The sequence below is a fragment of the Homalodisca vitripennis genome, chromosome 2, assembly GCF_021130785.1.
Source record: "Homalodisca vitripennis isolate AUS2020 chromosome 2, UT_GWSS_2.1, whole genome shotgun sequence".
NCBI classification, from domain to species: domain Eukaryota; kingdom Metazoa; phylum Arthropoda; class Insecta; order Hemiptera; family Cicadellidae; genus Homalodisca; species Homalodisca vitripennis.
In genome coordinates, this window is record NC_060208.1 from 91,738,509 (window position 1) to 91,882,687 (window position 144,179).

Consider the following 144,179-nt stretch of genomic DNA (forward strand, 5'->3'; position numbering starts at 1 on the left):
CAGGTCAAAGAGAAATTTAATTTTATATTGTATTATTTTACGTGAGACTCAATGACATTTTTGCTTTAAAAAAACATATATAAATAGATATAACATAATAAATCTATTCAGGATTTTGGACCTTAGTATCGGCGAGTATCGTATTTTAAGATAGAACTATGATTTGTGAGTTTCTGGTTCACGCTATAAGTTGTTCCATTGTTGCTAACTTGACGGCGCGGATATTAGTGTAAAAATAAGTGGGTCGTCAAAAATCGTGGCTGTTAATTACACCGCTATGACTTACGGCTGGCGTTACGAGGCTCAGTCACCACGTACTAGGGCACCGGCTCAGTTAATATGTGTCGTTTTCAATCTTTGTCGCATACTCTGTGTATGGAGTGAAGTAATAAGAAGGAAAAAAGAGTCTTCCCAAGAAAAGATGTATGTGCTACACATACAGCATAATATAGGTTATAATTTATATATTATTTTATAATTAGATATCATCAAAACAATCACAATGAAAAATATATGTTTCATTCTTTGCTTAATTTGTTACAGTTGGTAATGCACATATCAGTCTGCAACACTGAAAGTATTAATCACGTCACATCATATCTCCCCGTGTAGTCTCCCAATATTTTACAACGCTCCAGACTCAATATCCTTTCTCTATTGACATTCCTTTGATACTTGCAGCGTCAACCGTCCTTTATGCGTTTCATTTTCAACTATTGAGAAGGTGGTTATATTTGAAACAGCTATAAGTGTTATATAAATATGTTTCGCACAGATTATTAAGCATATTGTAGAATTTTCATTAAAGTAACTTTAGTTTTACAAACACAATTAGAAGGTAATTACTTAATCATAAGTCCGTTTCTGTTATATCTACTACCTTAAAATGTATTAAAGTAAATTTTCGTTTTAAACCGTCACAGATACTGATAGTTTGTAATGACTTTGCTGAAGATATATAAATATTTGATATAGTAAGGTATTTTCCTTTTTCGGTTAAGAAGCTTGTACTAGTAGTTGAGGTTTATTAAACTTACTAATTTACTAATAAGGCTTACTAATTTCCCAAACAGTTCACAAAAATACAGTTCTATGTGCTATACAAAGCACGTGTGGAATATAAAAACTATTTCCTTTTTAATGCATTATCACTATATATACTAAAGTTGTGAAAGTATGTGTAAAGTCTATCCAGTCAACGTTTTGCCAGAGGATGGAACTATTTAAGTAAATAAGACATTAAAAAATGTCTTTCAAGACCCCACTAGAATTTATTTTGCTTTTTCTTGAAAAATAAAAGTGTCTACTTTTTTATGTTTTAGGTATTCTTCTGCCGTTGGACGAGTACTAAGAACATATATTCAGGAATATTATAACTTTCTTCAGTAGCAGGAAAATACGTACTTGGGGTCCTCAGAGACCCCATTGTACCAGTTACGTGACTTTTTTTGTTTCTGGAAAACTTTTGAAAATTAGTGGCTTTTATGGATGAGAGTGACATTTTTTTCATTGTTTATAACACCTGAAGTGCCTTCCAGTGAGCCTGATGGACCTCAAATATTTTATGATCAAGAAGAAGCTGGTCCAAGTAACCTAAACCGAAACACTTTTGTTGAGGAAGGCAGCGATTTGTCTGATGGCGAAGTAATTGAAAGTAATCATGAAACTGGACGTGAGTTCGGATTATCAAACGATTCAGATAATAGTAGTGAAGACGAAAATTTAGAGGAAGGGGAAGTACAAGTACGTAATTCAGAAACGTATTTCTATGGAAAAAATAGGTATAAGTGGGCTAAGAATCCGCCCGCACCAATTCGTACCCGCAGAGAAAATATTCTGCACATACCTCAAGTTGTAGGACCTGCGAAAACTAATAGACCCCAATTGACGATAGATGCTTGGTCTCTTTTATTTACTGAAGGCATGGTTGTAATGTTCTAGAACATACAAACCAATAACTTACAACTTTAAGCTGTAGATATAAGGGTTTACCATCTTTTGCAAGCCTCGTGGATATGAATGAACTGAAAGCCTTTCTTGGTCTTCTTACTTTATCTTGAGTTTTCAAATCTGGCAACGAGGATGCCTCATCTCTGTTTTCCTCTGATGGTACAGGTAGGGACATATTTTGTGCAACAATGTCTCTCAAAAGATTTTTGTTCCTACTAATATCTCTACGTTTTGATGATGGAACAACCAGAGATGACCGAAAGGCAGCTGGAGATAAATTAGCTCCAATTTCTGGAATATATAATTCTTTTATGTCAAGCTGTAGTCAAAACTATGCTTGTGGAGAATACAGCACAGTAGATGAGCATATAATTCCGTTTCGAGGGAAGTTCAAAATAATATAGGATGTACCTCAAGAACAAACCCAAAAAATATGGCCTAAAGGTCATGTGTCTATGCGATGCTCGCACAGGCTACTTGATTGACTCCTTTGTGTACTATGGGAAAGATAATGCTCCAAATCCTAGAAAACTTTCTGTACCTACAAGAAATGTCTAAACATTGGTGTCTTCAATACAAAACACAAACAGAAATGTTACAGGAGATAACTGGTTCTCATCAATAGAACTAGTTGAGGAACTTCGAGCGATTGGTCTAACTTATGTCGGAACCATGAGACGAAATAAGCGAGAAATCCCACCTGAGTTTTTGCCAGATAAAAAGAGACCTGTTTCTTCTGCAGTTTTTGGTTTTACACGAAGTAATACTCTAGTATCTTATGTACCTAAGAGGAGCAAAAGTGTTATTTTGGTTTCATCAATGCACCATCAAACAATATGCACCCACGACCAAAAAACCAGAAATTATTTAAACTTATAATCTTACAAAAGGTGGCGTTGATTCTTATGATAAAAAATGTGCCGTATATTCTTGCCAGAGAAGAACCAGACGTTGGCCAGCAGCCGTTGTTTTGGAATGATTCACATGTGTAGAGTTAATAGCTACATTCTAATACGCTCTTCAAATATAAACATCAACATAAATCACAGGGACTTCACAATTGTTGTTGGAAAGTCAGAAAGTCATATCCAAAGAAGAGTAGTTCAACAACTCAAATTCCAAGAGAATTGAAACAAATAATCAAAGTAGCTGGCATAGAGATGGTTGAAACTGAACCTAAAAAAGGGACCAGCCAAACGAAAGCGCTATGAACTCTGCCCGAGGAAAAATGATAAAAAAATTTAAACTACTTGTAAACAATGTGATAAAACAGTGTGTAAAGAGCATTCTGAGTTTATAATTATCTGCAACAACTGTTGTGACGAGTAAGTAAACTTAGTTGTAATTATAAGTAAAATATAAATACAAAACATAAGCATTTTTGAAATTTAGCTACATGAAATATGACTTCAAACATTAACGTTGGTTTAATTAAATTAAGAGATAACAGCTATTTTCTTGTTTCAGGTAGTGTCCCGAGATCTATTCAGTAGAGAAAAAGTAATAAAACGAAGAATTTAACAATAATTTTGCTGGGGTAGCCCGTTTTTCAGATAGCTACCAGAAAAAGAGGATTTTTGTGTTTTTTTAAACTTTAAAATGATATAAGTATACATTTATTTTTCTGCAATTGTCATTTTGGTATATAACTAACAATATATTAATCAAAATAAACTAATTTTGGTACTAATATGATCTTACAAAATATATTTTATACCAGTTCTTGTATTGGGGTCTTGAAAGACCCCACTGTACCAGTTGTGTTCCACGAAACGCACTGTACCAGTCAAGGGTTAAACAAAATCAATTAATAGCAGATTTTTTAAGAAATATAAGGACTAATTAAACATATTTAAATATATAGTCAGTAATACATGATTCAATACAAAATAAATCAACTAGTAACTAACTTAACAACTATAACTTGGCAGTAGAAATTTGATATTAAAATTCTAAGACAATTAACAATTGTTAGTAATGTATAAATCAATAGTCAGATAGTAGCAAATTTAATAAATCTGAGGTTTACTAATTTTAATATAAGTTTATCAAACAGGATTTAATCTCATAAATAAAAATAAATCGCAAAATGTGTTGGTAAGCGCAAAACTCGAGAACGGCTGGACCAATTCTGTTAATTCTGTTTGCAAAATGTTCATTGAAATCCATGGAAGGTATTTATGAAGCACAATATAAGAAAAGTTACATGAAATATCTTAGAATTCAGAAAAATTGCCGTTTTTACTTTTCGTAATCCAAATTAAACTGGCACTAAATAACTGTTTACACCTTCAGTTTTATGTCTAAAAATTGGCTAAAAAATCTTTTTACAATTAAATTTGATCAAATATTAAGTAAACCGTGCTTGTTCAGTAGTGCAATGCAGATAGTAAATAAAAAGTTGATATCGAAATTGTATGCCAGATCGCGCCAGTGACGTATTCAAATCATCTAATGCATTTTAAATATTATTTAAACACTGCTATGTAACCAGCCTTAATGAACAAAGTTATGTTTTCACATAAGGTACTTTAAACTGGTGGGTTTCCTTCACATTGTGATTTGGCATTTTAACAGTGGCTTTTGGAAAAAAAGAGAAATGAACACTAAAATGCCTCAACGATTCATTTTTTCCCTGGCTACAGTCCAAAAAACAAGTGTAACGTAAAACTCTAATAACGATTATTTTGGAATGTTGCATAACCCTAATAAGGATTTCCCCCTTATACCCAAAGTACATATGAAGTAGGTATTACTTCCCCTTGGCCGTAATAGGTCCTACGTATTTGTATATTTTCTTCATCGGGACAACAAAACAAACAACTATGTCCCTGGAAATATTTTAAACTGAAATAGATTATAGAAGCCAATAGTAGACCATTTTGACCAAAGTAGATTTCCGAGAACTGCATAATCGAACGTATCTAGAATTTTATCGAGGAAATATTGTAAGCTGAAATGTGACTTTTTAACCGAAGTAGGCTTCTTGGTCCTACGTAAGTATATATTTTTTCTTCATCAGGACAAGGCAAACTCTACTATGGTACTGGAAATATCTCAGACCTGAAATATGTGGTAAAGGCTAAAAATAGACGCTTTTTGACCGATGTAGGTTTCCGAGACCTGTGTATTTTTATTTTATTGATCAGAATAATAATGCAGGCTCAGCTGTGACATTGCACCATAATATATAATTAATTTATATATAATTAATACATAAATATAATTAATTTGAACCAGAAATGTTCTTCCACTTGCAAAACATGATATATTAATTAAATAAAACTCTGATAATATTTACCATGAACTTAGATAATATCTACTTGATGTATGCCTACTTACGTTTTACAATTTTCATAGAACTCCATCATTTTACATCATAAGTGCTTTTACTAAGTAATATAATATAATGCTTTTACCTCGGTTCTAAAGATTGCGTGCGAGGCCGCGGGTAACAGGTACTATACAATACATACTACAGTAAAAAATGTAACAATATAAGGATGCAACAAATAATTTCAACAACTATAGGTTGGCAGTAAACATTTAACAGTAACATTCTAAGATAAATTACAATTATTAATAATGTGGTAAATCAATAATTATTAGTTGATATCAAATTTAACAAATTTAAGGTCTGCTAAGTTCAATGTACATTCAGAAAAAGGATTTAATATCAAATATATACAACAATGACAGATGTAACAATATATAGATCTAACAATTTCGACATTAGACAATAGTTGACTTAGCAGATTGGGTTTCAAAAAACCTCTCATATGACACATAACAGAATTAATTAGTCGCAGTGGTGCTTGACGTATTTATATATAAATTCCATTTTAGATCTTCATCAATAGTTATACCCAAGTACTTAACAATATCCACTATATCTATTTCATCAAAGTGCAACTATAGAGACATCGGTGTTTATAACAACAACATTTATTTTCGTTTTTTAAAGATTCACAAGACATAATTATATAAAAAACAGAAGACTTTCTGATTTATTAACATTTATTTGATAACAAGGAGTTTTTTGTTTGGCAAACATTGCGAAATTTTATAAAGATCATTTGAAATTATATATCTTAGCTAACTTTTATTGTATGCAGAGCATACCACTGCAGTATCATCTGCATAAGCAAAACTATTTAAATTTTATTTCATTTCCAGCAGCTCATGAATAAATTAAACATTATTGGTCCTAGAATCCCTCCTTGAGGCATTCCTACATAATTTCTTACAGTTATTGTACAGCCTATTTACAGTTAAATTTCAGCTTGACAACTGGCCTTTTTCCAGACAGTTTTAAAATGTGACTAAATATTTCCTCTATATAAAGCCAACAATTACAAAGACAGAAATAAATTAGTGTCAGTATGGGATTCGAAGGAACAAATATCAGATGGTTATTTTAAGTTAATAAAAAAATAATGATGTCATCTCATGTAATCCGCGCTTCGCTAATTTTCTTGGATATAAAACAAGGGTTTGATTCTGTCCACAAGGATAAATTATTAGTTAAGCTGGAAATGATAGGGGTGAGTGGTAGGGGCCTCTCGTGGAAGTTATATGAATAATAGGCAACAGTATATGACCATCTGTGGAGCAGAGAGCGAACCCTTCCAATTAATTAAGGTGTAGTAAAGAGCAGTACTCTGGGACAGTTTCATTTATAATGTACATTAAAAACCTCTCTAAATTTAACTTGATTAGTAAAATTTTAGTATTTTCAGATGACACTCTACTATTTTTTAGTTAAAAATATAGGAAAAATTTCAAATAAATCTTTGAGAGATCTCAATATGCAAAGAAATGGTATGATAAAAATGTTATTACTTTAAAAATTATGAAAAATATATGTATGCCATTCTCGCTGTATAACAAATCAGATTACTTTCTTCAAGATGTAGTTATCCTAAGCTGTCACAACTATCCTGACACTAAATGTGGATGTAGATCTACACAAAATGTGAGTAATTACAAATAATAAGGTGTCACATTTGATCACCAAATAAAATGGACAGAGCAGGTAGAATTACTAAAGGAACCTCCGAAAATGAATATTTGCATTTCTTCAGCTGAGTGATGTACTAAGCAGGAGAGAGGCCAGATTTGCGTATTATTCGTATGTCCAATCGCTGCTCTCATTTGGGAACAATAATCGCATTAATAATTATTGGAATAATCGCTTGGGATGGTGCGTATGAAACAATACCCGAAATATTCAATATTTAAAAAAAAACTGTATTAAAAGTCAGATTTAAAAAGTCCCGTTGATTCCCAACTGACAGAGAAATCTTTACCATTAGACAACTTTATATGAAGCATCTCCTTTTTATTCAAAAAATTCCCAATAACCTCTTTTCTCCAATCTTACATCCACATAATACCCTCTATTCCAATATAATACGATCTCTCAGAGTGAATAAATTGATCTCAACTACTAACTGCTACTACAGGTCGCAAATTTTATCTCAAAATATTTCTTCAAATTTAAACAATCCTAATATTTTTTCGGCATGTCAAAGTTTTATTTAAAAAAATGCATAAATAACACAATTTTTAACTTTACTGTATCAGAGGTCGAGTCTTTGATAGCAAACCAATTATGGACGGTTTACCGCTGCCTAATCACCCCCCCCCCCCCAATGACACACTCTATCACATTAACTCCAGATATATAAATTTAAATTGGCTGGTTATAGTTTAGGGTTGTGGCTTTGATCGATTAGATCAAACAATAATAGTTAAATATCATACTTTTTGGAACAATTGTTGCAATTATTGTTTTTATATTGAGCAACTTGGATCTACGCACAGACCACTGCGCGTATGTAGACCCATTTCCTTAAAGCTACCTTTGACTGAAGTAGATAACTTACTTTTTCCTGTACATAAAAAAAATTGTTAGGAGTATAATACTAGTGTTATGGCTCAAAAATAACAGTTCAGCCACACAGATTTGTGTACAGAAAATGTTTTGGAACAAAAGTTCAAAATTGTTAAAAATTCCCCAAAGAGACGCAATAACATTTAATGGTTTCTTTAATATAAAACTGAAGGGCCTTTTCAATAACAAATACTTCAAGTTTATACATTTAACAGAGTGTGATTAAAATGAAATCAGTTAATATGGCAAGACATACGAATAAGTGGTCCCCTTGTATGTAGTAAAACAGCTTAGAAACCTACTACAGGTATATTGGCTTAGTTACTATAGATATTTCATTATTAGTAGGTATTTTACGCATCTAACGATACTATCTTTTAATGAAGTACGTGTAAACATGCTAGGCCTGCACGTATACTAAAAATTTTCCATTTAACCCTCGAATAAAAAAGTTCATTAATTACACATCGTTATTCTGATGCACATACGCTCATGAAATGGTAAACGTTTATTAAAGTTTTAAAATGATTTCGTTCTACAGAAAATTCACGTTTATTCAAAAGGAAGTTTGCAAATACATGAGAGTGCTTGGTAACAGATAATAGAACTTATAGATAAGTTATTAAAAGTTTTAAACACCATTATTTTCAATTTAAAATGTGGTCAATAAAATTTATTCTATTTTCAAAATCGTACTTATGTAACGTAATTTTTTTTAATATTACGTAGATTCCGTAAGCTACCATAGTAAAATATAACGGTCCTAGGTGGCAGATCTACAGAATTAAAAATTACAGAAATTAAACAACTGTTAAATCTCAAGACACTATTTCAATTTGTAAGTTCAATACAGATTGTACTATAAGGTTGAATGATATAACTATTGCAAATTCAATGGAGGAAATGGTGCATCACTCCCCTACAAACCCGTGACCCCCCCCCCCCACTATACCCAACCACTAACTTTGTTACACAGTTGACATCACGTGACGCCACCACTTCCGGTGAGAACCTTTCCTTTGTAAGACGGAAATCAAGTGAAACGTTTACCTTCAAAGCACTTTCTTTCAGTCTGCAGCTCTTTATATATATATATATATATATATATATATATATATATATATACATTTACAATATATACATTTATATTTTTATCTTTAAAGCATGATTTAAAGCTCAGTTTGTTATCGGAAAACATTCTAACTAATCCACGTGGAACGTACAAGGCTTGTTAAGGAGTAAAAATTTATTAATTAACTACAAGACAAGAAAGCTAATTGCTATCTAAAATGTTGTGCAGATAACACATTTGTAGCAATAGAATCGTAATAAATATCAGTAATATTTCAAAACTAGTTTGAAAATATAAAACAAGCAACCAAAATGTAATTTCATTCTAAATTGTATTCTATAAAAAGCATTAGCAAGGTAAATAAGTTGCAAGGTAGTAATATATGCTATTCCATTGTATTTTGTGAGGAAGCGTACACTAAAATTGTAAATTTACCAGAAATTTAACTTTAATATTACATATTTTTATAGTATATTAAAGAGTTAAATCTATCTTTTACACGATTTAATATGTTATAATCTACATACATGCACAAAAAACATTTAAACGTTGTAAAAAGTAATTCCAACTTACGATCAATAAAATTTTAAGTTTGATTAAACAAAACGTATGATCTGGGTTAACGGAAATTTAAGCTTATAAGTGTTACCAGTAATTTCTAGTAACAGTATCCTTTTTAGCTCACCGGTACTTTATTATTGGAGCACTGCTATTAAACCCAACTTAATGGATTTAATTGCCTCGTATGGTAAATATTTCATCTCTAGACTTTAAACATTCCATTATTTTTATTTAAAAAATACAAGAGTGTGTTCTATCATGGTGCATATCCAAACATAGAGGTTGGTTAAGTGTAATTATGTCCCAATATCTTTTATTGTATTTCTGTTTGACTATCTACCCACAAAACGTCTCGGCAATGAACTGAGTTATATATTTCAACATTATGACTCAACTTTAGCGATTGCTGTTACTTGAACTTGTGTAGGTTACTCCTAACTTGTTTTTAGTAGAAAAGTGTTTCATATTCCATAAAGTGCACATATTGTTCATTTTTCTAACCCTTTTTTGCCTGTTTCTTTAGATTATTTTTCTTCATAGTTTTATAGTTCCAAGACTCCATATTTACATTGTTTTATAAATTTTTGTGAGTCTTAATTTACTTTATCTCACGCTTGAAAAGTCTTTAGAACTTTATGAATGGACACACGTACAGGTGAGATGTATTCTTAGTCAAGATATTAACTGCTACCTAAAACCCAAAATATTATTAATTGCTGAATCTATTAATTTGTATTAGTGATAGCACATGAAATTAAACGTGATTTAATTTACTGATACCCCATTGTACATTTCGTCCAGTTTAACAAAAGGAAGAATCCTAAATTCATAAATAGCAAGGATAATTTCAATACTTAATGTGATGAAAGGATACCATAATATAATTTAAATTTACTTGCCGGACCATCAAAACTATTTGAATGAATGAAAAATAAAAAATTAAGTTGTCCTTATTTCTGAAAGTTGGACAAATATGGCACTAAAAATTGCACAAAATTATCAATGCAATAAAACAAATGTGCATTAATTATTTTAACTTACTTTATTTACAGCCTGTTTTATTATGTTTAACAGTGAACTGAAAACATACTTTACTACACAAACTTTATTTCATATAAAAATATACATAAAAATGTTTAACCTAATACAGCATAAATTTTCAGTGGAGTTATAACATTCTTTCCAATAAAAACTATCTCAACCAAAACATTTTATGTAACTATTCATAGAAAAGTCTCACAATCACGTCGCGTCGATAATATGAATAGCCTATGATTAAAAGTAGCTATTTATGATTAAATATATTATAAAATAGAAATCCTTTAGCTATTTTGTAATTTTTAAATTTATATAAATTGTTAAATAAAATATAACGCTAGAACCTAAAATATAGAGACCTACATGATAGACGGCAGTTTTTATTTATTTTAATCTGGTCGTATCATTAGGTTCAGTTCATACGTATATGTTTTAGTCAAATATATCAGCATCCAGAAGCTAAAGGGTTAAACCGATTTAATTTTTAATAAGAAATTGTTAGAGACACATTTTAAAATGTTTAAAGTTTAAGAAATTCTTGAGTATTTCTACTTAAGAAATCCTGAGTATATTAAAGTTAATTAATATGAATAACTATTTGCAATTTTTTAAATACGGACTCTGAACTCATTTAGGTGTGTGCAAGGTATAGAATTTTTAAACTTATTAAGATTGCGTATATATAATTATTTGATACATATAAATATTATAGTGATAACGCTAGTGAATAATAAGGAAAAATATAATAGTGGCCAAAGTTGCAGGTAACGTAACAAGGTTATTATGTATTTATTATTATTTTAAAGAGTAACTTCTCTAAAACACTATGAAGAACCAATATTGTACAACAATCGAGAAATTTATTTTGTCTATAGTAATAATAATGAGTTTTCAATGTTGTCTCTTTTGGTCTCCACCAATTTAGATAAATTAGAAGGAACGAACGAAACGTCATAATTTCCATGTGTTACACCAAAGTGTTGTAACTAATTAAGAGGTGAATATAAATGAAAAACACTTTTATATTATATCTGATTCAAAATAACTGAAATCCCTACGCAGGCCAAGTTTAAAATAGTTTTACGTTAATTATCTTAAATATGGCTATAATCTAAAAATATTTGATCATACAAAAGATTAAATATAACCAATACCATGAATTGGCACGGCATAATCTGAGTAGTAAGGTTTAAACTCCGAAGGGATTATCGATCTGTTGGTCATTTAGACGTTTCCGTTTTGTATCCCAGGACCTAGTGGTTCAGACATAATTTAAATTTACTGTGTAAATGTTTGGGTTTAATAAAATAAAGAAAAATAACTATACAGAAATATCTGAAGAATGTAATTTTGATATGTTGAGTTTGAATAAAATACTGATGATCAGCCTCTAGCAAAACATAATATCCATAACCACAACCAGTAACATACATACACCTGGAGGGAAATTACGCAATCAAAGGTAGAATGTGCTCATATGGGAGCTAGGCCTGAGGCATGCTACCGAAATCTGTTATGGCGCCATTGTTGTTATTATGTGATATTATTCATTAATAGCGGTTTATTTTTGAAACCATCTCTCTCTCTCTCTCTCTCTCTCTCTCTCTCTCTCTCTCTCTCTCTCTCTCTCTCTCTCTCTCTCTCTCTCTCTCTCTCCCTACATATATGCTTGACAGGCTGGAGAGCTTCCATAAAAATACTCCCAGACCATTATACCAGTGACCAATTCTAAGCGGCTATGAAATAGTCGTATAGATTTGAAATTGCTTACCTACAAGATCCGGATTTATCCTAAAATTTTCTGTACTATGGAACACAAAGGTAATTTTGACGATTTACTTAAATTTATTTTAACTAGGTCAAAATTTAAAAGAATTCCAATGAACAAATAATATCAAATTATTCATATAACTTTTTTTCTTGAACTCTGTACTAAGTGACTATTACAAACGCATCCCCATAATTTCATTTCTGAATGTAAAAATTCACGGTCTCGTTTTACTACCAGATACCTTGTTAAAAAGTATTAAAGTATTTCCACTGAAAACCCACAATTAAGGATAATAATTCTAAAAGGAAATGTGTAATTTAAGTTACAAAATATAAATTAAATACAACAAAATTTAACATTCTCCAATACGCTGGAAAATCATTTAGGGCTTAGACTAACTTCAATTGGCTGAGGATGAACGAAATTACTCACCATTTGATCATAAGTGAATTGTGCATCTATTTAAAAGAAAAATGAGCGTACATACGACATAATATTTGCTTGAAATTAAATTTAACGTGGAGTTCAGACCTCTTTTATACGGTTCAATTTTGCTAAAACTCATACGAAAGTCATGTTTACGAACACAAGGGGGTTGCAAACTTTGAATATAACCGCTCATAAAATATCATATATTTATATTTTCTGCCATAAATATGTATTTTATATATTTTTAGACAGTCAAATATTACCATTTTTGCTGAATACCAGGTGTTTAATAGAAACTATTTCAGTTTTTTAGTTCAATGCAACTTCTTTTTCAGGAGTTCCGGTGGCTTACACCAAATTTACAAAATGCTAATCCTCTCAAATACAGTATCAATGGAATGTAAAAGTTTAAACCTTTCTTCCCGTTTCGTAAACGAATTAAAAAATAGTCAGATTGCACTAATCCATCTAGTAACAGAATTAAAGAGCTTTACTGCAAGAATATTTCATCAGATTTTTCCGGTTGTCGCTTCTCAAGGAAAGGCCAATTACGTTAACGACTACTTATCTCTCTAATCGCAGAGTTAATTAAAACCTTAGCTTTACTTTATTCAAGATAATGGAAAAATATACAGTATTTATATTAATTTTAGTACATGTTTTGTACAATAACTCGTATGTCGAAAAGAAAAAGTGCATATAAAGATAAACATTTATAGTTATAGTAGTCCACAAGTTATATTATAAGAATCAAACTCTTAGTCCAAAAAATTAAACTAGTTTTAAAGATTTATTTTTATTTATAATTTATTAATCAAAGAACAAGCTTCAATTTTTTTAAGGCACTATTATTTACTCTTTTTCGCGTGATGGCCGATGATGTACAAAATATGTTACAAATTTAGGTAACAACATATCGGGAAACAGTAGTGAATATGGTACGATAATTGTACTGGTAATTGTAATAACTGTAATTTGTAATGTGTTTAGTATATTTCTAATAAATTCTATTAATACTGTCTTTAAATAATCTATACATATGTTCTGTTTAAACTTAATATCAAATTATCATTGATTAATTTCCATGCACTTTTATGAAATTACGGCGTACAGGTGAAGTGATGATAAGGAATTTCTAACCAATAACCAATTTTGTCAACGTCAGATATGCCTGGTAATTTTTAATGATAGCATTAAAGCTATATTTATATAAATTCTTAATAGATATATATCGCTTCTTGTATTCGCAATGTAATATTTTAACATTGCAATTGTCAATGTGTTCACAGATGTGAGTTATGGTCATTTTTGGTAAGTATTGGTTATGGACAGTTTTGTGGACTTCAGAATATTGTAATGTCATATGTTAAAAATGTAATAAGTTCATCAAATGTTCAATCCATGATTTTATAACAATGACAAAAAAATATATTATTTCAATGAGTTATAAAATCTTAACAATGTAATATGTGAAACATAAAAATTCCTAGAATTAACATTTAATATTTCTAAGCACAGTTTTTGTCTCGTAAAACGTTTAAAATTTTATTTAAAGTTTAATGATAATTACTTTTGTATAAGAAAGGTTGAGAAAATAAATTACATGCCTCATACATGTACGAGTATATTGTGTATGTGTATGAATAAATATATTGTAACTTAAATTTATGTATTTAAAAAGGTATGGAATTAAAACCATATAATTTATGCTGCCTAATATTTTCATAATGCATAATTGATAATTTATTCTATAAATATATGGCACAATTGTTTATTCCAATATATAAAATGTAAAAGTTATAAAGCGATATTTTACCTACATATGGAATCTCAGTACAGAGTATATTTACTAAAATTAGTGACTTGTGATTCCATATACAAAAGAAATTCAAAAATAGAATTTATGTACAATAAACAAAAATTTGATTCTTACAAGAATTTTTAATAACTCAGAATGTCCAAAAAGTTACTACATTTAATTATTTCTGGTTATATTAAAAAACCTTTTACTTAAAATAAAAAATGTTTACATTTTAACGACGAAATGTATTACAGATCGAATATTTGTAAACGACATACCGGTGTAACAGAACGGCATGGAATTGAGTATCAAGAGAGAGATATTCAGTAAGGCGTCAGCTGATGAATAATTTATAACCCTTTCGTCGCTAACTGTTCTTGTTGCTTTGGTGTTAAAAAGACGGAGTACTTTGATGAAATTGTGAGTTGGAAAGAACGATAACAAATAATAACAATAAGGTATTTTTGAATTATTTTTCGTTTACTAACAACAAAAAAAATGGACTGATAATATTTTTCCATTAACTTGACTGAAATATTAATAATCGGCACTGCGTACACATTGTGCCCTTTCAAGTGATTCGTGTGTTTAAATGCTTTGACGATCTTAATATAAGTTAGTGCAATTCTTAATTTATTGGTATTGTTTGGTAAGATCTTCACCCAGGGCTCAGCGACAATTATGACGGGCCCTCAACCGTTCTGCGGTGTTCCAAGGTGTGAATCCTCTAGGGTTGTCTCGAAATGGATTCGCGCGGACCATGGGAGAAGGTGGAGGTTGCATCCTGGTTTGAGAGTGAGTAGAATGGTATTACAGTCACCTTCCTCCAAGGTGGCTTCGGACCTTCTCTCATTAAACAGATCAATGTCTTCGAAGGTCATTGTTAAGGACCATTGAATATAAATTCACCATTACGGGGCATGGTCACCTGAGGAAGCATCTTCACAGAGTTGGTATCCTTCAGGAGGATCCGCTCTGTGGAAGGTGTAATGAGCAGGAGGAGACTGCTGAGCACCTGCTCTTTGATTGCCCTGCAATAGCAAGAGAGCGGTATGCCATCTTTGGTAGCTTGGACAGGGGTGGTGAATTTTCCCAGGAGGACTTGATAGGTTGTTTTCGGCGGTTTGTTGAACTGCTGCAGTTGTAGGCTGGTGGGCCTCATGGTGTGTTTCCGGGGTGCGCAAAAAGCCCTTGAGGCTTAAGTGCATGGCAGTAGGCCGCCCCAAGGAAAAAAAAGATCTTCACGATCTTAATATAAGTTAATAAAATTCATAATTGTTTGGTATTGCAATTTATTAAACAAGAAGTTGAGGTTCTTCTTTAACTTAAAATAAAAACCCGCTGGTGTAGGACAGAGTGTTGTGTGAGTGAAATTAGGTTCTAGGGTTTATATGAACCAGTTATTGTGCCCGTTTCTTCTCCTTGGTTTCGTAATCTATCTCATACTATCGTATTTTTATATTCTCTTATTTATTTTGCTTTAATATGTCCTCCAGTATTTGAGATTGGTTAGGAAATGAGGGTCAGTAAACAATTATTACGTACATAATTTAGGTCCAATATTGAGAAAATAAATTTTAAGAGAATTGTGTTATCGATGTACGTTTTATCGAAAACATTTTTTATAAAATATGTTTGTATAATTTGTATGTTTTGATTGTTAGAAATTTATCTCGTATATTTTTATCTAACCAGCATCGATTTTACCATGTAAAACTTCACCCAGGGTTAGAATAATTAGAGCTATTATAGTATATTTATTGGAATGTACATATTGTATTCAATATTACGTTTACTAGTTGTTTTCAAAATAGAAGAGTGAAAATAAATTACATTGATTAATGTTTAAAATATAGTTCAGTTTTCGAACTGCATACAAATACAATATATGAAATAATTTAATTAATAATTAAAAAACATTAAAACCCAATTCAAAGTGTGGGAGGGAAAAGTAATTATTGGTGACGATGAACGGGCCTAATTTAAATAACAAATTATTTAATTTAAACTTCGACTCCACTCAAACTACGATTACAATGTTTTTATGTTTTTACCATGTAACTTTTTGTAATATACATGTTATTTGAACGATATTTTGTGTTGCACTGTATTATAGTACTTAGACCAACCTCACACTGCTAATTTTAATTGCTGTTTATTTTCATATACACTTGAATTTTGAAAAATTTCAGGGTTTTTGATTGAATGAAAATTGATTTCTTACAATATTCTATAAAGAATGGTTTTGTATAACTATTAGTGACATCATATCAGAACATTATTCCCCTCATTATAGAGGTACACTTACGAACACAACAATCTTGAGCCTATAACTCAATGTTAGAAATAATACCGTGAAATTGGGTTCCTACAGGTCTATTATATATGTCCAATCGTAATCGTGATAAATTTGTGTTTGGTATTTAACGTCAGTTATTCTCGAGGTGGTATATGTGGTATAAAACTTAACTGTTACATATATTTAGTCTCTTAACTGTTACACTCTTAAGTGCTTCTCTTATTCTTCTTCTTTAACGTAAAAATACAAAATTCTACAGAATACCTAGTAAAATTCGTCAGACTCAGTGTATATGTAATTAAATTAATAAACTCCTTCCAAAATATATCTTGGTATGCACTATCAATGTATTGTCTTTTTATACATTCCTACAGATAATTGGCATCGGTGCTGTAAAAACTACCTTTATTCAGCTCTCCTCACCTAAAGGAACTGCCATGGCTACTTCGATGGTTCCTTTATACACCAATATTTTCATGGAGCTATTTTGAAAAATTCTTAGAAAAAATAAAAATTATATAACTCTATTTAATTTTAAGCACGTTGATGGTAATTTTAGAATTTGGGATCATGTTAGCAAAAATCATAAACAGTCTTTCTATAATCATAATACTATTTGAAATATAAAGTTTACATAGTTTTTTTACAGATTCAGTGTTGCAATTCACGGTTGCAATGTTTGAAATTTCATCAACTGCTATTCAGTTTACACTAAAAATTAAATCCCTAGAGGAAACAGGCACATATCTTTGCAGCAATTAATCTAATCTTGAATAAACTCATACTTGTCCTGTTTGTAAGTGCATATCCAAAACATGTAATAGACCAAAAAAATAATAGAAACTGTAAAAAATTCCATTTTTATAAATCGTAATAATCCCATATTTATTACTGAATATTTTCTTGGTCTTAATAAGATCATCCAAGTTCTTAACAAGTTCAATCCCAGTAGCGGGCCAAGATTTGACTTTTCTAAAATGGTATTATTTAAAATTTTTGTAATGATTCATATATGTAAGCTAATTTACGTATAGGCCTAAGTGGTGTAAGTAATATTTTCCTTGTTTGGATACTAATGGTATTGTTAGAGTTTTGTCAATAATTATTGTACTTTTCACCAAATTATTAAAACTTTACAAAAAGGTTAGTTTATACTTAATTTAAAGTTTCGAAACATTATTGTGAAGTTTTGTAATCTGTAGTTCTTTAAAGTACTTATACTCCTGTTATTGCAAGACTCTGGAGTGTTGTGGGCTATGCTGGAGAGAGACATGATGGAAAGGTTTTGCTTGTTTTCTTATGTTGCAGGGCGCTTTTTCGTGTACAATTTACCCTGGTCAATCTTGCATCGTTAAACATTCGTCCTCTTTTGACCGCGGGCATATCATTCAGAGATGAAAACGGCAGAGTAGAACCGGTGCCTCTTTGGCTCCAACACGGAGTTATCCTAGACCTGTGAGAGAGAAGCGATTGCGACTAGGCAATTTATACGAATACCAGAGTGAAAAACCGTCAGCCATTAATCTATACCTGTGATATTTTTAGATAAGCCTATAATTGTTATTTATCATCATAACTTACCTATTCATTGTTGCTGTTTTTTTGGCTATTTATTAAATTTAAATCTCTATTTTGCTTGAAAGCTAATGAAATGTTTTTCTCTCTATGTATAACTTTGCCTCATAATTTCAAGCGTGAATATCGAAATTCACCCTCGTTTGTTAGTACTATATACCTTGTAAAAATGTATTCCAACAAAAAACCGTTAAGGATTTTAATACTGAATACATCTATAATTTATGTTGTAAAATTAAATTACATACTTAAAACCTTTGATTTCAGCATTAAAAAATGCTGGAAATTCATTTTGTCCTTTTGGCTGACTGCTTACGAAATCAATCACAATTTATTGATACGTGAAATCATACGTTCATTTATGAGAGGAATGAGCGTAAATTCGGTAAAATATTTAGTGACAATTGATCTTATCACGGGCCTCAGCCCTCTTTTATAAAGTGTAATATGCTGAATACAATATTTATGTTTAAAGAACAAGGGTTGCAAAATTGCCATTTTTACCGAAAGTCGTGTTATATATAATTATTTTATATTATAATGCATACATATGCCTGCAACAATTTCAGTTTTCTAACTGTTTTGCCTTACACACAATCTACATAAATCTTATCCTCTAAGGTACAGTATACATGGTACGTAAAGTCTCGAAAAAGACTCCGTTTTCTCTCTTTTTTCCAACGTTTCGAATGTTAAATGAAGTCAGATTTCACTAATCTATCAAGTAACAAAATTAAAGAGCTTTTCTGCAAGCCCTTTTTCTTTTTTTAAAGCCAATTACGCTAACGTTTGCTTATCGTTGCTATCTCAACAAGTTTGGTGACAACATATTGAGGATTATCAATGCAAACAGTACAATTATTGTAATTGTAATAAATGTATCATTTATAATTTTGTAAATCCAAACTATATTTCTAATACCAAATTCCTATAATAATATCTTTTATGACCTATAAATTATGTTCTATTTGAAACTTAAAATCAAGTTATCAATTATTACTTCTCTAATCTTAGACATGCATGGAACTGACACACTACAGGTGAAGTGAATATGGAGTGTTATCTTCAACGTTAGCTATGCCTGGTAATAGGCAATGAGGTTAAGAAAGCCACATGTAAATAAATGCATTGCACCTGTAGTGAAATATAATTTCTAGAGTTATAAGTGCAAAATTGTAACATTTCAAGTTGTCTATATGTGTACATATGTGAGTTATGGAGATGACTGTTTAATGGACTTCTTAATACTGTAACATCTCATATGTAATATAATATGAGCTTATTATACTATGTAATTTCCGGTTGCGACAAAACAGCTGAAACATATCTGATTATTACATTTTGAGAAATCAAGCATAATTGAAATTAACAAATATAATATCAATTTTATATTTACTTAGTACCTCAAGGATTCTTTGTCTAATAATCTGAAACAGTAAATGAATAAATCTTCATACGATCTTTGTTAAGACACATCTGTTGTATACTCCTGAAAATTTTGCACCTTGAGTTTAACATTTAAAATATAGTGAACATTATGTTTTGAATTTCAATATAAATTATTTTATATTGAGTATATTAATTAAATAAACGATGTCTCTCTTTAGTCTCAATTCATATCTGAATTTAATATGAAAATATAGAAGTTTTTAGTTAGAAATTAGACAGTGATTATATAACATTATATTATATACGTGAGTTAGTATTAGGTAATTAAATATTTGCCACGATTTTTGAATCTGCTATATAAAATTACATCTTATGTAAGCAGTATTTTACCGTAAAATAAATCATATAACAGAATATTTGTAATAAAATTAAGAATTAAAAATACAAATATAATATTAATTAAACATATAACATTATTTACATTATTTAAAATATATAAAATTGTTTTCTTATAAAGATATGTAAGAACTCAGAGTGTGTATCAGGTATAGTTGGTAAATTCTGGTAACACTTTTCGCAATGAAATGTATCCAGAGATTGAAAGTTTGAAGACGACATACCAGTGTCACGTAACGACATGGAATTGACAATCAAGAGATATATTCAATAAGGCGCCAGCTGATGAATAATTCAAAGCCCTTACGTCGCAAATGGTTCTTGTCGCTTTTGTGACAAAAAAGGCAGAGGATTTTGATGATATCGTGACTTTGAGAACAACAATAACATCGTTTTGAAAGATGAAAAGCCTAACAATAACGAATTTGTTTACATATTCTTTCGTTTACTATCGATAAAACAATGGAATAATAACATTTTATTCGTTATATGCAATATATCGCCTGAGATATTCATAATCAACACTGCGTACACAGATATTGTAACCTACAGTCTACAGTATACACAGGTTCAGATTGGTTTATTAATGTTTTATCTACTGCTTGATTGTCTCTCTATAAATGGAGTGTGCCGTGATCTACAATTCATCACTTGACAGTTTTAATCCCCTACATTTAAATGATATTTAGACTCCTATATGTAGGTAAAATAAAACATAAACACTTAAGACGAACTCCAACTTTTCTTAGCAATAGAAATCGATTCTTCCTCATAAATGAATTGAATCGTCCTCATTAAATGCAAGATAAAGGTAATGAGGATTTATCGTATGAGAGTTATCGTATAAGCCTGTCTGTTTATTTATTGTCTGTCTGACCGCACTATATATCTAAACCTAAATGACTTATAATCGAAATGGCGAATGAAAAAAACAGATGTTGATGATTGTCAATGCGATGAATCCGTACTTCAAGGGATTTAGCCGAGCGTTAGAGAATATTTTTAAATTTATCTCATGGCTAAACATGATAGCAAAATAAATAGTTGTGTAAACTAACTCTATCTTATATAATATTTTGACATGTGATATAATAGCACACGTAGCTTAACTATATCAATACATTCAACAAGATTTTATGGTGAATGGCTTGGTTGCTGCTGAAGGACCGCCTGCTGCCCCTGAGTTGTCAGAAAAAGTTAATATTGTCGGAATATATCGTTCAAACAACAACCGGAGTCATATTTCATTCTTTTTTGGAAAATTAGAGCGTGTGCTAACTAATTTTATCCAAACAATCAACTATTCTCTTAATTGGCGATTTAAATATAAACACACTGGACCGCAACGACCCCCACACCCGGCGGCTGCGGGATATTCTTCACTCTATAGGTCTAAATTGGTCAGTGAACTCTCGTACGTGCCACGACGAGTACAACCATCGACAACGTTATCACCAACATCCCGAAAGTTGACGTTGTTGTGTTCAATCCTGCCATCTCTGATTACATCGTTCAGGAGGTTGGAGACTTGATCCGGTGACTGAGCTTGCAGAAGTTACAGTCAAAAGAGCTCTAAACTCTCACAATATTAACGAGGTAATTTATTACTTTGAGCGAGAAAGTTGGAACTTCTTAAATAACATTCAGTGTCCAATGAAATGTACAATGCTTTCAATGAACGCTTTCCCTAGTACTTAAATATTTCGTGTTCTTACAGAAAATTAAAAGTACGCAGTAAGCAACATAGGAATACTCGGATTATACAAAGTATTCCGAAAAAGTCAAATTTTATCACTCAATTTTGATTAACACTAATAATGGAAATTTCCAAATATTTTTCGAAAATTATAGAAGAATATTAATTTAAACAAACAGGAAGAAAGATCAGCCATTGCAAAACATGCACTTCAAACTGGACACTCTTTTTCAAATGCAAAATTATTAAAAGAAGTACAAAATAAAAAATTGCTTGATGCATATGAAACAATTTTTATAAAAAAGAACTAAAATAATCTGGTAAACAACGAACTTTTCAAAATTCACCGTTACTTTATTTAATCTAACTAAATATCAACTTTATTTTTTATATATACATATAACATACTGTGCTGTCATAGAATATTATCTCTTTGTATTTTTAATGACATATTTTTTTATTTAGTAAAAAATTGTTTATGTTATTATTGTTATTATTACTTGTATTGAGTTGTGTGGGTCTGAAGATGTTCTCATTGAGTACGAAAGGCCTCACAAAAATAAAACTTATATTATTGGAGAGTTTGTTTAAATTAATATATAATTTCCAAAAAGAAAAGAGCTTCAATAATTTATAGAAGAACATATAAGAAAGTTATAAAAGCTGATAAGCCTATCAATTTAAACAAAATATTAAAGAATACCCTGAAATTTTCAAAAACAGCATGGAAATTAATTAATGAATCTGTAAAACGAGAAAATCTAATTCCAAATTCAAAACAATGTTCACTACTCGTTGAAAACCAACTTGTAGATGACCCTCAAAAAATTACTGACGAATTTAACAAGTATTTGGCCTTAGTTGGTTCATGTGATCCGTGCTTCACTGAACCCCTTTCCCGCAATCTCAGTAGACAACCGGTATCGTTCGTGATCTTGACCCCTGTCGATTAGGCTGAGATGGCTGGTATTATACTAAGACAATATACATCCTGTGACACATAGGTATGTCCATGTGGCTATTCAAAAAATGCTCCAAGCATATCTTGACTCCACTAACAAAAGTGGTAAACTCCTCATTACAATTTGGAGTCTACCCGGACGATTTGAAAATAACAAAAATTGCCCCGATTCTTAAAAAAGAAGATCCTCATTAAAAAAAACATTACCGCCCAATCATAGATTTACAGTTTTAGAAAAAGTATTGAAAAAGCATTTTTGAATCAACTACAAAGTTTTCTGGAAAGATTTGACATGCTGTGTCCTGAAGAATTCGGCTTTCGGAAAAACAAACCATCAATTGATGCGTTTTCAAGGCTTTTATATGTTTTTGTCGATGGTTTTGAGAGATGAGTAAGGTGCTCAGCTATTTCTTGATCTCTATAAGGCTTTTGACTGCGTGCATCATGGGACGCTGATGCATCAGTTAGATACATGTGGAATACGGAGCCTGCCGCACAGGTGGATCTCGTCCTACCTGAAGGATAAAGACCAGTGTTTGCATATCTCAAATGTCATTGGAAAATTGAAAATGGCAAATGGTTTCCCTCAGGGATCGATCCATGGGCCAGTGCTTTTTACTATTTACGTTAACAATTTGAATTTATCGATCCAGAATTGAACGGTTATTCAATATGTTTACGATACGACTCTCTGAATTACTGAAAATTCTGTACAGGAGCTTGAAATCAATTAATTTGTCACAGTGAATTCACGAATTCAACTTTTTCCTGAAATCAATCTGAAAACAAACAGCTAAAAATCTAACATAATTGATTTTTGTGTGAGTCAGCGTGAAGGTAGTGCTCGACCAACTTTTCTGACAGATGACAACCTCTTAGAAGAATCTGACTCCATCAAATTCCTAGGGATGTACCTAGATCGAGGTCTGACCTGGGACAATCATGTTAAACGTGTTTGTTCCAGAGTAACTTCAGGTTTGTATACTTTCCGGAATCTGGCAAAACACCGAGTTCATGACATCCTGAGAATGGCTTATTTTGGCCTTGTTTATACACACCTTGCATATGGAGTAAGACTCTGGGGCAGCCGTTCAAACAACAAACTGGAAAGAGTGTTTCGCCTTTAAATGAAAGCTGTGCGAACCATTTAAAAATTAAAGAGCAGTGAGTTGTGCAGAGATGCCTTCGGGGAACTTGGTTTACTGACTTTGCCCTGTCTCTACATCTTCGAGGTGGCTGTGCAATTTCTGCAAATCAAAGGGCACGTTGGCTCAGTGAAGGAACATTCATCAGTATGAGACAAGAGGCAGGGAAAACTATCGCAGTCACATCCATCGAACGGTGGCGTTTCATCATTTGACATCGCAGGCTGGTGATAGGTTGATCAATGCACTCGCTGAGCATCTTAAAACATTGGCAGATCCCAAACAATTTAAATCTCGTCTTAAATGCCTACTGGTGTCAGGTTATTTTTACACGGTGGGTGAGTTCATGGAAAGCCGCCTGGGAAATTAAAATCGAAGCACGTTTTAACAGGACCTGATATAGGAATTGCATGTTTGTCTGGATGAGGAACTTTTTGTATGTATGATTGTGTGTGAATGAGTAGATAAGCTATTGTATATTGTTCCAAAGCAATAAAGACTGATTTGATTAGATAGTGAAATTGGTGTGTCGAATATTCTTATTTAGGCACTGATACGAAAACAAATTAAGATGCTTCCAAAAGTGACTTTAAAAAGTTGCATAATAAATTTAGAATAAGTTATTCAGAAGATATGAAATCGAATTTCTACCTAGAGAATAGCGAATTGTATGATGATGCACGTCCAAATATGGAATTTTGCTGAGCATCAACAAAGTCTATCACTAGCAGGCTGACACAATTTCCCCTTTGTTTGCCGGGGGATGTAAAACTGTATTATCCGTACGATATGTTGTGTATCTGCCAATAATATAATAAGCTAGACTTAAATATTGCACTGAACCTTTGCGAAGCCTGGTACGCGACACTGGTGTTTTAACTAATCATGTATATATTTATATTATAATGGTAATTTATATTTGTAAAAAAGGAATGACACCTGGTATACTACCTTGTATGACAACAATAGCATGGGAGTGTCAACTAATCATTGCTAACGGCTTTTTTGAACATCTATAGAGTTACCTAAATACGTTGTAAAGGTTACAAGGCTTTTGATACATTCGTTAAGTGATTTCTTTGCTTGAAAACAAAAACTTATTCACTTTATACAATTTTTATGCAATAACCAAGGTGGCTACGTCCTACTGTTTGTATAACTGTATATGTTTTTCATATATATATATATATATATATATATATATATTATATTTCCCATTTCATAATTGTACGTTAATATTAGTTTTGACGTATTGACATTTTTCACTTTCAACATCAAACATATTTGCTAAATATAATTACATAAATTAGTTTTGACCTATCCAAATGCCGATTTCCGTATCACACCTAGTCAAGTAGACAATTTATCTCTTCTCACCTATTACTGGTTTGACTGATTGACTAGTTGATCGTGTTTGCTTACATTGATACTCTCATGTGTTTCTTGGATTCTAAATGCTTTGATGATCTCCATATAAGTTAGTAAACTCTTCAATAATGGCTATTTAAATATCTTAAACATGAAGAATACAATGATAAAAACAAACTTTCTTGAGAGATGTTAAGTCCCTTTAATTACGTTAATATCACAAAGTAGGAGTAACCACACTAAAGGAACTTTAATTATTTTATATGTAATACGTTTGAATTAATTATATTTATTACATGAAATAATCATATCAAACTATTAAATCATTAATCAAAACTTTATCGGTTGTATAAATCATGTTAAAGTGACTATCATTAATGCAGAAAACGGTTATATACTTCTCGTGACTCAGTTGATGTAAGGTCTCAGGTGACTCAGAAAGCGGAGATTATCTTGTCACCTTTAACATGAAAGCAAAGAGCCGCTGGTGTAGGACTGAGTATTTTCTGAGTGAAATTGGGTTCTAGAGTTTATATGAAGCATTTAAAGTACCACTCTCTTCCCATTTATCGTATTTTTATAAATATTTATTAGCTTGTCGATTTCCTTTCATATTTCTTCAAAAATCAGATTTGTCAGGAAATATTCAGCTCATGAGGCTCTCTAAATAATTATTAGGTAAGTACTTTATATATTTTTGTCAGCAAATAAAATTTCAGAAAATTATGGTATTAGTGCATTATAAGAAGTTTGGTCGGAAGAGCAAACACGCCACTTAATATCACAACACAATTGCAGAACTGTAATCACGAGTACCACAATCCTATCAATTATTATAAACAGTGGACAGTAAATCAGGTATAAGACCTTTTTTAAGAAAGTCGTGTTTGAGGACAACATATCACATTGCACGTTAAATAGTATAGTAAATACGAAACTCACAAATTTATATTAACATGTTTGACCGAATTAATATTTAACAAATATATAAAGTAAAATACCTGAATTATGTAAAACATACTTTATGTTAATACCTCAATAATGACATTATTATTAAGATATTACTTTCTGGTACTTTGTGCAAGAATAAAAGATGTTATTATTTTATCTACAAGACAGTTTTAGCTTGTTTTTCTTAAACTCTCTATTTATGTACACATTTCAGTCACATGCTGGCCGTAACCTCTTTAAAGAATTGTCATGTGTTACAATGAATTGGTAGTCTATATAGTTTTCTGCTGCTATGGAATGTTCCCTGATCTACTCACTCCCTTAAAATATTAAATTTTTTCAAAAATATAGTACACTTGGTGGGTTGTAAATACCTGAACAATACAAGTTCTATTATACTTTTCCTACCACTGCCCCCCCCCACCCAAGTATGAATACAATATTTACCTAATATTTCTGGAATTTTTTTACAAACAAATGTTCACAGCTGAGTGAAAACGATCCCAATCTAATCTAAGAGGTGATAATAGTGACCGTCAAATGAGATATTTTTAAGCTTTAACTTTGCACTTCAATAATTTTGAATTTTCTACAAAAAGTCTTGATGCTTAGAATTTCTGCAAAAGTTTTTAGTTAGTAAAAATAGGAAAATGAAACATGTTTTACTTGTGTAACATTTATAAACTACTTTTCAACATACTCCAAATAAATTTGTGTTTTTATTAAAATTTTTATCACTTTTTTATTTTTGGCTTTTTGACACTCTCCATTTAATGTTACTAGTTGCTTTCAAGAATTAAAAGTAAAAATTTGTCCCTAAATTAAAGTTTTTTTATAAGTAAGTTTCAAAAACCGCATTCAGATAAAAAGATTTTGATACATTAAAAAGCCTTGATAATACAATTCAAAGCGTGGGAGTATGCTTTGGTGTATATATAGTTCACACCTGAGGGAGAGGGCAGATCAATATCCTCGAACTCGTAGTCCAAAATTCTCCTTATTTTTCAAAAACGATCCAATTCAGTTTCCAATATCAAGTACAGATCTTACGACTGAGGTGCAGTATGAAATACGATAATTGAATAAATAAAAAGAGGATTGAGGCGAAGTCAATAAATACAGATCATGGAAACCAGCTCCTAATTTAATTACGAAACTAATAACTTCGCCTCCCCATTCCTTCCTTAGACAGCCGACACAGTTGTGTGCTGCTTCCTCTGAATGTTGTTGTTCCAAAGTCTCATACGAATGATAGGCCGCTACATTAGTACAATGAGATTATACGCTACATCATAATTCATCAAGTACAAATAAATGTCTATGAAATCCTTAAGAATTCTTTGACTTATACTGTCATACATTTCTATTTTTTAAAAGCATATATTTTTAAAAATAATATGTTATATATATTATATATTTTTTGTAACGGCCTTTTATATATTCACTTAAAATGGTATAGTGAGTAAGGCGATATGAAATATTGTTATGCGCTATTCAAACCGTATTAACGTTTTGACTACGGTAGATGTTCTCAGCAACACCACTGTCCTAAAGTCTGTAAACGTCTAGTTTCGTAGTAAAGGTATTAAAGAAGGAGGATTTAAAGTAGCTCAGCTTATATTATAATTATATCTTGTACTCAAGATAATTTATTCATTGTATTAATAAACAAGCATTGGCAATATAAGACTATTAAAATAGTTTAGTAATGGAAAAATTCCTTTTAAAAACATGTTTGATTCATTAATAAATTAGTACTTTGGAACGACACGGCGGTTAAATTTTACATACAGGTTCTCAACCCATGATGAATTAGGGTGCTTAGGTTTTGTAAGTGTAAGTCATTATCCATCGTCAAAAATAATAAATTTCACCTTATTTAACACCTGTTCCATAACGATATCGATTAAAAACTCAAGAATAGGCTATAGTGATCAGGATCACAATTTATAGATAAACTAATATTTTTAACTTTTTTACTATGAAGCATTTACCAACAAGAAAAAGTTTACAAACTTCCCGGGACTCACACAGGTGACTCGGGCGGAGGTTATCTGGTCTCTTTCCTCTTGACCACACAAAACCGTTAGCTAAGAACAGAATGATGTGGAATTTGGTTCTAGAGTGCTTTTAAAATATTTAATGCAGTGGTTATTTTTCTTAGATGTGTAGTTTGTTTAGTTTTTAACTATTATTTGCATTGTAATATTGACTTTTTCTTTGAGAACTTGGGAGTAGTAGCAACTACTCATACCTAGTAACTCTTTACTAGATAGGAGATTAAAGAATTAGCCCTTTCTTCCTTTATCATAGTGAGGGAATCTTTTAAAAAACAATAATTTTTCCAAGATGTAAACTGGGAATTTATTTATAAAGTATCATTTACAAAACTAATTTAATTAATTAACGAATGTTCTATTCGATTTATTTAGGTTGGATAAGGGCAACAAATACGTGTTAAACAGCAAATCAGAAAAATAGGGTGTAATAGAAATTGTCGTAAACAATAAACGCTGTTTGTAAATTGAAGCATCGTTAAAAAAATTAGGTTATATACCCTTTTTGCGCAGAAAATTGTTTGTCTGAACACATTTGTTTGGATCGAAAACTGGATAGTAATTAACAAATGCATATTAAAATGTAAAAATAAGATAATATAAAATTAAAAAGTGCGCGTATAAGAACAAAAGCACGCACAACAAAATAAATGTAATTAAAAACGACTTTGACCAAACAATAGGACTTTGATGTCTTAATATGGAGCTGAAACCAAATACAAAAATCTTACGGTGAAATAAATATAAATGAACATTTATAGGTGAAATAAAGTAATTACCAAATAATTTAAATCAGATAACAACTAAGTTAGTTTGTTTACATTATTTCCCTAAATAGTACAGTTGTAATCAAGGTTTCGGGTGTCCCATCAATTGATGTTGTGTTAATAAACATGTAATGTAGATTAATATAGATTAAATTACATGTTAAATGTCCTTGTTTTGTTACAAAATAATTGCATTATGAAAATTTGAAATATATATGCGTGATGGCATCATATATGTAACTAAAGTTTGCTGGTTACAATTAAAGGTTACTAAAAAGACTTTAAAATGTAGTTAAGACAAGTGATAGAAAATTCAATATAGAGAATTTATACTTAGATGTAAAATGGCGCTTAGAATAGCACATGAAAATCAGTTCTGTATATTTCATTATACACCTCTTAATGTACAAAGATTTTCATAACATATTCAACGTTTAGTAGCAAAATAGTGGTCTCACTGAACTACATCGAATTAACTGTAATGGGAGACACTTAAAATACGATTATGCCAACTGCTTAATAATTTCAAAGCAGCAATACTTAAATTAGTACCGATCTTGTCCGTACTTGAAATTTGAGCATTAATTAAAAGAAAAACATTCTGATCAATTATATTTGTGAGATCTTGACCTATACAAAGTTTTGTCTTTAGACCGATTCAATCAACCACCGTAGCCCGATTCCATAGACTCTAGTACACACAGTTCCAGATTGGTGTATCAATGCTTGATTCACTCCTAGATTGTTCCTCTATAAATTAATTGTATTTTGTACTACTTTATTTTGTTCATGGATAGCAATTATCCGTGGCTTTTCAGAACTTTAAACAGGTATCATATACTAAAATCATTATATATGGACCATACATACATATTGTACATATTATTTTTAAAATAATAAAACTCATAGTTAAGTATTAGTACGAGACATGATTACACGTAAATTATATATTGGATTAAGGTTTTTAAAACTTGAAAAACTCTTAAATTTTATGATGCAAGACTATCCAAAGAAAGACTAAGTGAAAAATCGATAAGAACAAGAAAATCAATAGTGATCATGGAAGCTGGGTGTAATTTAAATACACAAAAGTTCATCCATTATTACGTTTTGATTGAAAATCTATTTTGCATTCACATTCTTCAATGTCATACCATCGTAGGAACCTCTTTGGTATAATGCATAATATAATTTGCAATATATTTTTAATACTTTTTTACAAAACAGTTTTACTTCGTTTATTAGATAATGCAATTAAATTAACATTCTACTTAGCATGTACCAATTTTGATAGGCACCATCCCATTCGGACAGTGTCTATTCTTTGTCGGTAACTCACTCACAGTGTACTACCGTGTAAAGTGTTTAATTAATAATAATGGCGTTCTCCTATTTGCCATCAAGAGCAGCGGCACTTGGCACCCTAATTGAAATGCCTTTCGCACTACTACTACTACTACGTTCATGAATTCCACCGTTAGCAAATTTCCACACAATTAAGTCTCTTTTGTATAAAGATTTTCAAAAAAATTATCGTAATATATTGGAGCATGAAAGTAAATAAACAAAAAACTTACATCCAAACTTTATAGCAGGGACTTACGTTGCATCGGAACAAAAAAGGCTATAGAAGTGTCATATAGCTCCCATAAAAATATTTCTTACTTTTAACTGGAAGGTTTTTACTTATAGGAGGATAATAAAGAAAAATACTGAAGTAAACAAGGAAGAAGAAAGGAAAGGCCTACTTAGCTGATTTATAGTGTCTACATGCATAGAGAGATCTATGATGGATGAGAGAAAATACGGAACTAAGAGGTTTCTTTAATTTGTTAATGATTAACTAGTAGTCGGTATAATCATAACTACATGCCGACTGCATATAAGAGATACTACTTGGTGGTAAAAAACGAAGATAGTGGCTATGCCTTCTCATGGGTAGACAAGCCTTTTTCTAATCATTGGAAATACCTCGTTACAATTTCTCAGTAAAACAAAATTTCATACTTAGTACGTAATATACATTAAAATAATCATATGGTTTGTAGATAAAAAGTGTGTCTCTTATATTGCCTTTATTACTATTGTTAACACTGTATTTTAATAAAATGTAGATGAAATCTTTAATAAATTCATCCAAAAGCAAAAGAGCTTATTTACATACACCCGACTGTCGACTTAAGGTCGGGCTCTGGAAGGCAACAATTTTCCTTAATGCTGTCCCGTGGGATGTCATGTCCTCATATGTGACGTCATTTATTATGGTCATTTATAATGACCTACTCCACTAAACTTTTACTCAACATGTGACACCAAATGCTTGGTCAGTATTTCAATATATATAATTTTTATTGTCTTCAAACTCTTTTTCTGTTCCAGATTAACAATTAACATTTATTAGAGAGCAATATTGAAACATATAGTTTTAAATATTTATCACACATAAATATTAAAATATCCAAACTTCGTCCATTATTAGATTATGATAAAAGAAATATATTTTATCCCGTACAACTTTCTTATTATTTCCATATTATTATTTATATAAACTGTCTTAATGAGGGAATTTATAATATTCATGCAATACATATGCACAAAATAGGAATATACTTTTTAATTATAATGCTTAAATCATGCAGTTAAATGTTTGATTTGATTTTACAACAGAATTTATTCTGGAACTGGTAGTATGAGGGTAATGAAATAAAATATCTAGAGTAATACAGGTAAGAAATACATTTGTGTCACACATGGATAAAAGGAGCAACGTCTTTTAAAGTTTTAACGTTAAAGGATGAGTCTTTAACGTTAAATGTTACAAAATGTATATCACATGTTTTGAGGATTGTAGTCTCTGTTTACCTTCAGGTGAGAAGACTAGTAGGACGTGAAAGTAAAAAATAATACGATAGATCGCCTAACGAAAACAATATATTTCAATCCTCAAAACGTCGTTTTATAAATTTTGCAAAAAAAAAACGATGCTAAATGTCCAAAATCCTATTATCCTTTAGTAAATATCGCAGTTACGTGTTAAGGATCACAAATATACACTAATCCCAAGTCAAAATTCATATCATAACAGAGTAGCGCAGGTAAACATAAACATTGTTTAAAAAAAACGTTAGCTTGGACGCTCCAAGTTGATTTTTCCTCAGTATCTTATCTTCTATGTACAACTGTATGGTTAAGTGGAAATGTTTGTGTAGTGAAAGTTTGCTAATTAGTTCAAAAATTTTGCAACCCAAGGTACATTATTTAATTAGTTGAATTACATCTTATCATGATATGAGAAACATTTTACTCGAGTCTGATGTTATATATTGACCAATCATTAAATTTTTCTGAAAGTTCAACTGTATTTATTGTTTTTTGGCACTTAAAGAAGACGAAATATTCCATCCCTGAAAACGCAGTATTTTATTTGACATATAAACGTGGCAAATGTCCTGAAACATTTTATTCGTTTACATTATTCATTTTTACTAATAAACTTCAAACAATTAGGTAAAAGTGTTATATTATACTTATGGCCAGTTTAAATATCTGTGCCTCTCGGTATGAATTTGAGTGTGGGTTAAACGGCACTTTATCAGATGAGTTTTTACGCTTCTCTGTTAAAACGCGCACAGTCAGATGTCAATATGAGCACTTCCTTTATTAATGCATTTTCCTTCCTCTGAAACCCCACTTCCTCCGTGTATTGATGAAGGGGAACATACATTTCTACTCTACTACATAAAAGTTGTGCTTATGAAAATATTTTAAAAACTAGTTAAAATACTAAAGGTATATATAAAACATACTACATCCTTTTAAAACAATATATTCTAAAGTGGATAAGTGTGTATTGATCTGAATAGAAACTCAATATCATAGGTTTTATAAACCGCCCAGTGTGAAAAATGCGTTTGTGTATATCTTTACTCTACTTAAGGAAATTAAGCATTAATAATTAATATTTTATACATAATTTATTATTATTTATTATTTAAAAGTAATATTTGAGTTATTACATCACCAATTATATCAGTAGTTTGTAAAATTAAAGCTCTATACTTCTGAAACTTACATTTACTTCTATAAATGTTATATTTTGAAATCGTGAGAAAGTGTTACATTCATCAAATTATTTATTGTTCCTTTTTATTACTAGGCATTTAAAATGTAGTGATAATGTGTATTTAAAGCTATATACTTATTGGAGTTGTTATAGGTTGAAGATGTATACAAATTAAAGGTATAAAATTTGTACTGATATCCATACAAGAACTCAAAACGATGCTCATGTCTCAAAATACAACCAGAATTAAATTTTTACCGCTTTTGAGCCTACTAATTTACAGCTACTAACTTGCAGCTATAGGTTATTTTGTGGTTTAGATTTAAATGCCGTCGTTATATCTCAATTACAACTATGATAATGTGTTTGAAATTACAAACTCTCTTTACTAATCAAGTTTCCAAAGAATTTACAACGCAACTTTTAAACCAATGTAGTTTTTATTTAAACGAACATGAAGACGTATAAAATGTTATAGTTTTAACTCTTTTCTATTGTTCTCTGTTCCGATTGTCTAATTTCTGTTTTTTAAGCTAAGAAATTCTAAAAGTTCAGTTATTGTGCATTTGACAATTCTGGAGTCTCACAGCTTTCTTATAGTTTTAACTGATCTCTGATTGCCTCAGTAATTTTAATTGTAGGTTAGCAAAATTTTTTTGGGTGAATGGTGAGATCATAACTCATCACGTATTACATCTCACACTCAAAGCTACTCCTTCTTTGCGAGATTCAGTTACGCAGTTAGTCATAACTGATATGTTCAGTATTGCGTTATATTGTTAACGTTAATTCAGAGAATATTTAATTTAAATTTTTATATAGAGAATAAAAACTGACATACATCATACAGACCTCATGGTTTTAATACAACAAGAAAAGATTTTTCTCGTAGATCAACCACTCATGGGTTGCAAGCCCTAGAAGAACTATATTTTTGTTATTAAACTTTCTAATAGCCTAGGTCGGTAAAATTAGAAATAAACCTGCCTTGTGCTCTCAAGCGACAAAACAAAGATTTTTATGAAGTTTAACCATCCATAGGGGACTATGTGGAGTTTGAAACCCTAGTATTTTGTTTTTAAAATTCCCGCCGTCATAGAAATGAGACATTTGACCCACACGTGAATTAACGTCTCTATAATAAAGGCACCAGATATACGTTAGACCTGAAGTTAACTGCAAAGTCCTGAAGAAGTCGATTTTTAACTGAAGAAACATTTTCAGATATATAGCCTAATAATATCAAAAATACACAGGTGCCTTTGTTTTTCTGGTATTGCTTCCACGCGCAAAGCCATTCAACCTATTATACTATATATTACCTATTATATTACTTAGAGATACAGTTAAAATCGTTATACCAGGGAGTTTAATGGGTCTACGTCACTAATTGACAACATCTTTACGAACATCAGTCCAAGTGAGCTGGTCCACTCAAGTTGTCATAACGGCAGTATCGGACCACCATGCTCAGGGTTGGTGATCTCAAGGTTAATGTGTCTCCTATGATAAATACTCCTAAGTTCAAACTCAAACGTCAAATTTCAGATAACAGCATCCATGTTTTAAGACACTTGTTGGCAAATGAAATGTGGGCTAATGTTCTTAGTGCACAAGATGTGAACTCCAAGTTCTCACTTTTCCTATCTACTTTCTCATATTATTTTAATTTAATTGCTCCTATAAAGAAGGTAAAATACCAGAAAACCAAATCTTTTACGAAGGTGGTTTTCAATAAAGATTTGCTTCACCTCCAAGAGAAGGTGATCACTATGTATTCTCTGACGAAACACCTTGGTTCTGGACATCCCTTGCGAAAATCTTACCGTGATCTTAAGAAACAGTTTCGGACTAGACTTCGCTCTGCTAAGGTTGGGTTGGTTTATAAACACATCACAAAGGCCAAGAAACAAAAACAGGGCCGTTTGGAACATCATTAAGGACATTCAGCCCAACAAAAAGTCTAAGGATTTTACCTGTTACTCCATTAAGAATGAAAAGTGGTTCCTTAGTGGTCGATCCGACTGTTATCTCATGTCAGTTTAATTCTTTCTTCACCCAGATGGGCGAACGTCTTGGAGGCGGTTCTTGAAATGTTGACGACCCACAACGAGTGTGTCATGCGATGCGGACAGTTGTACCTTCACTTTTCCTGTGGCCAACAGATGTTCGGGGAAGTAATCGCAGTAGTAAAATCCTTAAAGCCCGGCCACACCTCAGGGGCTGATGGGATGGTCTTCTAGCCTTCTGAAGGATGTTGCTGAGCAGCTGGCTTGGCCTTTGGCCCACATTGCGAATGCTACCTTCGAAAGTGGTGTATTTCCATGTATTCTAAAGCAAGCAATAGTTAAACCACTACTGAAAAAGGGAAGCCCATATGACATCGAAAACTATAGGCCTATATCTATCCTATCAACGTTTTTCAAAAGTCTTGGAAAAGCTGTATCTTGTTCGTTTACTGTCGTTTTTATCGCATAATAATGTCATTTTTGAAAAGCAATTTGGCTTCAGACGTGGCTTCTCGACACTTGATGCCGTTTTTTTGACTTCATCAATCATGTTTCTATTGCCTTGGATGAACGTCAGCATTCGTTTGGTGTTTTCTTGGATCTCCGAAAAGCGTTCGATGTTGTCAATCATGGGCTCTTGTTATGCAAACTACAAAACCTTGGAATTAGGGGTGCCGCATTTTGACTGGGTGTCTTCATATTTGATGGGGCGTAGCCAGGTAGTTGAAATTCCCTTTGTTGACCACTCTGGTTGCTTGAGTCATCGAGTATCCTCTGTGAAAACAGTGAAGTCAGGGGTAACCCCCCAAGGCTCTGTCCTTGGCCCAGTCTTATTCCTATTATTTGTTAATGACATCTCATCTAGTGTGGGCGGAGGAAATCTGTGCTTATTTGCTGACGACACATCTTTCAATATGTCACATAAAAATAGGGAAAACCTGGAATATGATATTTTTTGTACAAGGCAGCTGTCTTCTTCAATGGATGGAAGAAAAATCACCTTACTGTGAACACTGCAAAGACGACATTCCTGGATTTTAATATTAGAGCACCCATGAATGGTGATAGTGGAAGTTCATCCATTATTTTAGGCGATTCCGTTATTAACTCGTCACAATTTACAAAACTTCTTGGGTGTGATTTTGGACTCAAGCCTGAACTTTCACCTTCACATGGACAAGGTGTGTGGGAAATTATGCAGCGGCATATTTTTATTACGTAGGACTCTCCAGTTTTTCTAGTACTGAAATTCTTCTGGCTGGCTATTATGGGTGCATTTACCCACATCTTGCTTATGGACTTCCAATATGGGGCTCTGAAAACACAAAGACCCTATACATCTTTCGTTTGCAGAAGAAATCTCTAAGGATTGTATTAGGGCTGGCAAGAAGTCAATCATGCAGGGGTTTTTTTCCGATCAAACAAAATTCTTACATTCCCAAGCCTATAAATACTCGAAACCTTAACCTTCTTTAAGAAAAATATGCACATTTTTACCTCTGATTTCTCCTACTCATTACAACTTAAGAAACTCCATCTGTATACCTGTACCAAAACACCGTACCTCATTTTTTGAAAACCAGTTATATTTTTCAGCAATCAAATTATTTAATAGTCTCCCACTGGAAATAAAAGCAGAAACTGTTGTTGGCAAATTTAGAAAAAGACTTAAGTGTTTTTTGATTGATGGAGAGTTTTACTCTGTAAGAGATTATCTAATGTACAATAAGATGTTTAGTTATTTTATCTTTTGTTTTTATTATTATTGTAAATTATTGACCATTGTCATGCAATGTTAATTGTTAATTGACAAATAAACACTTTGACTTTGACTTTGACTTTGACTATACTAAAATCTTAATTGCACATTGTTACGGTACGAATATAAACCTCTTATTACTTCAAAAACCACTCTGTGCTACGCGTTACTGGTTTTTAAAATAGCGAAAATCCCATCCTGGTCTCTTAGGTTGGGAAATATTAATTGGAAGGTCACATGGTCACGTGTGATCAACAGTTTTTTGTAAGCATTGTTTATTGACAATTTAAGCACAGCTATATGCTAATAATTTATTCACTATTTTAAATTTGTTTACATTTATAGCGTTTAAATTCACTCAGGAAAAAACATTATTCTTTACTCCGGACGCTATCAGCCCGAAAATTCTGTTACAATTCTGGTGATACTATGGTCAACTAAAATCAGCTAGAGCTGGTTTTAGAGGTCAGCTGATTCGCTTCGGAGGAGTTTGGAGTTTTGCACGCGCGACTAAAAACGAAACCCCGTGCCTGGTGACGTGACTCATATTTGCCACCCCCATATGAAATGCAAACCAACACACACTGACATGTTTCCTATACATATTACTAAAATGCTTGCTGCTTACGTCCCCAATTCTTCCACCAACACTCCAGAGTACACGAGGTAATTGGTTCTAAATTTACTATTGCCAACTCAAACTAAAGTTTACTTTTATATAGATTAAATCCTAGGTGATTCCTAGAGGCATAGAAGCTTATGATGTCTCATGTGCTGATATAAACTGTCCAGCGATAACAATAGCGGACAGATGACGTCATCAACATTTGATGCGTCGATCATCTCCACCTGACGACATCTCTGTCACTGTCCTTTACGTCCTTTGATGCCATTTATATTGTTACCTACAGATAATATAAACTAACAGAAAATATGTTAGGTGTATCTATTCGTTAAAATTGTTACCTCTAAGCAACACGTTTGAAGATGAAAATTATACGGAATGTTTACGTTGTGAATTCTCTTTATTTTTATATTTAGAACGTTTGTAGATTTATTCTGTAATATAAAATATTGATCAAGAAATTATTAAAACAATAACATATTGATACTAAAGTAATAGTAGATAAGAGAAAATTGAATTTTATCTTGGAGTAATATTGTTATTTACAAGCTAAATGTGGATTATTTATAGTTATATAGTTTTTTTGAGATTTTCTTTACAGATTTTGTTGTACCATAGTGGATATATCATGACTTAAAAAAACAGTTTCATCAAAAATAATACAAAAACGAGAAGCATGTCTTAAAATTACTAAGATAATTGTATACATTCTTAACAATTTATGTTGAATTACTATATTACTTAATTTAAGAATGTAAAAATATTTCTTATATTTGGTTTAAGTACGTAGTATAAAATGTACTATCGGTATTGACTGTTCTAAAAATTTAAAGGAAATTAGCCAAACAAGAGAGGTTTAAACTGATTTTATGGAAACTGCTTCGGCAATGAAACAATCATTGTAAAGAAAATTCCAATATTAAAAGTCAACCACGGAATACTTGTATTTTATTGGGTATTGAATAATTGGTTTCCAATATGTTTATTTACTGAATGCTAAGTAAGCTCCATTACCACTCCTGAACAGTAATTATAGTTTAGCTTTTATATTCTTTAGTTTTGTCCTGTGTACATTTATTAATTGCATTAGATGTTTATTTGCGATTATAAATGTAGGTAGCATATTTAAGATTATAAATCGTTATCAAGTAATTAAGATTATAAATCTTTACAAAATATCTCGTTATCGTCAGAACTACAGAGAGAGAAACTAAGAGCATAAATCCCTTTCTTTATTAGAATAGCTTTAACAGGACTCAAGGTTGAGTTTGTTAGGTTAACTATCACACTTTATACCGCAATCAGATTTTATTAATTGTGGCACTGAGTGATCTGTTGCTTTAGATTAAGATAAGTAAAGTTGTAGTATTAACTATGTCGATTTTTTCAGACCTAACACAAAAACAGAAGCATTCACCATTAATTCATAAAAATGCCTCAATATTTACAAAAACTGTATTAGTTTTTCATATTTGACACTACTATGCACTTGTCCAACTTGCTGCCATGTATTACGCATTGGGAATTCACGAAATGTAAGGAATTAATGATAACGCCAGACAATAGTCTGGCTCAGTGTTTACTATCTGACTAAAAGCCAGAAAAGTAAAAAGATTTGACTGCAGACCAATGAAAAATAAAGTATATCAACAAATTATTTTATACTAGTAACAATAGTGGATGTATCAACCGTGCTATATTATACAACTGTGCATACGTCTTTTCATTATTTTGTTTCGTTCCTTCTTGAAAAAAGGATTATGGGTTTCATTTACTGCTTAGATTATATGTTGAGTTGGTCAATCTGTTGACGATAATTTAAATGTCAAACTCTGCAAACAAATTTCAAAATGTGATCTTTATGGACAAAGCATATATTTATAGGCCATCCAGATACATCCATTAAGCTAGATGTTTCGCTGCTTACAATTTGTGCATATACTACTTCAAGATAATCTATACTCATCCACACAAAACACAAATAGAAGGAGTTCCTATCAAAATACCTCCTTTTGGTCTGTTAAAAATAGTGATGATAGTTCTAACTCAGTATGTACAGCGTGTCACTGTGTCAACGATGATATTGTAATGGGCAGTATCTCAGCTAATGAAGAATAGGCTATATAAAAACATAACTTTAGTAAAGGTGTCTTGTTTGTAGAAATAGCGCATTTTTTATGAAAGTTACAAAATTTGCTACTATCTATCATTACTTTATGTAATATTGTAATAAACTTAGAATATTATAAAGTTATCTTTGAATTGAACTCGCACTAACAGGAGATGTGGTAAAAGGTAAAACAAGTGAAAGCCATTACTGTTTTCTAATTCAGGAAAAAAACATCATTTTAAACTATTTGACATAATCATTCTTGTGACTCAAGAATATCTAGTTTAAAAAACAGTAGCAGTCGTGGGACTGCCGATAGAAGTGAAAACGGAACTATTAAGTTGAGAGTAATTAACAATACGTTATAGTAGCAGTACATCTGTAATTGTAAATGTGACGCGTTTTTAATTTTCCAATTTTAAAATCCACGAAAAAATATTATCAAATAACTAGAAATCTATTTTACCACGCTAGTAAGATAAATCTTATACCGTAATAATACTCATTTCATGATGAAGAGGTTAAATATTTAAAAAATAATTAAAATGAATAATGCTAAATTTTAAATACAAATATTCTTACAAATATTAAAAATGTTTAAAAATATATTCGATGTTTTCATTATTCATTTATAAGTGAGTAAACACCGAGTGAACAACAGTGAGTTGAACACCGTTGTAAATAATACAGTTATTGCTACGGATAAAGTATATAATTGCAATAACAATTAAACCCACAATATTTTTAAAATTAATAAATTAGTTAAATTAACTTGGTTCTTTCGTAAAGGTATTTTTATTGCACAATAAACTAATTTATTGAGTTAATACGGTATCAGTGAGCTAATGCGCCAACTACAGTTCCGGCAGAAACGTTCACTCATCACTTCATACGCTACTACAGGCTAAACTAAACTTCCAATAAAAAAATGATAAATTAAAAAAAAAATATTCATATATTTTCACACAACTTTCTCGCTGACAAATTTTGTCTGACCATAAAAATAAAAAAAATCCTCGCTTACTACTTTTTTCTTGTCATTGTAAACGCTATGTAAAATGTTAACAATAATCAAAATTATTTCGAAATTTTTTTAATATTTAAAAATGTAACCAATAGATTGCCAATATTAAGAGCTTTAATTTGACGCATCTTACAGAATTGTACGACATTGGCTTCACTTTTAAATCGCGAGAGGAAGCCGTAAAGGTCACTGATTTTCGCAGTCTGTTTTCATACTCCGCCGGGACAGTTTTAACACAGCGAGACTGACTTTTTCATGCAGGTTAGTAGTCCGCGGCCAAGTCTACGGTTAAAAAACACAGCGAGACTGACTTTTTCATGCAGGTTAGTATCATTAGCATGTCGGTGACGCGAACCGAGGATTTTACCCTCTACCAAAACGCTCAACGCGCCTAAAGAAGTTTTCACTTCAAAAATTTATTTAGCTGTGAAATAGCATTTCCGTAAAACAAATATATGTCGACTTTTGTGGCATTACCAAAGTGTATAATAATACCATATAGCACATTAGGTAAAATAGTATATATTCAATTTTCATTGAAAAATAAATTTGTGGCTGTAACTCGTAACATAGCCGGCAATGCAATTTAGTGTACAAGCTATTAAACAAATAATCTTTACAATACTACTGTCTTCTGTAGTCCTGGATATATGGATGTTAAGATGTAGCATTAAATATTATGCAAAATACTTTACAAAACATTTGATCCCATTCTTTTAATTCTCGAGAAAAGTCTCCATCTCCTGACTGTTTTCCACACTAATATAAGAAAAACTCCCATTCAGATGTAAATTCCTTCGCTGCTACATCCTATTTCGTTATTTATACAAAATAATACTTTATACAAAATTCTTTTTTCTAATAATCCTAATGTGCGTTGTGTTTGACACACAATTAAGAAAATATTTTCCACGATTAATATAGCCTTTTTTCATACGCTTATTCTTGTTATATAAGAACTATGACATTTATTTCTGGTGGAAGGTTTTTATTTCATTTTGATGTGAAATTATAGTGCATCAGATTAAAAAGTAAATTAACCTGTCCATTTTATTATTATATTTCGTATATCAATTGTACATGCATCAGATTTCACACTTCTACAACTCACATAAGTGAAGTAATATTCATGCTAATGGAAGAGTTTTGTATTTTATACGAGCAGACGATTTGTAAATTTGACACGAAAATCTCAGTTTCATAGATGTCTGTACCACACAGTTAGTTTGTGAAATGAACTTGATATCGGTCACTGTGCAGGCTCTTGACAGCTGTAACGTTAACTGTGAGTTTTATTTTTTTACTTATTACATTAAAACACATTAAACCAATATTTAATCCTTTTATTTTTGTGAGGCCTTTCGATAGCAAGGTCTTTTGTGATGTGTCTGATGAAGATAGCCTTGCTATCGAAAGGCCTCACAAAAATAAAAGTATCAAATATTGGTTTAATGAGTTTTAATGTAATAAGTTAACAGTAGCCAATATGAGCGCCATCTTCAACAGTTAACTGTGAGGTTCACAAACTGACTTTACTTCACGACTTTTTATTAGTTTTCTTCACATCATGTCCATTTTTCCTTGTAATGCTGGGTATATCAAGGATATACTTAGAAAGACTATTTGACAGCTTCACTGAAAACTTCTTAAGTACTTTAATGAGGTACCAAAGAATAGCAGGAAGTATGGACCGTACTGTGATAATGAAATTAGCGAATAAAACCAATATCTAGACTCAATGATATTTTAATTTCTTTATATTTTTAGCTACACATGTTGGTAATTTTGTTAGTAAAACCAATTACTTTACCTCAGTAAATTATAATCATATGTTGTAATTGACAAATGTGACGTGCTAAAAATCGGCATACGGAGCTGTTACACCACCGCGTCGAATATTTTTTGGTACAATATATAGTTATTACAAATATTCACTCCCTTACTGCAATGAATGTTGGATTTAATCTTTATTTGAAGTAAAAATATTCAATAGTATTCTTAACATATAATCGGTTTTCATAAAATTCAAATTGTCATTAGTGCAAATATATTTCACGCAATACATGGTGCAGCGTAAAAATGAAAGACTTTTTCATGCGTGAAAAGATTTAAATAACTTCCCTATAACGAACACAATAGGGCAATAAGGTATATAAACCAAAAACGCACAGAGAATCGCCATGGCTGGGGATGTGATCGACTCTTCAGGCTTTGTATGTTATCTCTGGCTCACAATATAGACGACATCAATAGACCTATGAGTCATAAACCGCACACCGACAGAGCCACCGTCATCGGTGAAGGTATGATTTGTGTTGATGACGTCATCTATCAGCTATTGTTATCGCGAGACTGTTAATACCAAAACAAAGTGTTTAGTTTTGTAAAAAATTGGATTCAATACAATTTTACTGGGTTTATTTTATAATAGCACTTGGATAATCTTTTACAATTTTTATAATATTTTATAATAACCTTTTATAAAAAATAGATTCATTTTTTATTTTAAGATACTTGCTTTCTTCAGAGGTATTTCAAACTGTATTACAATTAATAAAGTATTTTATAAATCCTTACATGATTTCTAACAAACCATGCAAATCCTTATATAATCGGGTTATATTCCTTTGAATAAATATAAAATATAATTAACTCAAATAGAATACAAGTATTGTAAATAATTTTTAACTTAAATTATTAAGTAAGAATAAAATCCAATCTCATAACCTACAAAATTTTATTTAACTATTGAATGATGATACTTATTACTGTATTATAGCTGTCTTATGAAGCGTTGAAAATGAATTAACAAAATATATAAACTAGCTATGAATTTATAGGAAGTAAAAAAGTAATATTTGTTTATTGATTTACTATTTTATAATAGGTTTTAAATAAGAAGAGTGAAGCGTTTTACTTGCACAAATAGTAAGATAGGATCTATAAAACATAATGTTTGCAGCGTTAGGTGAACATATTATGTATATCGGTTTGTTTTTAATTCAGCTCATTAAAAGCAGTTTAATAATATGTAAATTTGAATATATATATATTCTCATACATGCTCATACATATAACTGTTTCAAGCTAGGTAAATTTACAATATCTATGTTGAATTTGAATTTCGCTTCTCGGATAGATATTTGGTTGTTACTGTTGAGTAAACATGTATACAGGTAACAAACACCTGTATACATGTTATATATTACAGGTTATATGTATACAGGTGTTTTTATATATATATATATATATATATATATATATATATATATATATATATATGTACCTGGTGTATATTATGAATCACCCAGACAGTTACTGATCTGTTAATTCTATAGTCAAAATATGGGCTTGTATTAATTTACTCTTGAGTAAGAGCTGAAAACTGAAAGAATTATTTAACACATTCATTTGTTTTACTTCTTTTATATTCATAAATCCTCAATGTTGAGAAAATTCTATTTATAATTTAAAACTTGGTTTTACCTGTTCATATAAAACTATGAAAAGGTAATAAATCGTCCAAATAGTAACCCATTTCAACAAAAAAGCATATTATTGTATTATACAACTGTAGAAAACAATCATTATATTTCACTGTTAACATAAAGAAAAGTCTAAAATTAAACGGCTACTCAAGAAGTGCTTACTAAGGTATAATGTATTGCATAATTGGGGTTTCCAATGCTTTTATCAAGATGATACTAAATTAGATCCATTACCAACCTAGAAAAGTCATTACATTTTGCTTCTACATTGTTAATTCTTTTCTATATAGATATGTTTGTATTCCTTTCGTAATGCACTATAAAAATAACGAAATATATTTAAAATTAATAAATAAGTACTAACTAGTAACCACAAACAATTTCAGCGCACATTGTAAACGGTGAAATTATATAGATAATCTTTAATGTATCTTCATGTAAATCAACACTGTTATTAGAATTAATTATTTCATGTATATGTTAATTATTTGTTACATTTCATATTAAATATCCTTTCCAGTCGTCTTTATTACTATGCAATATTATTCAGTTTTAAACTTTAAGAGAGGTTTTAATAATAAACTGTTGCAAAATATTTATTTCAGTCATGTTCAATAAAATAAACTACGTATGACATGGAAATATTAAAAGGGGATAAGAACATAGTCCATTCTATATCGTAAAAAATTATGTTTATGAAAACATATCCATATTAGCTCCTCTTTTATATATAATCTTTAATTTTTATACATCCATATTTTAAATAAACCCTAAGCATAAATAAAAAAGTTGAACTTTAGAAGTCTAGTTACAAATAAATATTAATAAGGATATTATATTAGCTATGAAGGAAATATATTTATTCATCCTGTGTGTAACATAGGTAAAAAAATACTACGTTTGGAAAAAATATATTCGTAAAACATGGCTAAAAATTTCCAAATATCTATAAACACTTGTAAACTATGAAATAATAAATGTTTGTATCGATGATATGCACAAGAGATTATTATGGTGAATAACTAGTTAGCAAAGGTCCCCCCTTTTGGTGAGCAATATCAGGCGAGATCAGTGTATACACAGTTATGCAAATACCTCTTCCCAACAAGGTCTGATTGAATAGATATTGTCCACTCTGTTAACCAATTGTGACTTATTGTGCGGTCTTAAGATTAATGATGCGACGTACCGTGCGCTGCCCTACTATATAACTAGAGTTAAGGAGAACATGCTAAATCTTAAAAACGGTCAATTTATCAAATTGAAATAAGCCGACATCATAATAACCCCTGTAAAAATATAATTTTCTTTATAACTAAATAAATCTCATTCAAAGCCAACACCTTGCAATTTTAAGACATGTACCAAATTTCAGAAAAAACATTGTGTGTAATATAAACATGAATCGAAAAGTTATTATCCTTTTATACCACTTTTACTGTATCGCAGTCATTTATTTGGTAATGCTCCATATTCTCGAAAATAAATTGGTGGCACGGATAACAATATTATGCATGGGTATTTTGGATGCAATATTTGTGTGTAAATAATAAAAAAATAGGTATAATAAACATTGATTCTTTTCTATAAAACATAAGAGGACGATCCCCTTTTAAGACTTATTTAACGACGCCTAAACCGCTAAGAAGTGAATATTATTGTACATCGGATTTGCATATATAAGAGGTTTTACCCTCAATGAGAATATGAATAATACATAGAGGAGGTTAGTCTGCATTGCCAGTGAATTTTTATTAACTTATAATTTTTCCAAGTTACAATACAAAGATTAATTTTTATATAAAGTATGAAGTTTTATCTTCAAATGTAGAGCAAATTTTAGTTTTAAATTTATTACATACCGCTTAGTTGTACTTTTGTAGCCAAAATTTCGTACAAAATAAGACTTTTCAAAATATTATCAAAAGCAGCGAAATGATAATATTCACTCGCGATGGTGATGGTTTAGAAAACTTTGCGTTGGAAATTAATTTCGTGTTCTTTTATGCTTTGTTTCTAACAGCCACGTAATTTTAAAGTTAAAACAATAGTTGAAGTGTTTTCTAGCATTACAGAGGCCACTTTATCTGTAATCCGCTTTGTCTGGCTTTTCCATGGGATCTTCTAAATGTGAGTTTCTAAATTATTGTTATTATATAATAGTCCAATGCCTTAAAAGTTAAACTATACACGGTGGCCCTATTTCGTTTAAGAAAAAATAATTAATTATTAAAATATTTCCATTTGATTAAATTTACATAAATAGATACTGATTGAGTTGTATATCGTTCTCTTTTAAATCTAACAGGTTATATTTAAATAAATCATGTTGATTAACAAACATATCATTTCACGAGTATATCATTATTATCCTTAAAAAAGAATGAAATCCCATCCAGGTTTGTATACCTCTAGTAATTTCAGTGCCTAGTTTTATGTTGAGCCAGACATTAAACGTAATAGTGTTTAGATTGTTTATACATAATTAATATTTTTATTGTATTATGTTGGATTGCTTAGAAATTAAATCGATGGCATAAATAGGATAAACAAAAGGATTTGAAGCAATATGTGTCTTGAAACAATATGTGAGCGTAGTCATTTTCATTATGATCATATGTGGTTCAATTATATTGAATAAAAAAACTAGAATTTGAGATTATCAAAATGATGAAATCATGGTACTAACTAAAAACTTCATTATTTGTTAAAAGTATAACAGAATCAAATATTGAATATAGTGTATCCCTGAACAATGGTAAATGTACGGAAAATTCCAGTTTCTTTCACAATCCTTCCCATTAATTTAATAATTTGATAGTTTTAAGTAATTTAATTAAACCTACATGGTGAAGAATGCATGATTTGTTGTTGCGGAAGAAATAGAATTGTAAAAAAAAAATATGGTTGCCTGTAAAGTCGGTTTTACGGGCGAAGATTTTACGTGACAACGTCTTTTTCTCGGTAGAATATTTATTGATATGAATATTATTAAATTGCACAATAGGAACAAGGAATTGAATGAAAATAAGAATTGCACAAATTTTAACTATAGAAATATATTTTGTTTACTAAAACATTGTACATAATTTGAAATTAATTAAAATTTGTTATTGTAAATGGTTAAGTTGAATAAAACATTTGCTAAAATTGGAATTTGAAATTCTTGCTAAACACAGTTAAATTCTAACTCCGCGCGTGGTGATTGGTCGGTTTAGTTCGTTTGTTTGGTCGCACTGTTATGACAGGTTAGAGGTTATAATTTGTTATTTTAAATGTTTGACTAGCAATACGCGCTGTTTCTTCTCAATCGACTGAATTACGATTGATTGCAGAGTGATTTAAACTAATAATTTACTTAACACTATCAACATTTGTCAATAGTATGACATAACCTATAAACTCAGTTTCTCAACTTTTGTGTCAATCTAACAATTAATCAATCAATCATATTTTACGATAATGAAATATCAGTGTACAATTATTTACCTTTATTGTTGTAGTTGTTGTAAATGACGAATCTAAGCACTCCACATTTTCACGAATAAACATAGTTATCTGCTTTATCCCGTGCGGCGGACTCACAGTTATCTGCTTTATCCCGTGCGGATCCCGTGCGGCGGACCCACTGGACGGGCATCGTAACGTTACCGGGCGTTACACTTTTTCATGAGTGACTCCGAGCCGCAACCTAATTTAAGACGTTGTCACGTCAAAAATGAGAATTCAAATGAATACATTATACACAGAGATTATAGTAAATGATGTGAATTGGTATCCTGCTGTATCGAGATAATCAATGTTGTTACTTTGTAATGAATGTACGAGTATTACAGATATACACTGCTTATTATCTTAAGTTAAAGTTTAAAATATATTGGGCCATATTAACACTGTTCTATAAAAGACAAAGTAATAAATGCAACATTACCAATTAAATAAACAAACAATAGACACGTAATGATTTATAATGATGGTAATATAGTTTCATTTTATTATACGCACAATATTACATTGTATTAAAGTTCTCAATAATTTCATTAGATTGCTCGTATATTGTCGAAATTATAACGTACATTCACACTAACATTTCGTACATTTTGATATATTGACTTTGAATCCAGCACTTCAGACATCTCATTGACTTCATAATATCATCAGCATTGTAGATTATATTAGACTCCAAAACGTGATTGAGACGCTTAAGTTTTAAGTAAATTTTTAATAATATAGGAATCCTAATGATTGGTGAGACAACAGCTTGTGACATTGAGACAAAGTTAGCCGGTGTTGTTGAATTTGAAATTATCCCGATCTATAATAATGTACCCACGCCATGAAATATAGCGTATGCCTAGCTAGACCTGCAGTATGCGATGACCTGATAGAAGGTCATGGTATTGTGAGGAATGGAGTACATAACATATTTCTGTTATCTTTTCTGTTCTGCTTATCTGTAGGTAGACTGGGAAAGTTTTTCTACTTAGGTTCTATCATACGTTCTAGAGGACTCGTAGCAAATGAGCTATTTATTATCCTTTCTATAGCAGTAATAGAGACTACTTAACATTTATTTATTAAGCTTAAAATTAAGAAAACATAATCAAGGGCTTACTTATTATTGGACCTAGGGCTAACGCAGGTTATTTATTTCAATTTAATTTAGTAAATACAAAACAATTTGAGCTATAGTCACAAAAACGAGATGAACAATCTGCTCGAGGAGCTTCCCTACCGTGCCGAACATACATAGAGGTCTGTATGCCAATGAGGTTTCAGAATCTCCCTTGCTTTTACTTATGAGCGCTTAGCATTGGCAATTTTATCGGTTATCAAAGCAGTTTTGCAAGCAGCGGTTCTACATATCCAGCAGCAGCTGTGGACAGGTCCTAACAACTAATTTTAGAACTTAGTTTAGAACCACCGGGACATCGTCAGGGCCAGGGTCCTTACAGTAATGCATCTGTCCGACCGCCCATGCCTGCCCCGCATCCTGATGGGTTGTAAATAAGGCGTCCACTTTGTTGTCCGCAAGGAAATAACCCATTATTAGTTACATCTTGAGTAAGTTGATAATTTTGTTTGTATTGCTATTATTGAGTTCCTGTAATAAACGAGATGATTCCTGGTGGCAATCCTTTCATTTTAAATAGGTTCCTACTTGTACAGTGCCCTTTATATATATATATATATATATATATATATATATATAATATATATATATATATATATATTTCTAAAGATTCTAATTAACTGTAATATATCCTCATTGTGGCAGTTATGCCTTATTTACGTATTATCAATGCACCAATATTATTATGTATTGTGTATAAAAATTTTTGAAACGATTAAAGTGATTTGTGAATTTTGATCATCTGTAAATTTAATTAAGCGCTAAAATATGCTTTTTACAGCGGGTTTTAAATGATTTACCACTTGAACTACGTCAAAATCTTCACTTTCAATGCACTTGAAAATATAAACACCTAAACTGGAATAAATATCAGGTTTATTTATCGTAGTTTTAATTATATTTTGCAATTGTTTTTAGTTCCATATAACACTATCCTTGCGTATTTTTATCGTAATAGTCAATTTATACCCATTATTTTTATTTCACTCTATTGATGGGAAGTTTGTTGTCTATCGTTGAAAAGGTTTATTGGACACTGAGAGTTAGTTTTTCCACGTCTGGACGTAGCCTAGTCTGCAGATTTCCTCCTGGTCGTAACCGTTGTTCTGTGCTTTGTATAGTCCGATTTGCTCCTTCTTATATTTATTTTTATTTTCTTAAACCTTGTTAAATCTTTAGAACGTTGACTTATAAGAAGCCATACGTTTATTTGTCTTGGGTGGTTGGATTATTTGTGTAATACCAGGTCAGTATGAGTTAGTTTCCTGCTTATTATGAATTCATGCTTTTTATTTATGTCACTTAACATAATGTCCATTTAGCTTAAATATATGATATGAATTGTATTTTTGGGTTGTAGGAATTTATATGTTTTTGAATAAGTTTTAGTAATCCTATATTACCTACGCTAACTATACTACTATAACACCCGAAGTATTCATTTTAAATTATTATTTCTGGAATCTTTTATACAGAATTTTATAATGAAGTTGCTTGCTGTTAAAGCGCTCAACCGGTCGGCGGTAGTAAATCTTTGAGCGCGTTTAAAAAATAAAGTTAATTTGTACACTGTTAAGTAAGAAGCCGGGCTTGCTTGTGTATTATTTATTGTGAATAACTGAAAAAGTTTCAATTTTATTCTTAAGTTTGAAAATTATATTACGAAATACTCTATTAAACGTTCATTATCTATATTTTATATATTTTAAATCTAAAGCGAGATGTAAAATAAAGTAAAGATTTATTATATTTTCAGGCAAATTTAAGGATAAGAATCTCTCTCTAACACTTAACTTGGGGACCAACGACTTAAACGAGATCCTCAAATCACCATCAACTGTGGGGCATGCAGGAGTCTTGCAAGGATAGGATCACTCAGCGGACACTCATCCAGGCAGCAGCCATCCACGCTCGACGTTGTTTCATCCGGTTATCTTGTGATAATAACCGTTGTACCCACTACACTGCACCATTGGCAGACGTATCTAATCTAATAGCTCAAATAGGAGAAAGGATGTTACTGTCCTGTGTACAGTAATCTTTTGACTAACGATAGATATGGCAATGTATAGCATAAATGCAAAGTTAAGAGATGAAATACATGGCAATAAAAATTAACTAAGTGTTGTCCTATGATACAGAGTATTTTTCAATTGTATTAATATATTACTGAAGGAACATTACCAAATTCAAATCTAAAGTTTCCTTCCTATCATACTGTAATAGAACCTTCAGTTAGTTAAAATTTTAGACAAAAGTTATGCTTAGACTACGTCGTTTGAAACTATAATCTCTAAGTCTAGTGAAGTGCATAAGAGGATCAAGGCATAATGTATAAAGATTATAATTGTAAGTATACAAAGAGTGATTTTTGTAATTTACCAACTTGTTTGGTTTGAAAAGGCAGAAATTATTCGTTAAATTCTACAATTGTCACCAGTATCACAATAGAAGTACAGAACCGTTCCGGTTGAGTTCAGATGGACATTCAGTGAAAGGCGATACGCGCAAAATAAATGGCAGTTGATTCCAAAACCAGAATGTGAAATGCAAGCTCTGGAGACGAGAGGACGTTGTTATTTCCCAAACACAAACACACCACAGCCTAAATACACAATAGTTTATATATATATATATAAAGTTACCAAATTAAAATCTAAAGTTTCCTTCCTATCATACTGTAATAGATGATAGGATAGATTCCATATATATATATAGTTTTTAAGCAGTAACGCATGTTGCATAGATTCTGTAGATTTTACTATGGTACTGAGAATGAAATAGAAATTTTATGTTTACAGAAATTTTATATTATTTTGATATCCTATGTAAAATATTTATTTATTTTTAAAAATTGATCAAGTTATAAATAATTTAGTTAGATATTTTTTACTTTTAACAACAATATTAGATAAACCTGCAAGCTCGAGAATATTCACGGTGTTTGGTATAGTGTCGTAAAAAAGTGCTCTATTTTGACCTATTAAGGTATTAAGCAGAATATTTTGACTGAACAATTTTATTAGTGTGCAAACAAAATTTCTAACAAAATATTATGTACATACAAAATTCACAACAAATCTGTTTCTAAGATTTATTTAAATTTATTAGAGAGGTAAATGAAGTGATTGTTTGAGAAAAACCAACACTTAAAATTCAAAATAGCTATAAAATAAAAAGTGGTAACCTAAAAACAATTATTATGTAAAGTACACTCTTATTTGGTTTGTGGCCGTGTTTATAACCTATGTATTGGTTAATTGTGTTCCTGTTACGTTTTTTAGTAAAATCATAACAAAAACAAAAAACTAACAGAAATAGAAAAAAATGAAAAAAGTGAAATGAATGAGAAATAGTGATAAAATTTAAGTGTCTTAGAGAATAAAATTTGAGTTTTCCCTGGTAATACTGACCATATATGAATTGGGATTCATGACATATAATTTGATCATAACAAATTCTGTAATCTTTTTACTATATGAGCCGTCTTAGACAAACGTCTAAATACTGAAAGTTGTCCTGTTACAAGAAGTCTTCTTACTTTAGTCCAACACAATCTTGGAATACACTCATCACTTATGCCATTGACGTTCTAATTAAATTTGAGTTAGAAGTCTCTTATTCAAATCCGTAATAAGACAAACATATCGGAAATAATAAATAACGGTTTTCAATTGATATAATTGATAATATTACTATACTATTACTTAAATTATTACTAAAACTATTACTACTATTAAGTTAAAACAATTGGATTAATATGAAATCAAAAATGTCTTCCTTTTTCTAAGTTTGTCCAGATTTTAACAGAACAATTTTCACTATATTAAACAGTCGCTGTCAGTTACTTCTAATGAATCACAAAATATTTATTGGTAACGTTTGAACATAAAATTTGGCATTTGGATGAAATACAAATATTGTATGACCCACAGAGCAAATACCAATCTCAAGTGGGTCTAATTGAATGCATGTAATTATCAATGGCTTAGAGATTGGAGAAAGCAGTTCATCTAGGGATTCAGTCTTTTAATACGCTTACCAATGGCGAAGAAAAGGAAAGGATGATCACATAACTTAAGCGTTAGTATAAGTTTAAAAACATTGTCTGTACTTTTTGTATTTATCTTCTTTATTTTTCAATTGAGTATATGCGAGGAATGACATAAAAGTTGCTTTCAGAGAAAAGCCCGTATATCTGTGATAGAAATTTTAAGGTTCCTATCAAACTTTAAATTACGAATGATATAAATTGAAGGCTCTAAGAATAAAATAACAACAGAACATTTACTTATAAGACAGATAAATAAATATTGACTCACTTTTAAATTAAACTAAATAACATAACATAGGCTCATTTTAAAAAGTTTTGAATTTTGTGATAAAACATATGATTACCAATCATAGTGTTTATATGATATTCTAAATATAAACAATATTTCAAGGTAAGGTGATATTTTATAACGGGTGTCCATTAATTACTTTACCAAACGTCTAGATTCGATTTGTGAAGTTAAAGTAAATAATAAATATGATGTTGAGTATAGTTGTACCTTACTCTGTTTATTGTATTCCTGTATGTTTGCGATTTAAGGAGAAATATATCTTTGAATTGAATAATGACATATTGATGTATTTTTCAAACTGTTTAGAATAATAATTTTAAACACAGTTGTTGAAATAAGTTTTAGAAAATTATTATTTTAAGTTTCAAATAGCGGCCATAAATATAATCTTTAATAACTAAATAACCGAAGATATGAATATAATGGATATGAAGATACCTTAAGTGTTATTATTCGTATAAAATTTAGATAAAATATTCGGTTTTATCATTAATTAAAGTTCGAAAATTTTGTATACAACTATTTTGAAACCTAAGAAAATATTTTTCTAGAAATTTGTAACGAACACGTATGAATTAGACTAAACATTTGAACGTTATATCTTATTCAATTTAATATGTATTTATTTCTTAAAATACACAAACAACTGGCAATTAAATAGGAAAAGTAGAGCTGTACTTAATAAGACATTTCTAATTTATTTTGCCCTGAGTGGTTAAATTCTATAGAATAGTTTAGGGACAGGGTTTCCATAAATACTAGTATGTAGGGCTATCACAAATATGATTATTTTAATATTTTTTTAGCCTCAGTTCTTGGCTATGTTGGATTGTCTGGGCCGCTTTGGCTGTTATTCCTTGTCTGATGGACCCCCCCCCCCCGTAATTGTACCCGTGATATCTCTATTAGAGTGTCGTGACTATATCAACTAGTATACGGAGGAGGACACATACGATTTTGTTGACTTCTACAGTATTAAAAAAGTATGTTAAATACAACTATTATTTGCATTGCCTACAGAACTATTTGCTGTTAGTATTTATGTAAGCTTTACTACTAAAAATACTGTAGTTCCAAAATTTTGAGATTATTCCCCCAAATGAGTATATTTTCTGCTACTATAACCCCAAACGGCAACAGTTAACCTATATGAAGATTACGTAAATGTTATTGCGCTAAATGGGAATTAGGAATATTTATTTATGACTGACAGTAAATACATTAACTTTTATTTTATAGACAGAATATACAACTCCTTAAAGTAATGTAGAAGCTGGATCCGTGTGTTTAGGTGATAATGTGATATTTGACCCCTCACGTGAAGCTTGACAACACATATGCTGACGTCAAGATCGGAGACGGAACAAAGGCTTACAATACAGAACAGCGCTTACAGGCTTTTATTAGCGTAGGTGCTGAAGCAGAGGTATTTAAATTGGCACGTGGGAGCGAGATGAAAACACATATGGTAACATTAAGCTCAGAAACAGATTCTACAACACAGAGTAGCGAAACATCTAGAATCATTTGCATTGACACACATGCTTCCATGACACACCAAATACTCCTACTTATACTATACATATATTGAATATTTATAACCTGTATCTATTAAAAATTTGCCTTTTTCGTTTTTGGAGAAATTTTAAAATAGGTTTTAAGGTGACTAAAAAATTAATTTAGGTTAGTCAATTATTTACCGCAACGGTAAGTTATTAAGATTGTTCTTTTCCTATATTATTATTTATATTTTACAATAGTACAATCTTAGAACCATGAAAGAAGCTCATCAGCTCGTCACCAAATAAAGATTTCAAATGGATTAGGTTTACGGTGACTTGGTCAACAAAGTTAATTCATAAAATCACATCATATGTTTACCATTCTACATCATTCATTCTTTATTTTAACTTTCTGTTTTGTCGTTCTTTGTTTATTGTATTCTCTTAGGCCTATTCATAATTTTAAAATTCCTGAAGACGATTTAAGCTAAAATATAGAAATAGTTTATTAATATTTTTCTATTTATTATTGAAGATTATAATATAAGGCTATTTAAAGTATTTTTTTATTATTTTAACAGGAACATTCAGCGCTAATTTTGTTCATACGAGTATTTGAGATTGCGCCAAGAACATGTGATCTAATATTTACACACACACACACACACACACACACACACACACACACACACACACACACACACACACACACACACACACACACACACACACACACACACACACACACACATATATATATATATATATATATATATATATATATATATATATATTCCTGTTAGAATAACAAAAAAACTTTAAATAGCCTTATACTTCCATATGATGACAAAAAGTAATTTTTAGTGTAAATTATCTTATCTTACAACTGTTACACTAAAATTTAATACCATCCAACTATACTATGCAAGTATCTAATAAATGCAATTCAATAGTCCAAACACAACACACGGCTAACCATGTGAAGTTGACTGCACGGAAAGAAAATGAGGTTTGATAATATTCATAATAGGTTTTAATTTGAAAACAATAACTAGATTTACCAAACCATGACAATAAAACGTGCTTTGCTTGGAGAATTCATGTTTCCTTAGGCCTCAACAACAACCTTAGCCTCTCTTTATACAATAGACAGAATATTCATCAGACAGAATAAAATAGTGATTACATTTACCAAATATTTATATATAAAAAAATGCTTTGTAAGGAGGAATTGTGTTATGTCAGGATACTCTTATTTTATTTGTATAAGTACCTGAAATAACTATAAAACCTATGGATGTTGAAATATAATAAATTATGATAAACTGTAACTTAGAGAAATTTATAGCATCTATATATTTATTTGTAAAGTTGTAGTGGTTTTTAAAACCGAAATGGAGGGCATTTAAATTTTAAGAGCAGTTAAACAGTACTATGATAAAAAATTAGTGACTGGTTTATGGCTTATCGCCCAAAAAATTTGTCATCAGATGTTCGTGCAGTTACATGACATCCCCACAGTGAGTACTGGGATATCGTAATTCATAATATAGCTTAAAAGAGTTTATGTTTTTTCCGGAGAAATATATTGATAGGGCGATGATGTTTTACCAATAAACTAAAGAAATTTGGAGTATAATGGGCCTAAATAGAGTTGTTGGGGAAGATAGCCCGCTTCAGAGTTGTTTAGTAAACTATGCCTGAATCTGGTGCTCACAATTCACTCCTAGAGAGGAGTCGGTATTTACGATTGGTCGATTCACGAAGCGAATAGTTTGTATATTATTGCTTATTGTCTTAAATATACATTTTTATAATAAATAAATGATTATTGATTAGTATTTGAAAATAAAATTTATATTACATTCTTATAAATTTAAACCACTAAGTCTGTTTTATATTTGTATTGAAATATACATTTGTTACTTATTAATTGTTAAAACAAGTTTTTTTAAAGTAATTCAATAATATTCCCTTGGATCATCAAAAGTTACATCTAAACCTAAAAGTAGAGTTTTCCCACTTACATTATTATTCACTATATTCAAAGAGTACCAATTTATTGTTTGGTCCTATAATGATGACGATGTAGCCGAAGCCAGTACAAGGCAGGAACTATGGAATTTCACATGATGTAGTAACAGGCTACTACTACAAAGTGTTTAATGTGTTTCACTGAAACAAGGTTATTATATTAAACAACTTTGACGCTTGTAATCTATAGAAGACCAAGCCAGCTAAACAGGATTACACATTTTGGATTATTATTTTATAAAATAATGTTAATCTAATAAAACTGCACCTAAGTTTAATTCAAATATAGCTTTTAGTAAAAACGACGTTCAAGTGATGGGATTTGTTTCACAATTAAATGACCACAATTTAAAGTTACTAAACAAAAATATTTGCAAAGTAGTTAACAATATTAATATTAATAGTACAAGCCAATAAATCTTTTGACCCTTTTAAGCTTGTTTTAATTATTGTCTTCCAAAAGTTTTTGTAGATTACTTTCGGAAAAAAAATTAAAACAACCCTGATGTGCCAAAACATTAGTTGGCTTGTAATAATCACTTTAGTTCAATTTAACAATTTATCTTTTATAACCACCAATCTGGTCCTGATTGATATATAGGGAAATGTATAACAAGAAAGTTGAGAAGAATTTGAATGTACAGTTCAGAATTAAAAGGTTGGTGTATAGTCGTGACTCTGATCAGTATAAAACGACTGTAAAAGTAAAAGTGTGGGTTTAAAAGGATAAGGGTTGTTATAAAACATTTCATTAAGGCACGGTTTTTAGTTCTGAATACTGAAAAGAAATATAAGAAATCGCTTTTAATAAGAAATTAAGCTTTCCAAAAACTAAAATGCCATAAATTGATACGAACATCCCCTTTCATTCTTAAATATGTCATTAAGAAACTTTTAAAGCTTTGTTCTTCTTATAGTTAATTATTTCTGAGAGATTGTTGCCGAGCGTGTTGCCGTAAACAATATTTTAATTTTGCTCAATGGATAAAGAGTTTCAAACGTAGTAGAGACCGATTTATTTAAACAATAATTTTAAAAAAATGGTGCTTTGTCTTAATTATCTAAGTATGGTTTAACCAAACGACATATTTTCTTCCACTTACAACTAATTCTTAATGAAATAGTATAAAAGGTGTCTCAACAGCCTGTTTAAGAACGATTGCAATTAAAATGAATGATACAGTACAAGTTCTAAATAAGTGGTTCATTCACTGGTTACTATATAGCCACTTTGCAAAATACAGTTCACTAAAAATACGTTTGTAGTACAGTTTGTTTGATATTTGACTGTTATATAATGTATTCAACTCGTAGGAAACTAATCAAATATGAACGCAATAAATTGATTAAATGTTAATATAAGGCAATTTTGAAGAGACTGGAGCTGGGTTACTAAAGAGTAAATTAGGTTAGAATATTATAAATGAAGGAATTCTGTGACACGATAGTAACATCTACATCATAATCACATGGCACAGCTCAGGTCTGGTTTGGTCCACAGCGCTACCTCGGGTTATCCTTAACATATGTTTATTATTTAAAGTAATTGTTACAAGACAATTGGCAGAGTTGGCAACAAACACTTGGTTTGTGAATTGGAGCAATAGGATTTCCTACTCTATTGAGTGGTCCAATATAAAGCGCTGCAATATCTTCTGATGTTTGGACTTTCCAATCTCCATCTATGATGGGAGCAAGTGAGAAATCCTGGGTAGAAGGTTATCCTCCGCGGTAGCCACGGGCGCGAGAGCGGAAAGCGCACGTGAGGAGACGCGTGGAGCAGACGTGCCGGACTCTGCCGCGGGTGACGGCGGTGGCGAGAACAGTGACAGGGGCGGCGAGTACATGTGCTGTGGAGAGATTCTAAATAAGATCTACAGTATTAACAGCTAGGTGGTAAAAATATTGCATTATTTTGGTCGTATATCTTTCAATACATTTTGAATGAATACAATTATTACGTGTTCTTTACTCTCTGGAGTCCATTAATTAATGATAATTCTGCTTACTCTATGTATTAGGCCCGAGGTAGGTTGGAAGTTATAGCTGCCAGTACTCCTCAACAGTTTAAACCTCATTACTTAATTCAGAGTTATCTTTTCGTATGTTCAAGTTAGTATACGGTCAAAACTACATATAACATGGTTTAGGAATGTAGAAAAATATACAAAAATTAGCTTTTCAAATCCTAATCAAAATCTCTAGAAACATCTACAAAATATTCAGGACTGAAAGTTCTAACACTTACACAAGTATAAAACTAAAGTTACATTAGTAATTTAATATTTACGGGGAAATCCACCAATTCGAAGCTGAAACAGTTATACTTTACTTACCGGCTATTGTTTAATCCACCTAGCATGTTACTTATTCGCCCAATCAACTGGATAATACCACAGTAGGATCATTAATCAAACTCGTCATATTATTCTCGACTTGTGGCTAATGTTTGATGATCTGCGTGAATATATATCATGTGGAATAAATTAATCAAAATATAGATTTAAGTATTAAAAGCGAGGTACCGCAAATTATTTAAAGACGTATTATGATAATTGAATAGTTTGACAGTTTTTATTCTACACAGAATGTATATCAGTTTCAGTAAATTTGGCATGACGCAAACGTAATTTATTTGTAAACTTTAAATTGAGATCTTTGAATGTTACGTAAATTTAAAGGTAGCTTGAAAAATCTCTACAAATATATGCCTTTTTAGGATCTGTTTTTCAGTATTTGCAGTTATATTTGTAACATTTTGGCATAATCGCCCGAAACGTTAGGGATGATTTTATGTTATTCTTATGTTGCAATTATAAATTCTCAATTGGTTTTTCTTTATATATTTGATTTTAAAGTGACAAAAATAGTGATCATTTATAATGTTAAATAATAAATTTAAAAAATTTAAAAACTTCAGTTTCAATTGGAATACACATACATACAAACTTGCTTACAATGAAGAACGCCGTTTAACCTACTGAGATTTGGTTTAAAACTCAGATTTTCTAATTCTTCTGCCTGCCTCTCTTAAGCAAACAAATCCAAAGTATAATTTTGACTGAGGCATATTCTTTGTTTTTTTTTTAGTAGGCAAAAACTACTTTTTTTTCTAATTTAAGTCAACAAGTAAAGCCTTAAAAAATTTTTAATACTAAGATAAGTTATTTTAAAACTCTACAATCCAACATAACAATTTACATCTGGATGTAGCCTAAGTTTTCTTATTACAAAGTTTAAACCTCGTTTGAACCATTGTAACTAGTTCTAACAAGCTAGTTGTCCCCTGAAAAAGACTCCAAACAACATTCAAACTCATTTCCACGTCGCGGGCACTATTAGTGTACCAGAAAGTACTAAAAGTATAAATTAATAAAATTATATATATATATATATATAATAATATATATATATATATATATATATATATATAGTTTTCAGTGTATATATATATATATATAAGTAGGTAGGAATATGGCGGTTCTAGCTCACTTTCGGAGCCAACAGTAAATCAAGGGAAAATACTGTTTAAAGGACAATAAACGAATCTGTAACTCACGAATGAAAAATTAACCGAATCTATAGCTGTTTGCTTCTACTTTCTTGATCTGTCAAATCAATCTATTTGAAATGTCTGCTACGAATAAACTATAAATTAAAACTTATAAACGGAAATGATGGAATTTGCTAACAATCACTCGAGAAGTCGGGGAGAATGTGAGTAAAACCACATTCTTTTGACGAGGTTCTTCATTTAATTTTCTCCAAATGTACTATAAAATCATCAAAGATTTCAGGCTTAAAATCGTAATCAAATTCAACATCCAGATAATGAAAAAATACAGGTAAAATCTTCTCATAATAAACGTGTGTATCGATACCTACAAACCTAATGTATTCTTTGAAAAAGGAAAATAATTTTTTCAACGGTTATAAGAGATAAGTAAAAATTGTTATTCTGTTTTCTAAATTCTGTAACAAATTTTGTTTGTTTTTTCACCTCCGTATTGTAATTTTGTAAGCAGATTATTCAAATGTGTTTAGTTTATTTCGAAATTTCCTAGGTTTTAGGTCTTTCGTACAAAATTAAATTACTAATCTCTACAAACTAAATATTTTTTATCAATAATTTCTCCTCTATTACAACACTTGTAACAGTTGGCATTATACTCTTCCATTTAAACAAAAAGATTTTTTGTTATAAATGGAGATTATGGAACTAACTCTGCCGAGATATAAATTTTTTAGCACAAATGTTTATGTTTATATTTCAACTACCGAGATAAAAAAGAAATGATTTTATTTTATTATTCAACTATTTAGGATATTTTGTCTATGATTACAAAGATTATTCCGGAAGAAATCGAGATTTTTCATCAGCGAAAGAGTATATTTTTGAAGTTTTAGAAGGAATGAATGAAAGAGAATAATATGAAATTTAGCAAATTATTTTTTCTTAAATAAAAAATCTATTCTACTAAATAGTCATACAAACAACATGAACTCTCCAAAATCACTTCAGTTTCTAGCATTTTAAAAGAACTTACCACAGGAAATAGTTATAAAGACTTCTTTGAATTACCTAAATAGTTTAAACAAATGTTGATATTTTCCTTAAGTGAAAACGAATCCATAAATGAAAACGAATTCAGAGAACTTTTAAGTACTAAAAAAGTGTTTCAATGCAATTTATTACAGACAACTTAGATAGTATAAATATGTTAAATGTAATAGGAGATTTTAAATTAAATAATTAGAAAAAAAAGAAAAATATTCCGATTTTTACAAAATAAACTAAAACACAAACAATCTGACATTTTTCATCGCTTTTATGCTAAATTTCATTGCTTATTTGTTGAAATGTTGAGAAGAACAATATCCATACTGGACAAGAAATATGCATACAGCTAGTTATTTTTAACAAGTCTTTGTAAACAACAAGAATTTATCAAAGGAATTTATAAGAGATCACGCTTTTTGTTGTAGATTGGGATAAATTATAATGGAAAAAACATTTACGAAACAGATATATTGTGTGTGTGTGGTTCTGACGAAGAAAAGAGAAACGTTTGCCATTCAGCAATTCATTACGATATAATGAAAGACATACAAAATGAATGATTGTGTCTCTGGTGTAGTGTTGTTAGTGTGCGTGTTTGCGCTATGGGAATCACATCACATTCAACTTCTACGGTGTCTATTGTTTAGAGACTTGGCCCTGCACTGCTACTGTCCAACCAAGTTAATGGCTAGGAGCTGTAATTTCGGGTCTTAGACTCTGGAATTTTTTTGTTCCCAAGTTTAATTTTTTCTTTGGTAACTACTGAGTTGATGGAGAGATTGAATTAGGGAATTTGTGTCGGGTGTTTTGTAAGTGGTAATGTTGTATTAATGAACGATGTGAATGATGAATGTAATGAACGAATTAAGGAAGAGAAGGAATTAAGGAATGAAGTGGAAAGGTGAGGAAGCAAATGGCGCGCCAACCACAGTTGTCATTACTCGGCTTGTTCTATAGTCATTACACTATGGCCACTCGTGTAAAGACTTGTCCCCAACCACTGAACGACAACCATGTCTTCCTCAATAAAAAGCGCGCGCCTGAAGCTCTGGATTTGAACCCAGAACCTCAGGCTTTTGAAGGCAAGCGTCCTTACCAACTGAGCTACGGAGAGTCTCGAAAGTTATAAGCTATATCTCTGCTATACAAGTTGTTCAATTAGGAGTGCTAGTTTACAAATTTATTAATAATTTTATATTTCAAAAACCACTCAACCGATTTTTAAATGAAATTTGGTACACATATAGTAAATACTTAACTCTTTCGACTTAACTTATCCATAAGGGTGAAATCATCCCCCTATTTCTTAATATTCATAAAAAAAATAAAAAAAAATAATCAGAAAAATCTGAACTTCAAAAACAAGCGAGTTCAACTTAAAATTTCATGAAAATAACAAAATCTACCCCAATCATCCCTTATCTTAAAACTCTTATATCTCGAGAACTATTGGAGCTTTTTTTGCTGAAATTTGGTATATAGGATTCAGTAAATATTAAAGTATTTTTTTAAATCATAACTTCCGGTCCAACCCTTAAGATGACCTTGGAATAGTTTTTTTGTTTAATATCATCCCCATTTTTTAAGATATTCATTTTGAAATTAAAAATGAATACTTATATCAATGTCTTTAATAATTTCTGTAAAGTTGTAGAATTAATCCAATGAATAATATAGACCAATAAGACGATTTTTTTTTCAAAAAATTTTTACTGAATTTCTCTAATATCGTTCTTAATCACATCATAGGCTAAAAATTTCTCAGAAACCACAACCACATAACAAATCGCGTTTGTAACAGCTTTTTTGAAAATCCATATTGATAAATTATATCGTTCTTTGAACCAGAAATATTTGTCATACTCTTTGTTGTATCAATGACATAAATAGGTCTATTCGCTAAAAATTCTTTAGGATTGTAATACATTTCCTTATTATTACAGTAAACTTTCTTAAAATCTTGATACAATCTGATACATGATTCTGAAAAGACCTCCTGAAATGTTTAAGTTTTGTAATTCATCTGGATAATAAGAACCGTTCAATTTTACTCTGATATTTTTTTACATCCAAACTACCAAACTTTGAAGGATTTTTTTCTTGATTGTTCTGTCTATCTGTTTGAAAACCTATGATAACGAACTTGGGATTGAAGATATTTCTATAAATATTTGTAATATCGAACGAATAAGTTGTTCCGGAAATACCTTTTTGTTCAATACATTGCCAATCTAGAAAATTAAACATAATGTTTTGACTTTTTGTAATTTTCATCAATCAACCTAATTTTACTCGTGGTTTTTATAATCAATCATTGGAACTCTAATAAAAAAATCTGTAATTGTTATTTTTCCATCAACAGGCATAACATTTTCCAGTTGCAGTCTTCAGAATCACATCATTGTCTTCTGCTCTTATAAAACTTAGATAAAATCCTCCTTTATAGATCGAATAGTAACATTTTTCAAAAAATCCTAATCCAAAATGAGATAAAATTTCCAGCTGCTTCAAAAACAGCCAAATTTAAAATCTGATTCAAAGCCATTAGAAGTTTGAGAAATAACATCACTTTTTGAATACGAAATAGTTCCTTTAATCGTGCTTAATTGGCCACAGTTTTCGACTTCTTCTATCAATTTAATTTGTGTTTTTTTCTTACTTCAATCTTAGAAAATAAAAACGATATAAAATTATCGATTAATCTAACATTATCAGTTTCCAAGATATGCTTGACCATCTTGTTTTGTTAAAGTTCCAGAAATATAAAACTGGAAGTTAGACGAGCAAAAATTATCTCCAAAATCAATATTACACTCAGTTCTTTTAATTCGGTTCATTCAAATGTTGTTTACTAATTGGATAGAAATTTTTAAACTCCGCCCTTTCAATATCACTAGCATATTTTCTGTAGTCCGCCAATTTAATAAGAGAAAAATTTAGAAATTTTAAACATCATGTATAAGAAAGATATCATTTTTTTCATCGATCTAATGTACGTTTTTTATAAGAAAAGATATAAATTTTAGTAAAATAATTAAAAAGATTAGAGTCATTTTTTAATGATCTACTTCGTCATATTCAGGATTCTCTTCCTTAAATTTTGCGATCTCGGTCACATATTTCAATAAAATTTGCACAGGATAGTAACCGCTCTATAATATTGTTCCAATCAACTGTATCTTTATTTTCATCCAAAAACTTTATACTCAAGTGTTGATAGAGGCAAAGAACAGACATATGATCTTTTAATTGATAATGTATATTTTTCATGAATGAACTCTGGGGACAGATTTTAATATTTAGCAATGTTATACCAATTCAATTTGTTTACGTATAATCTCATCATATCTTCGGATAATTCATATTTTTTGAGAAATATCATCCCAATGTTCTTTTTTTAAAATCTCTTTCGTGTTGCATTATAAAAAGATCGAAAGCACTGTAAATGTCCCGCCATCTCTATTTATTAAGGAAAAAATTTCAAGTTTTTATAAATTGGCTCTTTTTTGCGTTACATTCAGCACATTTTCCAGAAATTCTTTTAACTCCATTGATATTTGCGTAATATTTTATATCATTTGTTGCAGTTTTTTCTTTACATCTCACACAGTATATGAGCGCCATTTATATAAGGAAATTTTATCATGCATAAAACCCTGCGAGAATACCTATTTCAGTAAGATCTTCCTCGAACTTATTAATTTTTTTCTTCTAATTTTTGAAATTTGACAGCATAAAGAATCATTGTATTCAACAAATTTATGACCAATATTCTCAAAAGTTTTCGTAGCATCTAAACTAAACTTATCAAAAGACTCTTTAAATTTAGTAAGTTTTTCATTAATTTCACCAACATCGTCTACTGATCTTTTACTTCTTTCATCAAGTTTTTCATAGACTTCTGTTGTAAAAATCTTTAACATGCTGTTTATGATTCTCATAATTTTGTTTTAGTTCATTAAACATTTTAATAGGATCTTCTAATTGAATCATTACAACAACATCAAATGGATTAATTCCTTTACTAACACTGCTAATTCTTTTTCCTTTAAAATCTAAGGCATTTTTAACATTCGGATCATGTAAATCAACAATATTGATGTTTTCTGATAATTTTAGAGGTTTTAAAATTTGTTCTTTAACAACAACATCATGTTTGTCAATACCAGGTCGAACACCGACAATTCTTTTTTTTATTAGCCAAACTAACATAATTCTTTTCAACTTTGATCGCTTCAGTAATTTTATCAGCTTTTTTCGATATGAGACATTAAATTGGTAAATATTTTTTTGCACCATCTTCAAATTCTTTTTTCAATGTTTTTATTTTATCAGCAACTTCATTTTGAACTCATGAAATTTGCAAGTTTGTTATCATATTCTGCTTTAAAATCTTCAATCTCGACAGCAAACATATCTGAATCTGGAAGGTTTTGTAATAAATTTTCCTAACTTGTTATCAAACTCATTTCTCAAACTATCAAAATTCAAACTATTATCTACATTTTGAATAATTTGTGTTCCAAATACGTCAAAAATATTTTGTGAATCCATATTTATTAAGTAATAAATTTGTTAACAACTTCTTTAAAAATCTTTACCAGTACTCAGTTCATTCAAAACAAAAACACATAAATGACCACAAATTGGGGGATCTTTATAGTCTTGAATCTGAGAATCATTGTAGTAGACGCTTGATTTTTTCAAATATTTAATCAATTCTATAGGTGGTTTGTCCTCAATTCTTCCATACGAATCAAAATAAACATGCATTCTTATCATTTTTATAATAACAAATCCAATGCGTTCCACTTCCCATAATCGAGTCTAAATTCACAATTCCACATTCAAATTTCTAACTTTTTCAGGTAATGTATCTCTCATGAAGATTCCTCTAAAATGTTTTAATATTTTTGCAGATTTCTTCCAATTCCCCGAATGTTAAAGGTTTTGATTTCAAATTTTTTTTAATGTTTGATTTCACGTAATTCAAAGTTTTTTCATCTAATCCAGATCCTGTAACATCTTCCAACTCTTTATCTAACCAATTTAAAATGTTTCGAACAATAGGAATCACATCTTTTTTAACGATTGGAGCAGCTTTACGAACATAAGGAACAACATTTTTAACAACTGGAATATTTTCTCCAAAATCTAATAAATCTTTCAAAAGTCCACCATTTTTAAGTTCTTTCAAGTGATTATAAGAAAATTCTATTCTTGGTTCCTTTATTGTTTTTCTTATGTTTTTCGAGTTTTATTGTATTGTCTATTTGTTAAAAATATCTTACATCGCCATTTTTTAGTTGATCTATTTTAAATTGAATACTAACGGGTATTTTCTTCTTTAAAAGCGGATTTTATTTTTTCTTTCTGATTTTTGCTGAAGTTTACGTTCACCTCCATTTATATAGTTAAAATTTCAAGTTCTCTTCGATTCCCATTCCTAGTTTTTCTCTTCAAAAACATTGCTCCAGCTGTTGGAAGCGCAACAAATCTTTCACCTAAACTAGCATCTTTTGATAAAAATCTATCCATTGAATTATCTTGCAAAACTTTATCTGCTATATGTCTGGAATTTGTGTCTCTATGTTTTGGCATAAAAAATATCGTGTTTCCATAGCAGCTTGATCTAATTTATTTATACCAGGATCTCCTCTTTTTAGTCTTTTTTCGAGTTTTGTGCCAGGCCCCAGATACTGATAAGTTTGGTACGTGTAATTCAAAAGGTAAATTGTTGATAAAAATCATTCAAAAGTCTACTACCCTCAATCATAGATGAACTTATTGTCGCAAAATTCGTTTTTAAATATTTAATTCCATCAGGTTTTTCAATCATTTCGTCAAGTTTGTTCGAAATAAAATCTTTAATTGCTTTCTTTTCATTCAAAAAATTGTTATTTCCAGCCTTCTCTCTTGAGCATAAATATAATTAATAATTCCATCGAGTTTTGTCAAATCGTCGATATATCTGTATTTCAATCTTATTATCACTGTATTTTCTCACACCTGATCCTTCGATTCTTTTTTCCCAAATTGGTTTAATTAAGTTCATATATTTTTTTACCTCTACTTGACTTAGGCTTCTTAGTAGATGGATCATTATTTTTGTAAATTGAGTCAGATTCCCATAAAAATTTAGGTATACTTTTTCAAATCTTCTTCAGAATATAAATTATCTTTTGGAGCGTCATAGTCTGTTAATAATCTCCATAAACCTTGAGTTCCTTCATATGTTTTCTCATTAATAATGATATCATTATGCTCAAAATTAACGGGTAAATTTCCAATCATAAAACTTTTCTTTTTTTTATCCCAATACAAACCAAATTATCATCTTTTACTCTAGAAGGAATTTTTTACCAATTTCACCAATTATTATATCCGTTGTTCCAGGACTTATTGGTTCAACTATGGTAGAGTCTTCAATGATTCGAGGTCTAAATAGTGTTGAAGATGGTAATTTTGGCAATTCAAACTCTTCAGATTCTGGAATTGAAAATATCGGCAAATTGTCGTACAACTGGAACCAAATTCATCAAATTTTGATTATCACTTAAAACATTTTCAATTTTGCCCTCAACGTTTTTTATTGCAGAAGTTACAGGTTGATTGATTTTTTGAATAAATTCATGTTCTTTTTCATCAATTCGAATCTGTTCTTTAAATTCTTTGATTAATTTCTTTTCGATTTGATCAAGTTTTTTCGCTTCTTCAGAAGTTACGTTCACCATTTAATTAGAAAAATTTTGAAAACGTGAACGTGGAACGTATAACGTGAACGTGGAACGTAAAAACGTGAACACGAAACGTAAAACATGAACGTGAAACGTGAACACGAAACGTAAAACATGAACGTGAAACACGAACGTGAAACACGAACGTGAAACGTAAACACGAACGTAAAACATGAACTTGAAACGTAAACACGAACGTACAACATGAACGTGAAAACGTAAACACGAACGTAAAACATGAACGTGAAACGTAAACACGAACGTGAAACATGAACGTGAAACGTAAACACGAACGTGAAACATGAACGTGAAACATGAACGTGAACGTGGAACGTGAACAGATTTACCGTTTTTCTGTTATTTTCATAATGTAAATAAAAATTAAAGATAATATAAAAAATAGTTGTAACAAATATTTATCAAGTAGAATTTGTCAGACCACTGAGCAGCATTTATGTTAGAAAATTTATTCAAATATTTTCCATTTTTAGGCTTCAAAGTTAGATTAATAGTTAAAAAACCGTAGTCCTTTCTTTCCAAATTTTATCACACAACTCAATAAAGTGGTTAAAAACTCATATCAGATCCCACATAATTGTTATAAATCTTTCTGGAATAATGATCATCTTGTTTAAAAACACACAACATATTCAAATTATTTCTTATAACTTGTTTATCAACCTTTGAAAAGCATTGAGAAAGATAGATACAAGATATGTTTTTGTGACGAGACATTACGAAATATTCCTTAATAACGTCCTGATTTTCCAAAATACAATCATCAAAAACGATTAACGAATTGGGTTTACATTTGCTTAACGGAACTATGTCCTCAGAAGCATTATAAAAATGTGATATTTCTTTGCTTAAGTTCTTCTCAATATTTTTGAATCTTTGTTGTAATTTTTTGTATGCGTCTTGTTCTAAAGATTTACTAAAAACATACAAATTGGAATAAGGAAATCAACCTATTGTAGATAAAATTCAATAATAAAAGTTGTTATTTTTTCCACATCCACTTGAACCAACAATTAACAATCTGATTGGTTGATCTTTCTTACTTTCTTCAAACGTTTGAAGTTTTATCTGATCTTTTTGCTTTAAAAAAATTTATCCATTTAAATAGCGAAAATGAAGCTGTTCAAGTTTGACTTCAGAAAGCTCTCAATTATTTTTAAACTTGGAACATCCTATTCATTTAGAGGAAGAATCAAATTATTTCATCGGTTTAAGCGGTTTTTATTCTGACAATTTTGTAATAAATATTAGTGAAAGTTTCTCCTTAATTGTATAGGATTTAGTGAGAAGAACGTAACAAAATATTATGGTTTAAACAAAGGATATTATACTTTCGATCAAATAAAAAATTCCCTTAAAAATTATCTGAAAAACATTCAAACAATCAGATAAATCCTTTAAAACTTTGACGAAAACAAGTTTGAAATGCAAAAAAATTTATCTCTCTAATAAAATTCAAATAAAATCACCAGTAAGAATAATGTTTTCAGCAATTATAGTAGATTTATTAGGTTTTGTTCAAGAAACTATTGAGCCAAATCAGGTATATTTAGGAAATAAAACGCCAAAATTTAGACCGTTTTGATGTAATTGAAGTACATTGTAATCTCGTTGAACCTAGTTTTGAAAATCATACGGAACATTTACACAAAGAATCTGAAATTTTGTACACTTTTTTTTCCCAAATGTTGCTTATGGATCAAAAATCAGTGAAAAACCGAATGAAATCGATTATATTCCAATTAGAAAAAATATTAAAAGAGATTCAAAAAAATCGTTCTAACTATACAAGAACTCTGAGGGTAAATTTATTATATAATGAGAGTTAAAACAACAATATATTTAAGATTGTCGAAAGAATGATGAATCAAGGGGGGAACGAATCGTTCTTTTTACCTTCAAACTTTCAAAAAAACACCGTTTTTTTATCAATGAATCTGGCCTTTATTCTCGAAATAAAAATGTTTCTATCTAAATGGAGACAGTTGTAGATCTAATAAATAATCAACTCAAATTCAATAATACAGAAATTTTTACGATTGTTGACGAAAATAACGAAATTTGGTTCAAAGCAAAAGATGTTGCAGAAATTTTTAGAATATGAAAACACGAGGCAAGCTATCATAAATAATGTCGATAATGACGATAAAACAAACTTTTGAATGTATAAATTACAGGAGTCTATCCCATAGACCCCGAGAAAATATTCAAAAACATACTATTTTCGTTAATGAATCTGGTTTATATTCTTTAATTTTGAGATCTAATAAGCCAGAATCGAAATTGTTTAAAAAGTGGGTTACAAAAGAAGTTTTGCCAAGTATTCGTAAATTTGGTGAGTACAAACTTGAAAACAAGATTAAATAATTTAGAGGATGAAGTAAAACACTTGCAAAATTAAAGATGAAATCAAAACGGAAATAATCGCAAAACAAAGTGTAAAAATTGACTTAATGAAACCAGACCTTGTTTGTAAAGATTTTGCTAAGAAAAAAAACACCATGTTTTTGTATTAATTAAGAAGAAATCACATGTGGGAATATCCTTATTACGTTATCAGAGCTCAAAAGAGAGAAATACCGAAAAGATTGAAAGAACTTGAAAATTGATTACCCAGAAATGGAAATTTTATTAAGACATGGAGAGCTCCAAATAGTATAAATCTCTACAACCAAATGAAAGAATCTTTGAATATTTTATACAACGGAAATCATTTTTACTACAAATATGGCAGAATCTCGACTGATTTAATTAGAATATCTAAATTACACGATGAAAATGTTTCTAAATTTTCTAAAATCTTGAATTATGATATTTTGTTTGTAAATGTCTTTTAAGATTATAGAATTGTTTGAATTTACTCTTCCGCATACGCAATGAACTGGTCTAGCAAAGATGTCTCTAATACATTCTTTACAATATGCTTGTTTTTTGTCTTTACTATAATGGTGATTATAAAATTCTTAAATATTCTTAACTTTTTTACACCGTGTGCAATTCTTTCTCTTCTAACGTTAATTTTTCCATTTTATCGTATAATTCTTTATGATATTTTATTATGACAGTCTTTACAATTATATTCAAATCCATATTTTCTTTGCTTATTCTTATAAAATTCTTCAAAATCTTTAAATTCTTGACACTTTGTACACTTCTTTTGGGCCCTCCATTTATATAGAAAAAATTACAGCTTTGACTTTCTCAATTTCATATTCGTAAACACTTCCGGTTATTTCTCAATTTTCAAAGTTTCCAAGTTTATTTAATTCGTCTAATATATCAGATTTTGCTGCTTCATTTTTATAGCCATACGGTACTGTATCGATCTTATTTTTCTAGGACAAATTCTCTATTCATCTTTTAGCGTTCAGTGCCAGCTTGTTTATGGTAAACTGTGTACAACTCATGTTTGTAGCTTTTGATTACTGTCATCTCTCTAAATTCTTCTTTATCTTCGAACAAACATTTCTTCAAGTTTTCGATATTTATTTTTTTTATTTACAACGCTTCTCTTTAATCCCTTTGCATCTTACTGGATTTTTGTCTAGATATTTGTACGAGTACATTTTCGATCTCAATCCACAAAATTCTTCTAAAACTTCGCTATTTAACTCATCTTTAAATTTCCCTATTACCTTCTTATTTTTAGTAGTGAAACATTCGTGATCTTTTTGGATAATCACTTGTATCAAAGTCATCTATATTTTCTTTAATAATAATTTTAAAAAGGATCTCGTTTCAATTCTAGGAAATAACTGTCTGTATCCATGTAACACAGATTCAAATCTGGGTCAAACTTTTTTCTTTAATTTATCGTAATAAAACTCGTACATTAACAATTTTGATAGGTCAAGAACTGAAAATCCTATGTAGATCGGTTTGTTAAATTTAACCTTTTGTTTGAACATGTGACTCGCTATACAGTTATCGTCAAAGATATTAAAGCATTTGAAATTTGTTTTCTTAGCTTGTTTTCATTGAAAATTCTTCATTTCCTAGTTTGATATCACATCTATTTCGCACATTTTTCCATAGATTTTTCCAAAAACTGAGTTTGTTCATCAGCTTGTAAAAATCTTTCTCAAAGTCACTTTGTAGCTTTGGGTTTCTCATGTTTGTGTTAAAAATCAATGTACTTTTTTCATAAAAGGCTTCTGATCGAATGCTATAACTCTATTCACATGTTTTCAACAACACCATCCCTTGTTCGAGGTAAAATTTCAAATTTCTTGAATGAACAACGTATTCAGTTTTTATCCAGTAAAGTTGTGCAAAGTTGTTTTTATAATGTTCGGGAGCAAGAGGTAAATCCTTGTGATGTTCATGTAAATTTGTTGGATATCCTAGATCAACTTCGAGAATATAGCCATAATCTTCGTCGCCAGTGAGTTCCAAAATTGTTTTCTTGCCACTCTTCTTTTGTATATGTTTTAGGATTCCATCCACTTAATATCACCATATGGTAAATTTTGCATAAGACCATAACCATAAAGATTATTGGCATCGACGTACAACAGATAGTTTTCAGGTTTTGTCTTATCGAAATCTTTCAAATATTTGTTATTTGCTTTAACATATCGTTTAATACATTGAGAAATGCCTCCGCGAATACCTTTTTCAATCATTAAAAATACATATTATAATCACTAATCAATTGTAATTCTATTTTCGTTAATTTTTAACATAGCGTCCCATGCGAGACTTGGAGCTGTTAGATAATGTGCTGGATCAAGTTTTGTAACAATATTAAACAAATGTTTCTGAAGTTTTCAAATATATCAGCGAGCAATAGTACACATCTTGGATATTGTACAAATCAGAGTAATTTCCAAGATTTTTCTTCTCTTTTAATTTGTTCCAAACGCTCAAGTAGTGTTGATAATCTTTCTCAGATATGCTCTCGTCTGTCAATAGTGAATAGAAATCTTGAAATTTTCAGCTGTTCTGTGTAATCAAGTTTTTCAATACTATCGATAAATTCGTAAGGAAATATACCTTTTCCAGATAGAATTTTTAAAGATTTCTTCTTCGTCATTTGGTTGTCTTTCTAGAATTTGCGTTCAATATTCGTCATCTTGTATAAAATGATTTGTATGTTTGAAGTCTTCTTTCTTTAGATTTTTAGCTAACTTTTCAATAGACGATGCCATGAATCTGAACGTATCTACGAACGAAAAACTTGATGAATTTTCTTGGCTTATCACCTTCGAATTCATATCCATAATCCTGAATTTACTGAATAATTTATATATTTTTCATCGGTGTTTGCGATCAAATCAACATTTCCATATTGTTTAGCCAATTCTTTTATGTACAAATGAGTATCGTAAATTTGACATATTGTGGGCAGAAAAACGGGAATATTCTGAGGAAATTTCAAATTTAGATTACAAATTCTATGAGCCTGCTCCTCGAAACTTTCCAGTCAAATGACAATGATCTCTTACTTTATTATAACTCTTATCTTTCCAACTATATCAGGAGTAAAACCATACTGAAATTGACTCAACATCATAAGCAGACCATTCGCAAATATGACAAACGTTTGCATTTTGGTATGAAATTTCTTCTTCTTCAGTCAATTTTTCATAGGGTTTTTTTGTTCTTAAGAATTATATTTTGTAGCTATGTAATTTTGATATTTTATTGAGTTCTTCAAACAATTTTGCAGGAACATTTGGCAAATCTTCTTCATTTTTTGCTCGATAACATATCGGCTTGTACATACGATTGGTCACAATTCGACACTAAATATAGAGTAAAAACCATAAGGAATGTGCTTCTGAATCTTGGTTTGTAGTCGATCTTTTGCGGATTGTTCATCTTGCATGTCGGAATTTTTTCTAATATGCTCTCAAAATCCATATAAAATAACGTACGGATGGGCTAAACTTCTTTTGATAATTAGTAAATTTAGTTGTTTGACCTGGAAATGGCATAATAGGTTTTTGCATACTTCATGTTGCTTGCAAATTTCTAAATGATCTGCTAAATCTCCAGATTTGTAGAAATGGCTTAAACATCTTCTACATAGCAATTTTTTATGTTCTATGTGTTTAGATAACTGAGAACTCACTAATCTATTTAAATCTGTTATCAACACATAATGAGATTTGTCTTCTTGTTTAACGTACAATAAATCGATTTCTAACTCGGCATTATAAACTTCGGAAATTTGTAATGGAACAATGTTGAGTTTTTTTCGTCATAAGTATAGATATTTATAGACATTTTTTGGATATTTGTACTTGGAATTGGAGCTGCGTTTCTCAAATAATTGTATATCTTTTAAAGACATTGGATACACAAAGCCCGAAAATATCTCGTCATTTAACAAATTTTCTCGTATTGCTTTGCTCTGTCAGCATTCTTTTCGGGTTTTCCAATAGCACATCGATCGGATAGAATAAACAAAACAGAAATCATCTTTTATTTTTTGATATTTACACAAGCTTTCTTTACCTTGATCTCTTGTGGTAAATCGATATATGATCCTGCGTTCATAAATTCGTGTTTATTAAGGCTCAAAACTAATTGTTTTACAACTTTTAAATGTCCATCCAGAAACCTCTATTTGGATGATTTGTCTGTTCTCGATGTGTTAATTTATTAAATTGGCTTAGTAATAAAGTCGTTTACGTCAAATATTTCGTCTGATTTTATAGTAAAATACATTGGGCAAGTTTGTGGTTCACCGTTTACTAAAGTTCGTTCATATTCACATTCCCAAAGAGAGATATCCTTTTCATATTTTTAACATTCTCTTGAAATTTTTCTATTAAACTTTTAATTTCTGGCCTCATAATTGATAGATATTTGTAAATTGACATGGAATTATCGTTTAAATTTGTTAAAATGTATTGCTTGAAAAGACCGTGTATTGAGGATAAAACTTCTACATCTATGATATTTTCAGGTTTTTCGTTAAGAGTTTTGTCAATTTCTTCGATCATTTCAGACTTAGTTTTATCGTTTGTTTCAATGGACAATTTTTTCAGCGATTGATTGAATTTTTTTCATCATTAAAATAGATTTGAGATCTTTTTTATCTTCCTTTAAAGTTTTTCTTTAATTCACGCAATTTTTCTATATTGTACATCTTTTCCATGATCGACAATTTGATTTTCTTTAGCCCATTGTCTTAAAAAAATTCAGTTTCTTTCTCGTAAATTTCTTTGTTTTTTTGGCATGGATTTTGGAGCCATTAATGGTCGATCATAAGTTTTTTTCTTAAAATTTCTTTTTTGCAAAAACGGACATGTTATCTTTTTCACCCTCCATTTATATAAGAAAAAATTTCTTAACTAAGGTTTGTAGGAGGCAATTTACATTCTCTATACTATGTTTTTTCAATAATTTTAGAATTTTAAAAAATTAATGATTTTTAACTTGAATTTGACAGAAATCAGCACAATTTCTGGTGAAACAGTGATAGATTCTTCTATTTATTATTTAAAAAATGTGTAAACTAAGACTTAAAATTATTGAAAAAAAGTAGTATGAGAGAATATTAAATTGCCTATTACAAACCTTAGTTAAGAAATTTTTCTTATTTAAATGGAGCTACTAAAAGAATTAAATGAGGTTGGTGATTTAAAGATCAAAGAATATAAGAAATTAATGGAATTAGAAGAAAATAAGAAATACAAAATTTTGAATCTGGAGAAAATGAAAGATAAAATTCGGGTTTACAATAATTGCCGAGTTGGAAGATTTATAAAGTACACTTACCGAACAGATTTTTGACTGTTTTGGATGAAAAAAAAGATTTAAAGAATTGAATAAACATGATAAATTACACTTGGTTGTTACTGGAAAGAAGACTATTAAAGATAAAGACTGTGTTACTATCAATTTTGTAGAGTAGAAGATTTTTCGTCGTAGCAGACATTTCCGATAGATTGATTTGACAGCTCAAGAAAGTAGAAGCAAACAGCTATAGATTCGGTTAATTTTTCATATCGTGAGTTACAGAATTCGTTTATTGTCCTTTAAACAGTATTTTCCCTTGATTTACTGTTGGCTCCGAAAGTGAGCTAGAACCGCCATATTCCTACCTACTTATATATATATATATATATATATATATAATCAGTCCGGGGTAGCCAAAGCTGATGTTGAAATTCGTGTTAAATATGTGACGGTAGGTCTCATATGAGACTTTAAACAGTTGGTTGTCAGCAACGTATAAGTCATCATTTTTTAACGTTTAATTCTTCCGACAGATATGTTTTGGAACTATCGTGTAAGCTATAATAAGCTTTATGACTTTTAAATGATTTTATATGTTCACAGATTTTCTGGAAGGTATCAAGTTTTAGTTTGTGAGGTCGGTTTAAATGTTTACCCCTACCATCAATGGGAGCCATTCCTCGAGTTACCAATGCCTTTTTTAGCGAGATAGTACGCCTATTTGTTATACCATAGATAGATATGAAACCCTTATGGCAAACAGGTACTTCAACTACTTTCCCTTCCCTTAGAACACGCACTTTATATGAGTAGGAACAGTTATTTGTGTGCCTCAGCTTGGTCTAGTCTAGGCCTACGCCTCTCAACTTCATGAACTGATATTAAGCCACTCAAATGCGCATTTTGATCATCAAATGTTGGCATAAGGTTTAGATCTGTGATAATCTGTTTTCTCTCAGCTTCAGAAATCACAGTGAAGCATTGACATTTTTTACAATTACATGGATCACCGGTAACTAAAGATTGATTTCTAATCCGCTTACTTGCATCACTAATTCGTCCTGTTTTCTTCCGCTTATTGGTCAAGTTAGATGACACTTTACTATCCTCCTCTGAATCACTTGACATAATTATATTTCACAAGTCACTAGTCACTAGTCACAACACTGGTACTTAGGTCTAAAAATACTAAATGACTTTTGCTTCAGTAACTATAAGTAAAATTGGCATAACCTCATCATATGAACATAGATAGTCTCACCCAGACAACAAAAAAGAGAGCAGTGCTGCCAATATGCGCAGTGGACTCTGACCGTTACTTCCCTGCTGCACAAGGACTGTTATCATTTTTCCCCAGTTGAATATGGACAGTGATCGTTCTTCCCCTTTGTTTAAAAACTTTCAGTTCAATTTAAATGGACTATAATCATTTTTACCCTGTTTCCATACTGCCTTGAGTTGTAGGGATCAACAATACCTTTCAGAAAATATAAATATCTCAACTTCTTCATTTTTGTGACTTTGATCGTTTTTTCCCCTGGACCCTTCATATTATATATTTATATTATAATTTATAGTTTAATTTATAAATTATATTATATTAGTATTATATCTACCAATGCCCAATCTAAGTACAAATGATGTCTATTACAAAAGACAGATGTCATTTTATTCCTTTAATATACATGAGTTATCAAGTAGAAAGTCTGTATTTTACACATATGATGAAACTATTGGCAAAAAAGGATCGAATGATGTAACATCAATACTTTACCATTATTTCACTCAGATTATGAACCCACAAGTTCGCAATCTCAAAATTTTTTGTGATTCATGTGGTGGGCGGAACAAAAAGTATTGTGTTTTGAGATTTCTGTACACCGCTCTCCCCCACATGAAGTTACTAGATAGTGTGTCAATTATATTTCCTATTAGAGGACACTCCTATTTGGAGTGTAATAAAAAGATAAAAAGGCGCTAATAAACCAAAAAGCGCCTTGTGAAGTACCCCATGACTGGAGAAACGAGATCAGTAATGCTCGATCTACACCTGAACTTTTCAAGGTAGTTAACTGCAAACAAAATGTCTTTCAAAATTGGACTGACCACTTATCGCCTTATTTTGCAAAGGACTGTCCTTTCCCTACCCGCCCTTTACGAGAACTTAAAGTTGAACAATTAAAACCTGGTTACTTCCTTTATAGGAACACATATATGGGCGCTTTTACAGAAATTGGAGTGCAGCAAAAAATGGGAAAGAAACAGAAAAACAAAACAAAAACTACGAAAACTGCAAAAGGAAAACCTAAAGAACCTACAGAAATGGTAAAAGAAAAAGAAAAAATGACTAAACTGAAGCAGCCACCTCCACCTCCTCCACTTCCACCATACAGCTTGAACACCCTCAGCCTCATCTACAATGGGCTTTTACCCTTAAGCCGAGGTAAAATAAAAGATATCATGGACCTGAAACGTGTCTGTGGACCAGCAGCACAGGTATTTTATGAAACACTTGTAGCAAAAGAAACAGATAGTGGCGAATCAGACTTATCTGATTGTGACGAGTAAACAAGATTTGGCAAATAATGGTTTTGGAATGTGATCGTTATTCTCCTGTTTAAGTTGGACTCTGATCGTTACTCTTCTGCTTAAGTTGGACTACGATCGTTTATCCATTGTTAAGTTTGCACTTAACCTAAAATTTTTACGTATTTCATGTTTTCTTTGTAATAAATTTTTTTTAAATTTAATCTACTACCTTTATAACATTGACGTGTATAAATAAATATGTTTTAAGCTCATAAAAAATGATTACCATCCCATTATTGTTTGACATAAACTTAGTTTTTAGTTTTTCTTAAAACTAAAGAGAGTGGACTTTGATCGTTTTTTCCCTGGACCCTTTATATAGTAAACAATTAAAGAAGTTTATAATTATCCTAGCATTATGTTGTCAGCATGGGAAGCTGGTATGCTTAAATTATATATTAACCGTAGTACAATAAATAATTTTAATGCCGTTTTAAGGGTTATTCATTTAAGTAGTAATAATTATTATTAAATAAGAAATAATTAAAAAGATTATAGCAATCACTGTTAATTCCATAATCTTTTTAATAACACCAACGTCATATATTTTATTATTCTGTAGAAGGAATGTAGAATAGTTATAATTAAACGCATTTATCCATATATTATATGAGTAAAATATGCAATACTACATCAAGCAGGAATATCGGTATGGAGAGCGTCATGAGCAGCACAAATTAATATCAGGTTTTGTTCTACAGGTATGCCTGATATATAACCCGCTGTGGAGCATTTCTGAGGCATACCTCTCCGTACACGAGCTGTAAACTGATTCGCTTTATTAATGTACACTGACTTTCGTTTTCACTTAAATATGATTAAGGTCGGGTTCAATTCTCTGCTGTCCCTGCTTCTTTTAACGTTTTTAATCAAATACAATACGTTTATACATTCAAGTTGAAAATTGGCATTGGTTATAAATGTAGAGCATTACCATGTATATCTTTTAAAAGCTTACGAGTATATACACATTTTTAATTTTAAATACACTTTTATAAGTTAGGCGTCAAAATGTTCAGCGACTTCTCAAATATCGAGCAAAAATTCAAAAAGACAAAATTCAAAAGAATAGTGAATTCTGGAGCTGAATAAAAAAATACTACTTTTGGATGAGAGCTACTCTTGGATTAGGTGTGTATGAAGAAATAGCCACTTATAAAAACTGGGATATAATAAGAAGCAGACTATTAGAAATACTGGAACTAAAACTTATAGTAACTGCATACAATTTATGGAAACTATTACTGAAAAACGAATCGCAGAAGCTGAATGAGAGATAAAATATTTTTTTTAATGTCATCAGTAGCGACAGCTGGCCAAAAGGATGTTGGAGGATATTTAAGAACAGGAGACCTAGATAAGGTGTAATAATGTACTAAGGTAATGAAAAATGCTGCTTTCCAGAGCATTACATTTTTAAATTGTGATTCAAGAATAAACGTGTTTTTCCTACTATTGCTCCTTTTTATCGAAAACCATAGGAGATATCAAATTATTTTTATTTTGTTTTGTTCTTATTATTGTTGTGAACACTTAAGGTCTAACACTATTTTAAAATTCAGTTATAGTACGCAATAGTAGTTTTTGGGCATTAAAAACATGTATAATGAGAAACATTTTATAAAAGATTATAACTAATTAAAAAATAAATAAATATTACGAATCCTCTACGTAATTTGATCAGAAAATCTTCAAAACAAATAGAGTAAGTCTCTGTCGTTTATTGTTGCTGAGAAACAGGTACATAGAGCTAACAAATTTAACATTGTAAGTATAGGGATGGATATCCCGGTCCCCTTAGGGATTTTTTGAAGGGTTAAATAAAACAAAATAATACAGTGTTATAGACTAAAAACCTAGTAAAAAATAGCAATAATCGCCATAATTTAATAGTAAGGCTATAATGACAGCCGCAATAAGTTTATTCTTCATGACCGCTCTCAAGTAGTGTAGAAAATATGAATCAATGAAAAAATTTGGTCTCTCCCAAACAAAAGTAATTCAGTTTTGTAACAAAATGAACGTTGTAATAAAATGATTATTTTTTTTAAACTCAGTATAAAATAATGAGTTTTTGCTCCTATTCGGATTGTTTTTAGAAATCCTTAGAGAGTTTTTTATTAACAAGGTAGTAAAACACTTAAGGCTATTGATTCAAATAATAAGAAATTTCCTTTGTTATACTCATACAGATACGTTTAATACTTGAAACTTCACACATGGAAGCACAAGAAATAGTATCCTACTTGATTGATGACCTAGCATGCACAACTTTTGGCAGGATCCATTGTCAGTTATATCGTAAAGGATTCTCAGCTTACTGATGTAATGAATTGAATGACACTCAAACAAAGGCCTAACATGTTTGTAACTAACATCTCAGTGTAACTGGAAAATTTACAAGTAAGAAGTTTGAAAGGCAGTCTTATCATTTAATACCGCAATTCTGTTGCCAAGAGTACACCTAAGACTGTAACTTCAAGGAGCCGTTAATAACGGAAGTAGTTGCTAAATAGAGATGGTTTGGCTCAATTGTATACATTTTTAAATAAAGTTTACATTTGAATTTGAACACAATTATGTTAATTGATTCCATAGATACACTTTCCAATGGAGTTGAAGGATGAAGTGCTTCACTTTGACGTTCGTTAATAGGACTGCTCTTGTAGTATAAAAAAACTAATTTTATAAAGTTTATTTCAAGGTTTCAGAACTAGTTTTACATCCATTGTTTCGTCCGGAAGTGTTTCTGACTTCAATATAATAAATCATAGTGGTAACATACGTCATATAATTTGGTTCTTATAAAAGGCCATCGTATTTTCGCTTGATTATACCCCTAGTACTCTAAATATTAACGTTAAGTGCCCTAAGTTAATAATTTGGTACGGATTAAAAATTTTATGGCTTTTAATTAGTAAAACTTTAATAAAAATCGCTGAATCTAAGTGGTTTTTTTGCGGTTTAGTTTGTGGTTAAGTAGTTGTTATAAGAATTAAAAAAATTTAATAATTGACTTTTAGGATGCATTAATATTTTGGACTATCATGTCAAATAATAATTAAAACTTAACAACAGTTTAATCAATTTATTATGTATCTATCATAGTTTATTATTTTATAACTTTTCTAGGAAATATTGCAAAAATATTGAAAAAATGTACTATTAACTTATTGCAGGTTAAATAACATTGTTAAGTACATATTTGGCTTAAAATTATTTTTATTATTTAAATGGAATCGAACGTAATATTACAAAAAACCCAGTTTTTTATAACAACATGGTTTATAAGGGAATAGTTTCCAAAGAAATAAAATGCCCCTAATAATCCCAACTACAGACGCAATACGACATTTTAATAACACACAAGGTATTGTCTTCAAAATAATTAAGTAATCTCAGAGAACAAGCTCATATTTTATACTAAAAAAATATCTTTTATACATAGAAATATTTCAGAGAGGTTCTATAAAATGAGAGTTAACGTGAACAAGTCTTTTCTCGACTACTTTGTGTGTAAGTGAACAAAGTTTTTAGTCTCTCGGATACGTATTGAAGTTCTTTCATATAACAATATCAGATATAAAAACCCAATTAACACAAAATTTTATTGTAGCTTAATATTTATTATAATTAAATGGACAGGAAATAATTCAGTTAACAAATTAATAATTAAAAGTTATAAGGCAGGAAGAAGTATTTATGCATAAATTAATTAGACAGGTTTTACGCAATAAGCCAGCCGGATCTTATTTATATAATACACATTTTCCAACTATTGCAATTTGAGTCAATTCACAAAGCTTACACTGCAATAACGCTGACGGAGTTTAACTTCTGATTGGAAGTGCACTTCTATACGTTTTGCAGTGTTTTGTATTGAAAATAAAAAAACAAATTAATACAGTAATCAACACAGATAGAAGGATAATTAGATACCTAAATAATTAATTAGGGAATACATTGAAAACACGAGTATAAGATTTATAAGCGGAAAAATAAATAATATTAATTTATACCCAAAATAATACACTTTTATTAAAGATCATGTTAGAAACATATGGGATTAAAAATAAATTAAGCTTACTCAATGAGATAAATTCACATCACATATTATTGTTAATATCATAAGTGAAATCGAGTTGTAAAAATCTCACTCAAATAGTATGATATGTAATTAATTTGATTTTTTAATAACATTTCTTCAAACCTATTAATACTACAATATAATTCGGAAGAATTTTAGTGAAAGCCTTGAAATGGTTTAAATCTGTAATATTGAAAGTGTTTTTACATTCAGTATGTCAATCACATTACTACTACTATTTAATACATAGTTATATGAAATACATTTAAATAGGTTTTAGAGGCTTTAAGAATTAATAAACTAGAAAAGACAGAGAAAACGACATGACCAATACAAAATCACCACTTCTATCCTGTGATATGATTGTCTGTACAATTATAGCAATAGTTGCTGTGATTTGGTGTCAAATAGAGAAACTCATAAGGTCAGAAGAATTTAACTTGCATGTATCCTCAGGGCTCAGCTTTTACCCTTGATTTTTTGCATTGTCAGTTCATATATAGCCTTCATGTAGTAATATGATGGTAGCGTTTAGCCAATATATGAGTAGTATGTAAAGTTAATTTACTCAGTTATGTAAATGATCTTATCACCATCATGTGATTCATGTTTTTACCGGCGGGAGAAACTAAATGGAAACGGAGTCGTAACAATTACATGAATAAAGGGTGGTCTAACCAAATGCACGAGGTAAATTGTAAATAAAACAAAGAGTTTTAAGAGAATTATCTTAATATATTTTATTGTGATATAAGGATCTATGAAAATTATGTGTGAAACAAAATATCGGCCAAATGTTCGCCCCGGCTTCGGTGGCATACCTCAATCCGATGCTCCATATTTTGAATGACTCTGAGACATAATTGAGGCTCAATGTCGTTAATATGCCGAATTATCTCATCCTTTAGCTCTTGAATTGTTCTTGGGCTTATTGACGTACACTTTTTCTTTTAAATATCTCCAAAGGAAGAAGTCCAACGGTGTCAAATCACATGATCGTGGCGGCCAATTAAACCTCGCCATTGTTTCGTTGGATGTGTGGCAAGTGGCACACATTCCCTGTTGGAACCACATATCGTCCAGGTCCCTATACTCAATTTCTGGCCACATGAAGTCCGTTATCATCTCACGATAGCGAACCACCATTCACGGTAAAACCGCTTGGCCAACCTCATTTTCGAAGAAGTACAGAAGAAGAAGTAAAGGCCCGATGACGCCGCGCCAGCCCATAAACCGCACCAAACAGTAACTCTTTCTGGATAGATCGGCTTTTCAACAATCACTCGTGGATTCTCATTTGCCCAAATGCGGGCAATTCTGCTTCACTGAGGTGAAAGTGTGCCTCGTCGCTGAAGATAATTTTCTTTGAAAAATCACCATTGACTTCTGTCTGTTCAACCAACCATTCGGCATATTGACGACGCTTGAAATGGTCAGTAGGCTTCAGATCTTGAGCTAAATTGAACCTTGTAAGTGTGTAAATTCAAATCTTTGTGCAATATTTGCATCAGTGATGTTTTCGTGAGATGTTCAATTGTTGCGCACGACGACGAGTCGAGGTTGACGGCTCTTCTGCCACACTATCGCGAACAACACCAATGTTCTCGCAGAACGAACTAGGCGAGCACGCACAGATGTTTTCACATTTCCCACAGATCGGTTTGCTGAAATTTGTGCACAATTCTCCCGATTGTGGACACATTTTGGTCTATTATGGTGACCAACAAAATCACGAAGTGCACGAAATACATTTTGATTTAAACGTCCATTTTCGTAAAATGCTTCAACAATCTTAACGCGCTGCTCAATGGTATACCTCTCCATGGTTGAATTTTTCGAAACACTGAAACAAAAAAAATGCCAAATTAAGCTGGGCAAAATACTTGACGTTAAGGTGTGACTAACAATTATCATCGTGCATTATGGATGGACCACCCATTACTTACATTCAAATGGCAAACAACATTAATGTCATGTAAGTCCTTACGATTACATCAGATTTATGTAATCTCTTATACAGATTGTTTTGTGATCTTTGCTATCATGTTGTTAAAGTATTAATGCAATATTTCAATACAAACCTTTATATATTAGATGTGATGAACTATATCAAAATATTCTTTCCATTCTCAATTATTTTCGCGTTGCTTTGTAAATGAAAAAATATAGCATTAATTTAAAAATAACAAACTATTATTATTGCTCAAAAGTAAATCAGCACCGACAAGGAACATAAGAATTTCAACGGCAGGTATTAATTTGAATAAACGAATATAATTAAATCAGAGATATCTTTATAATTTCACTGGTTTGATAACTTAAAATATACATATACCATCCTCTTGTCAACCCTTTTCAGATATGTGGAAGTCATTCTATAAGAACCTTAATGTAATAGGCTTCGTGATAAATTTTATCTTCGTAAGCAAAGAAATGTGAAATGAAGGACGTTAGAGAAATGCTGGAACAAGTACCTTATGAAAGGTGAAAAATCTCTGTACATCAAGGGTACTCTTTTTCAGAGATCTGATACAATATAGATAATATGAAAAGCTAATTCAATAATTTGTATTATTACTGCGGAGCGCTTTGAGTTTTAGGTATTGGTTATATTTTATACCTCTATCTAAAAATTAGAAGGGTAATGACCCAAAATCCTTATCCAGGAAATCTTGTTAATCTTACTATATAACTTTACCAAAAGTTATTTTATGATTTATTACAACAATTCGGTTTTTTAATATTCTTCTACAAGCTTTTACTGAATCTGGATTTTCAGACGGGACGCTAAATAAGTGTAGAATAAACTATACAGCCTCACCAATCACAGTGTTTTCGTGGATATATTATTTAAGGATTGTTTTACATCATCCATAAATTCAATAATAATTACATATTTATTGCATTTGCTTATTTACAAGTCTTTTTGAACAACGCTTTATAATTTGAGACAAGATAAAACTAATCATTTGGAGACAACGGTTTATTTTATAATAAATATTCCTATTTCCTAAGAGTGTCCCTATTAGGATTGACATATAATCTCACGTCTGGAAAAATTTATTGATTTTCATGTTTACAAAAAAGCTAAACAAATTTCTGAGGATAAAACCAAACCCAGACACAGAAAAACCACAATTTTGGATTTCCGTTTGTTAATTTGTACTCTTTGTCATTATATTTCTCCAAATCTTACATACACTCCAAGCAGCAAGAACTTTTATTCCCATGCTCTACTGTAATATTCTTGTATTAATTATATTTTCTTTAAACTAATAATTCATTAAATTTTTTATTGGAATTTTGTTTTGGTGAGAAATGTCGTCATATATGTGTTACGTTTTAATATTCATTATGGTATCATCTGAGCTAGAAATCTATTTTTACAATCATCCTGACAATAGTTGCTATTTTGTAAAAACTTTTTTTAAAGGTTTATAACTACCTTAGATGATGCAGTATATAAGTTTAGGATACGTTGCATTAGCCATGTTGCATGTTAATGGATGAAACAATAGACCCATGTATAACGACAATATCATAAAAAATGTTAATTTTATTACCAATTATTAAGTGTTCAATGATTAATGAAGAAAATAGCCTGTTTAATTTATACAATATCTAATGATTCGATTTTGATTTGATTGAACCGATGATTTAACAAATAGACTTCACAGTAAACAAAATTCTAATTTTCAGCGTTTCTCTACTATATTCATTTCACCAAACTAGGATTTCTTTAAATGATCTATGAAAATATGTTATAGTATGATTTTATAGGTAGGTAGAACATTTCTTACACACCGCTATTGTCATTACGAACGGCGGAAATGACTTAGTCGGAAGCGATTCTCTGCCGGAAATGAGTGAAATACTTATGGTGATGAGATTGCGGCATTGCAACGTGTCTTGGGACTGCTACAGTACGATCTAGGCTGTGTAAACGATTGTCACGTTCATACTCTTTACATAGAATACAATGACACCTTTTAAACCATTACGATTTAGTATAACGGATCATCACTGACGCATATCACTAGTGCTAATTGCAACACAAAGAGATTATACTTTATATTGCCAACCATAATTGAGATTAGTTAATCTGATAATCATGAAGTATTTTGGACAAGGCTGCAGCTGGTGAAAATCGTTTTTCCATTTCCATCTAGTAAAAAGGCTTGTTTTACACTTCTATAAAGGTGCGCTTATACATAACTAGTAGTGACCCATGGCTTCGCACGCAAATTTCATAAGCTAAGTATGTATATAAGCACTTATGGTTAGGGTGAATCATATCCCCGACGTCAATATTGAGTTTGACTTATTGCCTTGATCGAGAAAATGTAAAAAGTGTATATTCATGGCCATTGTAATTTACTCTGGTGTTATGATTTTTGCTCCATGTTTATTTTGCTTTGTTTCCCGACCAAGAAATATATATTGAAAAGCCTAAGCTTTTAGAAGACAACCAAGATGGGCTTTATATTTATAATAATGTGAGATTGTAACTGGGTTTTACAGCCCTATTTGTATCACATTGCTGATCATGCTTAATATTTAAAAAATGTAAATGTATAAAGTAATACGTATTACATTTTTTGTGTTCATTCCTTATGAATCTTTACCTTCCTTATTATTCCTTAATAATAAAACAACACTGCGTGGTACGCGAGAGGATAGTATCTCCTGTTCACACACTTTACTGTCCTTATAGTAGTAATGCATTAGTTTATTAATTTACCTGAATAAGAGAATGCAGATTTTGAAACGTAGTATTACTTAGTGTACTGTAACACTAAGCGATGGCAAATGCTCAGAAAAATCCCCTTTTTTCACAATTCTTCTATCGTAACAAACAAACTTCAAACAAAGAACTAAACAAACAAACAAAGAAGCGGAATGGATTTTCTCGATTATTCCACCTATTATTTGTTACAAAGAGACTATGAAATCAAGGATATTTTCACAACTAATGAGACTTACTAAAGTGAATCAACACAAATAAAAATAAAATCAAGTACACTTCTGTAATTTGTTTTAAACACATAAAACTGGCCAGAATATGAAGTAGTCAGTATAGAAATTGTATGATCCACTTCCGTCTCACACCGCGTTCAAACAACATATTAACATTGATCAAAAGTGGTTTCTGAAAGTTTAACTCCCAAAATAAAACTATTTTAACGCACGTTTTTAACACGACTTTCTCTATTTAATAGTACTATTGTATTAAAACATTATATGACGTAATAATTCTACCTATGAAGAAAGATTTTATTGCAAGATTTGTACTTGTCAATACGTAGCGACAACGAATTATTGTACATGTGATGAAAATCGTTAAAAAAGTAAATTAATTTCTGCCCGAAAATAGTCTGGGTGAACTTAATTCCTTTTTTAATGAAATAATAATAAAAAAACAATTATACTGTTTTGTAATATAAAACTTAAATTAGTTTTAAATTTGTGTTACAATTCTTTTACACATAGTATGAAGGGAGACGTATTAAGACAGTAAGTTATCAATAAACAGTTTGACTTCAAAAATGTATTATTATCAGCCAAAGACACAAAATTTAGTATAATATTGACTTAATATTATGATATACTGATATATGATAAGTAGTATGATGCTATTTTACACGATGAACTACTTTCTGATCAGATGCCAGTTAAAATGTAAACAAAATCTAAATAACAATTAAACGGTTCTAAAACTGCTGTAGCATACAGATAATCAATAATATTGGATTGATATTTAATACATTTTGCTATTAATGGCTCAAATAACATGAGAAGATAAAATTAAGTTTTGTCCTAACACATTGAAGAATAAACAAGAATATAAAGTTTTAGTAACGAATATAATTATTTGTGAGAAATAAAAGTAACCACTTAATGCTCATGCAAAATTGGTATTAAAATGAGATAAGTAAATTAAAGGAAATATCATTTAATAACGTTTGCTGCACAGTTTTTTAAAGTTAAAATTGCTTTACAGTATTATTCGCCTGTCGCACCAAGACTTGCGATTAGATTAAAGAGTATAATCACGAGTAAAGTTTTGCAGTTAAATCCAGTTAAAGTCTATCAAGGTAAACAAATTGAGTTAGCAATCGCGCATCTAACCGAGCTTAACTTTGGAGAGAAATTGGGAATCTTCAGAGACTGATTGCTTTACACTGTGTCTATCTAATGTATACTTTCAGGCTTTACAAACACGCATCTAACAAAGCTCAACTTTGGAGAGAAATTGGGAACCGTCAGAGACTGATTGCTTTACACTGTGTCTATCTAATGTATACTTTCAGGCTTTACAAACACGCATCTAACAAAGCTCAACTTTGGAGAGAAATTGGGAACCGTCAGAGACTGATTGCTTTACAGTGTGCCTATCTAATGTTTACTTTCAGGCACGACAATCGCGCATCTAACCGAGGTCAACTTTAGAGAGAAATTGGGAACCTTCACTGACTGATAGCTTCACACTTTGGCAGTGTAATTTTTACTTTAAGGCTTTATAATACTCTATAGTTATCCATAGAATAAATCGCAGTGTAAATCAAACTGTAATATTTTATATCTATGCACCGTGCAACTCACCTTATTACGAAGTTAAGTCTTATTCCCCCTACTTTTTCCCACAGTTGCTCAGGACTCAAGTCTGAGACAGCGTCAGATACCAGATGCTGCAATGAAATGAAAGTTACTAGAGCTAAACTCAACATTAAAATTGAATCAACCCTTCCTACCATAGCTACGTTATATATAGAAAACTCGGTTGTGAACCTGATGAGACAATGAGACTGCTATTTCACCTACGTATAGGTCTCTCTGATGTTGAAAGGATTTAATTTGGTAATATGTTTGAGCTTCTTCCGTGATTAATGATGATGTCAGAAACATCGTAGTTCACTCAATTGTGAAACTGATGAGACAATGAGACTGCTATTTCACCTACGTATAGGTCTCTCTGATGTTGAAAGGATTTAATTTGGTAATATGTTTGAGCTTCTTCCGTGATTAATGATGATGTCAGAAACATCGTAGTTCACTCAATTGTGAACCTGATGAGACAATGAGACTGCTATTTCACCTACGTATAGGTCTCTCTGATGTTGAAAGGATTTAATTTGGTAATATGTTTGAGCTTCTTCCGTGATTAATGATGATGTCAGAAACATCGTAGTTCACTCAATTGTGAACCTGATGAGACAATGAGACTGCTATTTCACCTACGTATAGGTCTCTCTGATGTTGAAAGGATTTAATTTGGTAATATGTTTGAGCTTCTTCCGTGATTAATGATGATGTCAGAAACATCGTAGTTCACTCAATTGTGAACCTGATGAGACAATGAGACTGCTATTTCACCTACGTATAGGTCTCTCTGATGTTGAAAGGATTTAATTTGGTAATATGTTTGAGCTTCTTCCGTGATTAATGATGATGTCAGAAACATCGTAGTTCACTCAATTGTGAACCTGATGAGACAATGAGACTGCTATTTCACCTACGTATAGGTCTCTCTGATGTTGAAAGGATTTAATTTGGTAATATGTTTGAGCTTCTTCCGTGATTAATGATGATGTCAGAAACATCGTAGTTCACTCAATTGTGAACCTGATGAGACAATGAGACTGCTATTTCACCTACGTATAGGTCTCTCTGATGTTGAAAGGATTTAATTTGGTAATATGTTTGAGCTTCTTCCGTGATTAATGATGATGTCAGAAACATCGTAGTGCACTCAATTGTGAACCTGATGAGACAATGAGACTGCCATTTCACCTACGTATAGGTCTCTCTGATGTTGAAAGGATTTAATTTGGTTTTGTTTGAGCTTCTTCGTCGCCGACTTTCTTTGGATCTCTTCAGACGAACTTAACTCCAGATTCCAGGAGTCAATCCCGAGAAAGCTTCATATACTAGATGCTGCAATAAAAAGAAACACTGAACTGGAGCTAAACTCAACATTCAAATTATTATTTTTGATGTAACATGACTTTTCGACAGAGCTCCAAGAGCCATTAGTATCCCTCTTTGATCTCCACTTGGAATGACGGCGTAAACTCAGAACAGTTAATGTAAGTGTAGGTCCAGTACCTAATAAAGTTGTTTGATTATGTTCTTGTCTCTGACAGAGTTCCTGAGAAATGTTTCTAGTAAGTCTTAATCTCGTTTTGACTATGGCCAGGAGAAGTGCTGTTGAGCTTGAAACAAATTATAAACTTTATACTATTGTCAAAATATCCATCCTTTAAATTAATTGAAAAAAATATGAAAATATTAGTTGATAAAAAAACCAATATTACGAAATTCAAGCATAAACTACTGTATATACGTATTTAACAAACGTATGACACGAATGTTCAATTGATATACGTGAGTGGCGTTAATGATCGACAGATCTCATCTCTTGTAGTGCGTACAAATCTACATGTACCGTCCGAATAATTTCAAGAATTATTTAATATCGCAAATACTTAATTTAATGGAATATACTCGTATGTTATGATGCATTCGCTTTACAGTCCCAACAACTATCCATAATACAACTAAGTGTCTGACGTATGTATCCCAATGGGTTTCTCTAACTTATTTAATTCATTTACCTGAAAGTTCGATTTTAAGTGGAAAGTAACGTGTTTTTTTTAATATTAATATTTATCAGTTAATACTTGGGTGGCAGGAAATATTCTGAAAGAGATAAAGCAATAAGGAAAATTTAGAATGTTACAGTAACTAAGTTTTTAAATGTTACATAGTTGAAACTAAAAAGTGAAATATATAGCAAATTTAAATTTTTACATACACAACGTTAAATCAAATTTAAAATTAGTCAATAAAGTTAAATGATTCCAATAAGCAACTGGAAAGGAACAAGAAAGAATTTAATAGTTTTCATTCCGAAGACAAGCTGGTTTAACTTGGCTCTCTGTAGCTGTTTAATGCTATCTTGTCAATTAAACCTTATTTAATCTACAATTATTTGTTCTGTGTTATGTAAATTTGATGTTATTTTTCAGTTTTTTTTTTGGATCCTTAAATAAGTAAGAGAAGTTTATGATCGCGATTAAACCTACGTATTATAGTTGTCAATAACTTGAGTAGAACTGTAGTTCCCAAGTAAGTTATCTTATGGCCTGTAAATAGGGATGCATATTATTATATATAAAAAATCATTTTTTATTTGAAACTAATGTTATTCAATTCCTACTATTAGGTAAAAAACCTAGTATTTAATTATAATTCGAAAATACATTGCTTAAATTGAATCACTTTTAATTACACGTTCGGACTAAAAGTTTGCCTACAAAACTCAAGTCCGTTGACGAGCTATTAAAACAAACTAAAAACATTAAATTTATAGGTTTTCATCCCATCGCCCTTTGAAGTTTAAGAAATTTCACATGAAATATAGGTGAACAAATAGTTTGAATTTTAGTCACATGTTCAAAATAAACTTTGGACCACTACTGTGATACTAACAGTTTGTAAATAAAAACTTATGTAAATTGTTTGTAATGTGTTTTTGTTATTGTTTATGGATTTTACCATTGTATTTGAAATATATATATATAATGGAAGCTAGGAGATGCTTCCAAATGAAAAAGAAGCGTTTACGCTTGTTTAAAAGTGAAATGCACTTACAAAACTAATCACAAAGGGAACGCAATTAAAGGCTTATCGTAGAAGATAAATAATAGCACGTTGAAAATATGCTACTTTAAAAAATAAGGAATTAATAAAAAATATTACTTTTTTATAGTAGTATGAATAATATGATATGTAAATAAAACGTATTATTCGTAATCATCAAAATGCTGTTGTTAATGTCAAGCTATTTACACATTTCTCAAAAACATAATGTAAATAATCAATAAAAACGGAATAGTTTTCTTTTAAATTCAGTTTCATTAAGGTACACGCAAAACTAAGAAATATGGAAATAATGCATAGCTAACGAAGGCTGTTTATTACGTAGTTTGGACGCTAGAATGCTAATTTTTTGCATTACGTTTATACCTATTTACCTCAACTCAATATTTGGAAAAAATAGTATTTAACGGTCGACACATTTGTTACCTTAACGTATTTACAAAATCATAACTAAGGCTAACTACACTATTGAGATTCGTATGAATCGGTTCACAAGAAGACATTACAGAACACAGAAAGAAGACAGAAGTTTACTTAAATTTCAATATAGGAAATTTATTGGATTAGTTTCGTGTTGTTAGAAATTTTTGTGGCACAGATTTTGAACTCTCAGACAAAGTAGAAATTGTGCATTTTGTTGCATCTGGTTTTGTTATATAAAACGAGTAACCTAAGTATACTGTTTGTGCAACTAGTAATTTTTCAATCAACAGCTTTACTAGCCAATATTATTTAAGTCGATAGATATTTGAGAGGGGCTATGTCAGAGTTGTGGCGTGTTCTTAAAAAACTTCATGTTTATTCGCATGTTTGATAATAATAAAATAATGAATAAAATAATAAAATAATGAATAATATTTGTTTTTGCTATCTGGATGGTATTCCCGTTTCATGAAATATCTTATTCAATTTTCCTTATACGTAAGCTATATTCTCATGAATATATGGTTTTGGAACCATTATCTATTGTAATGGCAACATACTTATCTTTTTCTCAGATTTGATTTTAGACAATATTGATTTTTTTAATTTTATTGATCTAGTAAAGCATTGACTTCTTTCCTCAGCTTTTTAAAGTACAAATAGTGATGTTAAAGACAAAAACACAAACTATTGCTGTTTTATGTAAATCTCTTAAAATACCTTCTAAAACACAGTAAAGGCCGGTAAGGGGATCAATCTTTGGGGAATAAACATGTGCCAACCTGGATAAAATTAGTTTAAATTAACGAGCTACTGAAAACAATTTTTCTGGAGGTTAGGATCGGTAAAACATTTTCCTCCCAGACTTGGAAGTTGCTGGAGGTTGTAATAAGTACACTTTCTACTTGTTATGTTGTTATTAACATTATTATTTTATGTTCACTTCAAATAATTGTACTGTAAACAATAAATTACAGAAATGTAGTAAAATATGTAGTTGGAGTATTCAAACAAATAGCTTGACCATTACTACTATAATAATGTTATATAATGGTCATACCGATGTTGTACACTGATCATACCAAAAAGACATAGTGACAAAGATACAGTGTGATGTGTCATACCCATACTGCTGTCATATGTAGAAAGTGCTAGAGTAGCGAGAACACACTACTCTTGGGTCGGTAGACCACTCACAGAGTGATTACTAGTCCCTTTGTGGTGTTTCTAGTGTAAGGCTGGCAAAGGAATCGTGTACGTTGACAAAGGCGTAGTTACTCAGCTGTTACCACCTTGTACCTCTATTGATTACACAAATGTTTAGTATTAGCAACATTTCCGTACATCACATTTTACCAATGAATATTTATCATAAACTAAGTTGTTATTGAATCAGTAAATAACTGTTCTTAAGAAAATCCCATATAAAGCCATAAATGAAATATGTACTTCTTAAGATTCCTCCCTTTCCCATTTTAGCACCATCATTCGAATAACGTTATTTGAACAGATTTGTAAAATGTTTGGTAAACATTACCTTTAAATAGGTCCGTCATGGTTATAAGACTCTGTATTTTTTAATTAATGTGATAAAAAGGTAGCTTATTTAAACAATTCGTGTTTATTTAGTTTTTTTTTTTAAACGCCCGAGATTGGTTTAATATTGAAACATCAACAGCCAGGTTGTAAAAATTGGTCCTCCTCTGGGTGTCAGTCAAGTTTCAGTATTAAAATAATACACACACAAACGTACATAAAAATAATATGCCCTTAAATTTAAACACTACGCTTTGTTGGTTGGCCACCATACCTAACCTAACTCACTGGTGTCAGGCATGTACACAGAGCGAATCCTGTTGTGGAATGATTATGTTGTGTTTCCTTCTTCTTCTTATCGGGATCTTATCTTGTTATTTCCTGTCAGTTGTAAAACTAATTTATAGTACCAAATGTTGTTTTGAAAATTCGTTTGTTAATTCAAAGCTAACGAATGTAATAAATAATTTTATGGATTTACTAATTTGTTATTCAACTATTATATATAAATCTTTTAGATATTAGGTTTTTATGTATAATTTCCACATTTTCTATAATGTTTGTACATTCATGATTTCCATTGGTTATATGATATTATTCACATTATCCAATTAAGTGAACGAGTCAGGTATTTGTAAATATAAATTTGGGTTGTATATTTTACTGGTTACCAAGAGTAGAAAGAAATATTTTAAAATTTTAAACACCATGTGCTAAGTACCATAGTAATTGTAATAGTGGCATAGAAAATGTAATAGTGATCATTATGAGTTGAAACATAATTATTATAAAATCTAATACATCTTCACGATATTGAATAAAAGTGAAGTTGTTAGCTTTAAGTATACAATTACTTTGATTTAGATCGTTAAATTAGTATAGGTATTCATAGGTGCAGGTCTACGATAAAATAATCCTAAAATGTCAGAGAATGCGTTTCAGGGTTATTAATGACACCACCACCATGTACTACAATTCGAGAATTTTCGACCAATTAAACGGTACATAATTTGACTAACCTATTGTTGCTGAAATACAGAGTTCCCTATTTTGGCTATGCAGATTACATTATTGCACTTGCTGTCATAAATAATTTATTGAGATCGTAATTGTCACAAGACAGAAGATTGATACCGTCGTTCATATAATCTGGGTGGACCTGGAGATTATAGAGACAAAGAGCCATGTGAAGAATCTCGGCATGACGCTTATACCTAGCTCACGTTCTGGGATCTTATATATTTTGGGCAAAAACAAAGCGACAGTTGTTACCACCTCTTTGAGCCGACTGTTGAAAAATATCGGTGGACCTGTGGAGAGTAGGCGGCAGATAATTAAATCGATTACGCACTCCGTGCTTCTGTATGCGTGGAAAGATGGGGTCAGTACTGAGAAAAAGGCACTCAAGATCGCGAGTGCTTACTGAACTGTCTCCGAACCTTTTGTTCTCGTGGTGGCCGTGGCCCATACTAATCGACATATGTGCTTTTGAAAGAAGGCGAGTATACGAGAGAAATTGTGTGGTAACACCTACCGAGGCTCCAGAACAGCCCATGAGTGGCAGGCAGGAACGATGACTACTAGAGAACCTGAGAGGATGGGTAGAGCGTCAACACTGGGAAGTAAGTTTCTACTTAACCTAATTCCTTACAGGCCATGGTAACCTTTAAGCGTAGTCGTTTACAAGAGTTAAGTTAGAAAACTCGGAGTGTCCTTATGGGAATTCGAAGCACGACGACAGCAAGAACACGTTCTTCTTTTGCAGATAGTGGGAAAACGAAAGAACGGGACTCGAGATTGCCATATGTAAACTTTAGACAGACGGTCCTTTGACAGAAATACTTGTAATACTGTCCAGGAAATTAAAGAAAGGTAATATAACCTCGGTGTTACCCAACCACTGGACGGATAGTGTAATAACCCACTGTTGGCTTATGTAGGCAGCCTCTTGCAGTAATGCGGAATGCAGTCTCTGGAGGGAGAGTTGTCTGGGCTGGTAGGATTTTTGGTGGGCGCAAGTTGCACTCACCAATGGAATTTAATGACGGTGCATTAGCATTTTACCCATTTTAGAAAGGACATACAGAAATAAATGAAATTGATTTATAGATACTAAATAGAAAAATGCTTTATTATACCAAATTTATATTTTTTACGAAATTAAATGACAAGTTTTTATTAATTAGTGGTCTAAAGAACCGTAACACTGTTTTCTTTATTATAATTTACTTTTAATACTTATAAGACAGAGAAATATCTTTATGATTTAAATTGGAAGGTTCATCAAGGATCAGTAATCGTACTGAAAATATATACTTTATATAAGTTACGTATCTGATATAGGACCTTTTTATGGCTAACCAAACAATTGCTTTTATAAAATTACCATATTGCAACTTGTTATCTTGTGTAATACCACACCAGTTATCAGTGATACTGTACCATGTCATTATGTACTCCGTAACGAAAACAACGTCATCCATAAACACACTTACCCTGGGAAAGGCAACCGCCTTGTAATCAAGAGCTTGTTTACTTCACAACATGTGGTTATATATTTTGTCATTGTAATCTTTGAGATAAGATACAATTAACGCAAGTTTTGCTATAGTTGAGTTCATAACGAATGAAGTTAATTTACAAAATAAATTTTAATGTAATCTAAGAGGATGTTGTAAATGCAAGACTCTAGAAGAAAAGAAACTTTTCGTAAATAACTTAAATGCAGCTTTTTGTCAGAGATACTCGTAACATTAAAGGTGATAATTGTAGATTTAAGACTGAAATAGGTAGTAAAACACTACAAATACGGATTTTTACATAACTTGTCTCAAGTTGATTATAAGAGAAAGAGTTGTCCTAGCATAGTAAACTAAACTACTAGACCAACCTTTGAGAACAATTTAAACATATTTTCATGTATTTTTAAGAACATGCCAATGGGTATGCTTTATATGGTCTAGATTCCATTCTGGAGTTTTTAAAATTCTAAATGTAATGTTATAGTAGTGTTTTTAAGTCAAACATTTTCGTAAAATTGGAGCCGAAAATACTTAAAATGTAAGATATTGTTTACGTTTTACACTTTAAATAATTTTGTTGTGAATATTTTAAATTTTGTAATGTCTCCTTTTGACAATAATTTAGGGTAACATAAAATAATTCAAGTAGGTATCACGATAATTGTGAGAAGGATAGATTCAATTTGAATGTTGAGTTTAGCTCCAGTTCACCTTCCATTTTTTGTAACGTCTGGTATATGACGCTGTCTCAGACTTGACTCCTAGAATCTGAAGTCATGTTCTTCTGGAAAGATCGGTGATGAAGAAGCTCAAACAAACCTTTACATCTTTTCGACATTACAGATACCTGTAAATAGTGAAGTGGCAGTCTCATTGTCTCATCAGGTGCACAACTGAGTGCACTAATATTTTTCTAACACGATTTCTAACCACGGTGGAGCTTTCTAAGCACACGGAGTATTCTACATATAACCTGGCTGTGGTAGGTAGGGTTGATTAAATTTGGATATTGAGCTAAGCTCCATTCCTTTATCACAGCTTTATTCAGATACATTGCAATGCCATCATTCTATGTATACTAATAATTTACTATTTAAACACGTGATTAACAAAAATATGTATATTGTGGATTTTAACAAAAATATATAAACATAATAATACAGTGACAAACTTATCGTAAATTGTTATGCCATAAAAAAGTAAATTCTTATAAAAATTATAAATTATAAATTTATATATATTTATAAAAATTATTATAAATTATAGAAATTTTTAAACTTTCATTTTTAATATATTTCGTCAGTGTTCAATAACCTATATTTTCTTCTACAGTGCTGTACAGTATGATATATTAAGTGCTATACAAAATTAATTAAATACTACATAATAAATTAACTTGTTCTTTGCTGTTACACGATTAGGGTGTTTTTTAAGGTCATGATAATTATTTAATTAACTGGGATTCTGTCGTTTTTAATATTTAATTTAATTCACAGTATTATCTCAACACCCTTTTTCTAGAAGAACTTTTCCACATACATTGATTATATCTTGTACCGACATAGATTTGGAGCCCACGGAGTTTTTGGCTTTCCTAATCTGTTTTACCCAGTTGAAATTTATAACTGCACGATTCTGTGCGTTTCGATTGATTTAGGTGCATCTGTATGCCTGAGTGAGCCTATTGTATGATCTGTAGCCTAGTTTATAAGAAATAATTATTTTCTGTATATGTGACTCAAAGTGGAAAGCTCCAGTCAACTCATGCTTATAAATACCATAAGAAAATATAAGTAAGAACAAATTTGATAAAATTATAAAAGTTTAATGTTAAATGTAAGTGGCAACTATGAGAACTGTCGGCGTTATTTGATCTAAAATGTCTGCGTCATCTGTTTGCATCAGACAACGACCTTGACCCTGCTAGTTAATCGTACACAATACAACACTCAACTTATAATACGCGTATGTTGTTCCCTCCCCCATTGTTTTCATCGTCTTGTGCAAGTGATGAGATTAGGATAGAACCTCTTCACCTATATTACACTATATTTTGTAGTCTAGTCGTCTTTGATGTTGAAAATATGTAAAGTTCAACTCGAGCTTCTTCGAAGACCACTTTATTAGATCTCTTTAAACGAAAATAACTCCAGATTCCAGAAGTCATGGCTATAATAGCGTCAGATTTCAGACGCAGCACTAAGAGCAAGGTGAACTGGAACTAAACCTAATATTCGCATTAAATAAACCCTTCTAACCATAGCTGCGTTGTGGGTAGATTTACTAGATATATATATAAATATCTACGACATACAATATAAAGCTTCTACAATTAAAGATTGCTCATCACCACTGGAGACAAAAGTAACACGCGTACAGAATAGAATTACCTCTGCTGACGCTGAAATTATTGGCTATCCAGTCTACATTAATCTCTATTCACGTTATATCTACAATAGACGAATTTTAATAAGCATAAATATTAATAAATACTATGTTTTATCCACCTTAATTTAGATTAATCAATTGTAACTGGGCCAAACAGTTCAATATTCATAGTTGCTGGCAATTAACAACCATGGATACATTGAGTTATGTAATCACATAAGTCGTAAAACAAAAGACCTTTTATCGAAGTATTAAGGAAGTATTAAAGTATAGAAATCAAACTTGCGATAGCTGAAGTCGAATTGTTTTGATCATCAAAATTGACAGATATGGTGCTGATATTAGAGCCACTGTGTATAAAAATTGCTTTAGAGTAAACTAAAATACAGTCAATACAAAAGGATTTTCTAAACAAGTGAAAAAATAATCAATATTAGATTTATATATTGAAATTTAAAATAAAAAATATTATTCAGATTAGAATTCACTCAATATTTAGTAATGCAACTTTCAAATTGACAAAAGAATAAAATTTAATGATACTAAATATGTTGTATAAATATGATGTTTATTAAAACTTTTAATAGTAATTAATGTAATGATTAATTATGTTGATTTGTTATTTATCATTTTATATTTTCGTAAGTTTATTTTTATAGTATTAAATATTTTGACAAAGAAAATTGTGGCAATATTTATTAAAATCAAATATATACGAGTTTATAATGAAAGTTATTCATTTCGTAATTTATAAATTCTATGGTTTATGCTTTTGATACTCTAGTATATATAGTTTGTTTGGATTAATTGATTACAACAATAATCACGTGGATCAATATCATGTAACAGTCGAGCCTAATATGTTTGAGTTGATTAATATTAGTAATATGCTATTGTGCAGTTAATTGAGTAAGTAATTATCACGCAAGCTGCCTAAGTCAATAGCTGGTATGTTTACTTTATCTATCGTAGATTGGAATTTATGAATTAATAATTCAATATTACTATTATAATTGAAGCTCTATCTGGTTTATTACACAAAGTGAATCAAAAGTATGGATACCTTAGGTTAACTTTGTTAAAGGTTGCTCCTAGATACTTCAATCTCAGTATGCTTACACTTATATTGCATTAACACTTCACTCTTTTGTTCCAACCGCAATTAAACTAATATTTTTTATTGAAATGACGTATACAGAGCTTGGATTTTCTTAGTTCAGCCTTTAAACATTGAATGTAATTTGTAATATGAACAACCCTTTCTAAAAATTGTTAATTTTAATCAGTTGCATTTTTATTGGTATTAACATTTGGCATTGGGTAATATTTTTTTAGTATTGAGAGGACAATTAATTAGTAAATTGTACAAAAAATGCCTCTGAGAGAACAGTTTATTTTTTGCCAGATACAATAAAACTACACAAGAAAATATTTGAAATGTATTGTAGATAAAACTGATTATTAATTCCTGTAATTTAAAGTTACTTTTAAGTACAATTGTGCAGAACCTTGGAGAAACATCTTACTCTATTAAAATAATTCGCGTTGTATCAGGCAATCAGAGTATAAATACATGTATTGAAAGTGGCTGATAGGAAGGTTACAATGTAATTATCATTGATCAAAGGAATTCTTACAAAAATAAACGATACTACGGTAGTTTGTTTGATATCAGCCCTTTATTGAAGGTACATTACGCAAAGCACCCACCCTTGACATTGTTGCACAAAGGGGAATCGGCCTCACGCTTGCAATATTTGGAAATGAAGTTTGTCTTTGTTACAAAAGAAACTTCAATATTTACCATCTGAATGTGATAATTTATTTAATAGCTAAGCTGAGCTTTCATAATACGATGGCATTTCTGTATTATTTAAGTACTAAAAGCTTTATAATAGTAAAATAAATTCACAGGAATTTTATACGGTCAATAATATGTTCAAAGTATTAAATACTAAAAATATATTGATTTTTATTTACTTTATTGGTGAATTAGGTACCTACCCTATCACTTCATATGATTTCATATACCTGTTGTATCTCATAAATTCATTAGTAATACCTATTAATTATTGGACTTGCTACATTTATTTTTGGTCTGTTTCCATGGCTGCACAATATCTCTAGAACGAATTGAGCTATAGACATGATATTTTAGGTGGATAGGCAACCTTTTAACATGTTGCATAGCAACACATGTAGCCTAATTAAATGAGGTATAACTAAAGATTGTTCATGCAAAATCACCAAAGTCTGTTATGCGACACGTGTTGTGGCGTACTTTACCTTGTTCCTTGTTTCCCCTTAAACACGGCAATAACATTCACCAAATAAAAAATGGCTTTGTAGCTTTATTTTTGTGATTTACTTATATATAGCTTTTAGAAATTTTATTTGTGTTGTGTTTATTTCAAAATGCTCTCATAAATTATAGAGATTAAATATATGAGAATTGAATAGTACAAAACGAGCAAGTGAAGGCTAGAATACACGATGAAATATAACGATTATCGTTATTATCTGTAGCATATTTTAACTTTAACTGTAACATATTTTAACTCTACAGGTGCACTATTCTGTATTATAAACGGTTAGGTTTACGACTGGAATGATAATGAACTTCACCTACCAGCAGTAAACGTACTTAGGAGAGTATTTACAAGATAGAGAAAAGAGGAAAACCACTAATTTACTGCGTTTAGTTTAAGTTCCATGGAACAATATCATACAATTTTTGGAAAGAGTTTTTTACACACTGTATATCCTTTATATATAATTTAAAAGTAAAATTCATGCACCTACGTAACGATTTTTGCTTGTAGTGGGTTTGTCACACTAAAGCACACATACGATCTACACCGCTTGTCTCGTAACAGCCTTTGCTGATTTTGCATGCGAAATTTGGAGGCTATTGCTTATTGCATTAAATTCCACGTGCTACTATGTCAGATGTAAAAAATGTCACATAGTTACCAATAAAACAAGTGTAAAAATGTATTTACCATATCGGTTTTAATTGTATATATATATATATATATATATATATACAAGGTGTTTGAAAAGTATGGGTACGGCTTAATATTTTACAAACCATAGCAGATAACATCTATAAACTTTGCACAGTGTCATATGGCTATGTAAACTATGTTGTATATATATATATATATATATATATATATTATATATATATATATATATATACAATAGTTCCGTTCCATTTTCAACAAAAGTTATTACCTCTAAAAATGTTTAGAGTAAAAAAAACCAAAAAAAATAGTATAGCTATGAAAAATTTACTACGCATGAAATATTTGAACTATTTCATTAAAATTCAAACAGTAGTGATTTAGGCGATATCCATTTATTATTTTCACGGTGCCAACACTTTGAGACTAGGAAAGTTTTAAAACCCCAGGTTATTTTAGTACACGGTGGAGAAACTTTAAAGATTTGGACGAAGAATGTTTCTAGTTTATGACGTTCATGTTTAACCCTATCTTCTTTAACGATACATTTTTACTGAAAATGTTGATAGAACTACGTTTTGTTATAGAAGTTTCTACTTTTAGTGTAAGACAGCTTATGGTTTTAAAACTCTCTATTCATTAACAATAAAATGCTCAAGTTTTACTTCGCACTACATAAAATCACACTTATAGTATGCCAGGTATCTTTCAGCAACACAGTGTTTTTACAAAAGGTTGTCAGAAACTTCTGTGGCTCATAGTACTCATCAAACAAAAAACTTTAGATAAATATAGGTCGAGAAACGTCTCATTTAGCCGCCAGCCGCCATTTTTGTACTTTTATAAAAAATTATTATCTCTAAAACTAGTTAAGCTAAAGAAACCACATAAAGCACATAGATGTTAATGTATAACGGAAAAGATAATTGTATTTTTGCTTTAATTTTAACAAATCTCGTCTGTTGAAAATTTTTAAAGACAAATAAAAAAGATGTATAGTTATAAAAATGTACTTTATACCAACTATTTGAACAGTTCGTAGCAATTCCAACATTACTTTCGTTTCAGTGAAATCCGTCAATGCATAAGCGAGCAGGGCCACTTTAAGGAGACGCTTGCACAAGCTGGGAGTAGAAAACATTTTGTGTTTTGATATGAATCGGCTGTTTTACATAGGTTATAGCAATTTTAAAAGATACCAAATATATTTAAACTTCCCAAATTCCAACGGTACTTTTTCAAACGAAATCCGGCAGCTCATAAGCGAGCCCTTATAAAGAGAGCTCGCACAATCTGGAGGAGCCAAACAATATATCACTGTTGAGAGGAATCAGTTGTTTGTTGCACTTGGCAATAGTTAAAGTAATAACAGAATCGTAGGGGATATTCAATTGAATACATGTACTGAATAGATCTACGTTTTAGTATTTTGTTGGTAGGTTATTTACCAAATTGTTTCACTCTTTCAATTCGAGGTCCAAAATTACTGCTCTCCAAACTTAATTCCAACAATTCACTTATGATTCAGGATATTGGAATATTTTTTAGCCTCTATTACTTTATCTCTAGGGCGTTTTCTATACCAATTAAACTATATATGAATATGACGTCCCTATAACTCTGCAAGAAATTACGGGCAAAGCCTAAGGCTAGTATTTTATATATTTATTACGATGCACTTTTAGCGACAGCTGTAACTACAGGACTGAGCGATTTTATTTTGATATCACGGACCTGTGAATACTTTGGGAAGATAATCAGTGTCTGTCTACCCACTTATCAACTCGCTGCCGGACTTCATGGATATGCCTCATGCAATTTGAAACATGTGACATTGATGTTTGCAGCCTAACTATCCCAATAGATATATTGACTTGGTGTATAGAGTTTTATTATTTAAACACTAATATGACAGCCAATTAAATGAATAACTATCTGAATTTATCATGTGGTAAGATATGTTGGGAAATATTTCCAATGTAGACTTTAAGTTTAAGCATGAAACTTCTCTTATACAAGAATTACTGCCATAACGAATAATTTTTTGTCAACTTCTTTTTATGGTTTTATGTCTGTCTATCTGTCTGCAGTACATTTTGAGAGAAAAATTAGCGATAGATTTGAAGTTTTGTTTGCAACTTCAGCAAATCCTGTTACGACACCTGGTGTCTTCTATCTACTTCTATATTAATCTCTAATTAAATAAGGTTAAAGATTTAAATAATACATTATTTTATAAAACTTTCAGAAATTACAAAACGATAACAGGCATTACCCAAAATTTATTACATAAGAAGGAACAGGAAAGTCACAATGACAGTTGAGATAGCAAATTAGGAGTAACGACAGTTCGGTCGCTGATTACCTGTAATGACAACTCTGGCTCTTACCTCTGTAATGATCGTCTGATGACAGCTGCTTGATAAAGTAATGATCAAACATTTAGGATCTCAGTTAATGAGAGAGTACAATTTTATCTGAAACAAAAATCCAATAATAAATTTCCTAAAAGCAACAGGTCTGTTTCCCTACACATTAGTTTGGTACACACAAACGGTTTGTAAATAGTTCGTATTTCTTCGCAACATTCTTAAGATGTGTGATGGAATATTGCAGATCAAAACTTAGCGGGGCTCAACACGGGGATGGACCGAAACGTACAGAGGACGCATTTAATTATATACTTAGGACAGTAGGGGGTTTTGGCGATAAATTAAATGCTTCCTCTGTACGTTTCGGTCTAGCCCCGTGTTGGGCCCCTCTGAGTTTTGATGTAAATCATTCTATAATTTCCGTCTTGTCTTAAGAAGAGCCCCACAACATGAGATAGGCTACTTTTGTGGTAAGTATAGGTGTAAGTAAAGAGGTAGAGAGCGTTTTATTTTATTTTATTTGGTAAGTGTGGTATTTTAGGATTCTAGTACGGAACTGTTCTTTTCGTTAGGCCACTGCCAGATTTGGTCTTATTTCCTGAGGCGATGATAAGAAGGCATTGATAGCTGAATAGTCAGATCATCTCGTTCTTTCTGAGCCTCCAGTTAAAGGCAATTAACTCGTGAACCCTGGAACTATCCCATCACAGTAGACTGAGTTGTCCGCGGCAATTCTAAATTCTTGTAGGGAATTCGATCCCTTCGCCGCGGATTTCCTCACAGTGTTTTATGAAGTTATATAAATATATATATTTATTCATATACAAGTGTTATTATAGTTTTTACCTACTTTTATCTTAGCAATATTAAAATCTTAATATCTTACATAAAATAATCATAGTCTTAAAAATAATATGATGGTAAAGTTTGATATTTACTTGAAGGACTGTTAGTCGAAAATATTCTTTACAGTGGATTATTACCTATACAGTATTAATTGATAGATCGTCAAAGCCAGGAAAGTTTCAGTAGTCCAGTTTAGTATCCTGCACTGGCTTGAAAGGTACTAGAGATGTGAAGCAGCGCCCATCCCGCCTGAGAGTGTGAACACGAGCATGATGAACCAACTTCTGCTGGTGGGGATTTTCTATACTGACCGACAAAGTTTGTTTTAAACAATGAGAGTGGTTTTTTTTGTCGGCACTCACCGACGCAGCGCCCATCCGTCCTGAGGGTTTGAACCCGAGCTTGATGAACCAACTTCTGCTTGTGGGGATTCTCTATACTGACCGACAAAGTTTGTTTTAAACAATGAGAGTGGTTTGATTTGTCGCCACTTACCGACCCAGGGCCCAGCACCCGTAACTTCTGCTACCTAGAGAAGAAAGTCTCTAGTCTGAGTTGAGTAGCTCGTCCGAGTTGAAATAGCTCGTTATTTGTGTGTGAAATCATGATCAGTAATGAAATTGTTTGTTGGCGTTGTTTCGCCTCTTCAGACAATGATAGACAGCAGACTTCAACTGTCACTCCGTTATAGTGTACTCAGTTTATTATTGAGAGCTTTTGCTCTTTCGTAGAGAACAATCCAAGCCAGTTTAAGAGGCTAAACTCTATTAGAGTATAAATTATATTTACTTTGAAAGTCCTGGAGCTCCATTGTTTTGTTAAGTATACAATAATATTTTTTTAAATATAACAACTGTAACTTTTTAGCGACAACTTGTGAAAAGTAATGTAACTTAAGTAATACATTTAATTAACATCCTTGTTCTTGTCATGTGATTTGAAATATTATTAGATCATTAAAACATTTTAAATTAAATTCAATCCAAATTGTAAAAGCAAGTATTACTGGTATATTAACCATTTATTGTTATATAGATGCATAAGATACTAAATCAGTTATTACGTTATTATTGAAAAACGCACACTCAATACTAAACGTTTACACCATTTTCCCCACAATTCATTCCATAAAAATGTAATATATTTATAAACAAAGTACCATGTGTTCTTCACGTAAAAGAAACATGAAACTCCCACCAAATTACTGCTAAAATGAAGATCGTTCTCATTAAAGGAAATGTTCATATAAATTAATCTTGTTTAATTTGTCTAAAGCAACATTTATTTTAAAGAGGTTTATACAGGGATACAGTTCTAGTGCAAGAGTAATGTTACATCTAATAGATATCTAAGACTTCAAAATGTAAGGTAAAAAATTAAATTTTGTCTCTAGTTAATGTGATCTTGATTATTTAGGCATATACAAATTGGGAATGAAGCTATAATGCAGGTAATTGACAATTTGTAATAGTAAATTCTTCTATTGCATTACGAGAATTTTAAAACACCATCTGCAGATTTCTTCGTGAATGTTCGTTAAATACATTCAAATTTGAAAATAATTTTGGTCCCAGTGGTTATAATATTTACTTTACTAAACTTTTCTTAAAAATAGATAGTGTGGAGAGTAGTGTACCGAAAATCAAATACAAGTTCGTGTTTGCTTATTGCTATAATAACTTTAGACACGTTAGATTCAGAATGAGAACAAATTCAATCAGAGAATATCGAACCAGTGCAGAGGCTTTAAACCACAAATATTTTCTTCGATTAAAATTTTCTTCAAAACTTATAATAACAAACCGTAATTTTATCAGCATTGTTTAGTGGAGGTTTCTCATTAAAGAGGAAAAGTTTTAAACGTGAACGCTATAAACTCAGACAATGCTCCTCATTGTAACCTTTAAGGCTTCTTCACCCTTTAACACAATAAAGCGTGTTTTAAAAGACTTAGGTATAACTAGAAGAGCACCTTCAAGGTTTTACCACGGTTAAAATAATAAATATTGCCAATATTTGGCTCCAAATTTCATCCTTTAAAATTTACTTTCAATTCGCGATTTTCTCGTTCAATCTGCAAGACATTGTATGATTCTATCATTTTGAGTCTATAGCTACATATGTTAGTATTTTAAATGTTAAAATCTACATGGTTTGTTTTCTGTTTGTAAGACAATTTCTTCGTTTGCAATTTTCCCAGTGCCATCATGGTTAACTAAAAGAAAAATTTGTACATGTTCACTAACGCTCAGCTCAATCCTATTTAAGTCACTTGCATCATTATCTAACTCAATTTTACCTATATAGAAGTTATGTTTTATGCAAAATTAATTGTTTTTGAGGCTTTATTTCCATATGAGAAAAACTGATTTGGAAGATGGTGCATGTCACTCCATGAGATTTTGAAGAGCTTTAGTGAATATTTATTACATTGGTCTTATGATTAACCATGATAGCAACGAGGAAATAGCAGAATAAAATTGTTTAAACTAATTCTGTATACTTATAAGTGATTTTAATATGTTTTATTATGTCACATACTATCACATGTAACCAAAACATTTCAACTCATACATAATTTAATGGTGTATTGTTTTGTAGACTTTTATCTTAAAACTGATATGAAACTTAATTCGTTATTGAAAGATAGATTCATCATATGTCAAGATATGTCCAGAAATATTTCACCTTTGACTTTACATTTTGCATGGAACTTTATTTCTACAAAATACTCGATAAGTAAAATTCTATGATACGCCTTTTTTGTGTCAACTTTTTTTGTTTGACTGTATAAGTGTATATCTGTCTGCAGGGAATCTCGAGATTGAAATTATCTTTATATTTGAAACCTTATGTTCTATAATTTGTCGGTTATTAGAATAAAAAGCAATATTTTTCTAATTGTGACTGCATTCATAAACTGCATGTGTCCTGAGAATCTGTCATGCATTTCTTTTACTTTGAAATTATCTATATATTTGAAACCTTATGTTCTATAATATGTCGGTTATTAGAATAAAAAGCAATATTTTTCTAATTGTGACTGCATTCTTAAACTGCATGTGTCCTGAGAATCTGTCATGAGGAATGATGTTAGCATGCATAGTGTTATCTTATAGTTGTAGAATAGACGATAACGGCAGTGTTAAAAAAAGTACTGAAAAATTTATGAATTAATCAATCAACTAGACAAATAGAGGTAATTATGACGAACATCATAACAATTGAGTATTGACACAAATTAGGACAGAGGCTTTGGTGGAACAAATATTTTAGTTGGTTTACTGCCACAAAAAAACATAAATATTTAGCATTAACACAGAACAGCTCCAGTATTTCATGTTACAAAATCACAAACCGTGTTTATCATATTATCTCACTACAGATGACCAACTGTACCAACTCAGCCAGCAAACGCTTACATGATAACCGATGTACATTACAGCACACTATTGTTCTGTATGTATATTCTGTTGTGTATGTATATTACACACACGGAATGTTCTGGCCAGGCATTGTTTGCTCTCTGTATTACGGGTTTTTATTTATTTATTATAATATAACACAAATATATTAAAGAACACGAGTTAACGATGAATAGAAATAAGGCACGAAAATTTAGTTTACATACTACAAGTCTATTACCAATTTAAATGAGTTACATAGGGCGGTTTTACAACCGTCAACATTATTGTTAAAGTTGGTGAACTTATTTAAAAATTAGTTAGTTATCGTAGTGACTTAATTATGTTTTTATGTTATAGTGATTCAGATATTTTATGAACAAAATATTTATGAAACGGCATCCCTTTTTTTCTTAAACATTAGGGTAAAGATTTTTCAATTTCATATTGCCAATGAATGCTCAAGTGGTTTTGCATGAATACCAGTATTTTAGCTATATAATTATTTCACAATTTAAGATTAATAGATCATGATTTAAATACTCCCTGCGACAAGATAGAAAACATCTGAAATTTCACTCGTTGTTTATTGAAAAAGAGCTGTTCCGTTTCAGTTGTAGATAGTAAATATAATAAATCATTTAACAGGTTACAGGCCTGCACGATTTTCTAACGTACGGTAAAGAATTCTTAGTAAGTTGCTCATTATACACCACTGCAACAGAACTTTGATTTCACGTTTAAGAAAATATAAATTGTGTTAGCTGTAAAACATTCTTAGTATTTTAAATATAATCTATAGTCTTATATAATCTAATTTGGATATAGATGTGTGTGTGTGTGTGTGTGTGTGTGTGTGTGTGTGTGTGTGTGTGTGTGTGTGTGTGTGTGTGTGTGTGTGTGTGTGTGTGTGTGTGTGTGTGTGTGTGTGTGTGTGTGTGTGTGTGTGTGTGTGTGCTTTCTTTCCACATACACCAGTACATTTGAAGATATATTGTTATACTGTTTGTGTAAACTTTTTGGGGGGAATAATAGTCGTAATAATTGAGGTGATGCAAAATGCGGGCCAAAAATTGTGACAATCACAGACAATTAAAACAATATTAGCTGATAATACTTTAAACAACAAATTTTCATCCTTTTAACCTAAAGAACAAATAATACAGATATAATAACGATATGATATGTGAATGTTGAGAGTAGCTCCAGTTCATCTTCTTCTTAGTGCACCGTCTGAAATCTAACGCTGTTGTAGACTTAACTCCTGGAATCTGGAGTCATATTTGTCTGAAGAGACCCAAAATATTTTACGACGAAGAAGCTCAAAACGAACTCATTGCATCGTTTCGACATCAGAAACACGTAGAATATAAAATATAGTGTAATATAGATAAAGAGTTATTCTAATTGCTCATCAATTGAGTGCACTACGATCTTTCTAATACGGTCACAAAGAACAGTGGAACAACCAACTTTAGCTATTTTAGCTAAAGGTTTGGTTCAACGTGAATATTGATTGTACTTCTACGTCACCTTCCTCTTTTCCTCTTATTACATCGTCTAACATCTGATTCTGTCGCATACTTGACTCCTGCGCTCTAGAGCTATGCTCGTCTGAAGAAATTCAAAAATGTCGAAAACAAAGAAGCCAAAAAACTAGCTCATTGCATCGTTTCGACATCAGAGACACCTAGTCTACAAAGCAGCTACGTTATGTGTAGAAAACTCAGTGCCTTGGGATCGTGTCAGAAACAACGTAATGCATTTAATTTGGAACCTGATGAGACAATAAGAATACCTTTTCACCTAGAATATACTATATGCTGTACTGAAGATTCCAGACACTGCCCTAAGAGGAAGGTGAACTGAAGCATTCACATTGATTCAACCATTTATTATTCCTTTCATTATTAAGATATCTTCAACTATGAACTCCTAAAAAGGTACTTAAAATAATTAAACATACAATTTGTGTTGCTAGATGCCACAGCCAAATTGATATTTCTATCCACTAAACTTCAAATATAATTAAAATATCAAACTACAGAAATTACTTTTAGCGAGCGAAAAGAGTTTGCCGGGAAAATGACAAGTGAACAGACTGAGCAGCGTGTTGTTAACTTCAAAAATCAGCTACCGAATTTTTAAATATGTTGAATGAAGTTCGGTGACATAAACTATGTGACATACTGGACACTATGGAACTTGTATTTTAATGGCACAAACGGTTTCGAGAAGGCCGAGAAAAGATGGAAGATAGCAAGATTTCTGGCCACAAAAACATCCAAAATAATTAAACAAAATTAAAAAAGATCGTCGTTTACCCATCCGAGCTATTGCTGATCAAGTCAGCATCGAACTGTAATAAAACAAGAAAATGCGCGAACGTGGATTCTGCACTAAGACAATACACCAGCATGTCAATAGAGCCTCATTGCTTTCGGAACTCTTAACACTGTATATCTAGGGAAAATGACAAATATGTATTAATGAATAATACTAGTGTCTTTAATGTTAAGCAATAGTTTTAGTAAACAAAGTGGATTAGTGTTATTAATTAATACCTACTTTTTATTTTATTTATGTACAATCCGTCACTATTATAATGTCTTACTCTTGAGAATCATTGTATTAATGGGTATAAATGACAAATTATGGTAACTTAATAGTTTATTCTTGATTATACCGGGTGTCCAAAAAGTCCCGGGTCAGTTAAATATTTTTCAAAATATTTAAAAATATAGCTACAAAACCTTACACAAAGTTACTGGACATAAAAATCTATTTTATCACATATTCAGTGATCCGCTACTTCCTCAGGGGGGCGGCCCGCTAGGAGTCAGAAGAAAATCTTAAATGTAAGCATAGGTTAATATGCATATACTTTGTGTAAGGTTTTGTAGCTCTATTTTAAATATTTTGAAAAATATTTAACTGACCCGGGACTTTTTGGATACCCTGTATATATATGAGAGTAAAATTTATCAATAGTTTATTGTTCATTTATAATTTTAATCACATGATACACCAATTAGTAAAACCTTAATAGCCCAGGTTTGAAGCAAAAGTACTACTCACAGTTATAAATACTGTAGGCCTACATCCTGTTGTATCCATATGGTTATTCTGGGCTGTGGCGGATCAAATGAAATGGTGATAATTAACCTCTTTTTTATTTGGTCGATCATCATGATCCAAGCAGTGACTGTATACCAAACTATTTAAACAGCAATGGCAGGAGCAGAATATTAGTACTGAGTTAATTATTAATTAATGCCAGTAATATGCTTGTGTAAACGTCCCAGTTGCAGCGATTGATATAACGATGCTGGACATGGGTTTAACAGCTGCTGTGCAACAATGGTGGTGTTGCGATGGGGTGTTGGGTGTGTGTGCGGTAGGAAGGGAGGGAGGCAGACGAGCTACAGACACTCAGTCTTCTGGCAGACTCGGGCCGGTCAACATCGCTACAACGGGAGTGATAAGTGAGCGGATACTAGTTTATGAGGTAATACATCGTTATTTTTACTGAAGGATACATTTAAGAAGTTAAAGTCTATGATTAGATTTAGTTGGAAACAGATATTCATCTTGAAATATTAGTTAAAATAGGATTTCATTCCTGAATGATATAATTATTTTTTAAATTTTAGTTTTAAAAACAACGCAGCAGAAATAATATGGCAACAAGAATGCATGAGTGCAATACGAACCACTTAACATTTCAATAGCTTTAAACTACTGTAGTAATATAACATTAAGACATATACACTATATATGATACAAATATTAAATAACTTCGTTGTGCTATGTTTGTTGCTCAATTTACACAATTATTTACTCACTAAGTTATTTTAATAGTTTCTTATATAATAAAATATATTATAGAAATACGATATAGATTAACAAATTATTAAAAATATAAATGATGACATAGATATATGTTTATGATATCAATCAATTTAAATATATTTAGCAATCGTGTTCAAATTGTGTTATATGGTGTTAAAATATAACATTGAACTATATTAAAATTCACCCGTAATACATTATATGAAAAATTATCTTTCAAAATATGTTTCGCATTATGTGTATCATTATTTTGGTAACATAAAAATGTTTTGTTTTGTTTAAAGTCAAACTTATCTTGATATTTTATTACAAACATATTACCTCTTATACATAAATCGTCCAAAAAAGGGAATTACTTTACGTACTTATTACAATTACAATTTTTTGTCTAAGGAAATGATACTTATATTTTTAACTATCCATTTAAATTAATTATAAAACATTATACTTGAAAACCTCAAAATTAAGTTAAATATTAAATGTAGCATTATCTGAATTTATATGAGTTTAAGTAGATTGATGTAATCCACATATGCTAATCTTACGATATAATTATGACAATATAATTAACATACTATTCGTATTGTATACAAATAATTGACATAGTACTGATTCATGCATGGTGTAATGGGAGTGTGTGTCATTATAAGATCACCTGTGTATTACCAATAAAACGATGTTTAAATTATTACTTAATTATTATAAATTTGAGTGCCCTTGTCCACAGTTATACCCTCCTAAAGATTTAAAAATAATACGCCTTTTAAATTGTAATTCGTGGAATTTGGAAACCAATCTTTATTTATTACAATAGTATATAAACATTTAAAACGAAAAATTATATTTAAATCTAGATTAGGGAAGATACAATTAATTACAGAGTGTTTTATTAATAATCAGTTTAAATTGGACGTAAAAAATTTAAAATGCTTGCACATAAAAAAATCAAAATTCATATATTTGATCTCCTTTGTTAAAGTAGGTGAGTTCCCATTAACAGTAATAATATAACTGTGGCCTATGTCACCCTGCACAGTTACCCTAGTTAGTTGTCCATTAGTTGTGATCTCCATTTTAAACCTTAAGAGATTCTAAAAGCTCTCTCCGAGAAGAGTAATATTGATTTCTCTTAGTAACAAATATATGAGACTCTGAGACAATTAATTTAATGCTAATTTATCGTCCACGAAGCGCTTTTACAAGTTTTCCATATTATTACATTATTTGCTTTACACACATACTACTCTTAATTCTCAGTATTTACTCAAATCCAACTATTTATACAATAACTTATCGAAGACCATAGTTTTTTTGAATTGTCATTGTCGGGGGCAAATGTTAGGTAACTGTTTTGACTTTATTACTGCACCCACCCCACCAATTATTGCAGTAGGTTAAAACAAACCAACAATAAACAGGTAAACTACATTATCGTTTATGCCATATAGTCAGCCAATAATAATTATATAGTGTAGTGTTTTCTCCTTTTACTTTCTATGATACAAATAATTCGTGCAAGTATGAATTTCTTGATGAAAATTACACCATAAATGACCACACTAGGATTTTAAATATTACTGCAAAACTTGGATACAAAAAACTATCCGAAGTTTGGATATTGGCATTAGAAGAATTCTTGTTGTTTATCTCCGCGCGGTGTTCTGCCTTGCCCCAGTTCTCAACAGTGTTTGGTATTATTCGAGGGATTATTAAAAGACTCTGTTACTTTTGCAGATATTACATTTCAAAGTTCATTCCCAGTTGTCTATAGTAAGGGAAAGTAATATAGAAATGTATCTTAAGAACTCGTGTTGCATAAATTACATAGCTCTGTTATAAATTAGTTTCACAAACAATGTACGCAAACTCCCTTCCTGTTTACATTGTGTTTAAGTAATCGGATGCGATTCCCTTATTGACTGTTACATTTTCAACCGATGAGAATTGGTTAGCTATTTCCTAAATAAATGTTACTTCTAATATTATAGAATATCTTTTTAATAAATTACTACAACAAAATGCTTTAGAAAACTTTAACACGACTTGGTTACACCCATAATTGCTTGCTAAACTAACATCATTGTTGTATTATAATGAAAGACTTAACATCCAGATCATCTTACATCTGGATCTTAATCCAGAGTGTAAAGAAAAATTAATGATTCAATGATCAATCTCAAGCAGGCTTTCCTTTGGACGGTTCAGTATTATGCTTCACATTTTTAATATACCTTCCAATAGGATATATACTAGAAATTATGGGAAATATTCCGAATATAACGGAATATGAAAGGACCCGATAGAACCAAAGTGAAGACCATTGCACGAATTAACATTAACTCTATTGGGTCATTACGAGCGGCATAAATCCGGTGAATATATATTTATATTCTCTTAGAGCAGTTTTAAAAGAAAACTGCAATTATTGACTGTACAGTATTTCGTTGAAATTGCAACTTTCTCAAGTACACTGTATAAACGCACACTGAATAAAATAAACAAACAAAAAGAAGAAACATGTTATAACAACTTTTCTAAATGTAAATAACAATTTTGACATTCAAACAAGTTTTGATTAGTTGTTGATTAAAAAAACAATATATTATAATATAATTTTGAATTGAGGTAAATTTGTTGATCAGAATCTAAGGATATAACTGGAAAACAATAATTTAGTGAATGTTAAGTACACATGGTTGTTTTGATTTAGATATAAGTTGGAATACCAATTAATGAATCCGTTAGAATCAAATCATTTCCAGAGCTATTTTCAAAAAGTTTAATTTCCCTTATAGCTTTGGGTTTATAGCAATCATAAAAGCTATTGTTATGGTGCATAACGTGTAAGGCTACTGGTTTTTTTGTTTTTCTGATTCACTGAAAAACTGTGACCGGTCTTCTTACCCGCAAAGAATTAGAGGTTTTGCCCAATATAGTCCTTGGGACCAAACCTGCAGATTAGCTGGTAAATTGAATTGTTGGAGGTATAGCCCCAATTTACCAACTATTGGATAAGTTTCCTTAGTGACGCTACTTTGGAATTGATCGGCCTTATACATAATTTTGCAAATTATATATATATATATATATATATATATATATATATATATATATATATATATATATATGTGTGTGTGTGTGTGTGTGTGTGTGTGTGTGTGTGTGTGTGTGTGTGTGTGTGTGTGTGTGTGTGTGTGTGTGTGTGTGTGTGTGTGTGTGTGTGTGTGTGTACATATTTGTATCACACCAAGAGTTGGGATGATAAGATCTTAATTTGCTGACTAGGTGGTCTCTGTTTGATAGGGTTTACTGAGTTTATTTGAGTATGTATGGTCTTTACTCTTGTTACAATGTTTATGTTACAGCCTGAATATGAGCTTGAAAAGAAAGAAAATACGGGGACTGACATCAACGGTGCCACCCTCCCTGGAGGGGTTGGGAGTTGGACATAGACTCCGCCACCACGGCAAACACCACCAAGGAGAGTTGTGGCGTGTCACCACCATCAGTGACGTCATCAATTCCACCACCATCCCCACTGTCGACCGGGCATCTGTGTGTTACTCCACCAATGAGGTGGGTTATCGTGCCAATCCTTTGTGCTTTGTATCTTGCTGCTTCTTCCTGACAAAGTTTTCAGTTATTTCCCTTGCCCGCCAATTTATGTAAATTTTATATCACATATATACTATTAACAAACTATAGGAATATTAATCTATGTAAATAGTAATATGATATATAGTCACGCATTCTTAATGAAGCAGCAAAAATTCAACGAGCTCACATTCTTTCATAGTTAAGAAATATAATTCCTAATTTATTTTTTTTTTCTATAAAAGATCAAGTTATCTTCCGTTAAACTTTACATGATTTTATTAAGGTATGGGTATTTGTTTTAAGAAAAAATTACTTCTATAAAATAAACGGTCTCTTTATTCTGATAAAAATTTTAATTATGACAACTATGTGTATACTACTGAACGGTAACCAAATATAAGTTGTTTTAGGTGCTGATAATAATCGGACTGACTTGTGTTCTGAATCTTGCATTTATTGTTGTTGTGATGACCTGCGTCCACTTCTGCAGTAGTCCTACTGTCACCAATATATCCAGGTCGGTACTCACTCCTTATATAGAAATCATAAATCTTAGAATTTGTACATTATTATAGCTGTCTAAATCTCGCTGCTAGGAGAATTTATTTAGAACCCGTTCTAAAATGTATTATGTCAAGATTTTCAATTATAGTAAAGTGTATCACGCAGCACACTTCAGAGGCTTCAATAATTGTTTAAAGCTGTAGTGAAACTTCCAGGACAAATACATTTCATAATTTAGACTTTGAGGTTATTACAAGCTCAGTTTTATAAAGAATTAAAAAATTTTTATTAATAATGAATGATAACGATACTTATCGAACTACAAGCCAATTTGAAACAACTACTTTCAAGCGTTTCCTTCACAGGTTGTTGGGAGACCAATCAGTGGTCTCCCGTAGGTCATGAAATTATTAAAAAGTTTACTCAGTTCAAAGTTCGTTTCAAACTGCTGCTGGTGTACGAGGCGTTATTACTCCGACGACGAATTTGCGGCAAACCACTAGCAAATTTAATTAATGAATACTGGATTACAACCCTACTAATGTTGAAAGTTTGAAAGATTGAAGAATGAGTCAAAATGTAAATTTTGTATGAGTGTGAATAAGATATGTTTTTGTCCCTATATTCTATATTCAATTATCCAAACTATAATGACGCTTGAGAATGTATTTATTGTCAAATAAGAATTATAAATTTATTGCAATAAATTAATGTTCAGTTACGAAAACAAGGCATTCAACTTTAATCTATAAAACATGTATAACATGAAGGTCATTGCATTTCGCAAATTGTTAGTAAAAGGCAACAGGGTAAATAAAGAACCTTCGTCACACAATAAGTTGATGTCAAGAAAATTTTAAGTTATCCAATAGAAACAGTGAGATTTGATTTTCAATTCAAAACTTCACTTTATGCATTATTTGATGCATTATTACTAATTTTTAGTACAATAATTACAAAAATAAAGCAATAGGCCTTCTAGAGAATTTTTGGAACTGAGTTGTCGGAGAGGAAGCATATGAGTATAAGTTTTAAACATTTATTTCTATGTTTTATTTGTGTAATATTTGTTTAGATTGGAGTCACTAATTCTGGTGGAGAGCTCGACGTCAGAATCTGACTTAGAGGAATTAGAAAATAAGCAGAAAAACATCAACTTCTACAACTTTTCTCCGATCAGTGAAACTTTTGACGAATACATCAAGATTTGTTCAATTCCACTACAGGTAAACTACAGTTATAATTGAAATAAATAAAGAAAACTCTGTGATTTAATGCAAATAAGCAATATAAATAAATATATACTAGTAGAAGTTCTACGATTACGTACAAATTTCGTGTACAGACAGAAACCTGTATTTTAGCCATAGGTAAATTACACTTTGAATATTTATGTGTAATCTTTAATATTATTTCAACTATAGTTTTGAAATTTAGTTTGAAATACATTTTAAAGGGTGAAATACTTTATATATTGTTATTAGTAATAATTAAAAAATTTAAAATATTATATAAATACCTACAAGTCCAGAAGCGGTTATTTAATTTTTTGTTGTTTTTAATTCAGCTCCCTTGGGGGTGTAACCTAGGATAAAAATGTAGAATTGGCGTAGTAGTCATATATTTTTAAATAATAAATACATTATAACATACACTTATTTTGAAAAAAAAAACATGGGTTTAGTGATTATTCCTTACATTGATACATAATGACACCACGGTAATAATTTTAATCAATTATGGTGGCTATTACCATAATTGACAATTTTAATACGATACTGCTCTACGTGGTTATAAATAGAACAAACATGAATGCGAATTAGTTTTTTCAGTTGTATATATTTCGTAATAGTTTAACAACCATCATCATCAACCTTACAAGGTATCAAGAATACCTAAAACACAAATCGTGCATAAGAATAAAAGCTGTTAAAACTATAAAACTATCATTTGTATTTTTGTTTTGACACGATTAGTATTGATGATATGTATTTACAAAAATTTTAATTTATTTTATAATCGCTGCAATTTTAAAACCTAAACATATTTTAACATATTTTAAAAAGAAGCAATTTTTATATATGGCTTAAATCTTTTCCAAATTTGGTTTGTTTGAAACGAAAAGTTTAAATAAATTTAAGTCTTGATTATTATTAGTCCATTATATTAGTCGATTTAAAACTATTATCAATGAATTAACACCTCAATTTCGTTTTTAAATTTCAGGCGGTTTAACAATTCTCAACTTCACAAATGAATAAATGAATCGGTTGTCACGTCCGAATTATGTTTACTGAGTTATTTATTCCGTTGGGGGACAATGAACATTCATTGTTCATTGCAGGTTTAAAAATGTGCAAAATCAATTATTATTCAATTTTATTGCTAGATTGTTTTAAGACATTTTTGTTATAGTCTCCTTGAAAGAGGACTTAAGAATCGTAAACAAAACAATTTGATCAATTAAATATCAAAAATATCATTAATTAAAGTGTTAAAGTATTTTAAAAACTTACGTACTTTCTTTATGTACTTTAAAAATTTTATATACATTCATTGCATATAAATATAATTTAAGTTAAATTTAAAGTTTATTCTTATTAATTCTAAAATTATACGGCAGTGTTTATAGCGGTTTATTAATATGTTTAGTCCAGTGCTGGTAGTGTAGAGTAGACTATTTGAAGTCTGTTATATACTGAAGTTTGCTTCTCAGATGGGAAGTATCTCAATCCTCGTCTTCCTCTATGCTCTCCCTCCAAACCTTGGTGCCTCCCTGTTGTGCGACCCCACCCGTCACCTCGGGGTCGCTGCCGAGGTATCGACCTGAGTCCACTGCGACCTCGGTTTCCATGGAGAATCTTCTGTTTGTATAGCAAGACTTGAGTGTATTTTAGTGAACTGGTGGTTACAACTCTAAGATAATTTATATTTTGATTTATTATTGTTATTTTTTTTATTTATTTTTTTTATTTATTTCATCTATTATAGTGTACAACTGTGCAATGTATTAGGTTCAATATTTGTCACATAGTGAATTATTTTTAAATATATGAGCCCATTACTGTTAATTATTTTTATTAGAATTTATTATTAAAATAAAGTTGAGAAAAAGTAACTAGAGATATAAACAGATTTTGTATTATCATAAAAAACTATTTTTTTTATTTTGTCAATTACGACGAAATATTACTATCTAAAAGACATATTGAACTAATAGTAATTCTTTCATAGGCTATCTTCATTGTTTATGTTTTTGTACATTTAACAGATATCTTAATGTTTGATTTTCAATGGTGATTAAGACATCGGCCTAACACATACGTTTTATATTGTGACCCTTGAATATTCATCTTTAAATTTCTCTTTAAAAAAATGTGTGCTCACCGTTTGCCTGAGGTTATACATTTCTCTCCTCCAAATGAGAGGAAGTATCGGATCTTTTAACGCCCCTTTTCATTTCATAACTCTCACAACTGCATTTATCTAATGACTTTTTGAATTATGATAAGAAAAAGGAAATTATTAAAACACCTTTCCTTCATGAAATGTAAATGATATAACAATAAAAATTTTTTTTAATATTATGTTTTTAGGTTAAATAGGTTTCATAATTAGAATATAATATTTCTCTAAAATAATGTTCAATATGAATTTCTTGAAGCAAAGATAGTACCTTTGTCAAGGTGAATCGTTCAAAATTTGAGTTTTAGAAATTAAAAATTTTAATGATCAATTAAAAATCTCGTTAAATCGATATTTCAATATTTTTAAAACAGTGAGATTGGAGATTTTTACTGAAAGTACGTTTCAATTTTCTCTTTACTTACAATAATTTGTTAATTTATTATGAAAAATAAATATGCTAAGCCATTTCCTAAAAATATAATATTTTATTAGGATTTTCCTTTGACCTCTGCTAAATAGAACATTATAATTCTTATGTTGTAGCATTGAGATTTATTTTCAAGTAACACACTTTAGGTGTACTGTACAAGATAATTTGTGAAATGTTTTAGTACGTGTATAATTGGTATAAGATGTTTACATGTTTTAGTAAACTTTTTGGTAATTCGTAAGCAAGCTATAATTTTTATACATTCTAGTTTTACGACATATGTAGCATTTTGTAAAAACAACAGTGAATTAAAAAAATAAAATTTAATTATTTATGGAGATATTAAATTACTTCATTGTGGTAAAAAAATGTTCTATAAATTGTTAACGACTATAAGCAGTGTTGCCGTTTTCACGTTCCAACGCAATCATGCAATACAGCTACTTACAGAAACATACATACAATTTTCAAGTTAGTTTTTGTAAAATCTAATATATAATATATGTATTTATCATTTATGTAATGATGCTTGTGCTTCTTGGTTTCTTATATCGAATCAACAAACACAAACACCAATATTGAAGCATATAGCTTAACATACTATAAATTATTTTTACCGAAAATCACGACTAAAATTATAAATATACTCCAAAGCTAAATAGTACAGATCCATATTTCTTATCCAATATTTTTGTTGTAAAAAGCCAGGTTGTTTTACGTGGAAAAGCAATAATTGTAAAGTCAGGTTTATAACAATTATATATACATTTATATTTGTAAACTAATATAAGTAACTGAAAGTTGTTTTTAATGTATTAAATTATGGATTTACGTAGGATATATTTTTATACGATATATTCAAGCTATGTCTATTTTTTAGGTAATAAATAAAAATGTTATAAAATTGTGAGTTCTGGATGTTTTAAATATGCCTTTAGTCAGTAGAACTGTAGAACACACTGTAGAAGTGATAAAATGTTACTGGAATTTTTAATGATAGATCAAAAATGTACCAAAAGCTTAGAAACAAAAAGGTTATTGCACAGTTCTTGGCGACCTAACTTTAACCATAACAATTTAACATCACACACAGGCCATAGTTTTATGATTTAACACAACGAAAAAATATTTCTTTCCATTTAAAAAATACATCAGTATGAGACTGTTTATCTGTAAGTGTAACACTTTAAAGATTTGTAGTTTCTTGCATTCTCGCAAAATAAAATATTTTCACAATATAAACTGTAAGAAGAATGGAATAAAATTGTGTTCAACCCTTATATATATATATATATATATATATATTTATACATATATAATAATATGTAAAGTACTGTGAAAAATTTAACTTATCCCGTTCATTTCCACTTACACATCTCCACAAAAACTAACAGAAAATTTAAAGAAATATAAATAAGATATTGCATGTCATGAATTAGGATATCGAAATAAGTATTAATAAAATTAAATGTGTTGTGTAAGAGGAAAATTTTAAGGTAAATATTTAATTTTCTTAAAATCTCCATTCTAGGACATGGTTTTGTGTAGACTTCTATGCCTTAAGTTGATTTTGAGTTGTCCTGAATAAAATTATATAGTGTGTTTTTTCATATACCGGTTATTACAAATTTTATAACTCACAATATTAATGGGTTGTCAAAGTTAAATTCTTTTACATCTTATTGATTTGTCTAATCTTAATCTTTAAATTGATGAAAACAAAGGCCAACATGGCCGTCTGCTCAAGGTAGAGCAAAGGGAGGAACATTAGGAAGTAAGAGGGAACATTAGGGAGGAACATAGTCTCTAAAGTTTTTAAACATATATGCTTTTCCTAATAATTGTCACTAAAGTTAATTCAAAGTTCTGATAATTTTGAAAAGCGGTTTCGTACAGCTTTCAATTATGGAGTAGCGAGTAATGAGTGAAATCAGGCAGGAGTTTTTGCTTTGCAAACAAACTTGAGCGCTTTGATGATTTCACGCCTGGAATGTTGTCAGTCCTGACTTTGTGGTAAACCACAGCTTTTAGTGGTATGTCAGAGTTAGATTATTAGTGTGGTGGAAACACATGTAAGCCTAGTTCGTCATTAGAGAGTTCAGAATCGACGACTCTCATTATTTAATATTAAACACTTCCTTTCCATATACCAATGAATGATAAGATTACAACTTATGTGAAAGTGACCATTGATGTGTCAACTTTTATACATAATACATTAAATGCATTGGTAAGGAGTGCACACAATGTTGGTTTCAAAACACGATAACATATTTCTTACTTATTAACACATACCTAGGAATGCAAAAGGTGCTTGAACTTTATAATTTAATTCATTCTCTTTTGACACTATAAGTTCGACAAGTTTTTATTTTATAATAAATTCTAAATAAATACAGTTTATTATTTTAGAGAGATGTAAGAATCCATTGCTGAGAAGTTTGGTATTTAGATCAAAACATACGTCAAATACATACGTTCAATGAGAAATAATTATTTATGTAACATCGGTTTCATCTATAATAATATAATATCCCATAATATTCTAAAAAAAAACTAATTACTTCCTCCATCTACGCGCTCAGAAATAATAACTTAATAGATAGGATTAAATATGTTTATGAAGACCATGGAAATGCCATATGAAGTTTCCTACCAATAAATATAAATTTATTTGTAAACTACCAAACATATTACGAATAATATCCTTTGATAAGAATAAAATAAAATTAAAGCGAAAATAAGTTTCGAATCCAACAAAACGTCTTATCATCTAGTCTTAATGATGGTTTATGTTAGTTTTTTTTAGTTTTCTTTGACCCTTATATCATCATCTGCGTGGCCTTTTTCTTTGGGTTAGTTTCAAAACCATCGAGTTATCCGTAAACCCTCAGATTATAAATAAGTGAAGATAAAAAATTTAATGTATACAATATGGATTACGATAGCCAGATATTTTACACTCTATTCTCTGTGGGTTAATGCATTTGTAATGGTTAATCATACCCTTGGTTATTATTTATTCGTAATTTATTTCAAACAACAGAAAGAATCTCTAAAGTTCCCCGCCCTTTAGATAAATGATTTCATAAGAGACTTAGAGAACATAGAGACTCAGCTTTCCGTAAGGCCGGTCAATGCCTATGCAAGATTGGGATGTATAAAAATGGCTTAGGAGTTGTACGCAGAAGAAGATCAGAATTGCCAAAGTTAGATTTTACTTCAAACTCTCTTTTTTATAGAACTATGTGTCAGCGGCAGTCCTTAAGGTCACTATGGAACAAGGTTAAGAGCCTAGATGTTGGAAAATCAAATGTCTATACCCCTGTTTCGTTTGGCCTAAATGGAATCAATGACTATTTTGTAAATTTACCAATGGTTGAATTGGTAACTCGCTGCCCTTCAGGATGTCGGTTCTCGTTTGCACTTCGTGAGGCTGAAGTACTTGTCGTGTTTTCAAGGATGACTAGCGGGTCGGGGTTGATAATATACCTCTACGCTTTATAAAGGGTAACCTTACCAATCACACTACCTAATATAGTTCTTATTTTAAACTGTTATTTTGATTCTATTGTTTGTCTCGATGTTTGGAAGCGCGCCCTGGTTCATCTATTGAAGAAAACAATTAACACTCAAACTCCATCGGAAACTACGCCCTATAAGCATTCTCTCGTGTCTCCTGAAATATCTCGAAAGAGTAGTCCACAAACAGCTTTCTTCTTATATCTTAATAACAATAATATCCTGACCAAATTCCAATCTGATTCAGATTTAATCATAGTAGCAGTAGAGCATTATTAAAGATTACGGATGATATCCAAATAGCAATAGACAAGAGACTAGTGACCATTTTAATTTTTATTTGACTTCTCCAAGGCCTTTGACTGCGTATACCACCACTCCTCAAATTAAAGAAGTATGGTTTCTCTGATGGCTTTGTGTTAATTGGGTCGAGGCTTAACTTACTAGACGTGAGCAATTGTGTGAAGGAGGAGAATAAAATGTCAGACTGGAAACCTGTTATACGGGGTTTCCCACAGGGCTCTGTACTTGGACTCTTTTTATTTTCACTTCGTCACAACGTCACTTCAATTATAACACATTCAAATCTTCATCTTTTACGCCAAAAATATGAAAATTTACGTTCACTGTTTGCCACACAAAACTAGCCACTGTTGCGTCACGACTCAACTTGGTAAGGGAGCCATTAACTTTTTGAGCAACACACGTCAAGGACTGACACTAAATGAAAACAAAACAAGCAAAGATAATTGGTAACTCTAGAGTGATAAATCGAATTAATCTTGTCACCGCACCAATCTTAACTTTACAGTTGTGAAGTAAATTACCAAATCAAACTGAACAATCACGGACTCATTTTGACTCAAATCTCAAATGAACTGACCAAGTTTACGATAACGTGCAGAAGAGTCTTTGCTAGCAACCACGGATAGAAACGGTTTGCCTTTATACTGTCATTCAATGTTAAGATGATGCTCATTGAGACTTACACTAACCAACGCTTTGCCATTTTATTACGTCGTGATGTATGATATGACCGTTGATTGAGCAATCGGATATACTCCAGCGCGCTTTAGAATTAATGTATTAGATTTGTTTATAATCTCAGACGCCATGAGGATGTTACACAATATTTTCAGCAATTATCACTCATGAAACTTCCACGAGGGGGTTACGGGCTGCTGCGGAGGGGCCTGTGAGGGTGACGGGTGGTGCTACTTGTTACTTGTCATGTGGTGTCTTCTCGTTCTTTATTTTGAACTTTTCTTCTGTATATATATATATATATATATATATATATATATATATATATTATACAGAAGAAATATGAAATAATTTTTTTAATTTTAAATGTGCTTAGAAGTGACAACTGTTACACATCTAAAAAATGCACTTCTTTGGTAACCTTGGATAAAAAATGTAAATTAGCTAAAACTTTTTAACAAGATAATAGTAAAAAAAAACTGTTGATACGTGGCTTATGACATTCTTGACCGATTTGTATGCAAGAAGCAAAATAAATTCTAAATTTTCTTTAAATCATCAGTGAGAGACCTTCAAAAATGAGGTACGGTTCAAACCTACCTTTACATTTGAACATTGTTTAAAAAACGACCCCTACTACCTATAAGTGATTTTTAAGAATATTTTTGGGTATAAACATATTTTTTTTCTAATTCGTTGGTGTCGAAATACGCGAGTATATTTCGTGGTTGAAACGAAGAAGGTAGGTTTCCCGTTCCAGCCACGATTCATCGCGGACGGTGTGCGCCTGCCTCACCTAGTTAAGATTGAACCTGAGCATAATTTGGAAACTAATAAATTTATGATAACATTAAGGAAGTTAATATATTAACCCTGCAACAGGTATCCTCTAAACCTGTTTGAGACCAGCAGGCAGATATTTAACGGACTACGTCACATAAGCTAATAAATAGCGTCATAGTGTGGTCTTCAAGCCAACAATTAAGTCTTATACTTCAGAAAAGGATATTGCCTAAACAACTTTCCTAGAAAACCAATATGTTAAGAAAACTTCACCCAAAATAAGACTGTTCCATACATTTTTACAACGAGTCGTTTTAAAATTTGTCAAAAACCTTAAAAACAGTATTACAAACAGGAATTTCAATACTTTGCTTTCTATTAATTTTGTGTCTTTTGGAAACAAATTTATAATAATTATATAACTATTAAAGCTAAAGCCTTAAAAAATTAGCATAACTTTTTGACTTCACTTGTATTTAAGCATCAGTTATTTTATTTATCGAGTAGCCACAAATGGAGAGAATTCAGGCAGGAATATTGCTTTACGGACAAACTAGGCGTGATGGGTTTCACGCCTGAAATGTTGTCAGCCCTGGCCCTATGTAAACCACAGCTGTGCTGGCCTTATTGAAGCCGGATTATTAGTTCAGATGGAGCACATGCCAGTTGTAATGAACGCACTTAGTGCTAGAGTGAAGGGAATCAATATTTCGTTATACATTTTCGTAATATGCAGTTTATGTTAAAAAATATTAATAAGTTCTATGGATTCTTAATTAATAAATGAAGTGCATTGAGTAGTTTTGGTCGTGTTGGCTACATAATTTGACAATTATAATAAGAGTAGGAATTTAGTAATTTAAGTCACGAAAAAGCATAAACAAACAAAATGTAATTAATAATTTCGTTATTAAATAACTTGTATTTGCCGTTTTGAAAACATAAGAATTTATCTTGACTTACTGAGTATTGATTTAAATACATAGCGTGTAATATATACTACTTTACATATGAGGTTACCAATAAAATGAAACATATATCAAACCTACACATAATATTTCCTAACTGTAACATTCCTTTAAAAGAAAATTAAAAAAACTAATTGAATCCATTTTGTGTGAATGTAAGCACACTTTTTTTACGTTAGGGATGACCTATTAGATATTGTAACGCCTATTGTGAGCCTCAACGACATTTCAGTCTTAAAACACAAACAAAGATATGCAGAATTTTGGACTTAGTTTCAGAAAGCATCGTACTTGGCCCTAGAACCAAGAACTGTGAGTTTTTTTATTCTCTCTATAAATGGTTTCACTATTGCGTACTTGACGGAGCGGATATCAGTGTAAATAAATAGGTCGGCAACGAACGAGGCCTGCGTTACTTGGCTCAGTAAATGCGTACCGTACAAAGACACCAGTTCAGGCAATCTGTGTGTCTTTGAATCTCTGTGGCCTGCTGGAGTGAAGAAATAGTGGAAATAGTAGAAGTTGGATGAATTACACATTGGCAGAATATTGGTTATCATTTATGCATTAAACAATAATTATAATCACCTAAAACCGTCACTCTGAAAACAATATTTCACGACAATGCTTCATTTGTAACAGAAGGTAATGTACATATCAGTCTGCAACGAATGGAAGTATTAGTCACGTGACATCATATCTCCCCTTTGTAGTCTCCCAATATTTGCCAAACGCTCCAAACTCAATATCCTTTCTCTATTGACATTCCTTTGATACTTGCAGCGTCAACCGTCCTTTATAAATATTTCATTTTCAACTATTGAGAGAAGAATGGTAATATTTGAAACTGTTACCAATTTTATACAAATATGTTTCGCACGGGTAACCAGCATAAGCATATTAAATTTTCACTTCAAGTTACTTTAGTTTTGAAATCACAGGTAAATAAAATATATTTTCTTAGCCAATATGCCACATTTGTGAAAGCTAATTTATTAAAATAAATTTTAATTTCCATCGTCACAGTTTACCGGTAGTTTTTTAAATAACTACCGACAGATAACAATTATTTATAAAACGTTATATTTTATTTCAGTTTGTTACCTTATAAAAACTGAGGCTAACTTAATTTCGTTGCGAATCATCACAAAAGCTATTATTTTATATTGTTATATGCGTGTAGTTAAAACATTTTTTTCAATAATTTAAATTACAAAAGCACATATGACACATTTCCTAAATTTTGTGTTGTAAAACATTTTATTTACTGTTGTTAAAAAGTCCAATAATTTCTTATTAGCACTATGATTTTTAATAATAATTACAGTTAAGTAAGGTCATAAAATGAGATTTTAAACTTACAACATGTTTATTCATATATTAAAAACGGAAAATAATAGGAAAGTTAGTGTTAAAGTCAGTGAAAATATTTAATGTCGGCGTTCCCTTGCGTTGTAGTAACATGCATAGCCCACCAAAACTTGTATTACTTTAAAATTGCTATTAAAACCTTACGTAATGAACAAAACTTTAAATGTGTCATATAGCAAGAAATATTTAATGTGTATACTGTTATGCACGTAGCAACTTCATTTCTAAGTAGAAAAGAATGAGTTATGTGACGGTGCAAGTCCATCCATGGTATTTGGCTAAGCACCATTGAAGCTTAGTAAGCTGAAAGAATCTCTTTTCATCGAGCGGATTAGAAAATATGTTTCTCTATGATTGTCCGTGTGCCTGTCTGTCCGCAGGTCATCTCGAGAACGTAATGTGATGTAAATGTGAAATTTTTCATGTAACTTAGCGAGGGCCGTTACGCAATACGCGGTGAAGCGTACTCTTGTTATTGTATCTTGTAATAGAATAAAATAAAATGTATTATCATTCCGATCTTTATTGTGTTATCATGCATCATAATGAACGCGTCATTGTCCTACTTTGGATGAGATAAAACATTGTTTTCTTTACAAAGAATGCTTGAGTTTGAAATTTACGGCAGTTGGAGGCTCAAGTGTAGCGGATAATCAGTTTAAACCCAACCGAATCAGAATGAGACACAAATTCCCCTTATGTAATGTCCATATTAGTAGAAATATTTTTCTTAGGAATTCCCATAAAGGTTTGCAGAGTTATCAAGACATCTTGCTAGATGGACATTCACACTTTTGTCATTACATTGCGTTTCATATGAGTATTTAAATATAAAAATTTTACACATCAACTCACTATAAGCTTATGTTGGATGGGATGGAATATGGCTACATTGGGTACATGTTTTATTACGCAAAATGTTAAAATATCTTATGGGTATACTGGGTTTGTCTAAATATTAACACGATGTTTGCTATCTTGGTTTCCCATAGTACCAGTGTAAAAATATTCGTTAAGAATCGGAAAATTAAAATATCAAAGTGTATTTTATTTATAGGAGTATATTGGCCACGGTTAACTACGGTGCGCTTATGAAAGCATAAATATTTTTGGTATTACATTTTCACGTTATTTTTTTTACAAGCAACTAGTCTTGGGTGATATTGGGCCCAAATCAGTAGGAAAGGAATGAAAATAATGACCCGATTTTTTACTAAAGTATAGACTTAGAGCGTTAAGTTAGACAACGAATTCGTTAATTTTGTCTCCGAATAGGCGTCACTTGTTAATGGACTAGGAATATAAAAGACACCGACCGACTGATGTTAGTCACTAGTTTAAAGAAGCCTGCAGAAAATTTGAATACAATTACTACTTTAGATGAGTCTATGGATGTGTCCGATTTGGCTCTAGCACATTATTTTTAAATGTGATTTAAACAGTGAATGAGTAATCGTCAAAAAAATTTGTTTATTCCGTGGAAAGCTATGTTACGTTACTGCGCAAAGGTTTAGTAGGTAGATAAATGAAATTATTTCTAATCTACATTTTGTAAATCAGCTTAGGGAATAACTACAGATGGAGATAAAAGTTTAAAATCTAAATCAGGCTGTGTGTAATATATTTAGAGTGCCATTCTAAACGTTGGCAAAACGTTCTAAAAGGGTGGTAAAGCGATGGAAATCCGTTAAATTGTACACCTGATAGCCATGTGCTGTAACAATATGAGGGTCTCAAAAGTTACTGTTTATATATCACATTATGTTAGTCACATGCTCTGAAATGCCGTAAATTAATGCAATTTATTCCACAAAATTAAAGTGAATAACTAGAAGTTCCCAGATATTTTGATATACGTTAGCTAAACAAAGGAAAAGAAAACTAAAACAAATAAGTGAATATAGTAACGAATTGTATCATATAAATAATAAATGTTATGTCATGTGTTATATTAGTTAAATAAATTGCACGGAAGAAAGATATTCGGTTCTAGCGTCTATTGTGATAAAGCATATCCTGAAATTTCACGTTAAATTTTGAATTTTTTTCGAGTGTATTAAATACTAAAAGATATATATTTTACACGGTTAATAAAATATTATAACTAAATATATGTGCAAAAACCTTTAAAAGTTGCATAAATTACAATCAATACAATTTAAAGTTAAATGAACAAATCGGATGGTCTGGGTTTTCAAAATGTTAGCTTATAGGTATTATTTAACGGTATTCTCAATGTAACGTTACATGTTTGATAACTAGATTTGATTTCAGTGCATTCTTGCGTTGTAATACTCTCTTTAGCGCTCCGGAATTTGACAATTTGAGTACTACTATAAAACCTAACTTAATTAACCAAAATAAGGAATAATTCATGTGACAAAATCTCTCAAGAACTATTTCATCGCTTGAGTTTAAAGTTTACAATGAAAACTTTATTTTTACATTAAAATGAATAATATTTTCTGTGTATGGTGTATACCCAACCATGAAATTTGGTTCAGTAGAATTGTTGAGTCATTTATTTTCTGCATAATTGACTGTCTGTTTTTCTGCCCACAGGACATCTCGACAATGAAATTAGTTATATATTAAACATTGTTCACACAACTTCAGCGTAGTTTGTAGTGTATCGTAGTTATTTACCCTTGTTTTTTGTAGAAACATATTTAAAATTCGATAAAGCGTGATTATGTTGCTAAAAACATTTGTATTGTTCTGGTATATTGTTGAATAGTGCTTAGATTATTTTTCTTTAATAGATTCTAGTTTCACATCCTATAATTTGCGTTGTTTTTAAGTTTTTTGTGAGTCTCAATTTACTTAACCTCATGCTATTCAAATCGGTACTACTTTACGAATAAATACACGCTCAGATGTATGTTGTATTTTCAGACGGTAAAGTGAACTACTGACTAAATCCCATGATAGTATTTATTGCAGATACTTATAGTAATTAGCATTTCAGTATGGACCGGAAAATTGAAATTTTTTCTTTGTTGTGATCCCATTGTAATATTTCGCCCAGTTAAACAAAAAGGGGAATCACATTTAAAATTTAGATAGAATAAATTGAAATTGAAATGTGACAAAGTATACCATAATTTAATTTATATTTACTTGTCGGACTATCCAAAGTAAATTTAAATAAATGTTGAATTTAAAAAAATGTATTAATTTAACACTAAACTAATAAATACTTATTTAAACTTACTGCCGTGGCTCTTGGTACCCAAGGTTGGTACTTTGCCTCGCCAACACACTGCCTCCAGATCTCTCTATCCATTGCCTCTTCTTCCCTTCTTAATTTATGAAGTCTGGTCTCGCCATTTCACTTAATCCTGGTGGTCTTCTGCCCTCCGGATTGTTTACAAGGACGTTCTTGACTAAGGATTGTCAAAATGGCCAGCCCATATCATTCTCCTACTTCTCACCTCGGCCACTATATCTGGGTCCATATATAGTGCATCAAAACTCTACATTACTACTCCACTCTCCATCTTGAAAGAGTTGGCCCATAGATTTTTTTCCTCAATAATTTGTTCTCAAATACTATCAAATTTTTTCTGTTTTTTTTACTTAAACACCCAGTTTTTGAGTCATATAACAGAACTGGTCTTATAATGGTTTTATATATACGGAGTTTGGTTTTGTGTGATAGTACGAGAGCTTAATAGCTTGTGGTATGCTGATAAACTTATGTGTGCTGTATTTTATCCTTTGTTTGTATTTCCCATGTCCTTCTTCATTATTATTCGTCAGCATTACTCCCAAATAAGTGAAGTTGTTTTACTTTTTCAAATTTGTGCCCTTATTTCTATAATATTTTCATTGTTTATTTGGGTTGTTCTCCCACTCTCCATTACAGCTACAGTTGTATGACATCATAATCAGCTACAACTTATGACATTTAATTTTTTTTAATTAAAATGTCATAAGTGTTTAAAAATCGAGAGCTTTGCCAAGTGAATTAATATGAATAATTAATTTTGCAAATTTTGTCAATACGGATTTTGGTCTCATCTAGGTATGTACAGTGTATAATGTATTTAAAAAAATATGTTGTTTAGTAATAATTATTTGATTAGTCTAAGCGTTTGGTTACAATATCAATGCATACTAAAATAAATATACTATAGTTGTGGACAAGGCCACCGGTAACGTAGTGTTGTTAACATATTTTCATTTTTGATTTTAAAATGTAAAGAACACTATAATGAACCAATATTGTACAACATTTGTGCCATTCAGTTGCAGTTTTTATGGTAATCATCGTGAGTTTATCTGCCTCTGTCTGCATCAGTTTTAGATAGATTAAGAAGGAAGGAACCAAACTCACAAAACTGGTTTTATCCTCATTCGTTTAAAACCTTTAACAAAGGGATATAAGAAACAGTGTAATTTAGACGTTTCTAATTTTTATCCAGAAACCTAGTGATTCAGACACAATTTAGTGTGTAATAATGTTTGCATTTAAGAAAAAATTATAATTAGAATAAAGAAATATCTAAAACATCTAGTTTAATAATATGTTTTGTCTCTATCTCTAGCGTAACACAGTATCCATAACCACAACGAGTACCACACATACACCCTGGAGGAAAATTACAAGATCAAAGGTAGAATGTGCTTCATATAGGGGCTAGGCCTGGGGTATTTTCCCGAAATCTGTTATGGCGCCTTTGTTGTTGGCAGTAGATATTCATTGGCTGTTTAATTTTAAGATTCTCTTATCTTTTTCCGTGTATATATATATATATATATATTTATATATATTAAATATATAAATATATATAAAATTTACATTATTATACACACACACACACACACACAATAATATACATACAGAGAAGATATGCAAAAAAACTGTGGGAGCTCATTCTACATTTCAAAATAAGTCTAAAAAGTTTATATAAACATGCGTTGAGGAATTCTTCGTTAGCGTATTTAGGCTAGCGGAAGATTATCGATTTTAGCTCAAACGTGTAAATCTAGGCCTTCGTGAAATCCCCGGTAAGGCAGATTAAGGCGAATTCAATTGTTTCTTGTGGTTTGTGACCTGATAAACTGAATAAAACATGTTTCAAAACTGTAAGTTTAAGTGGTTTGTGAGAAAACCCGTGTCAAATGCAAAATATGAGTGAATAAACACATTCTTTCATCTGTAGCCAACAACTTTGTTATTTTCACCAAGAAACAGATTGAAATTTTTAATTAAACTTGAAGAATATTTTATTTTAAACAAAAACGATGTACACTGAAAGAAGATGTATGTTTCATTTACATGATATTTTATTCATAACAGTACAAAGTAAAATTAACCAGAAAACACTTATCTAAAACTATTCAACCCAAATTATAGCACATTTTCAAAAGTGTATCTGCCGACTCAATGATTTTTTTTTCTGTTCGTTTAAGAATGGCTCTTGTTGCCTCCCTTCATAGTATTTCAACAGGGATTTCTTTTAACAGCGTAAAAGCTTCTTTAATACATCTAAAAGCGCCTCATGGAAATTAACTTTGACCTTGTAATAAAACTTTCTCATTCATCGACCCCCATATGCAAAAGTCCAACGGCGTATGATATAGTGGACTGGGTAGCCTAGTGTATGGGATTTCTACGACCGAATGCATTTATCTGGAAACTGGTGATTTAAGTCGGCAGAAGCAACATTTTAATAATGTGGAGGTGCACCATCAAGTACAGCATGCGCGTCGCGTTGCAAAAGGAAAATGTTTAAGGAATGTCGGTAATTATTCTGTCAGTAAGTGTGTCTGAACCTGTTAAGCGCTCTTGAAAAGTAAACGGTCCAATCACCTGATCATGAAGATTTAGCATATAACATACGTTAATGCTAAAACGCTGTTGAAAATTATGTTCGATTTGTTGAATTATGTTTAATTTCTGTCAATGAATGTTGGTTTTCATAAACTATGGATACCATAACGCGTGAACTGTGTCTCATCAGTAAATAAAATATACTTAAAGTGTCCAACGATGAGTGTTTAACCAAATGCAGTACTACAAACGATAGGAATTGTCTCCTGGATGTAAAAGCTATATTTTTATGTTCATAGTATTAATAGATCTTGTTATTATTGAGTGTTCTCCGTAATTTACTTTTCGTAACCCTCAACCGTTCAGAAAATACGTCTTGCACTAACACCTGGACTATGTTCAATAGCAGCAACAAATATTGTTTTTCTCTACAACATCTTGTTGGAAAGATCAGTCATACTGGAACTTTGCGCTAGGAAGTAGTCCTGATTTCTATACCGTAAGGAATGAAGCATTAATTGTTCTAGCATTTGGATTTTTGTGGAAGCGTAACGTTGTCCGAATTCTTCAAACAGTGGATGTAGCACTACCTTCAAACACATCGTAAATAAACACCCTATTGGTATATCCTTCAACTTGAGGAAAATACGTATGGTAATTACTCTATTCCAGTCAGAATAGTTACATCGGACAAAACAATACTTACAATGACTGAAACAGTTACTACGAACAGAATATACGCACATGTTCTGAAAATCAGTTCTGATCGCTCTCAAAATTATTTAAATTTTAAAAGTCTATAGCTGCTTTTTGTATTGCCAATTTATGAAATAATATAAAGTTTTCTGCAAAAACATAATTCTGTGCTTTTAAATAAAATTAAATCAACCCGTACAGTATGTTAGAAGCACCTGAATGCACTGCTAACATCAACATACTTTACGAAATAAGTTTTCATTTATGAATACAATAAAACAAAAGAATACAATGATGATGATGATATGATGATTTGATGATGATGAATGATTTTTGTTTGTTTTTTTTATACAATTTTTAGAAGAAATTTAATTTTGTAACACAGTTACTGTCAGTCAAATGTAATAGGCTTGTTTATACCGTTTTGATTGCGACACTTTATAAGGAAAGTTTTTATTGCGTGTTACAAGCCAAGAGTAACTTATAACTGATACATTACTGTGACACGTTTGGCACTCCCGGGTTGTGCAAGAGTATCAGTGGTTGTGGTCGCTTATGCGTTGACGGTTTTCGCTGAAAAAAGTACCGTTGGAATAAATATAAAAATTTTAAAATAGTTGGTATGTTGTAAATTTTTTTATAACCTGTGTACAACAGCTGCTACGTATCAAAAGACAAAATATGGGCTGCTCCCAGCTTGTGCAAGCGTACCTTTGAAGTGGACGTGCTCACTTATACATTAACGGATTTTCTTTCAAACAAGTAGCGTTGGAATTGAATTGTTATATTTTTTCAAATATTTGGTAGTTAGTATATCTTTTATAAATATAATGGTTCTTTTGTTATTTAACCTTTAAAATATTCACCATTTTTGTTAATATATAAAGAAAATAATACAATTATTTTTTTTCCTCTTATACCTGTGTGCTAAATTTTGTTTCCTTAGCTTAAATAGTTTTAGAGGTAATAATTTTTTTTAATAAGAAATATAAACGGAGGCCATGGGCTCAACAAGGCATTTCTAGATTTTATTATAACTCGTTTTTATTGAAATGATGAGTACTACGAGCCACAGAAGTTTGTAACATCCTTTTGTGAACAAACTGTATTGATGAAAAGATTAATACTAAGCATACTATAAATGTGTGATTGTATGTGGTATAAAGTAAAACTTTATGTTACATTAAGAGTAGAAACTATTATAAAAAAAACGAAATTCTATCAACATTTTCAGTGAAAATGTATCATTAAAGAAGATACTTATGAAGATACTTTAAGATACATTAGAAGATATCGTTAAACTGGAAACGTTCTTCTTTTAAATATTTCAAGTTCCTCCACTGTGCACTAAGATAACCTGGTTTTTTATTACTTAACTAGTCGCAAGGTGTTGGCACCGTGGAAAATAATAACATAACCGTGGTTATAAACATAACCATTATCTTTTAATAAATTAAATTTTTATGAAATAAAAATGTTATATATCTTTTTTTAACGATGATAAATTTTCCAACAGCCAAAAAAGCATTTGAGTTATAAACCATTTAGCTACTTGTTTACATACAAAAATTTAAATACGTTTTCAAAAATTGTGATTAAACCAAGTCTTGTATTAAATTTAACCACATGGCGGGCAGTTTAAAAAAACTATTGAAATCATTGATAGTTAATAATAAAAGATGAAATGAATGCTAGACTGCGACTTTACAAACACAAAGACAGAAGTCTTAATTTCGTATTTAATAGATAACAGAGACTACGGTGAAAGTTTAGTTCATGAGCTTCTTTGTAGCCACATTTAAATATTGATTTTGAATGCGTTTTAAGGTCAACAGTATTGGTTGTATATCCAATAAATTATAAATATGTTGTAATAATTTTCTTGTACATTTTATGAACACAAGTAGACAGACCCAGCTCACTTTCAAAGCCGTGGAAATCAACAAAAACATTTATTGTCCAGTGTCTAACATCTAAAGATTTTCTCTTCCTAAAGCAATTTCCTAGGCAAAATGCAAACATTCCTATGAGTATGTACAGTGTTTATGTAAAGTGGTGTAGCAACGTTGTAAAGTTCAGCGTTATGATCCAAATATAAAAACACTAGTTATTCGCAAAGTTGATTAAAATATATATTGTGCTTAGCCCATAGGCAAGAGAGTGAGGTGATAAAAAGTTTAATACATCAGATACATTCTCAATCTATCCCAATTTTCTTTTACAATCCTCGCGAAGACAACACGGTAAAAAAAAAACCATTTATCATTTCGCTTGGTATGAAGATCATATTAAACTTGAAGCTGAAATGTTCAAGCTTTTTACAAAAACAAAACTAATTAAGTAACTCCAAACAAATGTGTTATGTAAGAAGCTATTCGAATATACCATTTGATAAAGTTACATTAAAATACATATTTAGTAATAAATTCTGCTTTGGTGAAAAAATATGGACACATAAACTTTATTAATATTGGGTGTTTCAGCAAACTAGTATATTCTGTTTACTTAAATGCATTCCAGTTTCATAGGTGCTTTTATAGCTATTATTACCTTGTTTTTAAATACCTTCCTATAAGACAATTCCCTTTTTTGTCTGTACATCAACACTTATTTGAGACAAAATGAGTTCACATACGATACAGTAGGGTCGTATATGATTCAAAATATCCTTGATTCAAAATAACTTGATTCAAAATATCCTTTGTCTCCGTGACCCTGTGATTCTACTCTAGCTTAAAGTGTATGGAAAGAATATGTGTTTTCATATAAAACAGATAACAAAGTCTCTTTTTAATATTCTTATTTATCCTTTGCTAACTTGAGCACAATTTTATTTATGACTGTTAATTATAAGTAGAAAGATAAGATCACTTTATCGCACTGTACGATTGGCAGATGTACTTTGCTGTGGCTGATGACGCATTTTCCAAGCTACGTTTCATCCACCATACATCACTCTGATTTGATGTTTATCGCTGTTGACGTCATTGACGTTCATGATGCTTGACAGGCTGGAAGGCTTCAATAAAAATACTCCCATACCATTAAAGCAGTGTTCCCTTCTGAGCGGCTGGAGGAAACAAAGACTCTTAGATTCGAAAGTGCTTATTTACAAGAATACGTACTACGAGACAATATGAAGCCGTTTATCCATACACAACCACTAGTTACTTCGGGGTTCATTTTTAATTGTATGAAACTGTTATGGAAAAGGGTAATTTTTACGATTTATTATGTTTTTTTTTTCATCTAAAATTATAGTTCGAAAACCATTTCATTGATATTAATCACTTTAATTTTGCGTTTAACAAACTCTAGGGAACGTTTACCATGGGAAAAGAGAAACGTCAGAAATGTTTAATTAATTTAACTCGTTACAGTGGTCAAACAAAGAGATACCGCGATGTCTCGTTTCTTTATTACATTCTTCACATTTCCCAACCCCATCTCACTTTCACTTTCTAAATCTCTGTACCAGTTAACAGCTAATGAATGATATGTCCGTCTGTCTATGTTAAACTTTGCTTCATAATTTAAGACCATACGACAAATTCAATTTCTTTCTTAGTACCAGATACCTTGTAAACTTTTTACTACTGAAATTTCACATTTAAGAATTTCAATACTAAAGAAAATCTATAAATTATGATGTAAAAACTATAACTACATCGTTGTTTTTAGCACTTAAAAAAATGTTGGAAACTCATTTAGGCTCTGGAAAAACACTCAATTAGCTGGGTTTTGATAAAACCACTCACCATGACGTAGTACATGAGTTCACTCATCCAATTTTTGAGAGGGAAAAGTAGTGTATATTTGGAGTAATAATTTCTAAACATTTCTTTTACAAATTAGCTCAGCGTTTCTTTTTATAAGGTTCACTTGTCCTAAATACAACACTTATGCTAATGGAACGAAAGAATTGCAAAATTTTACCATACCACTCTGATAATATGGCATATTTAATGCTTGTTACAGTCAAAACATTGTTATTTTCGAGTTTCGAACATCACTTCTTTCCGCTAATAATGCATCATTTTAGTTATATAACTCAATGAAACTTCTAAAACCCACCTTCTCTTTGAATTCCGGTGGTTCTCAAAAATATACAGAAAAGGTTATCCTCTCAGGTACAGTATGGATACAATATAAAAAGTCTCGACAAAAGACTCGCCCTTTCTCTCCAATTAGTACATATTTTCAATTTTAAATGCTGCATGATTGCACTAATCTATAAAGTAACAGAATGAAACAGCTTTTCTGTGAGAATACTTTATCAGATTGCTTCGGTTGTCGCTTTTGAAGGAAAGCCAATTACGTTAACGGCTGCTTATCATTCTTATCTAAGACTTAATTAAAACCTAAGCTCTTTCATTCATAATAATTAAAAAATATGAAGTATTCATATTTATATAAGTATTTTTTTCAATACCATGTATAAAATATAAGAATTACAGGGTAAATGTTTATAGTTAAAGTACTCAATCTGTATATGAATCAAATTCTTAGTCTAAAGAAATAAAATATCTTTCTTAATATTTTATAAAGCTATTTAAAAAAATGTATTAATATTTGTTAATTAATGAACAACATTATTTTACTGTTTTAAGGCATTTTAACACTAATTTATATAATTATTTAGTCTTTGGTCAATAGCCGAACATGTACAAAATGTTTTACAATTTTTTGGTAACAACTCATTGAGGAAATTTAGTGCAAATGGTACAAATAATTGTGACAGCTTCAAATTGGAATATATTTAGTATATTTATCCTTACACATTTATGTTTATGAACTAGCATGTTTTAGTTATGCCAAAGCTACAAGTAAACAAATTATTGTAGATAGATTTCTAATATTAGTGCTCACAGACAATTATAACATTTCATGTGATTGAGTGACAGATGTGCACATCATATATCAAAATGAATCAATGTGTTGGTAAGCGCTTTACACACAATTTCGGTTAATCTGTAAATGTCGCAAATGTCATGAAGCAGAATATAAGAAAAGTTCCTGGAATATTTTTGAAATTCAGAAAAAATGTAGTTAACGTCCATTTAACAGCTGTTCTCAGTTTTATATGTTCAAATCTGATACATCTGTTTAAATATCAAATATATAAACAGTGCTTGATCAGTAGTGATGTATTAGTAAATACCAAAGTTAATATAAAAAATCATGATTTAAAAAATCATTTGCATTCTATTTAAGTATTAATTCAAAGTCTATACGTTACATACCAGCATTAGGATGTTTTCTTATGAAAAAATTACTAACAATACGTAAATATTTTGGAAGCATAACAATATGTACATTGTATGACTTCTTAGTAATATGCTTCTCAGTCTGTATAATTCTCTTTAAGACTTATAGAAATGACTGCATTATACATGCAATACGTTATAATATGACATAGTGATATTGATTAATGTTAAATATATTTTGTATTCTGATGGTAAATTGAAGAAATTAAATGTATATGTAACAATACAACTGAATTTAAATGTATAGCTGAAGTTTTTGATTGGAATGCAGAAAAAAATAACTCGTAGTTAAAATAAATAATAATATAATAATATTTGTTACAATTAATTGATTTCACATTTAAAATGGACACGTATATAAGATAACGCTAGTTTATTAACAAATATAGTTACTGTAAAGATGATTTAACGACAAATAAGAGAATGTTAAAAATTGTTAAAATAATTTAAAAAAATTAAATAGAAATACAAAATACATTACATTATAATAAAATAAAAGAACAAACAAATACACGTGGTGTGCAAATAATCACACTTTTCAATGTGACGATTAAACTTCTTCACCGTAAAATTAAAAACCACTAAATCACTTTTAATAAATACATGTATCACAGATTGTAGTTTAAGAACGACATACCGTGTCACTGAACGACATGGAATTTACTGTCAAAAGAGTAATTCAATAAAGCGCCAGCTGATGAATAAATCATAGCCCTATGTCGACAAACTTGTTTCTTGTTGCTTTGGTGTTTAAATGCGGAGAGTAGTGAGGTGAGCGTAGAGTAACCCCATAACAATCACTTGATAACTAGTTAAACATTTTTTTAGTACACTATTCCATCCACCATTTTTATTATATCGACTAAAACACTCATAATCGACACCACGAACACAATTCCAGTGGTTTCAGACACTGGTGTGTACACTGCAGTACACACAGTTTCAGATTGCTGTATGAATGTTTGATCCACTGCCCGATCGTTTCTTTATAAATGGTGTGTGCCATGATCTACAATTCATCACTGTGTTGTGACATTTTATTCCTTAAAATTTACTAGTTTCAATCCCTTGAAGAGTGAAATGATGAATAGATTCCTATATTTAGGTTTAATAAAACATAAACACTTTGGATGCACTCCAATATTTCCTAGCACTGCATCCATCCCAATATTTCCAACACTATATTTATTGGTCATTAAAATAACCCTACAACTCAAGAAGCAGGAAAGATTTAATTTCTGTTTGAGTATTTTCTCTCTCTTCGCACGATATCTCAAAATTTAACTGACGTAACATTTTTCTTGAAGCTTAATTTCTATACCGGAAACACTGAGTTTGATGATGGTGTAGGTCACCCTATGGGATTGGCATGACGTTAGCGAATATATTTAAACAGGTCTTATGGATAATCATAATGGCAATGATAAAATATCAGAATAAATCAATGTATGAGGTAGCTCCATATACTCGTGATATGTGAGCACATATGACATAACTAATGGCTCTCTTTTGAGCTAATACCAAGGTAAATAAGGTTTAACTGATTGGCTAGTTTGTTGTGTTTCGTTATATTGCGCACTTTCATGTGTTTCTTGAATTTAAAATGATATGACGATCTCAATGTAAGTTAATGAAATTATTTATTCTTTGTTATTCCAATATAAAAACAAAACATTTAGTGTAGGTTATAATAAAGAAACTAACGTTCGTCAGACATTTCATGGGCCTGGTAATATGTTTATATCACAAATTAGGCGTAATCACACTAAAATAACGTTAATTATATCATTATAACTGTAAAGCAAGAGGCAGCATTATAAAAGTTTATAAACTTCCCGTGACTCGGCTATAAAGTGTCAGGTGACTCGGGACGCGGAGATTATCTTGTCTCCCTTGACTTGACAACAGAGACCCGCTGATGTAGGACAGAGTCTTCTGTGAGTGAAATTGGGTTCTAGAGTTTATATGACGCAATTTAATGTACCGCTTTCTCCCCCTTGGTGTTGTGATCTATCTTGCACTAACGTATTGTTATATTCGCTTGTGTCTTCCAGTGTCTGAGTTTGGGTAGGATATACTGAGCTCTTGAGTTTTGCAGAAGCGGAAATGCTCCACTTAATCTAAACATATAGACAACTTCAAGTACTAAAACCACCAATTTATCCATTATTATAAACTTTGGACATTAAATACTGGACTCAGGTATTAGGCCTTTTTCGGATAATTTTTTCGCGTATTTATTAAAATGTATGTCTAATTACTATTTAGCTGTCCACAAATATATAAAGTAAAATATACTGTATAACAATCACTAAAGAAGGTGAAAGCCTTTATTAATTTTAAATGAGGATCCAAATCCTTACTGTTATGCTAAAATAGTGAACTTTAGAGCCATTGTGATTAGTAACGTACTTTGTGAATCTTTACCTATATTTTTATGATTATTTAGAACCAGGTTCATTGCCTTCCATTAAAGCCATGCTAAAATATTTTTAATACAGTATTTTTGCAAAATTATAATGCTTTTATAAGTTTTCTTAGTACAATATTTTAATCATTCTGGTAAATCCGGTTAAAAACCTTGTCGCAAAGAAATGTAACAAACACATTAAATTATTGGGGAACTAATAGGAGATATTGAGTAAGGTGTCAACTGATGAGTAATATCATCGCATTCATACAGCAATTTGTTTCATACGCCTCAGTGTAACTTAATAAGTTGTGAAGGGCCTTAATAAAATAATGTTTTAAACTCGGTCGAAAATGTGTACGTTATTCTTTAAGAATTCTTTTAAAATACTGATTTACAGTTACAGTAAGACACACTGATGACATTTAAAAAACTCATGATGATATTCAATCCTTATATTCTTTAAATAAAACACTGTTCAACTGTATTATGTTTTTAAAAGTTTTATTTAAAAACCTTATACGAAATATATGTGTTTATAAAAATTGGTAAAATGATTTATGTTTATTAACTTTTGAACATAAATTCTATGTATATTTATTATACTAGAATCGATTTTATCACGAAACACTTCTACCAGGGTTTTCTAATAAGAGCTATCATAATTTATGCATTTTAAAGTATGTATTTCATTTACTGGTATGGTTACTAGTTGTTTTAAAAATAAACAAATAAAAATTCTTTATTTCAATTTTATTAAGCTACCAAAACGGCATAACAATATTACAATGATGATAAAATTCAGAGCCTTGAATAATCGATCAAAGCGTAGAAGGGGAAAGAAAATTATTAGCAATAATATAAATTAAGGGCCTAATTAAAATTTGAAAATTAATTTGTTTTGCACCCGAACTACTTCTATGGACATGCGACATTGTTTTAGTGTCTTCTACTCTGTGATATCCATGTCTCACTTCAACGATTTTGTCTCGTATTTTATATTAGTCCTGAAACCCCATTGACACTGTCATATTTTATTATTATTTCGTATTTTTTCTTATTTCGTAAAGGCTTAGAGTGTCTAAAAATTATGGAGTTTTAATGATACAGGATTATTTATTGTTATGCTATAAATATTTGTTTCTTATAGCTTATGGTTTCCAGTTATTTTTCAAATAGGATATCATATCAGATCATAGTTTCATTCACTATAGAGGCATTCTTGACTAATACAAGTATTTTATTAATAATAATATTTTGTAAACAACACCGTGACATCAGCTTTCTTCAAGTTTATTTTCACTTATAACTCTCCGCATATCTCATGGTAACTTCCTTATTGTAGTAATAAATTCAAGTGCTGAAATCAGATAAATAAATACTTGCTATTGATATTCCTTTGAATATAGTAGAGATTAGAACACTTCCAAAATCATTGTGGAGCTCAGTGAAGATTTCTTGAAAAAATAAGAACCAAAATAATAATAAAAAAATCGTTTTATCAATAAAAACACATTAAATATATAAAGTATTAGTTAAATTGGAAATGTAATAAATGTTTGTAGTGATATTTAACTTCAGAAATTCTCAAGGTGGGTACATGTGAGTTGTGATTAAAACTATAAATAAAACTTATATGTTACGTATATATCTGTTAGAATTTAAATACCTCGTTCACCTAGGCTTTTTTCAAATATTTAAAATAGAAAATTCAACAATATTACGTAGCATGACTCTTGTTTTACATATAATATAATATAAAATATGCAATGTACATAAATCAATTTCAAAGAGTTATTAAGTAGGTTTTAGATTTTATTTAAGTAAATACATAATAACTTGTTACAGCTAGGAATTATGTATTTGATTAGTGGGTTTATCTTGTTTTTTCCGAGTAGTATAATTCTATGAGTTTTGTTAGTTTTTAATGATCTAAGGACCTTATTATTGTAGAATAATACAGATTTGAGTTGAGTAACGAACATTCTAAAATAAATTCTGACTTACATCAAGTAAAAAAGTAAAGTTTCTGATAAATAATTAAATTAAGAATTTGGTACGACAGTAAATGTTATGTCTGTTAAAAAGC

General features: G+C 30.7%; 1 protein-coding gene across 1 annotated transcript; it reads left to right on the forward strand.

The window, feature by feature from the left end:
* The first annotated feature begins 115,741 nt into the window (after positions 1-115,741).
* Positions 115,742-119,432, forward strand: LOC124356300. The gene is made up of 4 exons (XM_046807488.1): positions 115,742-115,947; positions 116,379-116,485; positions 117,548-117,698; positions 119,189-119,432. Exons 1-4 carry the CDS (start codon positions 115,744-115,746, stop codon positions 119,300-119,302), a joined length of 576 nt encoding a protein of 191 aa, XP_046663444.1. The 5' UTR covers positions 115,742-115,743; the 3' UTR covers positions 119,303-119,432.
* Positions 119,433-144,179: the final 24,747 nt, after the last annotated feature.

What these genes read in the sequence shown, in the direction of transcription:
- LOC124356300 (XM_046807488.1), top strand. Translation starts at nt 115,744, where the DNA reads ATGAGCTTGAAAAGAAAGAAAATACGGGGACTGACATCAACGGTGCCA. An exon ending in ACTGTCACCAATATATCCAG is followed by an intron (nt 116,486 to 117,547) that starts GTCGGTACTCAC and finishes ATATTTGTTTAG; the next exon opens with ATTGGAGTCACTAATTCTGG. An exon ending in TTTGTTCAATTCCACTACAG is followed by an intron (nt 117,699 to 119,188) that starts GTAAACTACAGT and finishes TTTGCTTCTCAG; the next exon opens with ATGGGAAGTATCTCAATCCT.